At 39.5% G+C, this 144,179-nt stretch overlaps 3 protein-coding genes across 4 annotated transcripts; 2 read left to right on the top strand and 1 right to left on the bottom strand.

The window, feature by feature from the left end:
• The first annotated feature begins 31,010 nt into the window (after positions 1 to 31,010).
• Positions 31,011 to 62,642, top strand: NWD2 (NACHT and WD repeat domain containing 2). Its single transcript, XM_065736028.1, has 7 exons — positions 31,011 to 31,044; positions 34,030 to 34,118; positions 38,714 to 38,830; positions 52,703 to 52,906; positions 54,446 to 54,590; positions 54,892 to 55,481; positions 56,953 to 62,642. Exons 1-7 carry the CDS (start codon positions 31,011 to 31,013, stop codon positions 60,886 to 60,888), a joined length of 5,115 nt encoding a protein of 1,704 aa, XP_065592100.1. The 3' UTR covers positions 60,889 to 62,642.
• A 5,043-nt stretch (positions 62,643 to 67,685) lies between these two features.
• Positions 67,686 to 109,631, top strand: CUNH4orf19 (chromosome unknown C4orf19 homolog). Of its 2 annotated transcripts, XM_065735685.1 has the most exons (6): positions 67,686 to 67,805; positions 77,748 to 77,853; positions 87,226 to 87,316; positions 90,018 to 90,072; positions 106,844 to 106,891; positions 107,966 to 109,631. In XM_065735685.1, exons 3-6 carry the CDS (start codon positions 87,280 to 87,282, stop codon positions 108,918 to 108,920), a joined length of 1,095 nt encoding a protein of 364 aa, XP_065591757.1. In that variant the 5' UTR covers positions 67,686 to 67,805; positions 77,748 to 77,853; positions 87,226 to 87,279; the 3' UTR covers positions 108,921 to 109,631. The 2 variants fall into 2 exon arrangements, with proteins under 2 accessions (XP_065591757.1, XP_065591756.1); XM_065735684.1 differs by lacking the exon at positions 77,748 to 77,853.
• A 12,261-nt stretch (positions 109,632 to 121,892) lies between these two features.
• Positions 121,893 to 138,064, bottom strand: RELL1 (RELT like 1). Its single transcript, XM_065735688.1, has 7 exons — positions 137,916 to 138,064; positions 130,633 to 130,857; positions 129,325 to 129,396; positions 128,268 to 128,325; positions 125,566 to 125,805; positions 124,998 to 125,185; positions 121,893 to 122,187 (listed from the first exon to the last, which is right to left on the bottom strand). Exons 1-6 carry the CDS (start codon positions 138,001 to 138,003, stop codon positions 125,005 to 125,007), a joined length of 864 nt encoding a protein of 287 aa, XP_065591760.1. The 5' UTR covers positions 138,004 to 138,064; the 3' UTR covers positions 121,893 to 122,187; positions 124,998 to 125,004.
• Between the last annotated feature and the right edge of the window lie 6,115 nt (positions 138,065 to 144,179).

Here is a 144,179-nt window from a genome sequence, read left to right as displayed (position 1 = left end):
TAGGGAGATCCTTTGAATTATGGTGAAATATATATTTGCAAAAAAGAAAGCAAAAACTTTTTCCAAAATCTTTCCTGTGTTTAACAGTTACCTTTGAGATCAGGGTGCTGGCAGCCATCCAACTGGCCAGCACAGCTAGATCTCATTAAACAGATTCTATACAATCCTTCAAAAGCAGTAAAGACTGAGCACTAGCAGCCCCTTCTCATTAAAGTTACACAGAAAAGAGACCATCACTTAGTGTAGGCAGCATCCTAAAACTAGCACCAAGACCTTATCAAAAGGACAGTATTATTAGCAGGCACTTATTCTTCAAAAATTCTGCCACAGTCAGGGATCTCAAATTTACTTTCCTGAATGATCACTCCCTACATATGCCACCATAAGTTTTTCCAGAATCCCACAGTGGAGAAAAAGCTTTGCTGTTAGGTGATGGTAGTCAACATGCTGCTCTTTCATTGCACAGGATATAGCTATTGCCCTCATCTCACAGCTTCAGATATCTTTTTCCAAGATGTGACATTGTCAAGGGCTAGATGTAGCTACATCTTTCTCTGCTTCCTAATCAGTGGTCATTGTTATTTAATATTGTGCCTGACAAGAGTCAAAAGCAACCTAAAAAGACTCATTCTTAGCTGCATTTTTCATTTCTACATGGCCAGTTCAGCTCAAATTCCAACTATGCTCCAACTCAGAATTTTGTGTTACAATACGATGCTCTTCTTGTACAGCTGAACCTAGTATCTAGTCCAGTCATGGACCATGTGGAGAGCCCTATCATTAGGGAATACTGAGCTCAATACCCAAACATTCCAGAAATAGTTTATGTGGTTCATTGACTCCAAGCTGGTCCCAGAAATGAGCAGTATGAGTTTTGTTGTGGCGGTAGATGTGGGACAAAATTATGCACCCTGTGTCCTTTTGTGGTCACTTCACTAAGTTTTAACAACCACATTTAACCAAAAGTAGGGCTGCTTCTTTCACCGCCATCTCAGTTTACATCATCAGTTAAACGCCATCATTAAACAATTGTCTTGTTGTTATTGCCTGTGCAAAAGGACTAATTAGGCTCTAGGAAACTTCTCCAATAGAAGACAAATCAGCCTGACAGATTTTTCAGGACAGCCTGCCTTCTGGTACTTGTTAAGTTTTGCAAAGAAATTAAAGGAAACTACATTAAGATAAGTGTCTTATGAAACAGTAGTCTGCAGTTCATAGAAAAGGATCCTCTCTTATTCCCCTGATGAGAACATGAAACAATATCCTCCACTAATAACCACAACACAAAACTGAAGAATAGACAGTTCAGCTTATAAACTAAAACCTGCTCTTTGAAAAGTGTTTGTTTTTCATTGTCCTCTCTGAGAAAACTGGAGTTTGTTTTCTACTCAACATTTGCCAATGTTATTTACTCAGCTCAAAAATAACTGGCCATTTTGCAAGTACGTGAGGACTCCCATGACCACTGGGATGTCCATGGAGTAGATCACCCTATGAAGGCAACTAGCCAGGGCTATGTTTCATGATTCATACTCCTATAGGGTGTTCAGTTTTGTTTCTGGAATCCTGCCCAGTTATTTTTGACAAGCTGGCTGTGCTGTAAGGGCTGTAATGCAACTAAAAACAAGGAGGATTTGCATCATTTTCTAGCAATTTAGAAACACGGAGCCCTTCATTTCTTTTGACCCCAAGGAAAGTCCATCACAAAATCTACAGATTGCACTACTCTACTGTAAATTTTCCCTTTTATTTGACCAAATAGCCAGGCTATGAAGCCTTTCTTATCAAGAGGAACTAATGGATGCCTCTGTCATTTTTTCCCTTCAATTATTTAAGCTTTCCCCACACTCAGGTTGGCCTCTTGCTGGCAGCACTCTGGACTGCATCTATTAATCATTGACTGTCATTGTATTTTAAGAGAAGGAAAGTGAAAAGATTGCCTAAGAATAAAAAAAAAGAAATTTCCTGCTTTTTCCTGACAAATAAATGACAGCTATATTTTTCCTGGCTTTACAATGTATTCTAATATGTTTTGCCATTCTAGACACACAGAACAAATTGGCTGTTCCCAGTAAGTCCATATTTCAGGACCTCCTTTCTCCTGTCCTGTCAAGGTTTGGTAGCCTCTATTAGAGCTTTGGACTCTTTCTCTGCCACCATTTCTAGAAGAATTATCACGGAAACAAGACTATGTGTTCTCAATGTATTATTGGAGACAGCCTCCTAAATCAACAGGAAGCTATTTCTATCAGTGGCAAAACTAACCCGCTTTATTATTTCCCAGGAACTCTCTCAGTACTATATATACTTAAGCCTCCTTTCCTTGCCCAAACTGACCTCTTTACACCATAGTCAGGATCCTCCTCTGCAAGTCCTCCCAGGTGACCTTCTCTCTGAAGAGACCATAAGGACATTCCAAGCCCACAGTCTCTTTTCCTGAACACTTGGACTTCACTCAATTTGTCATTTTCACAGGTCTTCCTCTTCCTTAGCTGTGTGCTCCTCTGGAAACTGCAGGCACAACTGAACACTTCACTGTACTGAAAGACACAATAAAGCATAAGGGCATTTCCTTTAAAGAAAGATATAGCCCATATCAACTCAGAAAACAGAAAAACACTTGAGCTTCTACTTCAATATAAGCTCTCAATTTTGCTTTTTAGAGACTGAAAAGCTACTACAAGCAGAAAATCATATCAAACTGCTTCTATTCAGTGCATACTGCTTTGCTCTTAGAAAAACTATTGCCACATGCCTGACCCAGTCACTCCAAAAAAATGAATTCACAGCGTGTCTCACTCTTACACTTTCCTGTAGGGTCCAAGAAAAGAGAATTGTAGAAATGAAAAAAAAACCTATAAAGAAACAGCCTTTTGGGTAACTGTAATGAAAATACTCCTTGAGTTGCAGCGCATCCTGCCAGACACAAAAGTCAGCCCTAGATGATGGAAAACAGATGCTAGGACTCAAGGAGCTGAACCAATATGGCCAAATATTTTGAAGTCAGTGTAAAGTTCGTTTGGACCTATGGAACTCAGTCTCTATTGTTTCACATGGAATTAAATACACAGATTATGCTTTCTGTATTTTATTCCACAGAAATAGAGTGTATGAAGAGAAATTGACTTTATGCTCTGCAATACATTCATATATTTATGCGGGTAATACATTACCTATATTATCACAAGGTTACAATGTGAATTTTATTATGTAACATTAAATATTATTATATACTTGCTATAATACTTACATTAGTATATCAGAGATTACCTGAGAAATGGCTTTAAATTTATTTGCTACACTCTGCTGGAATGTGTACAATTTAAATAATCAGCAACAATGTATAAGAATGCAATTTCGGACTGCTGAAAAAACATTAACTTTGCAGTAGCTGTGTTGGTATTTAGATGAGGGATATTTTCTTCTCCCTGTTTTCTGGAAATTCTCAGCAGAAAAATCCCATCATTTTTGCTACGATCACAAGTAGTGTGGTCCAAAATTAAGTCTGCAGAGTAAAGCTGTTGATGCAGAGCACTTGATATGAACAGCATAGATTTGGGATTTTTGTACTTTAATTCAGATTATCTCCAGTCTATCTCCATTGTGCAAATGCCACAGCTCCCCAGTCACCTTAATATCACCTGAAAGGAATCTGGTTTCAGCACTCTCAAACTCCACATGATGCCAGTAAATAGGAAGAACTGTGAGAGACATGTCAGAAGTACAGTTCAACCAAAAGTGAAGCACTACAGTGCACCCACTGTATCTTAGGAGGTGCTGGCTGCCACTTCTGCTTGTAAAAATACATCCACAAATGAAAAGGTAACTCTGATCCTAAGTATCCACTGAACTGTAAACCATCTCATGGCCGTTTTTCACAAGGGAAAAGGGGGCAGGTAGGACAAAATGATATTGATGTATCTATTGAGTCATTAATTCAATTACAGCACAAGTATGACAGCAAAATAACTCACAGTTAAGAAAACTAGAGCTGATTAAGCCTAATCCAGTTTATCTGGAATAATCATAAATTTAAATTTCTATGACTAATAGAAAACAATGTCTCCATTGATCATTTCAATCCTCACCAGAAACACAGTGAGACACTGAAACGTGATAGCTGTGAGCTGCCACCTCTTTACATATTGTTGCAAAATGCTACAAAAGATCTCAAGCAAAGAGTGCAGAATTAAATAGCATCATGCCTTTGACTGCAAAACCCACTTAAGCCTATAACTTAACATTGTGAGATTTCACTGCTGTCAAGCAGTTGTGGCACCATGGTAGTCTGAAAGCACAGCCAGCTACATGCTCAGCAGAGTATCTGGCCAGTGAGCTTCTATTTTCTGCAGAGTTCAGCTGCACGTTTTCTCTGGAGAGCAGCAAGTGACCTCTGTGACATCCTCAGTACAGAGGCTGAAAGCTTAATTGGTTTCTAAATGCAGGAAACCCCTTTAGGAAACCTTTGGCTTTCCACACTACCACCAGACCACATTACTTACCAAGCAGCTCCCCAAAGTCGGATGGAGTAGCAAGACCAACAACCTCAGCAGCTGGGCTGGGCCCACAGTGTTTTACACAGGAAGCAAGTGTCTTCAGAGGAAAAGGTCTAAGCAAAAAAACTGGTTTATGTCTGAAAAAGAAAATTACAGAAAGGAACGCCATTAACACAAACACGCTGCCCTGGGAAACAGTGCCATGAAAAATTCAGTGCTCACATGAGAGATGCTGCTCCTCAAGGAACCACAAGGTAAATTGCCCCCAGGGGAGGTAACTCACTCGCTAATCATCTCCCATTGATTCAATAACACATGGTGAACTGAGCACAGTATGGGGACTGAAATGCTGTTTTCCAGGTGAAAATCTAAACGTGGTCTGATGCACCTGTGTTATAAAAGTATCAAAACCAATCATCTCAAAAGTAGTACATTTAAGTCCATTGTCCTAGCCAAACTCTGATTTGGTAGCTTACATTATTTCAAATTATTTAGTTTAATTCTTACTTCTTTGAGATTCCCAGCTACTGAGATCTGTAAGGATCAACCTAGGAATGCAAAGGTGACAGTTCTGCACAGACTGGGGCTCAAGCCCACCTTGTCCTCCTGGTCTCTATTGCTTCCATCCTCCATGTGAGGTGAAGAGGTACTATAGTCTGCATCTCATCACCCTGACCACTCACAGATAAGGAGATAATGGATGTAAACTTACTGCTAACCCCAACTCAATCCTCAGCAGCACCCTGACACCCTAGCTTCAAAACATCTGCAGGAAGAATTACTCTCTTAGGAATGCAACTCTCAGAAGCCATGCAGCTGAGTGACCTAAATTAGCAATTATGGTTTAAAGGATTAAACAGCAGCTCAAGAAGGATCATCATCACCTGGAGTTAGAGTCTTAAATTTCTCTGCCTAGTCTTTGCACAGGTAAACTTGGCTAGGCCTGCAAATTGAATCCAAGCCTTCTGACTTCCTCACCATACCTCATTCATCCATTTTACTTTTTACTTCATTATTACACACCATAATTTTTCAACAAACTCCAGTAACAAACTGCAGCCAGAATACTCTGCACAAAAGTGCAAAGCCATAAAAACTATAGCAGGCATTAGAATTTGTGGGGTGAATATGCTCAGTAACTGCTTGTAGCACCCATAGCAGTGGGTAGCCAACAAAAGAACCAACCATCCTAACCCACCTGACCCACAGGGAAATGTCTTTCTAATGCAGATTTAGCAATTTGTTTAACTGCATTTGCGCCAGCTAGACACAACCTAGCAGGAAGCTGATGGCTTCATCTCAGCTCCAGCTGTGCTCTGTCTCTCATTGAAATCACTGGGATTGCTCATGTTCTCAGAGGAAAGCACTTTTCCCAAGTTTGCACAACTCTCATGTGCTGTCTCTCAAGGAAAAAAAAAAAAAGGAGGGAATTAATTATTGTTAGGTTTCTGTGGGTAGTCGGACACCTTAAAGCAAAGCTTTTACTTAGAGAATCACCTTTATAAAAGATTCAAGGCAACTCAGCTTGTTAAAGCTGGCGCCAAGACAAACAGAAGAAAACAGTGTCTCCTGGAAGACGAGCTGCCAAAAGACTCCTGCAGGAAACCTATACAGGGACTGACTGCACCCACCAGGCAGCTCAGGCACTAGGGAATGGTATTGTTAAATTTCACATTCAGCACACTTACCTGCGCTTAGCAAACATGAAAAACAGGAAGAGGGATCCTGGTGACTTGAGGAAGCAGGCAGCAAGTGTTGCAGCACTTGTCTGCTGCATGCTGCTGCTTCACCCAGCCCCAGAAACAATAGAAAAGCAGTGCATAAGAGGAGCTGGTACACAACCCCACCCCAATAGCAGCCTTTGATACAACCATAGGCAAGCAGCTGGAAACATGCATTTCTTGGATCTCCTGGTCTGTACGCTTGGTGAAAGGGCAGATTCTGGTGCCGTTATTTATAATCCAAATATTTACAAGAATCATAGAATGGTTTGGGTTGAAGGAACCTTCACTTGTTCCAACCCTCTGGGACTGGGACACCTTCCAAGAGATTTCCCAAAGCCCCATCCTATAATGAGCAATACAGATCTCGGGAAGCAGGCTGACTGAGTTTATTAAATGGCTTACCAGATATGATTAACTGCCAAGAATAGGTCTCAACTATTCTTGCTTACGTAGGAGAAAAAAAAATTCTACAGCAGCAATGACCCAAATGACAGATTTCATTTGGGGATAAAGATTATTTCAAATTAGAATTCCCCCTCAGATGATGATAGTTGTCTCCATAATTCTTCAGAGAATGTTTTTACATTCAGGCTGCCTGAGGGCCTTCATAACACTTCAGAGCACAGCACTCACTGTGCCACTGTGGCATGGTAATGGTTGCAAAACATGTCTGTGATGGCATTTGGTAATAGGGTACTGCATGCTCCATCAACTTACAGAAATCAGTATTAGCTACAGTAGACTTGAGACAGGAATCCACTGACATCATTTCTGTGGCAGAGCAACTAGATTCAAATAGAGTTAACTATCTTCTGCTCTCAGTGCTTGTCTTCAAGATAAAGCGCTTTGTTCTGGACTTGGAGCAGGTGGAGAGCTTCCTTTCCCCCCAGCACAGCTGTAGTATCAACATCAGGATGAAAAATGATGGCAAATATTAAATAAGGATAAAAAAAAGTGACAGCTGCTCTTTCAGAACCCCTGCAGGTTAAAAAAAAAACCTTTGCAAGTTTTTGTGTGTTTTTTTCTTTCCAGCGCTGAAAAAAAAATTAATGTTGCTATTAGAATTACACTCCCCTGGATCTTCATATGTCTAAAATAAACTTGCCATGTCAATAAATCACTTTAACATTGGAATATAAATGGGTCTATTTTCTACTAGCATAAACAAATCAGAGTAGTGATGTTATTTTTCATGAGCACAAATAAATATATATATGTATATAATCAGATTGTTAAGCCTTATTCATCAACAACTCTGCAGCGGGAATATTTTGACTCTTCTATTTCAAATTAAATTATTACATGTGAAGCAGGTGCAGTTCACTTAGAAGAGGAAAGCACTTAAAAACACTGCACTGCATATTGCCTCTCTTAACCCACTGCAGAGATGTACATGCTCACTCCATTCATCCTCCTCCTAATTGCCACTGCGCATGCAAGTCCAGGACTGCTCACCACAGCAACCTGTACAAAAGTAGTGGCACAGACACTTGGACAGACTCACAGAGAAACATGTCAGAATTCTATTTCTCCTCCTTCTTTACTTTCTCGCTTTTCTCTGTATTTCAATTCCTCAGAGATAGCTCAAAGTGTATGTCCTTTGCAACCATAAGCATTTTCTAGAGCCAGATGCCATTTAATATTTCCCAAACACTGTCACCACCCGGAACTTTACCTTGCCTGCCACCACTACCAGGACATACCTTTTGAAGGCCAAAGCTTAAAAGCACTGGGGAGAATCACAGGCAGGAGCCATGCCACCACCTCCTGCGAGTGAGCAGGGCAGGTAGAAGGGATGGAGAGGACTGATGGGGACCAGGGGAGAAGGATTGCAAAGCAACAGCCCCAAGACTGCACAGGGACAGAAAAAACAGAGAGTGGTTGTCCAAAGAGATAAGGACAAGAGGTAATGGGCACAAGCTGGAGCACAGAAGGCTCCCTCTGGAAATCAGGAGCACTTTGCTGTGTGGGTAACAGAGCACTGGCACAGGCTGCCCAGGAGCTGTGGGGTCTTCTTGGAGATCTTCAGAAGACACATGGACATGGGCCTGTTGTCTGGCCCACGGTGTCCCTGCTTGAGCAAGAACAGAATACTGAATAAGAAATTAAAAATTCATGCCTATCTTATTGTAACTATTGGATAACCTTTAAGGATGACGTGGGACCATAGAACAAAACTGCTGTCAAAGGACCACGACTTCTTTTTAGCTAAGGTTATGAGGTGCAGCAATGAGGCAAGGAATTACTGAGAGTTCATCTCATGGATAAGAAAGTGAATGCTGCTCTGGAGGGAGGAGGGATTTACCTTCTATCCTGGCTTCTGCTACTGACTCTCTAGGCTGCTAATTAAATCCGTCAGATTTTTCATGGTTGATCATTAATTGCAGGCTCCGCATTTTGTAGGTACCTGACTTGAAAGTCTAAAGCTTAAAACATTTATAACCAAAACAACTTCCAGCTACCACTGACAGTGATAAAATTGCTTCTTGTTCTTGGTGTCTAATACCAGTTACCTGGAAAAAAAATGCAGTCCTTGGTATTTCAGAAAGGGCATCCAAGATTAACAGATATTTTTGGTATTAACAATTAAGCTTTGGTAATGAAACTTTCTCTGGCTTGGGTGTTAGGAAAATGAATTCAAATTTTGGAAGGCTTATGTACTTCCTCTCTTGAGAAAATATATGAAAAAGAAGAAAAAAGAAGACGACTGCATCTACCTGCAGAGACTGAACAGTGAATAGCAAGAATACAATGAACACACACTGACCAACATCTGAACACTGCTCATTAAGTGAATACCGCTCTGTTCAGCACTGTTGAATCACAGTGATAAAACAGAGCACCTGGTCAGTTAACTGAAGACTGCTATAACTTCCATGAGTAACAAGGTGAAATTTAAAGCTTTACAGGCAAAGCTGAATGTCTAACTGTATAATCTTGATATTGAATATTCCCAGTGTGGATTCAGCAGTATGTTATGTCCTCGTGTGTATTTTGAGGGTGCGTGTGTACACATGTGAATATATGTATGTATCCCTGGGGAGCATACATCCATCTATGAAAATTCTGCATGAGAAAAGAGGTTTCTTTTAAGCTTCCGGTAGAAAGTAAGGCAAAAATAATTTCCATGCCTTCATCATTATTTTAGCTGCAAAGATCTTTCAGTCAAGTGTGACATAAGAGATAAAAATAAAGATGTGGTATAGCTACTTGCAACATTTTAAGAGAAAAGGCTATGCTTGCGTTTCTAGGCTGCAAAGAGAATTTTTACTGAACCTCAAAAAGCATAAAGCATGCTTAAAAAGCAGAAAACCTCTCTCTTACCCAGACCACTGTTAATACAAGTGTGAAGGCTGGATTCTGGCAGTGCAGTGTTTTCAGGATGAAGTAGAACTCCTTGTGCCAATGCAGGCTGGCAAGTGAAGCTGGGACATAGAAGTAAGAATGAAATACCCCCATGCTTACATAGACACAAAAACAACATCTCTTTTCTTCTCTTTTCTTCTCCCTTTTCTTTCCTTTTCTTTTCTTCTCTTTTCTTTCCTTACCTTTCCTTTTTCCTTGAAATATAAATTGCTCTGGCATATAATTGTACCACTTGGCAGCTCCTGAAAACAGGGACAGCTCTTATGCCTCTGTATTTGGAAATTGTTATTCCACATTAGAGTCTCCTCCTCAGCACTTTCAGAAGCAACAAGGTTTGAAGTCTTACACCACACAGACAGACGCAGTAGTGGTATAGCAATGGCATACCAGGAAATACAAAGGAAAAACTGCTATGAGAAAAATAAAGGTGAGCTCTTAGTTGTGTTACACCCAGCCTCTTCCTTGCAACTGAAATGCAGTTTCATCTAAAGCCAATGAAGGAAGAGCATTTTGTACTACCATGATCAAAAGCCCATTTCTGATTCCCAAGGCAAACATGTTTTAAGTCCCACATGCAGAACTTCATCTATGGATGAAGTTCCTGAGCATTTATGTTGGCAAGACTCACTTCTGGTGCAAATCTCATCCCTATAATTGACTTTCTACTGGTCTCCACTACATGCCTTTCCTACTCCACCCTCTGGTCTCCTAAATTTTTTAACAGTTACTGTCACGCAGAAAACTTAAGTCCACCAGCCATTATAATATTTCCAAAAAATGGCTGCATCTACTCAAGCTGAAGTGTGTTTTAAGAAAGAATGGAAAGAAATGCTCATCCTAAATCCTACCACTTTTGAGATTGTATAACTGTTCAGTTGAGTCAGTGGCAAAACTCCCACCGCCTTCAACAGAATCCGGAGCTTGTGCCCAGTTTCTGCCTAAGTTCAGGATAGCTACTTTTGTACCTTGATACATGTGTGTATGCAGACTTTCAAGAAGAAATCAAATGCTGGATCCACATTTTTGTACAATATATCCTCTACAGAGTAGTCACTACCATCATGAAATTTTGAATCCCTAAAGCTTCAGGTGGACAAAACCTTACGCAAATGCTCCCCAAATCCAGATTTATTCTCAGGAAGATAGACTCACATACAGGAGAAATTTATTATCGGACTAAAAACTCATGAACTCAAACTTGTTCTCCTTTTATGCAATCAAAGCCTATGTAGTTCAGCATATTCTTTGAATGCAGACAGCAAGCTGTTTCAGAGAAAGTTTAAGAACATTCCAGAGGTTGGGACAATCTGCCCCTCACAGCTCTATTCTGCTGATCCAGGGTGCTCCTATGCAGAGCAGGAGAGTAAACTGAGCATCATTCCTTACAGCCACCCTGCTGTCACATTGTGAGTCTCACATTGTGTGACTGTATCTGTTTTACCTGTTGGCAAAGCCAGACACAGCAACCTCTAAACCAATGGGAAAGAAGTGCTACCTGAAGTCAGAGAGGTGTTAAAGCACAAGCAGCAATAGGAAAAAATAGAAGGAAACAAACATTTTCACTAGGAACAGGGTAGCATAGAGAAGCCCAAACCAAGTTAACCAAGCCTTGAAATTGCTATAAGGTCCTTATAGGAACCCAATACTGTGTTAGATTTGCTAGGACATATCTTCTTGCAATCAGTTTCTTGATGTAAATATAAACCCAGTAAGCCTAGGCAGCCTGTCATTCCTAATTTGCAAGGATAATAATAACAGGGTTTTTTTTAGTGAAGCATGAATTCCGTGAGCTCTCTCTCTCATCTCAGCACATCTGCCCCTGCTCTCCTGCCAATCCACCCCCCCTGCATAAGCAGTACATCACTGTCAAGGAAAAGGAACAGAGAAGAACACAGCAAGTTCCTCCTCACAGTTCCAGCAGCAGCAAGCTGAAGCACAGACAAGAGCAGCTGTGATGTTCAACCAGCAGGACAGCAGCCATAGCTCCTACAGTGAGGAGCTTGTTTGGCTCCAACACCAGCAGTATATGGAGAACATTAAACAGGTGCAGAACCACCAGGGCTCTTTCTTGCTTAAAATGTGATTTTACTGCCTCCTTTTGTCTGTTGCTCTGGGCAACTGCCTATTCCATCTGCTGCTAGAAGTGGGCCAGCCTGCTAGGGACCTACAGATGCTGCTTGGCTGTAGGTAGGAGGTAGCTGCATGCAGAAGTCTCTTAGCTTCTGCAGGTAGGAAAAATGCTGTCCAGTTTGCTCACTCAGTCTGAAACTTTGCCCTCCAAGAGCTGCAAATAAGTGGTGCTCTGGTGAGAAGACAACAGGGACGTGCTGCCCCTGGCAGAACCAGGTTGTGATACCCAAGAACCAATATGAATTCTAGGTTCTTAGGACCTACCTCAGTGGACCTAAGATAGCATGGACACTTGGAAGATAACATAAACCATCAGATATTGTGGCCCCATTACACACACAGTATAAGGCCTCCCAAAGTGTTAACTACTGTTCTTCAGAACTACTGAGCTCCACTAATTCTCTTGTAACCATACCACTGTTGAGTACTTTTCAACACCTCACAATCCATACTGAGGCACATTTGCACAAAAACATAAATTTAGCTTGCAGACAGAACATTTTCACATTTCATCACTGTGTCTCTACCTATAGCCTATTGCCTTGCTCACATCCCACATCTGTAAACTACTGGGGCTGACCATGGTGTTCATCTCCATACAAAACTGACCGCAGAACAGCATGCTAGCTTACAACCATTACTATTATTAAACAGCAAACCCTTACTCGTTTGCGTGTTGAGTAGTAGGAAAAATTTCTTCACCAAAGGAGTGCTGAGGCATTGGAACAGGCTGCCCAGGGAGGTAGTGGAGTCAACATCCACAGAGGTGTTCAAGAAACAAATATAGATATGGCACTGAGGGACATGGTTAGTGGGCACGATAGGGACAGTTGTGGTTAGTGGTTCTGTGACAGATGTGGGAATCAAGCCTAGCAGCTTCATATATTTTCATTGATCTCCGTGGGCTGGGTCCAAGCACCTCCAACGCCACGATGGCAGTGGGACATTTCAAGAAGAAAGGTTTGGTGTGAATTACTGCAGGATCAAGCCATCTGCAAACCACAGTTGTTTCATCAAGGGGTACATTCTGCAGCTTTGTTTAAACATATCTGAATTTGGAGTAAGGTAGCCAAGAAAATGTGATGTAACATAGGAGCGATTTTCTGGCTATTCTGTGACCTACATTTTTTCAGGACCAAGCCCCTACTCAAAAATGTTTATTCAAAGACACTTGTCCTAATGCATTCAAGCACAGCTATTCATCCTCCATTAGCCCCACTGATAGCAGAAGGACCTGTCCTGTAAGGTCAGAGTGTGGGTTTGGCAACAACACCTCCAGGCAGGATGCAAACCCATGCTCAAGCAACACAGAAACACAGAATCATAGAATCCTTAGTTAGAAGGGACCTCTGAAGGCCATCTAGCCTAACTCATCTGCAATGAATAGGGACACCACAGTTAGATCAGGCTGGGCTTGATCCAGCCTCACCTTGAAAGGCCCCAGGGACAGGGTATCCACCATGTCGCTGGGCAACCTGTTCAGTGCCTCACCACCCTCACTGTAAAAGATTTTTTCCTTATATCTAACCTAAATCTACCCTCTTTGAGCTTGAAACATACATACAGCCACTCTGGGACTCCTAACACAAACGCTGATGCCAAAATCTGGCTTATACAGAGAAATACTTTGGTGAGAGACAAAATTTACAAAATCTGTTAATCAATATGAAATTTTGTAAGATATTTTGATGATATTTGCTTTTATAGCAAACACGGCAGCACCCTTTTTGTGATTTGTATGTGAATGTACATGACATTTCTTGATACTGATTCTGTTGAATTAAATAAATGAAATGTTTATTATTTAAGTAATGCCACCAGCTAATCTCCCAGCTGAGTTAGCCCCACACTGATGCACTGACCATGTCCTAGAGAACGTGATACATTCATTTCTCAGCAGCCATTCAGTGCCCTCTCTGCTTTGGACCTGTGGCATCCATCCCAGCACTGCACACACCAGGGTGCCAGGCTCAGGGCACTGACCCCAGTGCAGGCAGCCTGCAGCTGCTGAGATTGTTGCTCTGGGGCACCATCGGCCTCAGCATCCACAGCACAGCTCCGGCTGCTGCAGCTGAGTCATGCACGAAGGCATTGCCAGCTGCAGCCCAAAGAGGCAACATGGATCAGTGCAGGTGCTGAGCTGCATGGTAAGGCTGTGGGCTGCAGGCCCTGCGCAGCACAGGGGTCCTGCTGCAGGAGCTGCACACCCTGCCAGTGGATGGCAGAGGGAAGTGACCACCCTAATCCCACTTCGTTTGGGTGCATTCAAGTAAGAGACAGCACTGCCTAAGACATCAGGACTTCAAAAGAATTCATACAATGAAAACTCAAGTTTTCAACTTGTTAGAGAAATCCCCTGCCAGTGGCACAGGGCATGTTCTGAGCACACCACACCCTGCAAGGTGCCTGTAACACCAACAGTTGTGCACACAGAGCCTCTTCTCCCAGGGACATACATCTCATGACTGAATTACAGCAAACCTTCGGGCCTGGCTCACATGAAGCATTGGGCAACCCACAGAGAAGAGAAGTATAAATGCTCACCGGGGAAGGCTCGGTAACGAGCACTACCAAATCTCCCAGGAGCAGCCACTTTGATGGATATTTTCCAGCGCTGGGCACATCCTGTGATGCTCTGCCCAGACTCAGTGCTGATGGTTGCAGTGTCTGCAGAGACTTATCCCCTGTGCACAGGGGTCCGGTCCCGCCCAGCTAAGCTCAGAGGAGAGCTTAGGGGAATGTAGTGTGATACATTTGTTTTAAAGTGTCACAAAATTTACAGAGTGCAGAACTACTACTAGAAAAACAGCAAGCAAACAGCAGCCAGAAATCTCCCCTGATGCTCGCGTGCAAACGCACACGGAACCCACACGCGGACTGCCCCGAGTGGCCAAGGAGCGCCCGCCTGGCCGCGAGGATGCCCGAGCGGCGCTGAAGGACGGGGACAGAGAGCTCCACACCCAGCCCGGGACTCGGATGTGCACACCATACGCGGTTTGTTCTCTACACGCATTACGCCCGGCCCCTCCCCTCATCGCCCGCCCCTCCCGGGGAGGTTTCAGAGCCCGCTGCCGCCCAGCCCAGCCCCAGGCGGCTCCAGGGGAGCTGCCGCAGCCCGCGGGACGCCCGGACCGAAGCTGTGTGGGGACCGCCCGCCGCAGCTCCGCGCCGCCCTCTTTCCTGCCTCGGGCCGGGGCTCCGCATTGATGCCGCCAAATAAATAACTGATTAAAGCACGGGAAAGAAAGCAACAAGCAGCGCGAGCGTTTCTCTTTTGTACCTGAGCAGCCGGGGCTCCTGTGCGGGCGACTACAGAAGACGCAAGCAGCGCTCTGAACTCTCCCGAGCCATGAGGATGAGCCGGCTCTCCTATAAGAACCCGATGCCGCGGCCGTGAAGCGCTCAGCGGAGGGGAAGCGCCGGCAGCCCGCCCGCAGACGTCCCCGCGTCGGGCACCGAGGAGACCCCGAGGGGCCGCGTCCCGCCGCCGCAAACTTTCTTCCCTCGCCCTCCGACCGCCGCCGCGCCCCGGCTCCGGCCCCAGCGGCGCTCGGAGGGGCCGTATGGGCGCTGCCGGAGAGCCGCTCCGCGGCGCGGCCCGGGGGCTGCCCTAAGCCGGAGCCCGGCGGGCGGCGGCGGCACCATGTGGGCGGCCGGGGCGGGCGGCAGAGCGGCGTGCCCGCGGGACGCGGCGCTGCGCAGGGCGGCCTTCGCCGGCAACCTGGCGGCACTGCCCGCCCACCTGGTGCCCGGCGGCAGGAGCGTCCGCGTCTTCATCAGCGCCAACCCCGAAGGTAACGGGTCGGGCCGCGCCGCGGCTCCCCCTGCCGCCTGGGGCAGGGGGCGGGGAGGGGTTGGTGTTCGATGAGGTGCCCCCGGGCCGGCCCTTATAGCCGAGCCTCCGGCGGATCGCGCGGTCCCGACGGCCGCGGCTGAAAGCCAGCGCCGTGATGCCGCGCCCGGCCGGGCGATGCTCGTGCGCTCAGCTGTGCGGTTTTGGTGTAATACCGTCGCGCTCGCACGCCCTGTGTCAGAATTAGTTAGCCGTCCTGCCGCTTTAAAACCTCTTGTTAAAATTAGCCTTTCATGCAGGGGATTTGCGGAGTGCCGTTCCCACTCGTAAGGCAGAAGTTTTGAAGCGCGTTCTCGCACGGTGCAAGGAAGTAATAACTGAAACGTTCGCACCTCCGATGTTCCCCACTTGTACAAACGAGCCCACAGCACCACGGCTCTGTCACCCCATCACTTCTCCAATCCAAGCAGTGCTGACCCTCTGTGCCGGCAATGGCAGAACTTCAGGTTCTGAAGTGCGATTGCCATGGGACCAACACCTGTGTGATGCGGGCAGCAGTGTCCACAAGCTGACAGTGGATTACCCCGTGCCCTGTCTCCCGCAGCCCTGATCCTTACCGAGGATGGCGGGATGCTGGATGATGCAAACAAAGATACAGTTAGTGATAACCAAAAAGATGCTTAGTTAGCTCTGAAAGAAAACTGGCATGAATCTGTAGATTTGTTACTCATTGGGAATGGCTTTCTGCCAGCATTGCCTCCTCTGTGGGAGCACCGATGCCTCTATGTTTGACGTGAGTGGCATTTACCAGTAGGGCAGCTTGCTGTGCTGACTATGTGATTGTTCAGCTAAAAAAAGCCACTAAACTCATGCTAGAAGTGAGGGATGTAAGCCATACATCTGTGGGATTTTACTCTTGCATTGTTATTCTGAAATTTCAGCGTTCAGAAAACTTTAAGAGGAAGGATACAACTTGGTTGCTGTAGAATTGTGCTGGCTTCCTTGTAGGATGGCTTGGCCACAGTGATCATCACTTCTCACTGGCAAAACGTTATCTGCAGCTTTGCTCCTGCTTTTAGAAATGATGGCGTGGGAGAGGAATTTCAGTGCTTACAGCTTTTGGTGAACAAGCGAGCCAGTCAGTGAGCATTCGTAGGCTCCAAGTCACCAGGAGCAGCCATGGGTCTCAGTGGTAGCACTGACTGCATTGCTCATTGCATGTCACCTTATGAAAAGGCCGTTGATAAACAAGCAGATGTATATGATGGGAATTTAGATATCATCTGCTAAATTCATTAGAAATAAAAGTGCTCTTTGCAAAGGAAAAAAAGTTGAGTTCAAAATGAAAGTGTTCTGGGAAAAATAAAAAAGGTGAAACCCTTCCTACGGAGCAAATTCAGCATGTTTCAGCCCCAGCTGCAGTACTGTCTGCATAGCCAGGGCCTGCCCTGCAGTCCTGTGGCCAGCCTGGGCTGCTCCCCTGTGCTGGCCATTGCTCAGCCAGGACCCGAGGAGCACTGCTGCTGTAGCTGTCAGGGAAACTCCACATTGCAGCCTCACAGGCACAGACTTAATATAGTCCTCTTGAATTGCAGCCATTTAGTACAAGGATAGTAGGAAAACCAGGGCTTGATATGTTGTTCTTTTTTCCTAAGGGCATACTATAGTAGGACTTAAATTTATCTGTATTACATAGCTAGGAAAAATAGTTATTTGTAAAATTTCCTGAACAGAAATCCCTAAAAAGAACACTAAGCAGCAACAGTGAGCATAAGTAACAGGAACAGAACTGCTTCATTTTACAATCTCTTGCTTTCTGGATTGAATATAAGTGAAACTGCTTTTTTCCTCTAGCAGTGTTTTCCTCTACCAATTAACATCATCGTGTTGGTGTTAATCACTGAAGATGACTGAATCTTTAGAACCATTAAAGCTCCTTTATTATTTGAACATAAATATGTCTCGTTTCTTGTTTCAGTAGATCCAAGCAACCAGGCATATTTTAAATACATATTTTGGCTGAGAGAGGTTGCAGATTTTTCCTTCAACCATTTATCACTCGTCTCAGGGTATTTTGCTTGCTTCCAAGTGATAAGGGAAGCAAGTTACATTTGCCTGATTCTAAGAACTGCTTCTGCTGTTTCCTGTAGGAATCTGAAGACTGCAATAGCAATCAGCTAATGTCAGTTTGTGACTCAGTCATGCCTGTATAGATAGATCTCTGCCAATAATGCATAGCTCATGTTAAATATAACAGGTACTAACTTCCATATAGCCCTATTATACTGAGCAATGACATCAGTATTGTATGGATTTGGATCGTTCCAGTGCCTCTTGTCATTACTTATAGCAGAAAATTATTTGAGTTGCAAAGTTTGCTATTTCAGTAAATTATGTGGTGACACAAAGTGATAAAAGTCCTGGCTGAAAATGATTCCTTGATTGGAGTTAGGGATTCATCTTGGGAAAATGATTGGGAAGGTGCCTTTCATGTCATGCAGCAGGGACAAATGAAGGCACTGAAGAGGGATGTGTGTACAGCCAGTTCCTACACACAGGCGGTTCCACTGAAGACAGATTGATCATACTTCACTTAACATCTGACTGTGTCCTGACAGAGGGCCACTCTGATCTGAAAGAAGTAGGCTGACCCTGCATTGAACACTTCACAGGGCAGGGATGCTTGCTTTTCCAACCACTGTTTCAACTGACTCTTGTCTGTGCAGCACATCTGAATACTTCCTAAGTTCCAACACAGTATTTCTTTTTTTCTGCTTTGTCAAAACATTTCTGCTATATCAACAGAAACAACTGTGCTGAAATCATGAACAAACTTTGTTTTATAAGCCCTTTTTTAATTCAAAAAGACTGTGCTCTTTATGAGTTCTGTTCCTCCAATGGCTATTTAAAGCTTCGAATAATAAAATTAATAATAATTAGGAAGGATAACAGTAAATTGCTCTCACTCTTTTGGACTCTGAAATTAGCCCAGGATCCAAGAAATTACTCACTCTCAGTTTTCGCCTACTTACTTGTGTACAGGCTTTGGTAAATCAAGTACCTACTGATCTTTGTTGCTTTCTTTTGAAAACAAATGCCCCATTAACAAATAATAATTAACTCCATACGTTTTGTTTTGTGTGGTCATTTGTTATAATCTCTAACAAGGACACTGAAATCCAACTACTCATTAAAAAGCTGATACTAGTTTTGGCATGATTAATAATTTTAACTATCTAATCCTGTGTATACATACAGGAATTTAAAATTAAGATCTTATTCTAATAAAAGGTAGCCTTAGAACATCCTCCTTACTGATATTTTCTTGTATTACACTGTTGAATGAGTTTGAGTTTTCTTGAATTACTATGCAGTTGTTCAGCTTAGCTTATTTTCCATTGACATACTTAATCCAGAACATTATATTAATTAGAAAAACAGAATAAAACACAAATGTTTCATGCCCACTATATACCTTCTTGTGATACATAAGGTAAAATTCTCACCTGTAGTTAGTTTGATTAGACAAGGATTATTCCTGTAATTTAAGACTGCAGAAATGAGTCTTGCCAATGTTGTTGGATTTTTGGAACCTATTGTTATAGGTCGCTTTGCAGGAATTCCATGTATTTTTGAGTGTTGATATACATATGAAAGAAAATCTAAAATGTTTTGTGTGTTGTATTCACTATCTCTGAACATGAGGTTGCTTAACTCATAACAGATTAAGAGCTGTGATTACTTTAGTTGCAGTGCAATTGCCATATGTGGTAAGAGAAAGGTATAACTTTTGATTCTTTGCGTATTCCGAGTATATATTATTTTTACTCTAAATCTTGTTCTCCTTAAGAAAAGTATGACTCAGGCAATGTTAATGCTAACAGGCAAAAGTCAGAATAATACTTCATTAATGATGGTCCATTTTGTCCAACCCAAAAGTACCATATGGTGTCCCTCTTTGGATTTGTTGCACGAAGGTCTTTTTATAAAGACAATTTTATATAATCTGGGTGGAATTTATTCCTGAGCTAAAGAAAAACACAGATGTTCAAGTGTGTAAAATTGCAAGGGAGGTGTTGCGGAGATGTGGAGACAAATAACTCCAGGACTTTTTTTATGCTAAGTGTTAGTTCTGGTTACCTAACTTTGTACCTATTTATGGATTTACGTGACACTGTGGTGTTTGAGAGCTACAAACCAAGCTACACTTGAGAAAAAAAGCCTTCAAAAGTTAGAGACAAAGTTGAGTATCTCAGCACGGTTCAAGCATCTGGTCTTGGTGGGGGCCTTGATTTGATGTTTTACTTCAAGAGGCTGAAAGGACAGAGATGCCCACAGTTCATTATGCTTGGGACAAAGCTTGCTATTTTCAGTGTTCCAGTCTTACCAACTTTTCTTTCTTCCTGTGTCACAGAATCACCTTTGTTGTAAGCGTAGTTGAGCAGAAAGTGAGATCTGACTCCCTGTGGATGTAGGACTAAATCTCATGTAGGCTGAAACATTTTTTTTTTGTGGTCAAGACATGTAGATCTGAATCAGAAGCAGAGAGTTCATGCTGAGCAGATTCTCAAGCTTTTGTTTATGTTAGAGGAAATGATCATTTGGGGGCAGGATGGAGACTGAGTTGGATTAAAGTTTCTGCTGGTTAGTTAATCTTAATAAACTGTAAGAAAAGAACGGCTTTTCACATACTTCTGTTCTTTTTGTGAGTTACTGGCTTATGTAGCTCCAGGAGTGGGCTGAGGATTTGCTCCAAATATACCAAATGTGCAAGGGAGAACACAGGAACTTTTGCTTAATTCATACACAAAATTTTTCATTCACACGCTCACCAGGTAGGATCTGCATTTGGAGAGCAAAACTGGGATCAAATGAGTTGTTCTGCATTTTTTCTTTTGTTGGTTCTTTTTGTTGTTGTTTTTGTTTTTCTAAAAAGAAAAACAGCAAGCTATTTAGTTTGTTGGGTTTTTTTTTTTTTCATTTTTAGAAATAAGTAAAATTATGAAAAACCCAGTCATTTTCCTTTTACATAGTATTTGGAACTTTAATCTCCAAAATTTTACTTTTTTTTTAACTTTATATAGTACAAAATAAATAAATAAATAAATGGATTTGAAAATTGGAGGAAACTAAAGCCACACTGTCATAGATAGTTTTCCAACTTGTTAGAATGCTAGAACTTCTTGTGAGAACTGAGAATGTATGTTCCAAAGAGTACCCTCAGAGTTGTAGTTGTATAATCACTGAAGAATGGCCTAGGTTTTGTTAAATACTATTGCAGAAAGGGTGGTGGGGGGGTAATTTTTATCCAGAAGTAAACTTGTAAAGATTTAGGGATGTGCAGGCTACATCACAGTACCTTCCCCAGATCTATGCTTCCAGTTCAATATGTGACAGGAGGTTTTTTTTCAAGTGAAACAAATGAAATGTATTTGAATTTTTCATCTGCAGAAGGAGTATTTTAGGATAGGGAATCCTTACACGGTGTAGCAATAATACCTAAATAAAATTTAGCTGCCTGTAATTTAATGTTTTACTATACTGAAGGCGGTAGCTACAGTCTCTGATTGACACATGTAAGGATTACAGAAAAATCTTTTAATACTGTCACCATGTTTCAGGGCAGCTGCTTTATTCCCTTTCTGAAGTTTAAATTAAAGAAGGATAAAAATTGATAGATTAGAAATTTAAATTTAAATATGGTTGTTCCAGTGCGACACTAAAAAACTCCACTGGCCTGATCTTAAGAAGTTAGGTTCTGTGTAAAAGAAGCTCTCACTTCCAAAACTTTTAGCCAAAAGAAAGGAGTAGGACTAACATGCCATTAGATGAGAGCTTGGCAAGGTAGCATGGGGGGACCCTGAGCCCCTGCTGGGGCTGTGCATGCTCTGCTGTCTGAGCACTGAGATATACTGCATGGTCTCTTGGGACAGCTCATTGCCCCAGCCACATCTGTTTTTGACCTGCTCTTAAAATTCCTCTATGAGCATTCATCTTCCTCTAGAAGAAAGGTACTTCTGGACAGATGTGACAGACCAGCTGCACTCATTCTTTATGAGATCCAGATCTTGAGAAAAAAAAAAGTATTCTTTGCAGACTAGACCTATCAAGCAGAAAAGATAAGGACATGGCAGGATTTCCACAATGACTTAATCCAGAGCCATGCTGTTGCTATGTATCAGCCATCAGGACTGATCAAAACAGCTGGAAAAAAAGATTTCAAGTTGCCAGGGCCTGGAAAATGAGGTTGTACGACCTGCTCCTAGCGTTTGCTTGGGGTAGCACAGCTGCAGTGTTCAGTATAGTGATATGTATCCATGGTATGGTTAAACAGTCAAAATGTTTCTTAACTGAGTCCATCTCATTGTACAAACAATTGCATACCTTCACAAGCTCACATACACAATCTAAATCTCCATCTTTCTCCCCCAGCTCTGTGTAACCTTTACTGAACCAGGAGTTGAGACACATAGTCATTGCAGTGCATGTATGATACATGGCCATGTTATTTGTAAAATGATTATATAGAGACTATAATGAGTGAAACTTTACAAAACATTAAGATGAAATGAGAGCAAGTGACTCCCAGTTGTACCTCTCCATTGTAGTGCTCTGTAATGGCCAGGCATTGAAGGCTGCACCCTTCGGTGTGTTTGTGTCATTACAAAGCACTTGCATTTCCAAGAAGCCACAGCATGTGCTGTATGAAAGTACAGAATCCGAATTCAGAGTCACATGGAAGCACAAATTTAAAAATAGATGGCAAAATAAATGGCTTACACAAATCCTCCAAAAACTTTTTTTAGTATAATAGTTTCAGTGTGTTATCTATTAATATCGCTTATTTGTCTTGTACAAGAGTGATGCCTGACCATGAAATATAGATACTTCATAGTAAACATAACAGAAGCTCTGACACTGCCTGACTGATCTCACTGACTGGATTTTATTAGATTAAAATTACTTCTAAGATTGAGAGCCATCAAATAATTATGTGGGTTTTATACTTTTAGATGAGAGGGTTATGCAGATTTGTAGAGCTGCACACTTGAGCCACTCTAACATAAACAAGCGCAGTAAGATCTGACATAGTAAGTTAGCCCAAAGGAGCCCAGTATTCTTCCTGACAGTTTCAGATGCATGACAAAAGAAAATGAGATAACAACAAGGACAAAATGACAAACATTACATCTTTGTGCTCAACAATCTGTGAGATCCTTTGCTTCCAGGAATTTGTCTAATTGCCTCACAAATTAATCACTAGTCTCAGTGTTTGCAACAACTTTCGAAAGGCTGAAAGTTTTGAAACAGACTACTGCTCATGGAAATGCCTAAACCTACTAATGTCAGTGGGAATTTTGTATGAATATGACCATGCATATTCAGACAAAAAGATCTCAAAATATTGAAGCGTTGAACAGGGACATCTAAAAGCAAATCTCCCTATAAGAGTACTTCTTTCCAAAAGCATCACTGTACATCATCCATTGTTGTTTATCTTTCTATGGGAAGCAATATAAATTGTGAAGACCTGGTTATCTGAATGTTCTTATTTCCATGGGGTTATAAAAAGCAGCCATACTAAGAAATAAATACAGAAGTGCTTTATAAATGCTTTCCTTAGAATGAAGGTCTTCATCTTTTTATGTTTTCTTATCTACTATAGTTTCATAAAAGGCTCAAGGATTCTAGAAAACAGTGGATAAACATGTTCATGCTTAATAATCATGACAGCTAGATCCCTGTGGAATGGTCTATGCTGTTCTGGCTAGACTAAATCATTTTTTTCTGAAGAGAACACCTATTTTTCTTCATTTTCCACTACATATTTTCAGTAGCTCAGACAAGATCTGTGAGAACTAAGTGTTGGCTTTCTTTTAAGTTCTCAGATTCCTTTTCGGTTAACAGTAAATACCAGGTAAACAATGAAATCACATTATTGTTTGGGAATAGTCTTGATTTATTTACTATATTTTTATTGGATTAGACTAAAGTGATGAAGATTTCTGCAATGCTGCTGAATTCCTGTTTATGTCATTCCTAATTTGTTTTATCCAGACATTAGCAAAATCTGTATGATGATTTACTCTGAAAAAGGAGTCATACACACTACGGGACTATAAAGAGTTAAGCAACCTATGGTGAAAGAAGTAAATGCAGCTGAGTTAAATGACACGCCATTTAAACCAGGTATATGATCACAGTACCCTGACAGAGGTCCAAGGGACCTTAGGCAGTTCTTCTGCTAGGCAGCTATGTATTGTTTTGCATATCAAAGAGGAGAGGCTGGAAAGGACCTCTTGTGGCCTTTGGATCTATGCTGCAGCCTGCAGCAGGCTCAAATATACCTGTGCCATTCCTCATTGAAGATGGTCTGACTTGTCGTGACAGCTCCACTCTCTCCATACTGGTTAAGAAAATACACAGGAAAATGGACTGTGCAGAGTACTGCTGCACTGAGCTCACACAGCACACAGCAGTGTAAAGACACAAAACAGGCTCATTAGCCAATTACAACTACCAAAGATAAAAAAAATTCTGAGTGTTTCATAGATTTCTCAGATCTGGATTTCACCATGTAAGGAAGCTGGTCTGTGAATCCAAGCAAAATATGAATAACTAACTCAGCCGGATAATAAACTAAACAAAAATAAAAAGGTTATTTTACCTCAGATGTTATGTCCTGCAAGGACAGCATGTTTTGAATGAAGCTTTCCCTCACCGGAGCTGTTAATAAAGTGTCTAGAAGCTCATGTTAGAGCTTTTCCTTTGATGCATTCATTTAGTTGGAAGTAGGAGACTTATTTACAGGATTTATTTTATTCACCTGGTGATCAGCTCTCATGTAGGATCTTCATTATATTTGAGATTAGTATCATTTTGTTGGATCTGTCTAATAACCATCCACGAGTTACATTTTACAAAAGACAATGGAAGACACTTGTAGAAGACACACAAGTCATCACATATTCTTCTGTTCTTCAGAAAACAGAACTAAAGCAGATTTCCTTTCATGCCACCTGTTTTAATTATATATATATATCTTATTTTATTCTTTCTCTGATCAAGCATGTATAATACAGTATTATTCTATTGAGCACTTGAGTCGCTGGTGTATTATTCTAGTATTAATACCACAGTTAGTTTCTCATAGTCATTATGCAAATTCAGAATAATTTCACATAAAAGAGATGAGATCCCCCGTTGTGGGCTCAATTGTGTTTAATCATCTGTAGGTGCAAAAGGTAAAGGATGACGCGTGCACATTTTTGTCTGTTTTGCAACCAACGGACAAATACCTTCACAGGCAGTGAGAAAGACTGATAGTGTCTGGCAGTGCTAGAAATGGAAATGAAGCCGAGCCCATCCTTTCAACTACCTTCTATGCTGCTGTTGAGAGTGCAGCATCATAAAAGATCGTTATCTTCCTCTAAAGGTCATTGTGGCTCATGGGGCAGAATCCATCAAATCTCCCTAGTCAGAATATGCCGTGTGAATAGGTCGGTGTGCATCTGAATGTTAACTGCTGGGTTTCTTTCAAAACTCCTCTGCTTGGGATAGTTGTCCTGTGTGTTTCAAAGGACTTTTGGATTACAATGCCTTCGTTTGTCTTTCTACAGCTTCTGCACAGATCGTTAGTTAATGGGATTGTTTTCTGTATGGGAAACATAATATTTATGCTCACATCTTTTTGACACAAAGGGGCTTAATAGAAACTTGGATTTGCATTACATGGTGCATAGAATATGCTGCTGACATTCCTGCTGCAGGGCAGCTACAGTGACATAGCGGGGGCACAAAATCCCCATAGCAGTACAGGGATTGAATGCATCAGCTTACATGCACTGAGATAAAATTGGCTGTGTGCCTTTTTCACATCCTCTTGCCTTACTACAAAAAGGAATGTAGTGAAAAAGACACTTTGAGTACTTTCAAATTCTGCTTTGTAAGAATAATACTTAATATAATTATTTTCAAACTAGAAGCAGAGTGTTGGGAAGGATTGTTAACGTGGTTGAAAGCTCTGGTTGGGAAGGCAGTCTGTTGCTCAGCTACTGAGTAATTAACCTGGTATGCCAGATCTGGATGTTTTGCAACTTCTCTTATTTTCTGTAGCACTAGTGAAAAGTATTGACTTAGGAGAAACTGAACTTAGTTGTTTCGATTACATCTGTTTATCAGAAGCAAGTGATTGGTATGCATATTGTTCTTTTTCAGTTTCTAACTCCTCGGGATTCTTGAACTCCAGATTTACTGTTACCTTAATATGTTATCAATTTAACGTGATTATCGAGACAAAAAATAATTAATAAAATCATGGCAAAAACAAAATATGGTAAAATCAAGTCATCACAAAAATATTTGGATCATAAAAACAGATGCATTTGAAAAATTATTTTAAATGGCCCTTCCAACTATCTTATATAATCTTCATGAAAAATGACGCTTAGATGAATCATGAGGACTGGGAAAGCAGAAGGGAGGTGCAGTAAGTACCTCCTCCTGTGTGTCAGTCACTGCTTCCCTCCAGGCATCACAATCCTTCAGAACGAGTCCATTTGGGAACTACCTGGCCTTGCCCCCTGACTCCCTTGCACATCTGTCCAGAAGCTCCCCACATGAGCATGTGAACCAGCTGGAGGAGTAATCAATCAGATTCTCCCTTTCAGACAAGGCACTGCTGGATTTCTCTGGCCTCCCCCCTCCAACAGTCCCATTCCTCTGGGCTTCGTGCCCTCTTGCAGCTGCTCTCCCTTGCAGGCAGAATCCTTTAGTTTCTTCTTTGATAACTGCTTCTGCCACAGCCAAGTGCTGCTCTTACTGTGCTGAAGTATTATTTAACGTTATTTATCCTCCCTAGTTAGCACTCAGGTAAAAACAGTGGCAAAGAAAACTTCTGCTGTATTGCTGCTTGCTCACTTCCCTAGCAATAAGCATCAACACCTGTCTCTCTTTAAGCCTATCCAGTCACATTTTTCAGCTTTTACCCCTGATTTCAGCTGTTCTGTTTTGAACCAAGCCGCATCCCTTTCTCTCCAGATTTAGAACTTAGTGGAGGAAGAACTTAAAGTCTGGAGAAGAAAGATGCAGCTTTACCAAAGACTGACAGGGCTTGCTGAGTTTGGTGATGGCTTCTCAGTGCTGCTAGGTCCAAAGTCAGGCAGGGACCATGATTTGAATTTCTTCAAAATGAGGTGTGTTTAAGGGGCCTTCCCCAGCAAGTACCATGAAGCAGATGAGGCTCGAGCATTCACTTGTTTTTTTATGACTCCCCCCTGCCTTCTGCCTTCTCCAAGCCTGTAATGCACTGTTTTGTTTGCTCCCAGCACTTGGAGCTGCAGCTCAGGTGGGAGTCTGACTGTCTGTGGCATCTGACATTGCATTGATTGCCACTTTGTCCCGACCTCACATGCTTCAGCTACTGTCCCAACTGTCTTCTTTCAGCTCTTGAGATGCCAGAAAGAAACTGAAGCTACCACTGTACACACAATTTAACTACTGAGAACATTCTCCACTATTATACAGCTTTTATTTTTCCTTTCTGTTTTCTAGGTAATTCCACATCTTTTCTTATACAATGAATTATGATTTTTGCATGTCCTTGTTACTATGCTGGTCCATCTTTCTGCTCCGCAGTTTTGCACAGCTCACTCGGAGGTCTTCTTTTTGGTTCCCAAAGTTTTTCTTTCACATTAATTTTTATTATAGCTGCAAATTCTAGTCCTTGCAGGCTTTGCTGTTTTCCAGTGCTTAGTTGTAATAAGCTTTGGTGTTATGCAGAGGAAATTTTCTGACTTAATTTTGGTGTCTCTAAATGTGCTGTGTCTTCAGTTTTTCCTGTCACATCATTTAATTGTATGACAGTAATTGCTTGTAAATTGTCATGTTTCCAGGAGCTTTCCTAGTTTGCATTATTAAATGAAAGAATTAGATTTTGTTGAATTCTCCCACTTGTGCAGTGTGCAGAATGCTGCGTTCTTCTTCCTTAGAGATTCTGCCTTACAGCCACAGTGCTGCTGAAGCTCCCACTATTTTTTGGCATCTGCATGCAAATATATTTGTGTTTCCACCGTTTGCCACACAGCAAAGCCAAGGGATGCAAGGACCCCAATCTACAAACTAGGAACCATTGGCACAGTTCCAGGGCAACCTCCATTTTCCTCTTGAAGAACAAAGAAGGGCAGCTGTGTACCCAGGGTGTAATGTGAGGTTGGATATAAGGATGCATTATGAGATAAAATTCTGCTCTGAGTTCTCACCAATACCACACCCATCAAATTTCATGAGTATGTGGTATTTATTTACTATTTTGGGGGGGATTGAATGGTTTAATATAAACTCTGTGGAAGTCAGCAAGATACTAGCAGGTGCTGGATTTCAATTCATGACACAAGCATAGAACCTCATTTAAGGTCCACCAGGAATAACAGATCTTTCCATTAACCTCTCTGGCCTCTGGATCAGATTCCACATTTGTTACAGTGAAGGTATAATATACCCAAAACAAAAATTGTAACTCTCAGAAATAACATTTGTTTTAAATCGGGAAAAATGTCCTGTGTGAATAAGTATTTTTGTTGAAATACTCCTGGTATTTGGATACAGATTTTCCCTTCTGTAACTCCAGTTCCATTCTGATATTTCCCCTAAATTCCACATTTTAACATGAGTCCCGACTGCTTTGATTTTATTAATTGCCTCATTTTTAACATATGTAAATTGACAGGTGGGTGTAACTGTTAAGCCAATAGATGGCAGTGGTTGACCACATCAACAGTCAAGACAATGTCACCATGAAATGTAGCCAGCTATTAAAAACTTTATTTAAAAAATAAGAAGTATGTGTCCTATATATATTGTCTTTAATTTGTCATCTCACAGAACTGGAAGTAGGAACATTTCAAATAAATATATTTAAAAACTACTTCACAGTTAAATGGGGCATTGATCTGGGACTAAACCAGAGGATCTAATTGCTGCAACTTGGAGTTTCAGGCTTCCAATTATGCCCTACACTTGGAATCAAGTAGTTATATTTTTTGTTGGGAAAAAGTATTTGTTCAAGTGTTCTGATATGGATCACAATTTTTTACTCTTAGCCAGTCATTTCTTTGCAATCGAGAGACACACTTCAGGATTACTTGGTACTTTAATGTTATTTTCCAATACTTGGACTTTAAGCTGGGTAGCCATTCCTTTGCACTCAAATGCTCAACCAGCTATTGTATTTCTGTTTATTTTTTAAGAACTGACAGCTGAAGAAGGGGAGATGCCACCAGTGTTGTTATACAGTGGCCTGGTGGACAGAGCACTAAAGGAGCTGAGGGCCCCTCCTTGGTCCAGCGTTCATACACATTCTGTCCTTACTGGGAGACTGGGGTTGAGACAAGTAGCTGTGTGCAACATCGCAGTAGTGTTGCAGTGTTTTGTTAGTCAGAATCTGGAGCGTTACAGTCCATTGTGCTTGTTAGGTTGATAAAGTAAAGGCCTTCAGTGTGCTGAGTTGCTCTTTTCCCTTTTTTGAAGAACTGAAGGTAGAGAACTGAGGGTTGACAGTGCTGTTTGGGAAGGAGTCGTTTAAAGAGATAACCTAGACCAGACTGTTTCTCTTCGCAGCCTATCTAAAAAGAGCCCTGGGTAGCTTGGAGTGCATGTGTTAATACTCTCTATGCACAGAAATCCCAAGGGAAGGAAATGCCATCAGCCTTTAGAGTTAATTTTGTACGGGATTTTGGGAAGCTCAAGTAATTTTTACCTCTGTAGCAGATACATGATTCAAACTCATTGTTTGCAAAGTGCTCTTAGATTCTCAGATGAAAGGCACTATAGAAGTGCAAATGACTTATTATTATGCTATTACTTTCAGAGACAAGGTTTCTACAATATTTAGGAACATTTGTTAACCATTGGTATTCAGAGCTTTTAGTTACAGGGGTAATACACAATGCTATTGTGCATTATTAGTTAAAAAAAAAGGCAGTGTAAAAAGAAAACTATTCAGTTGAATAGTTGTGTGTGACAAGAGCATACTAACATTAAGAAGTTTGGCATCGCTTCCTTACAATTGCTGGTAGGTCATTTTTAACTTTATTTGCATAATATCTTTAGATTATTCATTGATATTCACTGCAGTTAGTGGACAAAGGTTATACAGTACTGGCTTTTTTAGTACTGTAATGCATTTAAAAGTTCCCATGGCAAGAATCCATCCTACCAACATGGCAAATATAAGTGTTTAGGATACGTAAGGGAAGCAAATAGCTAGATCTCTTAGTGGATATGTGCTCAAAACTAGTTTAATATGTCCACTGCTCATTCAGGGTCTTAGACTTTCATGGATACACAAAAATTGTGTAAAAGTAAATCTATTTATGGGCATTACACTACCAACTAAGCTAGCGAAGAAGCAGGCTGTGAAAGAGATGAGGACAGGACCCCTGATGAGCTGCTTCTGAGCCAATGCACTGTGACACACTGGGACATGAAGGAGCAACAGAGGAGCAACACAAGAGCTGCTGCTTCTGTGTACACAGGGAGTGAGCAGCTCTTCCCTGGGTGACTGGAGATGAAACAATATTATGCAAACACACAATAACAAGATGGTGCTGAGCAGCCTTCTCGTGGAGCTGTGTCAAACCTTGATTGAATAAAAGTCATGGTGTGACTGCAGCCTGTGCTTTGAAGCAGCATTTCCATTGCTGGGGAAAGACTCCACCACAGCAGCCACCAGTGAGGGCAGAGGTTGGATAGTGTGCAAGCTGAGGGCAGAGTAAGTGGAAAAGCACAATTTCCACAGGGTTTCAGCGTTAACTCTTTCTGTTTGTTTGCATATTTGCTTTGAGTTTTTCAACTGGGCTGTTTTCCATGACATATTTTATCCCAGAGATTAATGTTTGGTGACTGTTTGTACCTACTCATCATCTGTTTACTAACATGAGAATATAATATGTACTTTCCCTATTGAAAATAGGGGAAGCAAGTTTCATAGGAAAACAGCTTGTGTTTGAAGGTCAAACTTTGGCATGGAAATAGTTCACAGTGAGAAGCAGCACCCTGGAGTACTCTAATGAAAACTGGCAGTGATTTGACTGAGCTACAAGCCTTCTGAAATCACACCTCACACACATAGTCGTGCTTAAGCAGGGATTGCCTACTACTTGGCAGAGAGGCTGTAAAAGCATGTGTGCTAATTCAGTGCTGTCCTCAGATGTGTGCAGGGAATGCAGCGAGATCTGGGTGGTGTGTGTGGGGGGGGTGTTCTGGCAGCGTGCCTTGTCCAAGTGACTGGTTTCTGAGAGTCTCCAGTAGGTCTGAGCCTGCTGGAGCCAGCCAGGTTATTTCACTCACTGCCTATGTGGCAAGTCAGGAAGAGCCTGTCTTCTACTAAAAGCTGTCAAGAAAATAAAAAATGGATTTCTAAGACAAGTGCAAACGAAAGGTTAAGGCTGTACAGGGGGAAAATGTAGGGCTGGGAAGGATGATGTGGCTGGGGACTCGCTCATGAGGCAGTGGTCAACAAGAGCTTGTAGAAAAGGTATGGGCCCACCAAGTTAATGTCTCACTCAAGACAATATTTTTTTATTTGATTTAAACACTGGAGATGGGCTTAGGGGTTTTTTGTGATTTTTTTTGTCTTTTTTTTTTAATCTACATTTTTGCAAATACCTAAGGTTTTTTGTGGGGTATCAGAATTACCATTTGAAGGTGTATAAAGCTTGTCTCACAGCTTGTGTTGTCTACTAGAAGAATGTCATGCAGCTAATCTGTTCATCTGCTGCAGCACCCTGGAAGGCAGAATTTGACTCTGTGACATCCTTGTTCGGAACTGCCAGCTTCACAGATTTCATGTCACCATAAATCAGATTAGATTTTATTTAATTAAAGCAGCTTATCTGCCATCCATACTAATTACCGCAGTTCATCTTAACTAGATGCAATTGTTTCATTACATTTTCACAAGTTATTATGAATACAGGAATTCTTCAATTTTATTAATGTAGTCACCAGATTCAAACTTCAATAAGATAATCACATGCCATTAAATTTGGAGATAGGAATAAAAATGCAGAATGAGTGTGCTGACTATCTTGCCCAGAATACAATTCTGGCTGTAGGAATATTTTATCTCTTTCTGATTGATTCAGAAGGTATTAGAACCGTCACACTGCTTTTGCAGTGTCGTGTCATTTCTGAGCAAGCCTCTACAAGTAATGCCGCAGGGAGCAGTGCCACATCCCAGAAGTGGAGTCAGTGGGGTTCCACCCCGTGTCCTGTGGGCACAGTTGGAAAGCAGCAGAGTGCGATTTTGTCTGCTGCTTCCCCAGGCAAAGTATTTCCCATCTGTCATTCAATAATGTTCACTTTTAATTTTTGCGTTTTCTCAGTAATCCTTTTTTTCCTTTCCTGCATCGTAGGCTATTTAGTTCCCTAGTAAGACTGATCTATTTGATGTCATGCTGACCATTTAAGTAAGGGTATATCGTACCTGTAAGTTGGTGCTTCCATAATAATGAGAGTATAGTTGTGATTAATTTCAGTTTATACAGAGGCAAGAATAATTTTGTTTTAGCTCGGTAGCAGGGTAGTAAGTTGGTTTTTAACAAAATGCGTTCTTAATTACGTTGATACGACACTGTTTTGGTATATCTGCCTGGGGAAATTAGAATCTATTGTCTCGAATCAGTGGTTGATCAGTGGGCCTCAGTGGCTGTTAGAGGAAGAAGAAAATATGTGAAGTATGTCAAATGAAGCAAACTCTAGAACCTGATGCACTCCAAGTAATTGTGGAGATTTAACTCAGTGAGGAGTAAAAGGCCCCTAAACATGTACTGTACCTTAGTACCAGCTATTTTACTCTACAGTTTTCCTTGTTCTGGTACTGTCAATAGCAGAAATCTTCCCAAGCACTGTACACTGAATGATGAAACCAGACCTACAGGTTCTTCTGAGAGACTAGATTGCTGGTTGCAAGAGGAGGCCATCAGGGCTTTTGAATTGCTGCCAGCATTAACTTGGCCAGCAATGAGCTTGTTCAGTTGAGACTTAAAAACTCCCAGGACGGGGATTCCCAGACACCCTGGGCAGCTATCTGCAGTTATGCACCACTCTCCTGCAGAAAAAAAAAAAGCCTCTCGTTATGCCCACGTGAACTTCCCAAGCTGTAATTCTTGGTCTCACCATCTATAATCTACATTGAAGTAGTTGTTGGCCAGGGCTATTTCCACTTTGAATCAAGCTCAGATCCCTCATTAGCCACTTGCAGGCTTCGTGTTCTTGACCATCACAGTCACCTCTTCAATTTCCTGCTCATCCTCCCGATTCAGGTGCCCAGAATGCACAGTACCCCTGGTGTGGCCTCCCCAGTGCCAACGAGAGTAAAACTTTGCCAAGAGAGATGTGATGGGAGGGAGTAGAACCACACTCCTCCTCAAATGCCTCAGAAGACCAGCCCTATTTGCAGCATTTAATTAAGATGCACAGAAGCTTTTCACTGCAGATTTAATCTACTATATTGTATCTAAAGTAACTGCTCAGAAATGCTACTTTAACTGCAGTAGATGCTCTCCATCATTCATAAGTTAATACTGTTTTGGTTTAATTTTTTTCTATCATATGGCCCCTGGACATAGTGATTTTAACAACAGTTGTGTTTTATGTTTGCAAGTAACTTAGCAACAGTGTCATCAGTTTGTTTCTTAACTTAGTTGACACTGATCACAATCCAGACCTACACAATCCATCGCATATCTTAATCTTACTTGGAGGGGCAATAAAATTTACTGTCTTACAAGGTCTCAGTACTGAACAAATTTACTTCAAATTTGACAGCATGTTTCTTGTATGTTTCATGTAAAGCATTCAAATTAATTTAATTCTTGCATTCGGTTACTGTATCGTACTTTGTCGTCAAAAAGCAGTGTTTTTCATGGTGAGAATACAATGAAGATGCCAGAGCTCTGCATTTAGTGTAGTAACAGGAATCATTGGGGCCAAAAAATACCATAAATAAGATGCTGTCATTTCCTTCTTCCTTTTATAATATTAAAAAATTGAACTTGTTGAATAAATATCAAATAAAGTTGTTGAAAAAAGATAGCTTTTGACACAATGTCATTAATTAATGCCATTAATTTACTTGTAAGTACATTTTCGGTGTATTTCTTTGTTCTGTGGTGTTTCTAATTAGTAAAATTCATCTTCATAGGAACTAAATAGAAGTCAAACTGATAAAGAAATTCTGACTGTTGAATGGCAAAATTAATTCAGCTGCACTTCACTGAAAAATATACTGCAATGCAAACATGAGTATCGAGACTGCCATTGTACACACAAACTCATTTGTGTCAAGAAGGACAAAGTACAACATAGAGACTAGAAATGAAATCAAAGCACTAGATTTTCACTAGGAGTATGTGTCTGTGAATTTTAAGGGCTCTTTTTCTCCAATAAGTCTGTATCTCTGACTAAAAGAAGAAAGTTCATACAAATATTGTTAAGAACATTTTTTTCCCCAACACAGATACCATAGCAGAAAGGAATGCCCTAAGAGAACAAGTGTATCCTAAGCTGAGAGAATTCTGCAGGGAAAACTATGGGCTGGAATTTCAGGTAGGTTTTATTGAATCTTGTGTTGAAATAACCATGATTTCTTGCAATTAACTTGTTTTTAAGAATGAATAATATTTATGAATACTGTAATGGTTGCCTTACCACTGAAAAAATGTAGTTACAGAAAAACATTTCATACATTAATTGTACTGCACCAGTGCACTTAAACAGAGTTGCAGACAGATTTGAGGTGAAACCTCAACAGATGGAAAAACTCACTGGTGGTAAAGCAGTATAGGAACAAAAGTGGCAACTTTCACATCAGGAATTGAATAAACCACCTGTTTTAAATACTCAAGAATAAATAATACCAGAGCTGAGTTACTGTCCTCTGCTTCCAGAAATCATACTGAAGTTAATGTCACCCCTGCAAAATATTTTGTGTTTTATGTCATCAGCGTTGTACCATCTGTGTTGTTCCATAATTGTTATATCTGCCTACAGATTTGGCTTCCACTGTAATGTGGAAAATAATTCAAGCAGGTGAATACTGAAACACTGATTAAAAACTGAATTGAATGTGGAACACCTCAACAGAATTCCTGTTGTGATTGTATACCACAGAATTTGCTTCCTTCAGCATCAATCATAAAATTCACATTGGTTCAGTCCACTCAGGTTTTACTTTTTCTATGGGTTTTCCATTACACATCTTTGGAAAGAACCAATTACTAAAAATACAGTTGCATTTGATTTAAAGGGCCTGAATTTATTTTCACAGTTAAATCATTGATACATTTAAATCAGGTATAGCCAGATGCATAGCCCAGTAAAGTCAACTGGACCCCTTTATGTCAGCAGGCCTGGAAGTAGCTCTCTTTTATCACAAATGCAACTTGCAATGTCGTAAAAATGTTCAGTTTTTCAAAAAAATCTGGTTATAAATCTTCAAGCCTTCCTCACATACTAATATTACCATCCCATCTTTATGACCCTGAAAACTCAGCTCTCCAGTGTTTAGATTACTTGACAGAAAGCTAATGTCTTCTAGACAGCATCCTGTTCCTCACAGTGTTACTTGTGATATACAGTCAACTGGCTATTAATCAAAATAACAAGTTCCTGAATTAGGATATTTGGTCCTAATGGAGTTATTGAGTCTGCATAGTGGTAAATAACAGAGATTCCCAATTAAGGCTATAAAAAGAATTTCTTTTGAAGATCCTATAGCTCATCAGCTGTCTGGGAAGCCACAGCTGCAGTGGTACACACAAGGAATATCAAAAGATACTGAAATAAGGAAACTTTTTTCCTGACAGTATCATGTGATAATCTTGGAAAATATCAATAAAAACTCTCTCAGCATCTTAATTTCACAGTCATTTTTGAGGAGACTTGTCTGGGACAGGAGGGAAATGTCTCCTCCAAATAAATCATAATCCACTGAATTCTTCATGTGGGAAAAAACATGTCTGTCTTCAGATGGATTGTAACATAGCCTCTAGGGGAGGAATAATTGAGTTTACTCTGGTTGATATTCATGGAAGCAAACTGTATTACCTTACAGTTTTCAACACCAGGAGAATCCATATGTAATATGAGGTCTGAGAGACAGTTCCACAGACATGTTTCTGGAAACAACTAGAAAATTATCACATTGCTGAGGAAGCAAAGTAGGAAAACTGCATACAAATTTACCAAGGGAAAGAGGTTTCTTGCCTTTTCCATTCCTGATACGCCATATTTCTTATTTTAGTATGCAAAGTCCAGACTGCAGATTTTACTGCAGTAGTGCTCATAAAGTAATATGTACTTTTCAGATAAGCTTGCATCACCCTCTACATATTACTGTCCTGTTACGTGATCCTGTACAGAAGAAACATGAGCAACCTCATGTCAGGCTGACACAAAAACATTAAACTATAGGCTGTCCTGAGACACCCTGTGCATGTCAAATCACAACCTATGTGAAATACATTCCAAGACATCCATTCTTCCACTGACATGTCTGGTTCCATTGATAAGTGTTTCAGGTGTTGCAAAACTTGAGATCTGACAAGCATCCTAACATTGTTGGGAGCACTTGGGGAACATGGCTACCATAAGCATAGAAGCAGAATTCAATTAGTTAAATAACTCTAGGGATTTGATAGTCCATTGTGCTTCTTTTTCCCCCAAGTCAGCAAATATTGCTGAAAAACTGGTATTGGTTAAGACAAATAAAGTTGTGAAACATAATTCCAGGATGCATTTTATTTTATACCTGGAATATAATATTTCAGGGAAGTGGAGGGATACGGAGTGATTTAAGAAAGTAGAAGTAATAGAGAATGTTTGGAGGATAACTAACAGTAGTTAACGAGCAGAATATTCTTTCTTTTTTTTTCCCTTGGGAACAAAGGACTGTTTCAAATAATTTTCACTATGTGATACTTGTTAGGAAGAAAGAATCTTTGCATGAATGAATTTTTCTGTCTTTTTAAGCAGTTGGAAGCAATACAGCTAATTATCCCATGTAGTTAGAAAAATCCATGAAACTATCAGTTAAGTAGCTCAAAAGCTAAAATAAGGAAAAGGAAGCAATGAATCATGAATGGTAAGTCTCCATTATGTGACTAGTGTGGAGGTAATCCAGAGCAGCATCAACCCACCTTGTTTAACCAGCTGTTATCTCGTTGTGGCAGCCCTACTGAATGTCAAAGTGAGGTCAAGCAGTTTCTCCAAGTGTGAGTAAAAATACAATTCAACATCAGGCACAGCTGTTTTCCTGTTTCATTTCCTTAATCTTGTAAATCCTATTTATTTCAGGTAGCAAAAGTGATAACTCATCCTTTAGAAGTTGCTGGTGCCTTCAGTAGTTTGATAGCTAAAATACATCTTGTAGGACAAGATTATAACACACTAAGATACTATGCACCAAAATTAAGTTAGAAGAAATAATCTATAACTTACAGCATATGGAAGGCAGGTGCCAAACCTCTACAGTAGACAGATAATTTCCTCTTCGCATTTACAGTGTTATCTGACTTCTGAACAGTTAATTAAAATAGAAATTTCCTTTATGTTTCAGCACAATAAATTCATTCAAGCACTAATTCAAATGTTTCTGACAGTATGCTAAGATGCTCTAATTTTATGACTAGAATACTTGAGCTCTGTTGTACATCATTCAAGCAATAAGACAGTTGAATACAATGTGAATTTCAGTAATGAAGTCATATAGATAAATAACAGATGGGTGAGAGAAAGCAGGGAACAATTTTTCCTAATGAGACTAAAAGAGAAAAGGACAGAAAAGAAATCAGTGAGAATGAGAGAGATAGGAAAGCTGTTTCAGAAGCAGCTTTTTAAAGCAGAAGACTTTTGTTCCAACAAAGTTTTGGAACAGAACTTCTGTAAAAAACAAAGACGCTAAAAATATTTTCTTGCCAGTGTAAGCTACAATGCATTCATACCTTGGGCTGTTTCATCCATCATCAGTCAGACAATGCATTACCTGGTGCGTCAAGCAGCAAGGTTCCTACTGTAGCAAACACCACACAGGTCCCAAACTTCTCTGCCTGAAATAACCAACAAGAATATTAGTAATAAACTTAAACATCGGCATAAGTAGTTCTGGAATGACAACATCTTGAGCCTTGTCACTTATTGGTAGGAGAAATCTCCCAAGCTGATTAACTAGCTGTACAGTTCTGATTTTTACATCAACTCATTATTAATTCTTAAGTGTTCTGATTTTGTCAGTTCTGATTTTGATGTATTAAACTGTTAGTTTGGACTTCTTCGTTCAAGTTTCATGCTAACTGCAACAGTAACTTAAATTAGAATGTAGTAATATGTGTCATAAATGTTATTCCAATAGAAAGGAATGCATGCATACAATCCCTATTCTTTTAAATTCAATTGCCCACAGTATGGATTCAGCCTTTTAGTTAAAGCATGTAGTGAAATCACATGTTGTCCCTTAATTTCTTGAAGTAAAAGTTAGAAGAAACTGGAATATAGATTCTGAGAGTTTGTTTGCAATCCATTACCATCACAAAAACAAGTCTGCAGCTATGAGTGAAAGGCTGAACAGCAAGCTGTCTGCTACTGCATACCTATACAATCTTTTCTTCCAAAGTAACAAAGGCCGACCAACAAAGGAAGTATGATATTGCAGAATTGCACATATTCTTTTGAGCCATGTGCATAGGATGATTTTATATCCTGTGGCTACAAGTGTCACAGGGTGTCAAGTCATAGTATTGAATGAGATCCACAGTAAAACTCCAATTAATTTCCATGGAGCCAGGATTTTATCAGTGCTTTTGTCATTATTCTTACCTATCCATTATATGCAATCTACTAGAAAAAAAAAAAAAAAAAGAGTACATCGAATCAAGATCTTGTCATGCTAATCTCTGCATGAAAATATGAATGTAAAATGAGAGACTGTCTAAATAGAAAAAAAAAAGTCTGTGAGGAAAAATAGAGGCTCAGATTCTCATTACTTAAGGAAAAACTGCTGGTCTTAAGGACTGGGAGTAGATCACATTGCTTTTCACGGCACCACAGAACAGCGCTTAGCGGCACACAGCATGCCGTCAAAGTTAATTTTTAATTTGATAGGTAGAAAGAGCAAATTGTAGGTTAACATATATGCTATCTTCCAGGTCATAGATTTATACTGGGGAGTCGAGGCCGACGAATGGGACAGTCCTGAGCTGCAGAAGACTCGCATGAAGCTGTTAGAAGATTGCTTGAAAAGTTCTGCAGGTCCATGTTTTGTTGTGGGTATAAAAATAATGTTTTCCTTTACAACAGTAATATACTACTAGTGATCCTAACATGCATGTTTCAGTAACAAATATATTATTTTCTTCTTTCTGAAGTATTTGATATTCCTAGCTGTACATTTGGTGTACTGCAGCCAAAGGCTTCCCCACACAGAGCTGTCAAATTACTATAATTACTCACAAAGAGTGGAGAGGAAGGAAGGATCTTTCATGAGCAGTCCCAGTGGCAAGATGTATTTAGAAACCACAAGATTAGATTGGACTATCACCACAACGGGAGATGGACTGCTTGTGTAAGAAGGCCACCCCTAATTAATTCTTGGCACTTTTCAGATGTGCATTATTGGCTGGAATAGAAGGACTTAGTAATAAAAGGACAGCAGCAGGCAAGAGCTATCTGCTCTGATATGGGCTTTGTTTTGTGTGATAACTCTTCATTCTTGCCAGAACACTGCCTTTAGGCTTTGTAAAGAGTCAGTAAAGCTGATAAAATATGATTTAAGAAAAAGTCCTAAATCACATGATTGATTCCAAGGCCTGCCTGGACACCTGTCTGTGCAGCCTGCTGTGGGGAGCCTGCTTTGCAGGGGGTTTGGACTCGATTTCTAGAGGTCCCTTCCAACCCCTACAATTCTGTGATCCTGTGTAAACAGATACATCTTCACTAGCTTTTTCTGTTAGGCCTAAAAGAGTGACCACAGCACTTGTACAGAAGTGCATTATAAACCTTGAAATTTGAAATTAAAAATTTGAAATTATTTGAAAAATTTGAAACTAAATTTGAAATTATGAAACAGTGCATTGGGATGAATAACTGAAAGGCACCAGGAGTAGCCTACATATAGTCCTGCTAGGAATGCTTTTCCCCCTCCTGCTGAATCACCTACAATAGATTTTGCTGTCACTGATTTTATATTAACTATATAATTCAAAACAGCGTAAATTTTCCTCTTTCCTGTGCTGAGAAAGATTTGTGCCATGTTTTAAGTTAAAATATTTTTCTAGTGATCTATGTTAAAGAGAAGTTGAATGTATTGTATGCTGCCTGCAATTTTTTCTGCACTGAAAACTAAAGTATACTGGGTTTTGATAAAGGCATATTCCCAGCTGTTTAGAGAGTAGCATATCCTCATTATTTGTGAAGGGTAAGGCTGTTTCTCTTAAACTTTCTGATAAGACCGTAGAGAAGGAACTTCTCTGAGTTTGACAATTGAGAAATCAAGCCAAACCAGAAATTTTAAATAGAGCAAAACAGCAAAGAGGTAGCATAGAACCAGAGAAGTCAATATTTACTCCAGTTTTTCTAGTTATGGGCTGGTGTAATAGCACTCCAAAGCTCTAGGCTACAAGATTATATAGATCTATTTATTTTTTCCTTTGGTATACTTTAGTGGAATGTGTTTTATTCCATTTACAGCACAAAATGAACTTATTCTACTCCAGTAAGTACTGTTTTAATTTATAGTAGCATAATTAAGAACTGACTTCAGCACTGCAGACTTTGGGCAACCTCCCATTTCTTGGGAATGTTCTATAAAATAAGCCAGTTCCATTCAGCTGAGTATTATCTTAGATTTCAGTTATGGCTTTTTGAATTCAAACTCAGATATGGGATTAAGTCTGTGTATTCAGAATTAACTAGCAGATATGATTTGACTGTAGAAAGTATTTCCTTGCGGCACATTGTGCTTGTCTTGTAGTGAAATTCGGGTCTTAAATTAGTACAGTGCAGAAATTATAGATCTTAAGCTTTTCTCCAGATGGAAAACAAACAGAAAAATGAGCACATACTCATAAGCTCAGAAGAGGAAGCAGCTCAGAAAAAGAATGAGCAGTTCACTTCCTATGATGTTTTCTTTGGGAACATACAATCCCCCACTTTACCTGGTGCCCAAGCTCTATCACTAGATCCGGTCAAGGGAGGGGAGAGTGGTTTGAGTTTGGGATTTTGTTTTTTCATTTGTTTTGTATTTAAATTCATTACCTGTTGTATGTAAGCACTGAAAAACTTGTAGCATTTTATGTACCATACTATGTTTGATCTACAGATTTATCAAGATTTATTTGCAAGTGGAAAATGTACTCCCTCTGTAGGAAAAACATTTTCCATACAGATTTTGTACATAATTCATGCTGGTTGTCTCAGTACCTTGCATGAGAAGATCGAACTGCACTGTATTTATTAAGTTGTGAACTGCTATATTCTGCATTGCATAATGATGCCAAAGACCAAATACATCTTCAGTGCTTCTCTAGAACCTTCACATTTAGTCTGGGTATGTTTCCCAGTAAATTCATAAGATAGCAATAAAGGCAGGACACTAGTGTGACAATAAGGGTTACATTATCATCCCATTATTAGTACTGATCATGAAGAGGATTCATCCATTTTGGATCTAGTCTCAGTCTAGAGTAGACACCCTTAACAATCAGTAGAAACATATAGTTATCTCCAGTAATTTCTGAGTCATTCTCTGGAGCTGCACCTATTTCTCCATTGAAAGCAAAGAAATACTAGGTAATTAGATGCTGGTTTAGGAACCAAAGTGCAGTGCTTGATATTAATTAAAACCTTTAGCTATTTAGAGTGCTGTTAATCTGCAGTGATTTTTTTTTGCATCCAGCATGCTGCATTGTGCTGTTCTTCAAACATACCCCACAAGTTGCAACACGTGTGATCTCATCCAGCTACGCTGCACAGCACAGACTTTGCCTGAACTCCTCTTGTTTCCCTAAGCACATCCTGAGAAATTGCAAAATTAAAGCCTGACTTGTCACCTGTAGCAATTTGCATAGTTAAATATGTTCGGATTTGTGCTTAAATGCTGGTTGCACCAATATTTTCAAATTTTATTGGGTCTTCCATAATTGAAATGCCTCACATTTCAAAATTCATTGGAAAAGGCAGCCCTGAAAATGTAACACTGAAAGAAGACCGTTAATACAGTACTAATAAACGTGCTTATCTGTCTCAAAAATTTTATGAGGCTGGGTAATCCATCTTGTCTTTAAATTACCCTGGAATTTAGATGAAGTCAAGGAGTGAAATGTTGTCTATACCTCCAGATCTTTTTGTTCCCGCAGTTTAACACATGCTTTACTCATTTTATGAATTGACTGCTTCATGTTTTTCTTTGCTTGATAATTAATTCTAAGTGCATTCTGGCTCAGAGAAAAATCCAAACTGTATTATTTCACTTCTTCTAAACCTCCTCAACTCCCAGTTCAGTTGTGCTGTCTACCTTAGGATTTGTTCCTAATTTGAAAACTGAATACACACAGGCTCTGGAATACCATAATTGTATTTTGCTTTTTCTATCCTGGGAAAACAGCCTCACATTTAAAGCTAGAGAAGCTAAGTCAGCAAAATGTGCCTAGATTAACAGCCAGTTTAGGAGGAAAGCCAAGCACCCCGGAGTTACATGGAAGTTAGGAACACTTAGTGCATTTTAGAATTTAATTTTCCTCAAGGAAGCATATCTAGATTACAGGGAATGAGGAGAAACAGCTGAAACCAGCCATTGGCACAAGAGCCCAGTTCTCCTAGTAAAATATATTCAAAGGGAGAAATACCAAACCATGAATTTTCTTCTCGTTCTGATTTGAAACGCATCCAAATAATATTTCCCACTAACATAACTGGAATCATACATCATAACAGCAGCGTCTCCGTAGGACTTCCTGGCATTAATCATGTCATTAAGCAGAGGTCTGAAGACACTAATTCTGTTTTGGGACAATCAACAGGAAGAAAATTTCTGTCTATATCAAAGCTCTGTGTATTTTAAATTTGTAGGTGACCTTCCCCTCTTGGGGAGCCTTGGTCTTCATTCATACAACAGGCAAAGGGCATCTAGCCCTTTACATGATGTTTATCTCTGAACAGCACACAAACTCATAGACTGGCATCAAGCACAGGATAATATGATATGATTAAGCTATTGTGAATGAGTTCCTTGATCTGCTTTAGGGCTGGGAATATATTTTCTTGTGAATGATGATTCCTTCACCTGGTGTAGAGAGCCTGCTTTGGCAGGGGGGTCGGACTCGATGATCTCTTGAGGTCCCTTCCAACCCCTATGACTCTATGATTTCTAACTCTTAAAATCTAAAATCTAGGATCTAAAAATGCTTACCCATTTTTCAGACATAACATTGAAAATAGCTACAGGATTCATCATGCAGCTTTTGCATGCACAATCAAAACTGCATGGTTTTCATTTCTTTCTTGATGTGGTCTTTAAATAGCTTGCATTTTAAGCCTCCAGAAGACAGTACGTGATTTGTGCTAAATCTCTGTGTTTCTTTTTCTGGACATAAATTGATTTTTTGGTGCTAGCTTTGAGAAAGGTTAGGTATTGAATCTAATATGAATGACCATATTAGTAAGAACAAGATTTGTGTAAACTCATATGTGCTTCTTTCTGCATATAATATGTAGAGGAGAAAACAGGCTGCCTGAGACTTAGGAGATTTAGTTTCTCTTGAGCCTCAAGAGCTTTACCATATCATATTCTGTGGTACTGTTTTAATCAACTAGATGTAAAGGTCTGCTTTACAAATGAAACTGTGTTTGAGAAAGCCAACATCAGCTATTCCTTACAAATGAGAGAGGAAAAAAATAAGCCTAAACTTTACAATCTCACTTCTATCTATAGAAACAGCATACTTTACAGCATGTAGCAGGCAGTTGATAAGTTCACTTAAACACTTAATGCTCTTGCTTGCATCTAGTATGTACTCTTTCCCATTTCTCAGATAGAGTCTCTTCAGGAGTGACATACCCAGAGACAAACACCTACCCACTTAGTATCAAGTTCACTTCTCAGTCTGAATATTCTTAAATCTAGGAATCAGTAGCTAGGTATTAAAGATAATCAGAGTGCTTTTTTTTTTTCCTTAGAGAAAAGTTACTTATTTATAAAAGCAAAGTAACAGTATCAGTGATATTTATGGTGATTCAGGTACGATCATACACTATTTTTGCTTGTCTCTTATAATATTTGCTTTCAATGAAATTCTGTTAGCACGCCACGTAGCTAAATATTCTATGCTTCTTTCTTTCATGACTGAAAAACATCACACTATTTTTTTATCCTATTCAAACTGGAAAAAATTGCTTAGAATGCTACAGAGACCACAGTTATTATGAGTAAACTACATATTCTTTTTTTCTTCTTTCTTTTTGTCAAATATTTTGTGAAGTAGAGAAACTATTTTAATGCTTAAAACTTCTTCTAAAGTTTTTACAAAATGCTTGTGTTCCATGGCTGGAACAACAGGGCATTGCCTGGCCACAGCCTTTTGCAAAGCATATATTCTGCCTCTCTGTCATATCTTCTTATGGCATGGGCAAAATAGGATTTTTACTGAGGGAAGTGTCATGTCCTTTGCTATCTTTCATTTTCATGCTATGGATTTTTTTAAAAATTGGCTAATTATTTGACCTGTTACCTGCAGGCTGTATTTAGCATTTAGTGCTTGTACACTTACCATTTATTTCAGGTCTGATTAGTACATGAAGTTAACTCACTAGTGAACTAGAACTAGTGTCCCTTATACTAAAGAATTGCCTTTGGGCCTTCATTTGTTTTAGTGTTTATCTGCTTTACAATATACTGCACAGTCATGGGTCATATCAGGCTCCTGGGAAGTGTATTATTCTATGCAAGTTGTGACAACATTTTCATGACATTTAATTACAAAATTAGATTTTCGTTTGCAGACTCAACGAACATCAATCTCTAATAAGAAGGGGGAAAAAATCAGCAAAAAAAATTGTAGTGAAATGACATTTCATGTTAATACTAGCTTTAAGTTTTCTGAAGTCAGAGGAGGCTATTAAAAGCTCTGTTATCCCCATCAGTGGTCTCTGCTTCTGATAATGCTTATTAATTAGCACTTTCTAATACCATTATAGTGGCTATATACGTTACTGAGAAACATAGCTTAATTGTGTTAGTGACTAGCATGAAGATAAAGGTTTTCCCAAGAGTTCTCCTGCATTACACCCGTTCTCTGAAGCACTCCAAAAAGTGTGCATGTGCCCAACAAGAAGCCTCAAAGACCCCTCAGTTGCAGCAGCTTTGGAGGTGACTACATGCCTCTGTGTTAATCCCTTAGGTGTCTAATTCATCTGCCTTTGACTTGCTCAAAATTACCTCTATTTAAGCTCTTCAGCTCATCACTTATTCTAAATACCATACCAAAATGAGTATTTAGAAACTAAGCAGCCCTTGTTATAGACATTAGCAAAATCATATTACCCTGAATATAAAAATAAGTCCTCTTTTTTTAGAAGATGCATGGACCCAGCAGAAGCCAGTATCTTTCTTTGGTACAAATAGAGGGCAGTAAGAGAGCCCTAGTTTTTAATTCCTTGGGATTGTTGTCCAGAAATCAGTGTCGTGTCCTTCCAGCTAGGTACACTGCTAGGCTCAGGGTGTCTTCTGTATGCCTGTATCTCTGGATGCACAAAGAGGCACATTAAGCAGCACTGGCAGGGGAAGCATTTCTCTATTAGCCATTCTTCACCTTAGAGATGCAAGACAAGATTTCAGACTTTCATGCTTCTTCCCTGCTTGGGTGAGTGTTGTGACTATTTTACAAAACAAGCAGGGTAAAACCACCATGCTCTTTTCTTGAGGACGAGGTGGGTCTTCCAGGAAAGACACTTATCCCACACTCTGTAAGAAGAGTAGAGATTTCCACAGGCAAAGTTATCAGCTCCCATCTGGGGGTGTCTGCTGAAATGTTTTATTAGAACTAACCCTTGTAGTTTATTTCTCTACCCAGCTCCACTGTTATAAACTGCTGTGAGAGCTATCAGAGAATTAACAGGAATATGTGCTCACAGTAAAAGTTACCTGCGTGGTCTTAAGATTTATGTGAGAGGAAAATTATACATTCCCATTAAGAAGTCTTCAATTTGATTTCAAAAAATACGGCAAAGTGAGAATGATTCATTTGTGTGAAGGAGAATTTGTGTGAGTGAGCAGCTCAAATGTCAGCCACAGGTAGGCAAAATCTTCTACAGTACTTCCTCTATCTTTATTCACAGACCTCTTTCCTTATTTTATTCTTTTTGTCTGTTTTCCTCACCTGCACACATACTCAGGGAGATTGACAACCCAGCAATGATGGTGAAAGAAAAGGCAACTAAATGGACCAAAGCAGTAACCTATAATCACATATAAGACAGAAGAAAGATTTTGGAGGAAGGAGATCATTGATATTTTTATCTCCAGAAGAAAGATCTGATGAAGCAAAGTGTATCAGGGATGTAGGTCATGAATTTCTTCTGTGGAAGCACATTCACCCTGCAGGATAGACTGTTAGTTCCTGCCCACTATGTCCTGAGAAATCCTTCACAGTTATTTCCTATCTCCCTACCACTAGGAAAAGGCTCTGAAAGTTAGAAATATTTTACTGTGGTTGAAGTTCAGAGCCAAAGGAATTGATTCACTTGGTTTCAGCTGCCCTCTTTATCAAGTAACACCACCATCATTCTCATACCTCATATCAGGAACATTACTCACAGCAAAAGACTTCAGCACTTGCACTCCGTTCTTTCAGCTCCAGTTACAGTCACTTTTTGTACTGACTGTACAACAAACTCTTTTTGTTCTTCATGGAACTGAAACCAATACCCCTACGAAGTTTCTGAAATGCCTATAGCCTTGCCAGCACCACCATCTCCTTGTACTTCTGCAGAGCCTCCAGGGAAAAGGAAGAGAGAAATTAGGGCATGCCTCAGTGAGCCAAAGCACTGTTTCTCAAGCCAAGGAGCATAAATGCATATCAGGCAGCTTGAAAAAAGCGTATCTATTTCTCAGCACAGAAGAGTTTTTATTATACTTTCACTACAATCCTTTCCAGATGAAAAAAATATTTCTTCTTTCATGGTTTCTGCAATCATCTGAAGTTCTAAAAATAAATACATTTACCTACAAATGTCAACCAAATTATTGAAGGCATGGACACAATAATTAGCACCAGGTAAAAAGAAAAAAAAAACAAATGAAAATATTTCTTACTGCTTAAAATGTATTATTTTTTTCAAAACAGTGTAAAGCTGCTGAAATATAAATACATGAGATCCATTATATATTAGCAAGAACAGAAATGCTTTTTTTGTGAGCTGTCATTAGCCTCGTTTCATAGGTAGGCAGTCCAAGACAGTAGTAAAAGCATAGAGAAGTTACTAGTGTCCAAACTGAGATGAAGCAAAAAGTGGAAGAAAGGGCTAAGATTTAAGAGGTCTGCACCAACTCTGATCTTCTGCTCACTAAGTTGCTCTGCCTTACAACAGCTAGCATTAGAAGAAAAATCCTGTTCTGAAGGCAGATGTGTCCTAGAAATCAGAGGCTACAACTTTCTTGGATTCTTTTTCCTCTCCATACTTTTTATTTCTATATTTATGATTTTGAATAATATTGTCTCTGCACATGTACCAGGAGATACACTGTATCATGCTACAGCTAGCAGGAAAAAAATTGGAGGCAACTATGTTTAGAATATCTTCAAGCTACCAGCTACTCTGTATCTTCAATTCACTAAGATTTGGTTTAGATAAAATGCCTTCTCCATCTAAGCTTCTTGTTTGAATCAGTTTGGTTTCATTTAATTGCTTGCAGATTAGACTAACAAGCGGTTAACATGCATACTCCACTGAGATTTTCACTGAAATGATGTGTTTGTTTTTCTCATTATTGAAATCGTTAGTGCCTTGAAAATAAATTTAAATAAATATAACTTTTCTTATTTCAGTTCAAATGATTCACTTTTGTTTAGTCGTTAGCATTCTTGTTTTGAGTTTGAGAGGAGTTGGCTATTGTTCCCTCAGTAAATTAAAAAAAAAAAAAAAAAAAAAAAAACATATGCTTTTCTGTTTCTGATAGTAAATTCTCAGCTTCAATTTAACACATATTTGCTTCTCAGAAACATTGTCCAGCTAAGCCCGTTTGCTGTATTTGTGCTTTTTGGTTTTGTCTTGTTTTTTCCCCCCAAAAAAAATTCTGTGTGTCTTATATTGCAAAAGTATCTTCTAAAGGGAACTGTAACAATAGGATTATGCCTTTGCCCCTGTGAGGCGTTATCTGGACTACTGTGTCCAAGCCTGGGATTCCCAGTACAGGAATGGCATCGAGCTTTTGGAGAGGGTCCAGAGGAGGGCGCCAAACAGGATCAAAGGAATGGAGCACCTCTCTTATAAAGAAAGTTTGAGGGAGTTGGGCTGTTTAGCTTGGAGAAGTGAAGGCTCTAGGGTGATCTCACAGTGGTCTTCCAGTACTTGAAGGGACCTTGCAAGCCAGTCGAGGATCAACTTTTTACACAGTCTGATAGTGAGAATACAAGGATGCACAGCTTTAACCTAAAGGGGGGTTAGATTCAGGTTAGATGTTAGGAAAAACTTTTTTACACAGAGACTGGAGAGGTGCTGGAACAAGTTACCCAGAGAGGTTGTGGATGCCCAATTTCTGAAGGCATTCAAAGCCAGGTTGGATGGGATCCTGGGGAGCCTGATCTAGTGGCTAGCAACCCTGCCCATGGCAGAGGATTGGAACTGAATAATCTTTAATGTCCTCTACAACCTGTTGTAGAATACCACTCTGTGATTCCATGAAGCCTGGAAGAAGATGGTTGGATCTGGTCATCCACCAGCTACACATCTGTATTTTCAATGGACCTTCAGTTTTGTATGTTGGCAAAGAGTCAAGATCAAATGCAAATCTTCTTAGTTTCCTCCTTTTGGTCATTACTATGATTGTATCAATAATTTTAATTTCCTCCGACACCCAGAGTAGAAGGAAAATATTTTCCATCTGGACCTGGACAGTAACTCTTTAATTTGCCTTTAATAATCTTTCTTCAACTTCTGCCTCAGGCACAACAAAGCTAACAAGACTACTACTGAGGCTGCTCTGTTGTCAATTCTATGAAGTTCTCTCTAATACAATTAGTTGCTGTGGGTTTTATGCATTTACCAGCCTGGTAGCTTTAAACAGTTCTTCAATCTAATGAATCTTTAATTTGTTATTTTACTATTTATACAAAAATGATTTATCAGGTGGGAAATTTAGATTCACAAGTCTTCATATGTCTCCTAGTACTGAATATAGTATAAACATTACTTTTGCCTTTAAAAAATAATTTACTATAATAATCATAAAATTGTCCCAATGTCATTATCGCAAATTGAAGTTTTAGGTTATTACTGCTGAGTGCTGAGGTATTTTTCATAAAGGACATAAATGACAATATTTTTACTGTTATTTTAGCATGATGAAACATGAAGATTGTGAGAAACTGCATTTTCTTTAAATTCTTTTGTTCTGTTTTTCCTACTTGAATATATAGGGAATAATGAGAGAGGGATAGACAATTTCAGAGGTCTAGCATAGCTGCACCTTGGACGCTGAAGCCCCTGGAGAAAGGTGTGCCATTCTGAGTTTCTCATTTAGGCATCTGAAGTTTTGGATGTTTTTGTGGAACCCTGACACAATATACAAACAGATATAAATCCAGAAAAGTCGAGAGGAGATGACTTTTCCTTGGAAACAGCCTAGAAGGAGATATTTCCAAGCCTCACCATACGCAAAAATGGAAGATGTTATTCTCACAGACTGTGCATGCAATGCAACCATTCAAGGGCTATCACGTGGTGTAACAAATTTTGTTAAGATTCCAGCAAACACATATAGTCTACTTTTGTTCTTAGTTATCTTTTTTGTTTAGTTTTGTTTTACCAGTGACCACTGTTGGTGAAAAGCATACTATACATCTAGCAAAATGTGTGTTTAAGTGAAGAACTGTTCCCCAGGAGCTTGGCATGCTCCTCATTCTCTCAGTAGAAAGCAAAGCTTCAGAGGTGTGCTCTGAGCATGAAGGTGTGCTCAGCTCATGAAGGACTTCTATGAAAATCCCACCTGTGATTTCCAGTCATGCAGTGAGCACAATTACAGAAGACCATTCAATGAGAAAATTAATGTCTTTCAAATAATATTAGCATGGGCCTCCATTTTATTTAAAATCTCATGACAAAATCATCCACAGTGATTCCAGTATTATATTATCCATATTATATACTGGTGAATGGGAAGCTGGGCTTGAGCCAGCAATGTGCACTTGCAGCCCAGAAAGCCAACCATACCTTGGGCTGCACCAAGAAGTGTGGCCAGCAGGGTGAGGGAGGGAATCCTGCCCCTCCTCTCTGCACTAGTGAGGCCTCACCTGGAGTACTGCATGCAGATGGGGAGACCTCAGTACAGAAGAGACATGGACCTGTTAGAGGACATCCAGACTACAAAAATGATCCAAGAGATGGAACACCTCCCCTGCAAAGACAGGCTGAGAGAGCTGGGGCTTTTCAGCCTGGAGAAGAGAAGGCTCCAGGGAGACCTGATAGCAGCCTTTCAGTGCCTAAAGGGGAGCTACAAGAAAGAAGGGGCAAACTCTCTAGCAGGGGGTGTGGTGACAGGACAAGGAGAAATGGTTTCAAACTTTAAGAGGGTAAATTTAGGTTGGATGTAAGGAAAAAGTCTTATACAGTGAGGGTGGTGAGGCACAGGAACAGGTTGTCCAGCAATGTGATGGATGAGAGACCTGGAGTCCTTCAGGGCCAGGCTGGACCAGGCTCTGAGTGACCTGATCAAGCTGTGGATGTCTCTATTCATTGCGGAGGAGTTGAACTAGATGACCTTTATAGACTCCTTCCAACCCTAAGGATTCTATGATTCTATTCTGTTTGTGTTTTATTTTATTTTTTTGCCAAGTGGTCAGGAAGATTATCTCTAGTACAGGATAACTTATATATAATGTCTGTTGCAATAACAGACAAAAAAAAAAGATCTGTGTTTTAATTTTAAGGTAGTGCTTTTCTTTACTCAACTATCATACAGTGGAAAGAGAGCAGCAAGAACAGTACTGGAAAAGCAAAAAACATTCCAAAATAAATTTAGTTGATTTAATGCGGTACATTAAACCAATAATTATTAATATTTACATCTTAATATTGCTAATGAATGGCCCAAACCCTATTGGGCTTTGCTTGGACAATCCGTAGTCCAAGCAGAACTCCACTAAGAGAAATTTATGAGATTTCTACATCACTGTGAATGTGCAAGTCTAGCATCACTGAGTAACCTCACTTGATAAGAGGAAAATAACATAATATTGTGTTTAACTTCTGCAGCTTCGGAGTTCCAAAATTATAGGGCTGTCAGTCCAACCACTTGCTGTCAGAGCCAGCACTGTACTTCCTGCGAGCTCTCTGTAGTCTGCTCCAGGCAATAATCAGACAGGTTAGAAAATATGGGCTGTGGTCACATCTTGCCTGAAACAGGTTAGGAAGTGTTTGCATAAAATACTCTGATGTCTCTGATCTTAGCCTACAGCACCTTGCAGGATGAGCTACTTGAGTACCTTCTGTCAATACAACTGGATTCAGAGAAGGGTGTCAGCAGCATCACATTTCTAAGTCAGTGAAGCTTCATCACCAGTTATTGATTTGCAGAGTTTAGTTACAGCTGAAAAAATTTAGAACAGCTTCTCATTATGATGAGTGGTTAAAAATGATGATAATTTCAATTTTTATTATTTACAAACAAGGTCATTTACATTTTTAGGGTAGTATGTAATTGCATTAGCATTACTTTGCTAAAAGATCTTTCCGATTCAAACCTAGATACTGATACTTTTGGCTCCTCTCCATGTTAAGTATTCCTTCTCATTAACTCAGAACCATTACTGAACATATTTAAATGAGGAAATAAATAAATTTAAAAAAATATATTTTAAACAAAGTGAAAATTCGCACCAACTGCTGTGAGGCAACATTTGAATGCAGAATAAATCACAGGATCAAAAGTATGCCACAATTCTGTAGAAATAGTGCAGGAATGTCCTACAGCTTTTATCTTCCAAGAGGTTTTTCCCAATCCTTTTCTATTCAATACTTATAGACAGAAAACTACAGGTGTAAGCTATAGAAAATGTATTCAAAGCATTATAACACATAATTTACTCCTCATTTTTGAAGGTAACACAATTGATGATCTCACATCATGACTCCCACAAATCTTTACATTTATACCAGATACAAGCTCTTAATTAATAAATTCGGTTTTGATATTGGTCAAAACTATTTTCTCTTTCTCCTCTGTGCATTCCCTGAACAGCTGCTGGGTCAAAGACACTGTATATTTTTTGCAGTGTGGGAATACAAGACAGCAAATTGACTTGGGGTTCTACAACATCAATCTTGGCATTTCTGGTAGAAGCTGCATTTTTAATAATGTTAATGTGAGACATACATAACCTCAATAGAATTTTTCATCAAACAGAACATAAGATCTTATGCTCTATTACAGTGAAAGCTAAGAATAAAGCAGATGTAAAGAATCCAGAGATGCATTCTTATCCTGTAGTTCACAGAAAAGGATTAATCCACATTCAATTTTATATTTTACATTTCCGTTAATGGAAATCAACAATGGAAATAATGGAATAATGGAAATCAAATCAATTTTATCCAATGGAAATCAATAATATACAAGTCAATACTGTGATAATAAAATATGTTGTTTGATTCAATTACATCTTTTGGATGCCTTTGTATTTTTATTACCAGTTAATGTTAAGAAGGATAGTGCATCTGCTTTAAAATCCACCAGGTGATCATAGTGGGATGGAGCTCAACACAATAATCTCAATATAATTCATCTTACATTGTGTGTGTTTTCCTTCCTAGTAATTTCAAAGTTGTGGAACTATTCCAGTACTGATTTTTAAGAAATTCAGATCCTGTGGATGTCTTTTGCATCACTAAGAAGAAAAATGTAATCCCTACTTTCTGCAAATACACAGGGTCTACTGGGAGAGAAGTATGGGAACATCCGCATCCCAGGGGAAGTGGAATCAGCTGAATTTGAAATGATCCTGGATGCCGCTGTGGAGGCCAAGCTAGAGACCAGAATTATAGAAGAGTGGTACTGCAGAGATGAGAACGCAGTGCCACCAGCATATTACCTCAGGCCGAAATCTGAAATGCTGAAGAGCTACCAAAATACAGTAAGTCACATTCACCTTTAAAAAATCCTCTCTGTCAGTGGAAGAAGCTCTGCAAGAGTGAGTGACACAAGTGCCTAATACAATCCCTCGGCACTTCCCATACTTTTAACTTAATAACTGCATTCTAATGGAGGATTTTCCAACACCGTTATTTATCATTTTTAAAACATGCATTTGTTGTTAATTGGTGATAATTCAAACCATGTGTTTCCCAAGGCTCAGTTCTACCCTCCTACATTAAAAACCACTAACACAGAAATGTTTATTGAGTTGAATACGGTACTACATGGCTATATATTGCATATTTACTGCAATATCCTTTTGAATAAAGCTTGACTTTTATTTGTTATTAAAAGTTCTTACCTTTTTCAGGCTCCTGACAAACAGGAGTTACCAAAGGGCGTTTGTAACTTAAAGCTAACACAAAGTTACATCACATAAACTCACTGAAAGTAGTAAAGACATAATGTTCTGAACATGTCAAGAAAGTTGCTAAGGAACATAACCCTCAGGGCCATTCTTTTTCCTACTGCACCCTCCTGCTTCCAGGAAAACAAGGCACCCTTTGAACATGTCACCTGCAGTAACAGCAGTAACTGACAGCTGTGTTACAGAAACCACCATTGTGGTATCCAACAGATACCCTCTAAAGGGATTAGTGAATTTACCTCACAGGCTCTCACCAATGGCAGTAAGATTACTGTTACTATAGCAGTGTATGTAAAATCCCATATTATTTCAAATATGAGCTACTTAACTGTAGGTATCAGGAAACTCATTTTCAGTTTTGAAATCCAGCTTCTCATTATCACTATTAATATTTGTCCTTGATAGGAAAAATATTTTTTAGAATTATTACTGCTTCTTTAGTACCAGTATTTCAGACTTGCATCTAAAATACTTCACAGACGTAGGTTTTCTTGGTCTTATTCTTGAAGAATATGTCATCAGCTAACTTCAGGAGGAATTCAGAAAATATTCAAAGTAGATAGCTTTTATTATTCTGAAGTAGAATATATATCATGATTATGAGAAAAGAAAACTCATCGGTGATCTTATTAATGTTTATAAATATCTTAAGTGCAGGAGTCAAAGAGATATGGCCAACCTCTTTTCAGTGGTGTGTGCGCCAGGACAAGAGGAAACAGACATAAACTTGAGTATAGAAAGCTCCGCACCAATATGCAAAGGAACTTCTTCACAGTGAGGGTGACGGAGCACTGGCACAGGCTGCCCAGGGAGGTTGTGGATTCTCCTTCTCTGGAGATATTCAAGATCCATCTGGATGCCTACCTGTGCAGCCTTCTTAGGTGGCCTGCTTTGCAGGGGGGTTGGACTAGATGATCTCTGGAAGTACCTTCCAACCCCTGCAATTCTGTCATTCTGTCATTCTGTGATTAAAAAGGTGAACTTGCTTATTTTTAGGGACTGTTTCTCTGTTACCATATTATTTATGACCTTGAATAGTAGACCTTTACTTTCTGGAGTTGTAAAGGTGTGTATTACAGCCTACTGTTTAATTATGGATATTTTTTAAAGATGGAATCTTCCTCAAACTCTATGAATGAGAACAAATGGCAAGATATATCAGAAGAAATAAAGAAGATTTTTAAGACTGCAGTGAAATTGCTGTATGAAAAAGGAAAAATGAAACACAGCCAAGCAAAGAGATATCTTTCCTCTGGTAAAGTTCAGACTGTTTCTGTATGTTAATTTATCTTTTCTATCAACCTTTCCACAAACATGAAAATATATTTCTGTTGGCATTTGTCACATGATGAGGAGGGGGAAAATGCTCGTTATGCTTGTTTGAAACTGAAGCTCCTATGAAAGCACCCAGAAATTTTTATGTGCTTTTTCTTCTTCTTACAGAACACAAAAGCGATCATTAAAGAGTCAGCATGATGGGGGGCAGGGGGGGCAGGGTCTTAAACTGTTTAAAATGAAAAGATAACAGAGACTCTGTTTTCTCTTTTCATCCTCAGCTATTGAAGATGAACTTGACTTTGCCTTGGGTAAACAAACACCAGCTTTCCTGAAGAAGTGTGTTTGCTACATTCGAAAAATTGCCAACATTGAGCGTTTTGTTAAAATTCCAGAGATGGGAAAATACATGGATGTGGTGCATTCAGCTGGGAAGTTTCTACGAGATCCTGAAGCTCATGAGAAACTGATCAAGCTCAGGGATGAATTCATTCCTACCATCGTTGCATCCTCCAATCTGAGAGTGTACACATCCATCACCCACTGTGACATGAAACTGGGGTATTCCCAAGAAGTGGAGAATCATTACATTGAAGGACTTGGTAAACAATTCTATGAAGACATGATTGATATAATCCAGGCAACAGTGCAGCAAAATTTTGACACTGAGACAGACTTGCTGTATGATGAAGTTCTTCAACATTCATCACTATGTAAAACATACTCCACTTTTTATGATTACAGATGTGAGGCATTAAACACAGTTCACAAGTATGTCCTACCTAGCAAAATTGGACACATTAACCCTCTTATCATATATGGAGGACCATGCACAGGGAAAACTCTTTTATTAGCCGAAGTGGCAAAGAAGGTAAATAAATACTTTACATAGGATGGTGATGCTGGGATCATTAGTGCATGAAGGCCAGCTCAGTAAAATAAAGACTATAGAACTGTCATTCTGCATATTATTGTATATATGTTCAGAAAAAGACTGCCTTTTAATAACATGTCTATATCATATACCCAAGAGAAATAAAGAAGACTTATTAGAGCTTTCAAAAAGCTGGTAGGGTTAAAAACGTATATTTTGGAATAATCTCTTTCCCTTTTGTTCCACCAAAGTCCTGTGAAGCTGGAACTGCCTAAACATCACATGCTGTTTTAAATTTTATCTTGTTTAACATTCTCATCAGAAACTACTCCAGAATCAGTCTGATACACTAGCTACAACTATCTATGCTAATCAGCAAAAATACTTTTTTTATCTGGCATGCTTCTTCAGCCACTGAGTTGAGTACTACAGCGACATAAGGGGAAACACTGTGCAACACAAGACCAGATGCAGAAGAAATAAAAAAATAAGCTGGCATCACTAAGCCTAATACAGTAGTCACAACTTCAAGTTCCCTACAGAGTGCCCAGAGAATTTGGCACAGTAAACTGAGAAAAAGCCATATCAGCCAGAAGGAGATAAAGGAACAGTAATGTTTAGAATCCTAACTTTTCCAGATGTGACTCCCTATAGATTCACATTTTCTGCCTACATGAAATTGCGATTTGCAGCTCAGGATCTCAGTATATATATATCAGTTCACCCAGAGGATTTGGTTACATTTTTCCCTTAAAATGTTCTGTAATAACTTTGAGTGAAGTGAAAAAAAAATAGCACATGAGAGAACTGAGTGAGTTAGCTTAGATAACTAGTAAGCTTAGCTTAGATAGGATTTAGGGCTAAATTCCTCACTTGCTAACAAAACAAAACAAAAAAAGGAACATCAAGAAATACTTTGTACCCACTGTGGCAGCATAAAAGAGTCACAGACACACCAAGAGAGTGTACTTCGTTGGCCCAGAAATTAAAAGTAACCAGCTGGGAAAGTTCAGTTCTATCTTCCCATCCCTGTTCAACAAAATTGTCTGGGTATGTATTTATACTCGGCTGAGAGTATTAAACAAGCTTAGGTGCAAAGCTGGTCTGACTGACCAAGGATGACGTCATTTAGTGTCTAAGGAAGTTTGTTAATAAGGATGTCTACCTACAGATTTCCAGAAGTGAGACACAGATTTTGCAAAGAGTACCCTGGGATTTGTGGACTAAATTCTGCTTGGGTCCCCATAGACTCAAACCTCTTTGTAGATCAGGGCTGTAGTGTTTTTGGGATATTGGCTGGGCTACACAAAGATGACATACGATAAAAATTTTATCCAGTGCACAGAAATTAAAAGCAGCCTCAAGCTGTACTAGTGAGAGCATTTCCATTCAACCAGTTTATTACTGTTTATAAACTCTGTTACTGTGCTTCATTTAGATCCTAACTAAATAATACTCTGTATTACAGGCCTATTCCTGGCTGCAAGAAGAGATGGGACCTGATTCTGACCCTGTGGTAATTATAAGATTTTTGGGATCCACCGAAACAAGTATAGATCTGAAGAACATACTTCAAAGCGTCTGTGAACAATTAGCAGTCAACTATCGTTGCCTTGTGCAAAGTTACCCAAAAAAGATTCATGACCTTCGGGATTTGTTCATAAATCTCTTGAATGAGTCTTCATTCCACAGGCCATTGGTGATAATATTTGATGCCCTAGAACAGCTAACAGATAGTGATGATGCTAGGAAGCTTTGGTGGCTCCCCATTCACCTTCCCCGTTCAGTACGGATAATTCTGTCAACACTGCCAAACAAGCATGGGATCCTGCAAAAACTGAGGTGCCTTATTCATGAAGAAGACAACTACATTGAATTGACTGCAAGGGACAGAAAGATGTGTAGCCAAGTACTGAAACATCAGCTGCTGCGAGTTAAAAGAAAAGTAACATCAGGGCAACAAATCTACGTCAATGAAGCATTCTCCAAGTGCACGCTGCCTATGTTTGTGAACTTAACCTTCAGGGAGGTCAAGAACTGGAGATCTCACAAAGATGTGGATGAGTCCTCCCTCTGTGTCACTGTACATGAAAGCATAGAGCAGCTGTTTTGGTCACTGGAAGGTGAGTGTGGATCACGACTACTGTCAAGAGCACTTGGCTACATCACTATGTCCAAATCTGGCCTGAGTGAAATGGAACTGGAAGATATTTTGGCCCTTGACAACAGTGTTATGTATGAAGTAAGTGAGAGTATCCGAGAAAGTAACCCACTGAGAATTCCATATGTATACATTGCAAGGCTTAAGGAGGGTTTGCAGGGGTACTTAATAGAGAGACAAGTGAAAAATGTTACCCTTCTTCTTTGGGCAAATAGACACTTGCATGTAATTGCCCAGAAACTGTACTTGAACAATGAAGAAGATTTGCAGGAAATGCACACAATTATGGCAGAATATTTTCTTGGTGTTTGGTCAGGTGGACGAAGAAAACCTTTTTACAGCAATGACCAGTATTTGAACAGTTGCCCTGCCCGTGATAGCAGAGGCCTGAATGAGCAAGGAAAGCACTGCATGGATCAGATTGCTTTTGACAGGCAGGCGCCTGATCAGCCATGGGTTTTTCAGTGTAATCCCTTAGAGCCTGACATCTTTTTTATCAATCATAGAAAAATGACAGAGCTCATTCATCACTTGACAAGATGTGGAAGAACAGATGATCTGCTGTACGGAGTCATTATGAACTTCAGCTGGCTGTACACCATGATTAGAATAGGGCAGTTTGATAAAGCACTTTCTGACATAGAACTGGCTTACACCTACACACAGGAAAAGGAACTGAAATTTCTGGCCAGTACCCTCCGCAGTATCAAGTTCAAAGTAGTAAAATACCCAGGCTCGCTCTCTGCTGAGTTGCAGCAGCGGCTTCTGCCAGTAGTAAGCTCACTGCCTAAACTCAGACATCTCCTCCTAGAATGTGACAAGGATGGGCCCAAGTACTGCTCAATCGTCCCTTTGCATTCTTCCATGGATGTAACTTACAGCCCCGAGCGCCTGCCACTGTCATCCAGCTGCATGCACGTCACTGAAATTCTGCCTACTTTTAATCCCAGTACAATCATTGCTGCTTTGGAAAATGGCTCCATCAGCACTTGGGATGTAGAGACTCGCCAGCTACTGAGGCAGATCACAACTTCTCCATCTGTTATCATAGGGATGAAACTTACTAGTGATGAAAGGTATCTTGTAGTGGCTACAACAAACAACACTCTTTTGATATATGATAACATAAATTCCTGTCTTTTGTCTGAAATGGAAATTAAGGGGTCAAAACATTGTGGATTAGGAGGGGGCGCCAGTTTTATAAATGGGTTTACATTATCAGTCAACCATGCACTTGCATGGCTGGAGGCCAGCAAAGATGTCACTGTAATAGACCTTCTTTATGGCTGGCCTCTCTATCACTTCCACTGCTGGTACGAGGTGACCTGTGTGCAGTGTTCTCCAGATGGAGTTTATGCCTTCTGTGGACAGTATTTGAACACAACGACCATTTTTCACTTGGGCAGCGGAGAAAAGCTGGCCACCGTGACCTCTGAATTTTCTGGTGGATTTGTGAAATTCCTTCTCATTCTGGACAAGGCCCAAGAAATGGTGATGGTGGACAATGAAGGCAGCCTGTCTGTTTGGAACACAGAGGAGATTGCAAATCCCCAGCTTACAGATGACTTCGACTGCAGGAGAGATGGCAGTGAGGTTGTCAGCATAGAGCTTTCTGAAGACCAAAGTGCAATTTTAATTTGTAAGGCTCTCAGCATTGAGCTTCTTGACACTCACGTGTGGAAGGTAGCTGAAAAGTTTAGAGCTAAACACAATGAGCGCTTTATATCTGCTGTGTTGTCCAAAAATGGCAACTGTATAATTGCTTCAATGGAAAATACCTCAGCCATTTTTGTTTGGAGAAGAGATACGGGACAGTGTATGGCAAGCTTACAAGAAATCTCAGGAACTATAGTCAGGCTAATTAAATCAAATCATCACAACATGCTGCTATCTTTATCCACCAGTGGTGTCCTTTCTATTTGGGATATAGACATCATAACTGCTATGTCCAATATTGATAAATCTGGCAAACCTATCCAAAGACTGGTGCTGCCAGCCAGAGGTGAATTAATATACACGCTGGATGGATCAGATTCTGTCCACAAGTGGAACTTCAGCACTGGATATATTGAAGCTGTATTCAAGCACGAAGGTACTGTTGAAAACTGTGTGCTGACCTCTTCAGGAGAGATAATGGTTACGTCAGATGATAAATGCAGCCAGTATGTATGGCACACTGTTAGTGGCGAAAACATCTTTCGCATTAATGGGCAAAAAATCTCAGAGCTAATGATAACTCACAATGATCAGTTTGTAGTCTCCCTCTGTGAGCAAAACGCGTCCAGAGTTTGGCGACTGGCCACAGGACATAGGGTTTGCAATATTTTAGTTGCCTTACAGAATGCATTTATAACAACTGCGAATACATTTGTGGTCGGAATGGCAAAGAATAAAGTGTTGGCAGTGAGTCTCTGGACAGGCAGTATAACCAAGAAGTTTTGCTGTGATGATGGTGCAAGCATTGTAGATGTCAAACTGATACCAGACTGCCCAGATATTATAGTATTCATAACATCCACTGAAACTGTGAACATCTGGAGCCTAACAGAGGAAGTCATCTGCAGACGTGTACAACTGCCTACCAATTTCTTGAAAAATTTGGAAGACTTTGAAATATCCCCAAATGGCAAGCTAGGAATTATAACCCGTGGTGATGAGAACATCAATGTACTTGATCTGCACAGTGGAAAACTTCGTGTAGTTCATGCTCCAGGTATCATCTGGAGGCAAAGGCTGTCTCGTGATGGCCGCTATCTTGTGTACATCTGCTTTCGCAATGAAGAGGATGATGACAATGGTGCGATCTCTAGTTTAATTGTAATGAGGCTGGCAGATGGCAAAAACATTGGTGCCTGTTCTCTTTATAAAACTCCCACTTTCCTTACACTCTCACAGAGACATTTAAATATTATTATTGGGTTTGATGACGGAAGTATAGGCACTTACACTGTAGTGGATCGAGTTGACGCTGCACTGAAAATCAAAATTGCTACTTCAAACAGCCGTCAGATTTTCAACAACACGACACAAGTGATTAGACCAAAATGTCACAATTACAGCTTCAAAGTGACTGCAGACTGCATATGGAGGGAATCAACTGAAGTATTTGCCAGGGATAGCCCCATTACAGTTATAGAGCCTGAGGTGAGTGAAGCAACACCAACCAAAAAACACAACTATTGCTATGAAAAGGTGTGCTCAGCCATAGACTGCAGAGGACACAGTTTTGCTGCTGACAACTGAGTATCTGTCCGGACTAGTTTACCTGAGTAATAGTATACACGCATAGATTTGTCTTCTGAATTCAAGTAAAAATCAGTCCATTTCTTGGAAGACATTAACAGCAGGGGGCAGACCAGCTATTTTCTCCTTTACAAATATTCTTACATTTACGTACACAAACACAAAAAAAAAACAGGGGGGAGGGGGAGAACATGAAGCAAATATTTAAGCAATGGGATGCAGGGTTGTTGTTTTTTTAATTTCGGGATACAAGGTTCAATCCAAGATTTCACCAGAGCCTTGATTAACAATTTCTAGCAATACTTTCAGAATCGTTATGCTATTACAGAAGTTCAGTGATCTTATCTGCGACTGACAAATTGCTTTAACTAGAACTAAAGTTCCGTGTGATCAGAAAGAGGAGGCAGACCACTGTTTATAAACCAAGTCGCCTAGAAGTGGTCAAAGCTGAATCTATAGCTAACAGCCAACCTTATATCCACTTGCAAAAATGTATTCTTCTTGCTTGATGGTGCAATGACAAGATGTCGCCTGCCAACCTGGAACACTTGATACATTCCATCATCATTTTTAAAGTACTTAAAAAAAAAAAAAAAAGGATTGATTTTCAGGTTGAAAGGCATAGGTACCAGTCAGCTGCAAATGTAACAGTGTGTGAGGTGATAAATACTTGCTCAACTCTGTGAAAGGACTAAAAGATTTTTTGTTTGTTTGTTTTTTTAAACTGCATGCAGGGATTTCAGGTTTCTGTATTGTGATTAAAAATAAAAAGATATTAAACCTAGATCATAAAAGGAATATAGAGTTGGGTTTTTGTTTTTGGTTTGAGGAAGTTATATGTCTTCATAGTGTGTATTAGTGTAGGTCATTAAGAAAACGTTTTCAAAGACAAAGGGCATTGCAGATGAACAAATAAACATGAATTTCTTCATGTTAAAAGGTGGCTATCCATTTTGATGTAAGGAAGTCTGAAATATCTCCTATGTTCCCAAAGTACTCTAACAGAAAGTTTTCAGACATGCCATGTTTTAATCTCAAAAACATTTGCCTTACTATCATTTCTGTTCTACCCCATATTAAATACAGATCAGATGACCAAACACTCTGGGACCGCTTGTATATGTGCTAATTCTCCACTAAATGCAAATGCTGCCCAAAGGTTCTCTATTGTTCCAATTTGTAATGGTTTTTTCTTACTTACAAGCTTCACTTTCTGCTTTAGAACTGTTCTGAGCCTTTTGTACAGTTTTATCAGTTTCAAGGCAGAAATTGTGAAATAATAACAAATGCTTAAAAAAAAATTCTATTTCATCCAAGTGAAAGAAATGCTGGACATCATCTGAAAGCGTAAGAAGTTATTTCCCTCCTTATATATCTTAAAGATGGCATATCTGAGGAAAATTTTTCAAATGGTTTAAACAAAACAATTTTATTTTTAAAATGAGAACTTCATGCCACAGATTTCCAAGAAATGAATGCTAAGCTGGAACTTTAATGTAGTGTGTGAATGTTCTATGTACAAGCCAATATAGTATATTAAGTGACTTGAATGATTTTTCCTAACTTGTTTGCAACTAATAGATCATATTGAATGTTTTTATGTAAACTTTGTATTGTTGGGAAAACCTACTGAATCAGAGATTTATATTTTCATAAATGTCAAATTTAGTCAAATTTTGTTACAGAGTTGTTAAATTAGAAATCTATTGCAGTCTTCGAACAATATACAGTCTTGTGTATGCATTGTTTGTACTAATAAATTAAGGAAACAGACTTGTATGCGTTTGCAGAGTTTTAATTTTAGGGAAAGCTCCAGCAGGATAATGCATTTTAGTGTACTTTAGTCTCAGCTCACACTATATCTCAAGACTTTTAATTAACGGTGTGCAGAGTGCATATTGGCCATCTGCACAACAGCAAATTTCACACTGGCAGAAGGACATAGCTGTAGACATTTCCAGCTCCCATTAGCCTGTATTTTAATGATTATCTAAGGGCTATATTTGTAAGGAAACTTCCAGTATTTTTCACATTGGAGTTAACTAAATCAAACATTAAAAAGCCACCGACATTCACAAAGCATGTTTAGGTTCTCCTTATGACTAGATTACATGCTTATATGTATGCAACTCAGCTGACAGAAAACATGTGCAACCCATCTAGTAAAAAGCCCAGAAAAGAGAGAAGTGCTTGAAATCCTCCTTCTCTAAAGAGCTGTGAAGCTGCAAGTGGTTCTGGTATGCACTCCTCCAAGATATCCCTCCTGAAGGTACCTAACCTTCTTTCCTTCTGTCAAAAACTGGGCACAACTTATTCATGTCAGTCTTGATTGATGTCTTTCTGCATAACCTGCACATCAGAAAGTTGATTCTTCGTGATCTTGAAAGAGTAAAAATACATCTCTCATCTGCCAGCACAGTGACCAACATTGGGTAACAGCTGAGTATAATATAGAAACAGAACAATCCACAGTAACAGAGAAACACTGTACTTTGTTGAGAAGCAGTATCAAAACCTAGTCAGACCCAATTCAGCTGAGACCTTTATTGGTGATGTACCCCGATTTTCTCCTTTTGCTTTCTGTACAGTAGTACACCCTCTTGGGGCAGGAGATGGTCCCCAACATAACAGATGATGAACCTGCCACTGAGAGCACTTCCTTCATCTCAGGCCAAAGAGGTATTTTAGGCCTTTCTCAAAGCATCTGGGTGGCACAAGTGATCTCTTCCTGTTTTGAACCTTAGTCTCATATGTTCTGACCAAGGACAGCAAGAGTGGGGCAGCGCTTCCATTTCTCTTAATTGTAAACCAATAAGAAAGACAAACATAAACATGATTCTTACTTTAGTTAAGTCCTTTTGCCTAGTATTGGGTTTATAATCTCCTTGAGAATGCTGTTCAGGTCCTGTCCGTCTTCACACTTTCTCTCTACCTCGGTACATCTGTATCCCACTCAGCTTTCTGCCTTTCTGAGTCTATTTCTCAAGTGTCACATGTACACTGAGCCACCACAGCACAGTTTTCTGAATGCTATTAGGCTGCAGGGTGTCCAAATACCTGCTGCTGCAAGACTGAGTGCTCCACAGCCCCCTCAGAAATATGACCCCAAGCACCCCCATACTGTTGTACAGGAAGGAAAGTTTCTTTAAAAATGAGACACGAATACAAAGTGCTGTTCTATCCCTTCATAGGACCAGAGCAATTTACTTTCCATTAAGGAGCACTATTTGCATATCCAGAACAAAGCTTTCATTCATTCCTTATCTAAAGTGCATCAATAAACAGGATCAGATGAAGGTCCATATTTTCTGACACACGAGGCTCTAGGAATAGGCCATATCTGCAAGAAAGCTTTAGTGGGGAATTAGCCGGAAATTCTTTGGCTGACAAAGGTAAACCAGAGGTCAGCTAGAAAAAATATTTTTATCAGTCATTTCCTTTGCACCACAGCTGGGGAATGCGTGGCCCGTGACTTCATTTCATATGGCCTGTGGCCATTTAACTTTTTTCACGTTACTAGCAGATAACATCAAAATATGAGTTAACAGGTAGCTTGGAAAAGGCACTCAGAAGGCTTTCAGGTTTCAGTGTTTCTCCAGCTCTGATTTCTTTATGCTGCATATGCAAGTCCTACTCAGAAACCTGTAGTAAAAGAAATATTAACCTACTTCAAAGATGTTATACCCTGATAATGACGTTACTCAACATTTTCCTCTGGAGTTCCACCTGGATGCAGGAAGAGCAATGGACTGCATTATTTCCCTTGGTTTGCCTTCCCAGCCTGGTCAGTGAACACCATTCCTTGCATTTTGGAGGTGGTCTGGAGACTTCTACAAAGCCACTGATGATCACAGTGTGGGTCTAAATCACAGTGTCAATTCTCAGAAGTCAAAGGCTGAAAGAAGTCAACAAAGATGGTGAAAGGTCTGGAGGGCAAGGTGTATACAAGGAGTAGCTCAGAGAAGACGAGGTTGAGGGAAGGCCTCATGCTATGAGGGGAGTGGAGAGGCAGCGCTGAGCTCTACTTTCTGATGACAGCTGGACCCCAGGGAACAGCAGTTCCCCTGTGTCAGGGGAGGGTCAGGCTGGGGATTAGGAAAAGGTTCTGTGCCAGAGGAGTGATGGCATGGAAAAGGCTCCCCACAGCAGTGGGCAGGGCCAAAGTTCACAAAGTGTTTGGACAGTGCTCTCAAGACATAGAATTTGAATTTTGAGGTGTTCTGAGTGGAGCCAGAATAGATGATACTTGTGGGTCCATTTCAACTCAAAATATTCTATGTTCCTTCTAAGAATCTTAGAATGAGGTACTTTGGAGCTTCTCCAAGAGGAGCAGTTTGCACAACCATCCTTTTCCTTCAAAAAAGAGACTTTCAGTATGGAGGACCATCTGTACAACATGAAATTTACTTGAAAACATAGCACAATAACCCAAGATAACCGCTCCAGCAGAACATGTCCTTAAAATTGCAAATGGTTCCCAAAGCAACTGCTACAACCAGCCCCTAGCAAGCTCTTCTCCCTGCCTCTGCTACCCCATTGTCCCAGACCCATGTTGCTCCTGCTTGCTTGGGTGGGGGATATTCCCATTCCAACCAGCAAAACCTCCAAACGACCACAGCCTCCACCTGCAGCACCTGTCCTGACCGCAGCACAGTGATTTGATCTCCAGCCTCAGCAAGGAATACATAAATGCAAATTTAAGGCATATTCACATTTTCCTGTTGGCATGGCTTTTGCTACATAATACTGTTGCACCAGCACAGATCTTGCATTTAAAGCATCATAGTGCAGAGATAATAATAACATCATCTCTTGATTTTCATGCCACAGCTCTGATTCCCTGTGATTGTCAATAATTTATTTGCCTGTGAGAGAGAGCTTCCGGAGTAAAAGAGATACAGTCAACAGACTTGAAGTGAAATACATAACATTTGCAGGGCAAGGGATGAAATAAAAACCCAGACACACCAAAGTTCAGATGAAAACAGCAGATCCTGAAAGCAATAGGACAGTCTGTTGTCATTTGTCTCCATTACTGCATTGCCTGTTAAGTAAGTGCCCAGCATTTCCCACTGTGAGACCACATTGCTGATGGTATCTAGCTTACAATGTTAACCTCTCAGGCTGCAATTTTTCAAAGCAGACTGCTATCTCAAGAGGAATATCCTCCAAAATAATAATAATAATAGAAAAAAAAAAAAAACCCACTGCCAAAACAGTCTACAGGGAGATTAGAGGGTTTCTGCAGTCTGAATATCACGACTACTTTTCCTTTGAAAAAATATTGTCCCACTTGTGATTTTGATACTTCTTTCAGGACATATCTGTAAACAAGTGACCAAACTATCAGCTCAAAGAGACTACAATAATTTGCACATGTCCATATGAAAAGTTTGATTTCAGGAACAGGAGATTATTTTCAGACAATGCTAAGAGCATATAAGCAAAAGTAAATAAATAGAATATAATTTAGAAAAATAAAAAATTCAAAGAAGTCTGCCACAGGGCTTTGCAGAGCTTTGGTGGAGTTCACAAACCAGTGGATAACATTTGGCTTTACATTAGATCACAGCTCTCTGCTTATCCAAAGCATATCCAAAGAAGCTTTTATGACTTCGTTGCTGGGCAGTGGTGTTGCAGCCAACTTCATTGCTCTGCACGGGGCCAGGTGGCACAGCCAGCGCTCCTGCTGCCCTAGTACTCACACTGCAGCCCCAGCCCCACCCCACAAACACGAGTTTGGCGGAGCCACACTGACCTCACTGTAGTGCCTAGCACAGGAGACACAAGGCAAACCCTGCTCAATGATGAAGTGAGATGTTAGGAGGATACTTTCCACAAGTAAGGCAAGTAGTACTCCAGCATGTCTCTTCCCCTGGGAAGACAAGGGTGCAAGCTCCAATCAGTCAGAGGGCCACCCTGAGTGAACAGATACTGAGGGTGAGAACAACACATCTAACCAGTACAGCAAGCTTCGTATAATCATAAATAAACAGGATTTAGCAAAACATTTCCAAAGCATTATCAAGTGGGCTACCTCCGTTTGCACTGCTTTGGACCCCCATCCTGGGACCTGTACAGAGAGCTGATGAAACATCAATGCCAGTTCCCTTCAGAACTTTTTTTTTTTCCCCAGATCCCTTTGTACATCTACACACATTAAAGATTACAGCTGGGAAAAACTTGACACAGCTGCCTGCTGATATTGCTTAAGTCAAATCTCTCCTCCTGCACAGGGAACACTCGCAACTGGGTTGCAGCAGCAGAACATCTTTCATTTGGGAACACCACACCCAAACTAAAGTGATTCCAGGGAAGTCAGTAACTTTCATCGGTAAATATTAGGGGGTGTCTGTAAACATCTACCTTAAAGCAGAGTTCCTCTACAGAGCATCAGCCAGAGCAGTGGGGATTCAATTTCTGTGCTAGGTAATTCTCCGATGCAACAGAGGAAGTTTTTACCCGAGCTCTTCAGCACTGCCTGTGGCATGAGAAGATTTAATTTGAAGAATATGCAAATGACAGTGTTAATGCACTGACAGACTTGGACTGAGTTGTGGTGAGCGGGTGTCCCAGCGAAGAACTATTTGGCACATGCTCTCCCTCTCATTCTTTTTCTAACTGCATCCAGAAAGCAGTGAAGTCTGCCAGGTTTTTATCCAGCTTGCAGGTAAAGGGTTACAGATTCTAGGAAGTATTAAATGCAAACTTTAAAGGATTTTATTTTCATCTGCAGTCACATGACAACTTAATACCCAATGACACTAACTACAGTGTCTCATTAAGAGGTCATGCAAACTCCCTAGCTAAACAAGGCATTCTTACATATTTAACATTCAAATGCAGAAGCCAAGCTAAGCCATGGAAGATTGTAATCAGAAAAAAGCAACACTTCCTGATCAGGACAAAAGCTACAGGTAGGAGAAGTACTTGTTCTTTTAACTTACAACACTGTGCTTTCAAGAGAAACTGCATATAGGGCATGTTGTGTGCTCTCTTTCTTTCTTTAAACTCTCAATCTAACATTTTTATCTGGAAAATATTGGATCTCACCTGTTTCACTTTTCGTAAAATCTGTTTTGTTCATATGCTCAGTTGGCTCAGCAGAAATCCAAACAAAACACGGTTCTTAAACAAAACATAACTGTAGAAAAAATATTTTTTTTAGATGTCTTAACTATTGAAACTGTTGTTTTGAGCACACAAAGCAAAAAGGGGAATTAATGTGTCTGCTGTCTGAACTGAAGGGATTTAGAGCTCCTCTGACTTTACTTATACCATGAATTGCACATTGTTTCAGTCACTCCGATGAAAGCGTATTTTAATGGATGCTGCTTCCTTGCTGAACTTTTATTATTTCTGATTTCCCTTCCTGCATTTTCGTGCATTTAAAATGAAAAAAATATCTTACAAAAGCAAATGAAAGGCAGATGGGGAGGGTACTTCAGTGTTCTATAAAAGGAGAAAAAATAAAAAAACGGGGTGTAGAGTGAAAGGCAGTCAGTGAATTGAGAATTTAAATTGTATGAAAGCATATCCATTAAATGATAAAGTTTCACTGACAATTGCTAGCGATATTGCAGTTCTTTTTTGTTGTTTTTTTGTTGTTGTTTTTTTTAACTTTTGCTGAAGGATTTGTTCGGGATACAGCATCAGCACTTTGTTCACAGAGATCTCATCACAATTTTTCTCTAAACTGTAATTATTCTCACATGGGGCCATACATACTCATCATTTCTATCCCTTTATAGGGATTTAGTTGTAGACTACAAAAAGCTATCATTTACCTGTATTTGCAGAGCTACAAAACCTATATTTACTCAGAAAATCTCAGTGCATCTTTAGATCTCTACCCCCTGGGGATTCCCACTGTATAAAAGGTATTATTTTACTTCTATAATAGCAAGGTGGTAACTGCAAGCAATGTATGTTTTTTTTCATTTTATCCTAAAAAACCTATTTCTTTTTCCTCTTCCCATGTAATGCTAGTGTATACCAAAAAGAAGTGGAGAATAACAATAACTAGAGCACCTTGCTATAGATATGCTCTCAACTTTCTTTGCTTTATCATTATCAGTACTTAAAATAAATCCAAGGAAGTGGGAGCTCCAACAACTTTATCACTAGTGCTTAAAAAACAGTTATTCACTTCCAGGGTGCCCATCTCAAACTGCTGTGGGTCCAGCATGAGACATCAGCAACTATTTTACCAGCTATAGGTACTGCTCACCTCCAGCAGAGGAGCTCACTGGGGCAGTGGGGATGTAAAAAGAAACAACCATGCTTTGACACAATATATATAACTGACCTCTGAATTTAAATTATTTACAAAATAAATAAATAAATAAATCTATTCAGTAACTCTTGTAGGTAAGGGACTTTCTTGGTAAGCAAAATTTAAACATAAGGGCAACGCACCAGACCCCAAACACAAGGCTATTTTGTTTCTCAAGCTTTTTCCTACGGTGAGTGTTGCACCCACCTGATGTGCAGGGAGCAGCCTGCCAAGGCTCTTCTACCAAATGTTTGTACAAATTGGGTGGGTCATGAAAGCCAGCACTCAGGAGTTTCGCAGGCAAATCTGTTTAACACTGATTACACAACATGTCATTGCAGGGTGGAAGACACAAGAAATGCTAAAGTCACTCAAAGCAAACACATATTGAATGAGGGTGTGAAGTAGCTCATTTCTCGAGGAGAGGCATATAGAGGAGTTTACTCCTAGCAAACTAGCAGTTCAGATGTTCATCATACCAACGATTTTACAATTGTTATGGTATTTTACACTGCTTTAATTGTTAGCTTTTTTTTTTTCTAATTATATGACCCAACCTATTAGCTTGCTCCATCACTTCAACATAGAATCAAATGTAGTACTGTTCACAGGAAGGACACACAAATCAAAGTCTTCCTTCTCATAAACAAGGAAAGAGATTCTTAGAAATTGAGATATTCATGGAAAACCAAGAGAAAATTTTTCTTTTTCATCTTTGGGAGAAAATTTGGAATTGTTTTCTTTTCACCCCAAAATCAGAGCTAACCAAAATATTGTTCAAAAGTTAACTCAGCTCTTCCAAAACAATTGTAAATCTCAGGAAACGTCTGTCAGATTTAAGGCCTATATGAAAATCATCAACCTGTTGTAATAGGCGTGGCTGGGACATCGGGATGTTACAGGACAGGACCTCCCCTGCTCTGAGATTAATGGTGCATGCTTAGAGGCATACACAAAGCACATAGAAGGATATATAAGTCAATGTTTGCAACTAATAAATGCCATTTTGCTGTCACCATATTGGTGTCCATTCACAGCTCACTGGCCCTGATCTTTTAGGTCAGAGTCGTAGATCTTAGCGCAGCAGATGACTCTAGATTGGTTTGCTAAATACAACATCAACCTGATGATTTTATTGCTGCTCTAGTAGGTGGGAAGACAGAGCAAAAGCTGCAAGTGAATGCAGGTATGGCTTCCTTGGAAAACCAGGTAAAAAGTGATCACCATTCAAAGGAAACATTTACGAGTGCTAATGCTTTTCATTAACCACAGGGTTGTTTTTATCACATCTCAAGGAAACACTTAAACAAGTACTTGCTTTAAACCAAGTTGCCTCATACAGGTGAGAGCATGATCCTTTCCTTCCTGCTGAGCAGAAAACAAAGTACAGGATCTGAGGCACATAAAACATCAAAAGGAGGGAGACTAAACAAGCAAGTGATAGATGAGGTCTGTATGGTCTCTGTGTGGTGGTCTCATGCAGAATAAGAAAGACAGGCAGGAGAGAGGAAGTGGCTAAACATGGGAAGGGGTGCCTCGTGCCCCAGCCAGCAGGAGAGCTCAGGGCAAGCAGGGCCTGCACAGGTGACAAGGGTCTGCCTTGGCTCCATGCTGTTCTACCGCCTCAGAAAGGCCTTCATTCACATTGTTCAGGTAGGGGAGGCCTTTTTTCTGTGTTTGCACAGTATCTAGTTAAACATGATCTCAACCTTGTCAACATCTCACATGACCATTGTTTCACAAGTGACTTGGTGGGGACAAGACTTGACACACACAACCCATGGAAAAGTGATGAGATGCCATCAGATAATAAATATTTGCTTGAAACTTAAAATTCCTCTTCCTAAACCTGTTCATCTGCCACCTGACAGCAGAGTGTGCCTCATACTTCCACCAAAAAAAGCATAAGCAATGATGCATGGACATGGGCAGGTTTTGCAGAGCTACAGAGCAAGAATTCTTGCAAGCTGGACACACTGCTATGGAAAATAGGTAAAAAACATGATGTAGTTTTACTTAAAATTTGATATCAAATGGGCAAAATAACTTTTGTTAGTAAGGTCAAAAGAGATTATTGGAAAGAGGGGAAAAACAGTAATTTTAGCTTGACCTTCTCTCTAAGTCACTTTTGCTTGGACATATGGAGGAACTTTAAAATTTTATTATGAGCTGAGTACATATTTTGGAAACTAAACATTTAATCAGTTACAGCAGGAAGCAGGGAAAAAAAAAAGACCTAAGGTTTCTTTTTTGTGAGACATTTTTGTCTGCAGTTTCCACAAAAGTTTATTTAACTTCCAATTCTTCACTTTAACCACAGATGTTGGCTGCAAAGCCACAGATGCTTTCTGGTTAAAAAAATATTTGTGGTCAAATAGTCTATTATTAATTCACAGAAGTTGTTTTTCCATTTGGGAGAGCAAGGAACAAGCCATCTCCTTGGGGCTTACTTTTTTTGGCGTTACCAAAAGGGCCTGGCTCCACTTTAAGTCATTTCCCAGCTATGAAAGAAGGCTGTGCACTGCTATTAAAAAGCAGTTAATTTTTTGATTTTATGTGAACAAGGCAAATGCCTTGCTATAGCAGACAATCTGCTTTTGTGCAAGAGCCAAGTAGGAAAGAGGAGAATATACCATGTGAGGAAGGTAATACACTGAAAAAGTGACTGAAATACCTTTCAACCTAAAGCCCCCTGCGGGTCCTTTCCATGCTGACATCAATGGGAATTGTACCAAATCCTCATACACAGACCAGGAGCAGAATACACGGCCTGGTGTAGGTTGTGCTGGTGCTGCCAACAAAGCTGCTCAGCTGCCAGCAGGAATGTGAGTGCTGCAGCAGCTCAGCTCAGAGCGCAGTGGGCAGATGATCTCCACACTACATCTACTCTGATGTGGAGTCTCTGGAGGCTGCTTTAAGCCAGGAGCAGGAGTGTCCCAAATGAGCTATATGGAACCATGTTCCCACAGACTCAGGGATTTGCCAGGCAGCATGTCCCTTCCCTCTCAGAAAATCTATCCTCCCTGAAGATTTATTGCAATGTTAAATGTATTGCCACAGTCGCATTTACGGCTCTCACTTCCCCCTTCATCCCACAGCTACTTGCAACACTTTTATTAGATTTGGGAGGGGCCAGCATTATTGACCTTACTCAGCACCTGAACCTTGTGCAACAACGCAGGACACAGAAAGAGGGGCCCATGCCCTGACGCAGCAACCTAACACTTTCCTCCACTCCTCCTCCAGCAGCACCCAGGTCTGAGTTGCAGCCACCCTGGGGCCAACCAGCAAATCTGTGCTGCTCCACAGGACTCACAGTTTTTTCTCCCCTAAAAAATGTTAAGCAGCTCTTATATTTCTTACAGCATGCAAGCCTGACAGCCATCAGGCGATTTTAACACTGGTTGTTACTGAGGAGCTACTCTTCTGGTCTGCTCATAGTAAAAGTATTCTTCTGATCTACTTGCAGAAAAACAAGTGTAAGGCTTGGGCAATGTCAGATTTTTGGAGTAAGTTGACAGCCCTCTTCACTCAGAGCTCAGTGGAAAAAACTTTCCACTTTCAGGAAACTGAATAAAGCTTTGTTAAGGTCCTTTCTGTCTCTATTTTTGGCTTGGGTGTGGCATGGAAAAAATAATATTTACCATCTCAGTAGCTGTGCCCTTTGTGTATTTGTTTTCATATTCCCTATCCCCATGTGAATTCGGCAGATGTTGCAGGGCTTAATATCAGCCCTGTACTTCTGTTATCTGAATTCACGCATGTCTCCACTGAATGGACCACGTCTGTGCAGCAAAGATACAGATTCAATTGTCAGACACTGTTTTACAGGCAAATATACATAATGAAGAAAAATACCATAAGATTTCATTTGTAATGTAAATGAAACAGAAGCTACAGTCATCAGCCCTAAACTGAAGGCCTTCAGGGGCCTGAGAAGTCACAACCATGTACAATGTCCCATTTCCACCCTTAACGTCTCTTATTAAATTAAAATCACTTGCAAATGTTTTCCACTGCATTGGATGAATACGCTCAGATTGGTAAAGGTTAGTCCATATTTACAGGTAGACATTAAAAACTAATGCTTAATGCAATTATCCAATCCATTACCTTCCATAAAAACATTTCCATCCACTCATATATATAAACAGACAGATTTAATAATGCACAGATGATCAAAAAGCTCAAAGACCACTTAAGAAAACAGCAGACAATGTGAGCAAGGGAAAGGAAAACTGGCTGCTTTCATGCCAATACCAGCACCAATATTAATCAGTCTGAACCATTATCTCTTTTTATCACTTCTCTGCCATCCTTCCACAATAAAGCTTTACTGGAGAGTGATAGAGACTTTTTAGCTCAGTACACATGTTGATACCCTGCCCTCATCTTGCAAATGAAGAAGACCAGGTTTGGGAAGCAAGGAGGTAAATCTGCCCTGTAATCTGTACAGGAGGCAGAATTTGAAATTAAGTCTCCTGAATTCTATAAGAGCCAAATCTGTCTCTAGAGACTAACCCTTTAAATCCTAGCACATTGTCAATAAATCTTCTGTCATGAGGAAATATATCAGATCAGCTGGTAAATAACTTATTACACACAGGCAGCAGACATTTACTTTATGATGGAGCTACCTGAGACACAACGTACCTAACCTCAGATAAACTCTCTGGAATCAGGAGTCTTGCTGGAAATGTCAGTGTGCTGTTAGCATTAAGCATTCAGCTGCAAATGCAGAGTCCCACAAGTCAGACTTAACTGTGAGAACTACGTCAATCATTTCAGTGAATACAACCCATTCTTTTGCCCAGAATTACAAGAAAAAGGAAAAAAAAAATTAAAAACAGAAGAATTACTAAACTGATCCAATTCCAGAAAATACAAAGTCTTTCAGTGGAATTAATACTTTCCTATAGCTTTCAAGTATTGTTCAACTTGAGACTGAAACAGGTAATTAATGCAATCAGGATAATCAATTCAGTAATGCTACAGAAATTCATCTGTATTTCATTCACCATTACCATATCTATGTCACATTAGTGCCTTTTTAATGCAATGGTCAATACTTTGGACCTGCCTCATGCTGAGAAACAATTACTGTAATCACAACATTAAACTCTACTCCTATTCACAAAACCACTGTGCCTGATCATTCCCTTAGCCACGCATCATCACCCAATGCCTGCTAAGGAAATTGGTGGAAAATAACTAAATGGAAAAGTTCACCGGCTCTCTAAGCAGCTCTAGATTAAATTATCTCTATGCTTTACACATTAATCTACATGTTGTATTTAAAATAAAAATTAAAACCCTTTCAGTCAAAAAGAACTCATGTAGGAGAAAAAAAAGTTACATTCCATGAAAGGGTCTTTATTAAGGTATTGTATCAGAGACTTTTCCTGAAGATTACTGAGCACAGCCTTAAGTAGTTGCAGCGTTTTCTGTATCTTTCTATTTTTAAAAGTTTTGTTATCTGTTTTCATGGTGATTTGTAACTATGGCCCAAACAATCCTCTGCTTTTCTGCTCTCTGCTGATTGTTCTACACCTGTAGTGAGACATTCAGGAACAATAAGGTGAAAAAATGTCCTTTATGTAGGAGTAGTTCCATGTAGTGAAAACAGCCTGAGGAATGAAGCTGGGGGGAAACGGAAAAAAAAGAAGAAAAAGAAAAAAAAAGGAAAAGATATGCACCAGATACATGAACATCTTTGAGTTTATGACTGATATAAGTGTATCCTGATGGAAATTTAATCCTTAAATATTCCCAGATCTGAATGGGTCTAAGCAGTTTGACTTTCAAGCTGCAAAATAACCTCAGAAATAACAACACAACCTTACCATTCACTAAAATACCATATTCTAAACATCTGGTACTCCTACATCCTAGTACTGGCAGTCATCTGAATGGTGGATCAGCAGAATTTGACATAACCTTTTTGCCCACTGAACAAGACAACTCTACAGTTGCAACGCACTAAATTCATGGAGAAAAGGATCTTCAGTCCAGCTTTATTACTTATCTGGACTTCATCTTTTGATCCAATTAAATACCAGCAAAGATAAGAAATCATGATCAAAATAATCAATTTTACCACTATTTTTATACAGAATAATTGAATAAGGAAAGCTTGAGTTCATTTTTTCTTTTGTTTTCATTGTTAAGAGGAGCAAAGATTTTTTTTCTTTTAAGCCCAATTCCTAGTTTGCATCAAGTACATTATTGTCCAGGCTTTATTTCTTCCACTTCATCCTTCTGCACATGCTTTATCTCCGTGCTGTATGCAAAGTCTTCTAATTCTCAGATCTACAAGCTTGCCTTTGAGCGGAAGACTTAAGACGTTAAATCACGGTGCTCTCTTTTACACGTGACAATTAAAAATATAGTTTGGCTGAGCAGTAAATCATAGCACATGCTGTGTGGGTCATACCTACTCCACTGTATAGGATTCACTTCAGGTTAGCAGTAACAAACCAAGGTTGCAACTCTCACAAGCTCAAACTCTTTAAACAGATTTCAGCGTCTTCTCTTTCTGTTTACATGCCAGTTTTTAGATACAGTTATGAGATTTTTCCAAATGATTTTCCAGTCTGCCAGCCACACAAAATGCCATGTTTTTCCATATCTAAGTTAATTTCCTTCCAAACAATGAAACCAATAAAAGCACTTTTACCTACAGCTTTCAGGGAGCTACAATTTCTTATTTTCACCAAAAACTGTTATATTTCTTTAGCCTTTTAAGCTGCCAACCTGTTAAATTGCCTATGTCTCACAATTCTGAATCTGTAAATCATTGATTCTTCTAATCTTATGAAATTATTTTCCATTTTCTATATCGTTTCAACTTGATGCAAAAAGACAAACATGCAGAAACTTATTTAACTAGGCCAGCATCTGAGGTGAGCCCCAGAAGTACAACTCATTGCACATCTGCAATTTGTGCTGCTGTAACAGCTGCATTAAATGAGCATTTGTTAGGATAAACTTGACGGAACTTCTCTAAAGTCCGTTTAGTGCAGATAATCCAGTAGTGGTATGCTCCCCTGTTACAGGACATGCATTGTTCACTACCGTGCCATGAACAAGCCTAGATTTGTGTGTTTTACCCTTGACACGAAACTACATTAATCATAGACTGAGATTTCTTTGTTTCAGATTGTTTCTGGCCTGCTCAGTTTTCTGTATCTCACATTCCTACAGCCCGCAATAGTCTTCTGTCCACAGGGCTCACTGCTCAGTGCAGTGTTAATGCAGTCCACCAGCTCACCTAAAAACCCACACAAAATTCCAAATCCAACAACTGAGACCACAAAGAGCCACCTGTTTTCTATGTTTGGCCTTCTGCTTCTCAGTCTGTACAAGACTCTTATTAACACGCAGGATTTGTACTTTATGTTAGTTGCTTTGGTTTTCCTCATCTCCATGGTATCTATCCCCAGTAAGAAGCATAATATCTGAAGATATAACAAAGCCCTTTGTGCTCCAAGAGATATACAGAGTTTCATGAATAAGGCTGCTGGAAACTTTGCAATAGAAACTGGGTGAGTAAATACACTACCACTCAGAGAAAGCCGGGCTGCCATTCTCTGACAAATGGAAAGGTTAACTCCATCAAGCCCTGCACATTCAAGAGTCCTCTATCCCCAAAACTCCCTCATCACATATCTTTTGCAGCTCATTTCACAGAAAGAAAATTAAGCTTAAATTGCTGAAGACCTCAATCATTTATGCCAAGAAAATCCCACACAACTTTGAATTAATCAATTACACAGAAATCCTCTCCCACCTACCACATGGAGCCCAGTCTACAAAAATCTGTCATATCTCTCTAGGGTGGTATGTGAAACAAACCTGTATGCAGAACTACCTTCATCCTCCTCCCATGCCGCCTTCCCACATAGAGAGGTCTTTCACTTCTTTCCTCTCACATGAGAAATAACATGCCCATATAGAAAACAAAGGCAAGGTCATCATAAAACCTGGAAAAGCCTGATTTTAAAAAGTCACTTATTCACTGAGTCAGTACATTTTCCTCCCAGTAAAAACCCAGTAGTTTTACTCCAGCTAAAAGCAGCGCAAACAAGAGGCAGCACTTGAGCCAATGAGCCCTTATGAAATGCCTACTAACAAAGGTATGCTCAAGCTTTCTTCTTTCTCAGTCATTTCTTTTGCTTTCCAAGATGCCTGAAGATCTCTCTGTGGAAGTAAAGATTGCAATTGATTGCCACAAAACTTTCTATGAATGACCTTCTCTAAAGCAGCCAGGTGAGCTGCGCAAAGGCCAGGCCGAGGTGTCACTGGTCACAGCTGCCCAGCTCCTACCATACTGACTTAGTCTAGGGCCTCTCTCTCCTCCCACAGCACTCAAGGAAGCAGGCTGCACTGTTGACATACAGAATTTCCCCCTATAAAGAGGCTATAGGTGCTTCACAGATCAACTCATCAATGAGAGAGATGCCTTTTTTATTTTTTACAGTATTTCCCTGTTTGTGTTGCAGCAGCATCTGCAGGCACTGTAGGTGACAGGGCTGCCTTACTATGGCTGTTACCTATAAGATGTAACCTCGTTAAATGTTTACAGGTTAAAGAAAAAGGAGTAGAGGCCAGACTTGAGCCAGATTTGATGCCAAACACCTGCCTGTTTTAGGGGCAGTACAGAAAAACACCAAGCCCCAGCTTCTCTAACAGTAAAGATTATGCCATCCTGACAGGTAAAAACTCTGGGCTTTAATCCCTTTGGATTTAGGAGGCCCTTAACCATGAGTATTTGAAATCACAAGCAACAGGTAACGTAAGGAGGTTACCATACAAGATGCACCCATGTATATGAGGTACCTAAACAGCATATGGTCACTACAAATTGTTTGGCTATACAGCAGATCTTCCTCAGGGAAGAACTGACCACTGCAGCAGGAGCAACAGGGAGTGCAGGAGCCCAAGGCAGGGCCTCACCTGGGTTGCCAGATATTAGTCAAACCTTCTAATCACAAAGCTGTTCTCATTGCGTATTGCTCCACCCAACCCATAACAGCTAATTACCCCAGTATTAATGCTTGCCACCTGTTTCCTTCTCCTTAGAGAAGGAAAGTTTCTTTAGGCTTTGCCCAAAGAAACAAATTTCCCTAAGCCTGAGTCTCTCCGTTTCCACATTTCTTTCATGTCAGTATAACTTTCTACTACCAATAAAAGCAATCAACAAACATATAAATAAATTATCAGGGATCTTTCAAAGTAGTTTGAACTAAGCAAGCTTTGTTTCTTTTTTAAAACACTCCCGCAACGTGCTCCTTCCCAGAGGCACTCACAGTGATGGGTTTCCACTCCCTCTCCTCTCTGCTTTTAAGACCATGTCAAAACAGTGCCTGTGTTACAAATTAAACAGCAGACTGTTTTGCAAACTCACTTATTGTTTTCTCACTATTAATTGCCACCTGAATGAGAAGAGTTCTTTGTTTGAGGAAGAAAGAAAGTAGCTAAGTGCTGCCTCTACATCCTCTCACCTCTCAGAGAAAACCTTCTGCAGCTGCTGGTAGCTAACAGAGGCTGTCCCCAGGGGACACCACCCAGGCACCCTCAAACCAACTTCTTAGGGTGGTGTAATGATTGCAGCAGGTGTGGAGGCTTCTGCTCCACAGATTCTTCTCATCTCATGACCTCAGAGTAAACCACAGAAGACTGTTGTGTATTTTTTTTCCTGATTGTTTGGTTGTTTTCCCAGTGAGTACTCCTACACATTGTGAATTTTACTTTTTTTCCCCGTTTTCACACATACAGCAGAGCTCAGAGAAATTTGTGAGAGTAGGGCTGTCTCATGGCAGCTGTTCCAGCATTGCAGAGATTTAGCTGTGACAGGAAGCTACACTGCAAGTCTTCGTATGTCACTTTTGGTGTAGAAAGCTTTGTTACATAGAAATTTAAAAAAATATGTAGGCTGATACCTTTAAAGGATTTCAAGAGGTAAGAACCCAGATAGTGTAGTGTGAAAAAAAACCTTTGTTTTTCTAATGGACAAAAATATCGTATTTCTTCAGGTCCTTTCTTCACTTGTTTAAAATGAGCTGCATAGACTTGAATCTCCATCAGACAGTAGGATGGTTAGGAAAGCATTAGCTATATTTTTATGCAGATTTTCCAGTCTATCATAGCTGAAATGACTTCTGGTGTTTCTCTGACATGAACATGGCAGGGCTTGGTAGAATCTGGCCAGTTGCCTGGGGCTCTATCAGAAACTCAAGACACTTTCTCATCACTTCACCATCTCTTCTTACCAGCACCCTTCTCCAAGCCAGCACAGAAATTCACATCTTTGGAAATCAGGCAGCCCGACAAGGAGCAGAAAAGCTGAGGGACAGGACAGCCCCTACAGCGTGCTTCAGCAAACCCATTGCTTAGAGCAGCTCATAAAAAGAATAATGAAGGCATACTACACACAGCTCTAACCAAAGTGTGATGGTGTGCCTGCAGAATTAAACTGAAGAAATCCGTGATACAAGAATGATCCACTGATTTAAATTGGTTTACAATGATTAATTTACTCTTGCTTCATGACAGTGCCATTTCTGTGGGCAATCCAAAGCTTCAGTCTTAAATAGATGCTTGAACTGTCATTTTCTTAGGAATAATTTAAATTAAGGAATAGGTTGCAAGAAAAGGTAATTTTGTGATTTGAAAAGACCTTTTATATATTTCAAAGACTTGGAACCCAAAACCATTATTCCATAATCTTACCCAAATGTTGATGTTCCCAATGAATTTTAGAGCAGCTTATAATTAAGATAAATAAGGAAAACAGATGCTGCTGAAGAAATGCCCAGTAAGGATTTCTAATTAAAGACAAGATTGCTTTAAACACATAAGCAGTTCTGCAAACTGTGGGATGTGATGCACACAGCTAAGCAACAGACATTTAGTGAGACTCTGTGCCATTTTATAAGTCACTGAGCATTCAGCACAAAGGTAACGATATAAGATATAGAAGAACTGGCCTGTAGCTTCCACTTCCTTCAATTAAGTACATACATAAATTTCATAAATCGTGGCCAGTAGCATTTGCTCTGGGCTACAACAGCATTTATTTTCCTTTAAAGAGTTTCATCTGCCCAACTAAAAAATAATAACATTTTAGTTTTCTTCACTCAGAGGAGCCTGTACAGGAGAATCCCATTCAGGCAGCAGTTTCTTTATTTTAGCTTCCTCAGTCAATGGTGTTGTAACCCAAATCTCAACAGGGCCACAATATGACCTTAAAGAAGTTAAATAGTATCACTGTGTAATTCTGCAATAAAATAAAAAATAAAAATAAAATAGGTCAGTGTAATTGAATTGCTGTAGTTAGAGGAACACCTTCGCTACCCACTTTGAAAGGGTTTTAGAAACCACACTAGGGACATGTTTTCAAAATTCTCATCCTTGTTATTTCATGCTTTGCTTAGAGGACTCACTGTTGGTTGACTCTCCCAGGCTTTTATTTCTCTAGGGGATGAAAATATTGCTATAATTAAAGAAAGAATTTGCAAATTGACCAGAAGTTCCCCTCAACAGCATTTTATGTGTCTTTTAGGCTATTACGTGCAATTAGGGTTTAATAAAGAACACCTAGATTTCTCACACAGGAGACCAACTCTCCTGCAGGCTTGTTTTATGCAGCACACAGCCTGCACAGAAAGCAGGAAAAGAAGAGGGCAGGGCTGTCAACTGCTTTGGCAATGGCAGTTTCTGGCCATTGGGGACAGCTTGTCTGCCTACCTAGAGGAATGTGTGTTTCAAAAAAATTTAGAAAAATTAACTTTAGCCATGTAGGGCTTTCCACACACTAACTACAGGCATATGGAACATAAATACACTATCAGGAAAGCTTGCTCCAAAGTCTGTGTTTGATAACGATGAATATTTAAAATGTCAGCTGAAGAGCCTCTACTGCACGAGTCACCCCTCAGCTGCATCAGTGTGATACTGACACAACTGGCAGCTGCAGTGAACAAGTCACACACTGAAGTTTAGGCCTTAAAGGCTGCGTGTTACCCAAATATATGAATGATTGCTGAGTACACTGGGATGCCTTCATCCACAAATCTACATTATGACAGTTATCTCAAATATTGTGCTAGAAGAGTTGTGTGTAGTTCAAAATATTTTGCTATGTCTGCTTACATAGGAAATACCATTGCCCAAGTTTTCCCAATTTTCTTAGCCTTCAGCGTAGTATGTTCCTTACCTCTATTAGTACAATTTTTATTACTAAGCTATTTGTATGTTAGTTTCTGACTGAATCTCTAATCTTCTAACTGACTGGATTATAGATATCATATGTTTACTTAAGGGATTTTTCTTCTTATTGAATCAGTTTGCAATCTTCTCACTGTCTAAATTATAGCCCAGGATTTAATGTCATCCATTTCCACATCCTCAAAAATGTGAATACAGGGAAATTCCATTTCTACAAGAGGCCCCCCGCAGCTCTTTGCAGAGCTTATGACAGTACATTGCTGTTTCAGAAACCTTTGTCATTTCTGCAGCTAAATTAGATGCTGCTTCATCACCACTGCCTGAAAATAGACTGGGAGATGACTGGGTGTCTGGGAATACCACCTACAAAAAGCCAGGTTCTAAGAAAAATAGCTGCAAACCAGATAAAAGCTGTCGAGCCTGGCTGATCACATGAGCACATTTGCACCCAACAGTACACGCCATATCAGTGGCCCTGGATAGTTATAATGAAGAAGGCAGTGAAAGAAGCAAAACACTCAGTGTACCTACCTCACCTTCTTGCCCACGAGTAAAATCCACAATTTGTTGTAACAACACTGAGAACAGACGTCACCAACAAAGCCAGAAAATGGCAAATCTGCAGAGAAGAGCCATGGTTCCATGGCAGAACGTGCAGAGTGAAGATTAAGCTGCCATAAGTTTCAGTTCACATTGATAGCTGCTGTTAACTTTGTTAAAAAGGAATACAAGAAACACAACCCCTTTCACCATCCCCTACTCTGAAAACAGCCTTATCCAATGAGATGAGATCAATAGCAGAGAAAATTATTTACTTTATCAGTCATCCCTGTGTAACATCCCAAAGCATGCAACATAGCCTTTACAAACAGTTGTGCTGATGATTTCATGCAATAGTTGTGTTGCTGCCAGGTATAGCATTAAGAAGTGGCTCATGTCTTTTGGTTAGAACTGTTATATATAGATGAGAAAGATAAAATATTTATTCTACAGTTAGATGAAAAATGCTCTCTTATAACAAAGTTGTAGCATCCGAGTCACCTGGTGTTAGGCATTCTTTGCAATCTTTCCCAAAGTTACCATTGTTGGTGTCTGACCAGTACAGTCATGTGTTTGAACATAGCAGAGAAGCTGCATTTTTTTTTACTGGAACTTGTTATGAATTTTCTTGTTATGACAAGAGTGTTTAAAAGCCAAGGAGTGTGGATCTTTTCAAAGTGTGAGAATGTCAGAGAAAGGAAGAGAGTTTTGAGGATTTGTTGTGTGGCAGATTGTACTCAACACTCACTCCGAATCCTAAGTTCCATATAAATATTCATAAATACATTCATCACAGGTCTAGTAACATTATTCTGAAACTTAGAGGTCCAATTCTTGAATCCTAGACAGGCCCTATCAATTTAACCAAAAAAGAAAGGAAGAAAAAAACAACTAGAACTGATACTGCTAGGACAACCATACAGGCTTCAGGCAATCACAGCAGAGTGGATGGCATTCTGCTTCTGCAGCTTCCAGGCCCTTCATACACCTGTAGTCATCACAGGAAATAAAAGACAATGATTTTTCACTACTTACAGGTTTATTTTTTAGTATTCGAATAAAGCACCATTGTTTTCCAAATTTATTTGCCAGGAGATTGTCTCAGACCCTCAGAAACATCCGCACTAACCAAAAACCAATCCATGTAGAAGAGATCAAATAATGCTCTGAATAACTATTTCTTCTGAAAAAGCTGTCTACATTGTCCAAAGTTCCTTCTGTGCCTAGACAGAGGTATGAAAGCATACACTTCACTGTACACTGGAGGGATAATATATAATCCTTTTATATAATTTAGAGTTATATAATACAAATACCAGGGAATATTTGATCAGATCAGAAAGGGGACTAATTGAAAGCAGAGCAAACAAAATCATTCTTCTGGCATAACTAGCCCAGGCAATTTATTATTGAGAGAAAGAATATAATGTTGCTTTTCAGGGAAACCTTACTATGTAGTGCTACAACTGTGAATAATACAAAATCAAATATAAGTTTAAAAAAGTTAAAAGTTTTAGAAGACCCTAGTACTTCTAACTCAAGAGACTAAAGCCATGTTGGATGGATGCAAGTGTTGTACAGTACCAGCTCCCTGACAGGGCACTTCCACAGCTTCTGAGGAATCTGATCCTCACTACAGAACTGAGCCTGAGTCGGATCAAGCTTGACAGTTTCTGTATCTCTTTTCACATAATAAAAGAAAAAACAAACAATACAACAGAACCAGAGGATGACTTAACCTTTTCTGTTTGTTTAGCAAAGTGGCAGGATAAATCTATTTGATTGTTCTTAATATTATATTTAAATTTCCAGTCATGCAGAACAGACAAAACCCACCCTTTTTACTTTCCCCTACAGGAATCCATAGCAGCCATTGTTAATGCTTTTGTTGAGCAGAACTCAGGTGGAACTAAGATGGGGACTCTTACAAACTGCTGCACCTTTGCAGCTCTGAGCTGGGTGTGCAAAGAACAAGGATTTGCTGCAGTCACTGACTTGCCACCTGCCCAAGGCATTCAACTGTATCTAGAACAATGATGCTGGAAAGTACTCAGGAGTAAACACACAATAACATTTCTGTGTTTACAGCATCTGTGAAAGGTGTGGAGAGGGCTATTTCTCTACTATGTGTTTCCAGAGCAAGTCAAACCCATTAATTAAATTCATGCTCTTGTCCTGTTTCAAAAGGAAAAACAGAGCTGATTTATGGGCACTGACAGCTGCAGGAGCCAGGAGCTGCTTTTGCTCTCACTACCCATAATTAATTTTTAAGCATCTAGGCAGGTTGATTTCTCAGATTCTGATCAAATGAGAAGCTGAATGTCCTCAGCTTCTACCAAGAAAGACAAAGGAAGGTGCTCCACACAGCTTATTGTCTGTCAGATTATCATGGTTTCTCAGTGCTGGCTGAATACTATCTGCAGGAATTAGGTACCTGAACATTTCTGTGCCCAAGCAGCTTGTAGGATGAAGCTCTGAAAGGTCTCATTCATACAGCACTCCTTTTCTATTCTTTACTTTTCTCATCTCAACAATAAAAACTTCAACTTGAAAGAAACAGGGTATCCTGGAAACAGAGTAACCTACTGTAATAAAGAAAAAAAAAATCTCGTTAACAACACACCAGATAAACTGCCATCAGTGGAATAAATAGATTAGAACCTTCTAGAGGAAGAATATTGTCACACTATCTACCAATATCCAACAAGACACCAGTATGTTCTTTTTTAATTCCAGGTCCTTTAAACAGGAGGCAGATTGGTAACATTTTGGGTTAAAATCTGGAGGTAGACAATTGAAGAACATTTAATAACCAGTCTAAGAATAGGAAATTGTTACAGAAGTGGAGATCTTTGGATGAACTTTGACCCTAGACATCTGTGACATTTTTTGCTAATAAAGAACAACACAAACACAGACAGAGTATTATTGACACTGTATCACTTGCCCAGCATATGTCACTGTTTCAGACACTGCCAATAAAGATCAAAGCTCTCCCTGCGTTAATGAGTTCAAACTAGGCATTGCATATTCTGCAGCAAGCTCTAGACCTCCATTGACTTCTACTGAGTAGAAGATTGGGCCAGATGAACTCTGGACCCTTTTCCAATCAAGTATTTTATGAGTCCGTACAACACTTCATAAAACATATTTAATATATTCTGTTGCAATTAATGATATGGGTAGCAGAAAGCCTGGCATGAACACAGATACCTCCACAAAAACAACTCATAATCATTACTTGCCAGGAAGAAATTGACAGTAGACAGAATGAACTTCAAAATTAGTGGAACAAACAGAGCATAAAAGTCCCTTTTCACTAGTGATCTAAACGTCCTCAACTAAACAGTAGCTATGGCTAAAAACCTATATCTAGACACCAGAGGTCATGTGAGAACATACTACAATGTCAGTTAAACAGACAGAAACATCCTAAGTCATCTCAGCTAATAAAATGATAACTCTCCAGAAATCTCTGTGCAGGTTTGAATATATTGCATCTCACAATTAAAAAAAAACAAAACATCATTTTATGACCTTTTCAATTTATGGCAAAGTGAGCAAAATCCAGTTCATACAGCTGAATCCAATACATACAGCCCATGTACCCAGGAAATGGTGAGATCACAGAACTCTTCTGGAAGACTACAGACTGCTTTCAGCTATGGATCAATATATCTCAACAGCTTGTTATTACTGCTCAGGAAAACACTTCTCCATTACTGCTCAGGCTCCCCACAAAACAAGGTCTTGAAGAATTATTAACAGTGTTTATTTAAATGCTACTGATGCATGATGTCTCACTTGTTTTATCTATTTCATGTCTTCAGTGACACATTATATTTACAGGAAGCATGATGAAAAAAAATCAGGAAATAGTGTCCACAGAAATATATAAAAATTCTTGAAGATGTCTATAAATTAAAAAAAGATTGGAAGAATAACAAACTTCAACCTGTTTTTACTTTGTAAGTGCTTTTCTTAAAGAAAAATGATTATTCATTTTTCTCCTTCCTCAGTTCCCCCAGTAAGCCAAGACCCACTGTTATACTTCATCTCTATAGAGTTTAGGAGATAACTGTACAATTTCACAGTTGAAAGACTATTTCTGAATTCTGTGAATGCCCTGAATCAATTCAGGATTTTCAAATTCATCTTCAATTTCACAAAATTTCTCCAGTTCATTACCTTGCAGTTGACTCTTAAAGGCTTTGATTACATGCGTTGCAAGATCAGCCATTGTCATCAACATGATGTTGGCCTACACTTTATACAGTATCTCTGATACAAAATTCCTTTAGGAAACAGCACATTAATACAACCATATGTAAATAATTGTAGTGGAACACATGGGCAGAAACACAAAGAATGCATGTGAATCATAGGTTTGTTCCACTAAATTTGAACTGAGATGAAGAGTAGAACTGATTAAAAAGATCTCAAAAACACGACTGGACAACACAGTTGGCAACAAAGAATGTATTTGAACAAGTCTATAAAAGTATGCATGGAGCAGGGCCTAGGCTATTAGAGTATAAAAGGAAACTGTGAGGGGAATGCAAACCTTAGGACATATATTAAAACCACAGTAGACAGATGTTTGTTTTTTCTGAAACTGTTGGGAACAGCACAGAGTTCTAATAGAGCCAACACACAACGGAAAGAAGAGATTTCTACAGTCAGTTGATCTCCAGATCAGCTTGGAATACTAAGTTATGGCTTCTGGAAAGGAAGAGTTAAATCCCGTGTGACTTCTTTGAGCAAAGCATAAATGAGTACTCTTCGATCTTTTGCATGAGGGAGGTTCTTTCAAAGGCACTAGCCAGCTTCACACAATATTACGCAGCAAAGGATCTGTGCACAGTGCTTGAAGCCTCAAGCTGGGAGCTACTAATGAAGTGAGAAAGTAGGCAGATCTGAGGAGCAGCCATCCATTATTTACACATGCAATATAAAAGAAGAAAAATAAAAAAGGAAGAAAAATAAAAGCCACAAACAAAATATCAAAACAAGAAGGAAAAAAAAGACTAAACAAGGAAGGATTTCAACAACAGAACTAGAAGGCAAATCTAGAAATATCTGCTCACAGCGTCTAAAAGTTTATGTTCAGTAAAGAGAATACTCTTAAGCTCAACCAAAGTCTATGCCAAAATAGGTTTAAGGTATTGCACTTAGATTTTGGCCATATGGCTTCCAGATAGTATGTATTTCAGCATCTACATTAATTTGAAAATGCAAACAGTAGCATATACAATGCAAGTACTCAAATCCTAATGATTCTGTTTAAATTTCAGGTTATTCTGGAATGTGAAAACTCCTTGCTGCTTGGATCTATGACAAACACATAGATGCTATTCACTTATTTGAACAATCTGCACCAATATGGTAAGCCATGTTCCAGAATCTCAGATCATGTGTGTCCTACAAAACATTAGAGGGAATGGGCATGGAAGACTTCATGTTTCTGTCTAAAGAACAGTAGCATGAAAAGAATTAAACATAAAAGAGCAGGATGTAGCAACAGTTCTTGATTTATGAACACCGTTGAACATACTAGAAAAGTATTATGTTTCTAAGAATACCTCAAAAGGGATGTTGCTAAGCAAAGATGATGGTAAAAAGAGTATTGAGAAAAGATGCTTGAGTATAATTTAAAGGAATAAGAACAACTTTCCAAGCTACCACCAAGTAAAAGAGAAGAAAGCACCAAGAACAATGAAAATAAAATATTTTTAACTCTTTTGAAGAATAAACATAAAATGGTTTATGTCTGAGCCTGACACAGAGAAAATGAGCTACTGACTCACCTGAAATCCAGCTTGAGTGTATATTATTCTGTTAAACATTCAGCATTTAATGCTGAAATTTCAGTACCTATTTTAAAATTATAGGCAAATATTTTCATTGCTTTTCCTTAGAACAAACTCTTGCTTTTAGATCAAAATCCAGTGACATACATCATACCACAGTGAAATCAGTTATCATTTGACATGATAAAATGGGTAAGTTTACAGCTTACCAACATCTATGACTTGTATCAGCTCTCCATTTTAGCGTTTTTCTTTTCACTTCCAGGGTATTTTAAAAACAAATTTCCTAGACTTAAAATAAACACAGAAAACCCAATAAGGAACTAATGAAAACACTATAGCTAACCTACTATTCCAAAATTTCTTCAATAGACAAAAGCATTCCAAGGGGATAAAAATGTACGGTACAGAATACATCTTTTGCATCTGTTTAAAGCCTCTCAACATGCAGCAAGATCTTGCTTTTCATTTTACTTTCATTTAGGACATGGTTTACACAAAGAAAATAAGGACATCAAGTCAAAATTATCCTGTAAGAAAGATTAATTAGAGATCAGAACAAAATTAAATGAAAAAATCTACTTTGTAATAAAGAATGACAGTTGTATCAAATAAGAATATGATAAAGTTAAAAAGAGACACACTACGACCCCCAGTATAAAGCTGCTTACAGACAGGAACACAGGATTCTTTCCTCATAAGCTTTATTCTTACTCTACTCAAAGTACCAACATCACCATTAACAGATGCATAGAAACCCTCTCAACCCTTTGCAACACTATAATAAGATTGAATAGGGCTATAAATCTCCAAAGTGCTGCACAAACATTAAGTTCTGAGAAGGATGTGAAATGGTAGCATACAAGACAGGTTAAGTGACTTGCCGTAGGGCAACAGAGCAGTGCAATGAATCAAAGGATCCCAGGCTCTCCTTAGCAATGACTCACACCAGATCTCAGGGCCACCTCATTTTGGTCCCAAATCACAAGCTGCTGAATTCAGCAGAACACATTTTGCTGTGTTCTGCTAAACAACAACAAAAAAAATTCTAAGTACAACCTGTGGGTCAAACACTATGCATTGCTGTTTTCTTGACTTTGTATTCTACCAGGGACTGTTTAAGTATCAGTACAGCTGAGGGTACTCTAAAATTTGAAAGCTAGCTGTGAAATTTTATGACAGCTTTTCAGAATTTTAGCAGAAATCTGATTTGTATAATCATAAGGAATGCATACACAAAATATACAGCAATGACCATTAAGTTGCCTTGACAATCCCCTCCAGCCCCATAGTCCCAACTATGGATGCCAAATTGAAGACTGAACTACTATGGCTTAGATACTAGAAGAGTTATGATGAAAGGGATTGAGAGGCCTTTAAAGAATTCGTTGTTACAAGATAAGTCTTGAAGGCTTTTCTTGGTAGTGCACCTCTGGAATCAAAGCTTGCAATACAATCTTGCACTGAGATTCTTCAAGTTATATCTATCAAAGCAGAGAGACGCTAAGAAAGAAAGAAAGTGGAAGGCACAAGTTCTGGAATCAGTAGCAAAATGATCATTTTACAGGTGTGACACTGATTCAATAGTTAACGTTTATTACAGGTTTGTGTGCATGAAGATCCATGTGCACATGCGGCCACATTCCCTCACTACAAGAAATGCAGAAAACAATATATTTTTAAAGGAGAAAAAGCATCTCCAGTGTTTCAGTTTTACCTATATCATTATCTCAAGAATTTATCTCTAAACTCTTAATAGAAAACATTTCTCTGAATTTTCTATTTTGCCTGGAGCACACACATCTGCAAGAACAGTAGCTTCACCAGGTACCTTGAACGCTAGGTGCAATACCAGAGGCATTTCTTAAATTTCAAAGTTCATAAAAATCTGGAGGAGAAAGCATACATTAATGTTTTGTCAGATTCTATAAATGTCCTGGCTGCCAGCAAAGGAAGAAGTAATCCCATAATATTTGAAGAATTTCTAGTTTTATTGTTTAAAGTGTAAACATTTCACATGAGTTCTAATACACTGTAGCCAGCAAGCTCATGCTCATGCTCACTTTAAGCAGGTTAGCATTCCAGCCCAGCTCAAGGGGATGAGTGTGTTACTCAAGGGATTTACTTGAACATCGTCTAAACTAAGACATTACTATGGAATGAAGAGGAGGATGTTATATCTCCACAGTTTGCAGTAGACAACCTGCACTTCAGATTAACCTATTTATGTAGAAACATGAAGAAATTGCTCACAAAGTGTTGCTTTACTATTGCAGGATCAGGACATTTAAACCAAACCTTTCAAGCAGTCAATGGAGTACAGTCTGAAAGGTAAAACTTTTTTTTTACTCTTCTAGTGTAGTTTTAAGACTAACTGGCCATTCATTATTGCAACCTCAGCACTCCAAACAGGCAGTATCGCTGGATTCACTTTCCTTGTGCAGTGCCTTATCTTCCAGTGATACTTTGTGGCTATGAGCGCTGGTGACAAGAGGTTCTGAACTGTGTTTCTTTCCAATCCCTAACATTTTGGTTTTAACAAAAGAAAGTTTGTCCATTTCCACTTTCAAGTTTAGAAGAAGTTAGGTACTGTAAAAAGGAAATATAGTAACATAAAGTCAACTTGTGCTATATCAGTTAACAAGGGTGAAAAAATGAAGGAGAAAGCATGGAAAGAAAGACAGAAGATGATGGGAAGAACAAACAAGTGCAAAGCAGGGGAAAATAAAAAATGAGAAGTACTCGGGGAAAGAGAACAAATTTGAAAACAAAAGAATTTATTCGGCTGAAGAGGGAGAGGAGAGCACACTGACTTATAACTGCTTGTCCCATCAAAGAGCCAAAGGTTATTCTATTAAACAGTTAAACCCAATATCCTTATAATATTAAGTAAGCATTTGTTGTTTTGGGGTGTTTGTTGTTTTTGGTGGATTTTGGGGGTTTTCTTTTTTCTTTTTCTTTTATTTTTGCATTTTCTTTTGTTTTACTAGATTAGAATTACTAAGTCATGCTACTGCTTAAGGCTTTATCCAATTTTCTTAGTATTATGAGAGAGTGATACAAGTACACCACTGCTACAATGCCTGCCACTAGCAATATTTGGGATGATGTAAACAAACTAAAAGTATTTGAAATATTCAGGACAAAATGATTTGGGGGACATGAAGCTACAACTGAATACCACAGCTGAGATCACATATCCTACCTGGCCTTAATCCTGCCTGAAGGCACGTATACAATATCTGTTTGAAGCAATCTCCATAGACACTGAGTCCACTTCCAGGATATTGCTCCTTTAGCTAAAAAACTATTACATGCTTAAAGGATAAGGGCCTGCTAAATTCCAGCAATATCTCTTTATCTCCACTGCCAGAAACTCAATGGAAAATAAATAAAAATAAATAAATAAATAAATAACAGTTAATCTGTCCACAAAATCGTTTTGCAAACAAGAAAATAAAAATAAAAATAAAAAGTTTTCAGTAAGCCAGGATGCCAACACAGTTGGTACAAGTTAACTCATATGCAAGTAACAATAACTGCACTTACATAAGTTTTATTATATCTTCTATTAAAAAAATAAATAACACAACATTCAAAACACGAGGTCTCTTCTGTTCACAGAGTGTTCCTCAGATCACCTAAACGTTCAGAGCCTTACAACACTTTTGTTGTCAGCATTCTGCAGTCGATAGCCCCCAGATTGTTGCTGACAGCCAGCATGCTGTTCCCTGGTTTCTGCTGCAGCACAGAACTCACAGGCACATAGAGGAAACAGCTTCCAGTAGACAAAGGATAGAATCTACGACCCAAGAGCTTGATTAATTGTGGTGTAAAGCGTGCTGCTATGCTGCAAGCTAGTGGCAGCGTTCATGGCATAATTACATGAAGCTGCATACTAGCCTGGTTTGCCTACTATTTCCTCCAGTAAGCTGTAGCCTTCACATTCACTGTCTGATATTTTTCATTCTCCACAGCAGAATTTCTCATTGATCTCAGCACACATGCAACTGACATATTAAAAAGGAAATTATTCTAGAACGTACAAAAGAAAGAAAGAAAATATTTATTGATAATCAATCCACATCTAGAAAATACTTCTGTATTTAAACAAGCTCTGAATCTTCAGCTGACTCTGCAAATGAAAGGCTAAGGAAAAGTGATTTTTGAGCCAGGAGAGAGAAAATAACAGCTTCACAGCCAGTTGTGCTGACATTAAATTCAAGTGAAAGGATTTGTTTCCTTTCCTGTCAGTTCCACAAAGAAAATTGACATGTGCAATTTCTGGTTCCTTCTGTCCCAGAAGAAATAAATATTCGGAAAGGCAGATTCTGTCCTTATTTGCATTCTCCATGTGCCCTCTGGTAAGGGTGCAGAAAACTAAGATCCCATTATGGTTATAAAACAACCAGGCGAGAATTTGCTTTGTATTCACATTGCCACACTGATCCTGAATTGCTAAAGAATCTAAAGGAACTGCTGGCAAGAATGCATAGCTAATTATAGCAACTATGTTGAAAAATCATGTTTTGTAGCTGAGAATTTGCTCTATCAGTGTTACTGTACTTTTGTGTCTACTATTATTTCCATAAAGTAAATGGAAGCTATTACTTTCAGAGCTACTTACATAAGTCTGTCCACACTGCATAGAAGTTCAGATGCTGACATGCTGTTGTTTTCCTTACACATACCTTTCCAATCTCAGCACCTCCCTTTTCTCAGTTTCAGCTAAATCTCACCTTTACCAGCTGTGCCTTTCAACTACTGCTACCTTTAACAAATGCCTATGACATCTCACAGCAACTGTGGAATTTTCTCAGTGCTCATATAATTCACCATAGCTTTTAATATATCGATGAAACAAGAAACATGCTCCTGTACTGCCTACTCTCTGAGACCTAAACTTATCAAGTCTTGTAACATTTTTAAGCCATTCTTCGTCACTTCATCTTTAACCCAGAGATTGATATCTCAATTCCTTAGCTAACTATTTATGCAGCACTAAAAGTATCTGTAAGAAAGTTATCAAAAGAGACCTTTAATTTAGTTCATTTCCTTAATACTTATAAAGCAGGTCTGATGAACCTACTGGGAAAAAAAAAATTACCAAATTCTGAATAGTGTGCAGTTTCTATGCCAGGAGATAAAGTACATAGCTACAAAAAAAAAAGTACTTAGCTACAAAAAAAAAAAAAGTCTAAAGAACAAAGGCAAATATAAAAACCCCAGAGTTCCCAATGAAATAGATAACTAGTCTTAAATTAGAAAATTGAGAGATTCATTAAAATTACTTTTGAAGGAAACCAAAAGGTCTCCACTGTTTTTGGGCTATGATCACCTCATGGGTGCACTACAGTACATGGGTGCAGCATAATAGACTCATGGTCTGCAGGATGTTTAGGGTAGGGAAGAAGTTACAGAATACCATGTATCAGGATAGAGCAGTTAAAATTTAAGGTGCTTGATCCTCCAGGTGATACAATGGGGAGAACACCTAGTGTAGTGCACCAGGGACTTCATTAGGTAACATCTTCTGCACAAACATACATGGGAACTTCTTCACAGTGCAGGTGATGGAGCATTGGCACAGGCTGCTCGGGGGGGGGGGGGGGGAAGTCTCCTTCTCTGGAGACATTCAAGACCCCTCTGGATGTCTACCTGCACAACCTGGTCTAGGGAGCTACTTTGGCAGGGGGTTGGACTCGATGACCTCTAGAGGCCCCTTCCAACCCCTACAATTCTGTGATCTTGCACTGAAGATATTTCTATCAAGAACCAGGAAGAAGCCTTCTGTGAAGGTACAGAACTGAAACTACACAAGAATATACAGAACAGAGGAGTATTTTGGGGATATTTTCAAATATTTCAGAAATGGTTAGAAGCAAAACAACAGATTTTAACAGATACACTAAGATGATGTGAACAAAGTTCCTGAATTATACTTTATTTTTTACTGCAACATTTTTATAAGCTCCCTAGTTTTCTAAAATAAATTTTAAAAAATGGAACTGGGACATCAGTGGTATAATATCAATTGCCATGTACTTTCCTTCCTTCATCTAACCAAATTCTTTGCACAATGGCTTCCAACTGGTCCTTTGAGAAGTCCCTGAGGCATAAGAGAAGTAACCATTTGAATTACATAACCAGGGCTTCAGTAGCTGCATTTTCAGATGTAGGAAGTAATAAGACAGTTTTGCAAGTAAGAAAACAAAACTGGTACCTTAGACTTAGAACACAAAAACCTAGACTACCATGGGTGTGTTCCCTTCTTAAGAGCAGCTTATTTATCTATATACACACCTCTCTTTACAACCTAAGCACCTGCCATGTAATTTCATGTAAGGATTAGGGCATGACAGTGACAATCTGCTTACTCTAATTGAATTTCAGCTGGCCTGTAAGAGTGAGTAAAGGGGGAAAATGAGTCATATTTTTCTCTTGAACGATTCACTCCATCAAATCTACAAAGCCCACATAGTCTTTACTGTCCTTGGGGAAGAAAGCCACAGATTGACTGCCCATGCTGCTTCTACCCATACCACTGCTACTCTAGGATTCTCTGTGGTGTCACACCTAGCTAACAAATAAAAACCAACTTACCCTCGGAGCTTATTCAGGTTCCCATTTCACTGAGCCAAAGTCTGTGCACTGCATATTACACAAGCCAAGAGACTTATAAGTAGTGTCAGGAAAATGGCGCATCCTAAGGGCTTTAGTATTTCGATCCCGTGACTGCTCAGACTCATCCTAGCACCTTGGTGGCACTTTGGTGAACTGTAAATACCCAAACCCAAAGATGAAATATGTGGTGCCTTCTGGGTGTCCACAAGTGTCTTTCTGGCTAGCTAAAGCTTCTCTGATGGCTGTAGGCAGAGCTCATACCGTCTTGACAGGTGTCAGAAAGTATCTCTTGCTGAGCTCATCCAGGAACTGCATAATAAGCAGACTGTTTGTATTAGGCACAAGGAAAGGCTGTTCAGCCAAATATGTGACAGAATAGGAAGTCCAATAGGCAAAAGGTTTTAATCAAGTGTCCACACGCATGCCAGCCTGCAGTAACAAGGCCCCAGCTGGATTCCTACCAGCTAAGAGCTTGTGAACAATTTGCTGTAGGATGTGACTACCAAATTTCCTGTGAACTGAAACATTATGGGGTTGCTGAGGCTACAGACCACGGTAGGAGCATTAAGGCCACATCTCACATAGACTCAGAGCACCATGCTCAACCTAAAACACAGCAGTCACAGCAATCTCCAGTCAAGACGACCAGGGAGATGATGATTACTTATACATAGTATCCAAAGGATTAGCAAATCGTTTCATGAATTAATAAATTAGCAGTCCCATTTAGCCCTCAGACTCAAGTCCACACCTCACGGCTGTTGAAGCCACAGCCTCAAAAGTGTACTGTGCAAAAGGCTCAGTCCCTGTTTCTAGGGCTATTTCTATTTTCAGTGTTTTAAAAAGACATTAGATACAATTGAGGTTTTCAGACCAAGGGATGGAATCCATGAATTCATTCCCCAAAGTACAAAATTGCAAAGAGACACTTTAGTGAGACTCAGTTACATGAAATTGGCTACAGCTATTTTGAGACTCCAGCTGTGTCCCCAAACACAGATCACCACACAGACAAGCCTAACACAATTACCGAATCAAATATAGTTTCTCTGCTGATTGCTTCTTTCACACGTACACGGCCATCTGCTTATCACACCCTCTTTTTTTTTTTTTTTTTTGTTTTAACCTTGTCACATATTTAGGCCATACAATCCTTGAGAAACTGTGCGTTTATATGTTTGTGCCTACGCAATATAGCCCTAAATACAATTTGGGGTTTTAGGCATCTCAACAGAACAAATTATTATGATACATAGGATAAACAACATTAAAAGACTGGAAACATATATGTCAGTAGCTTAAACAAGAGAGTGATGTAAGCGTGGTAAAACAGATGTAGGGAATAAGCTCGGCTGAGAAGGAAATGAGTGTTTTTATGTTGCAAGCTATATTTGTTTTTCCTTTGTGCTAACTGGCTAATGGTTGTGAAAGTTTTGCCCTTTGCCCAACTCTTTCTTTTGATCATCAAAAATAAAACAAACATTTTATATGGTAAATAGCAGATGGGGAAATGCTCTGTGACCAAGTGCTGAGGAACTAGTGAGAGAAAGCATTTCCTCCTAAAGCCTTATAAATATTTAAAATCAATTGAAAAGAGCATGACAAGAAAAAAGAGCACACAGAGATCACCTCTGAGTTGCACCCCATAAGCAGTATGGGCTCTATGCCACTGTAACAGGGGCCTAACAGAGAGTTCTACCTTCTCAGAGATGTTTAAAGAAAAAGCCCTACAGCTCACATGGAGATTAGTCAGTGAACAAACAGAACAAGAATGGCTTTAAAGTAAGAAACATTGGCAGGGTGGAAAAAAGAGTGATCCAACTGCATGTTAAAAGCCTCCCATGCCTCTCAGAGGACAACAGCAGTAAGGCAGGTACTGTCCACAGGCCCGCTGCTCCTGGATGAGGAGGAGGCAAAAGGTTGCTTACCAGGGCTGAGTATTACTGCTGCCTGCAGCTCAAGTCCTGTATTATCATGGCCTTTATTGAATATGGACCAGGATAATGTGCTGGAAAGTGAGGAAGTATTAAGATAGGCTTGGGGCTAAGCGCTCAGCACCGTCAGGTGAGCTGAATGGCTTCACCTGCCCACAGAAGTACCAAGAGGCAGAAAAGGCTGGGTACATCTATTCCATAAGTGTGTGGGAGAGCAGGGAAAGTTGTCACTATGAAGATAATAAAACAAGGGATATGATACACTGACCAGCAGCATCAGAAAGCCACTAGAGGAAGCAAAAGACTTGTTTGACCTTGTTGATTTGGGAACAAGGACATTCTGGGGAGGAGCTAGCAGGACCTAACATAGCTACACATAATATCACACTTTCTGGAAGATCTGCTTAGGCAATAGCCAGCAGTTACAACTCAAAACACCTTTGTAAAACTGATAGCATCTATTTTTCAGTACTTTCCCCTTCAGCCAGCACAGCTGCAAACAAGTGCAGGTGCACTCATTGTGCTGGCAGCACTCAGGCTTCCCTACCTGGAGGTCTGCCTGCCACTGTCTCAGCTTGATGAAAATGCAGAACAGATGCATTAACAAAACAAGAACAAGAAGGGGACAGGTGTGGGTAGAAATATCATTGGAACTTAAAGAAAACAAGCAAGAAACAGGAAGTGAGTAGCAGTAAAGGCGACAAGTAGTTTCTGATGTTGTATTTACATCAAGTCAGACACTCCCCATTCCAGCTAAGTTATTTACACTGGCATGGAACAACTGGCATGTGTTGCCATTGTCAACCACACCAGTAAAGTTTCCCAGTATTAGGACTAAATATACAGAGATAATCAACAGATGTTTTTTTCTGATATCAGCAGCATCAAGCTAAGTCTGACTTTCTCTCAGCTCTTCGGTTAGAGCTAGGAACATTAGCAGGTATTTTCACTACTCTGAGCATCCTGCCCACCAGTTTTGTTTTTCATCAGACAGTAGCTGGACAATATGCTGTCAAGATGGTTTTCCCCAGTAGTGGGAAACACCACAATTATAGGACATAAGTACTCCCACACAGTGGATGCACCTCTCAGCTAGAAGGCTGCACATTCCCCTGGATTCTGTTAGGAACAGTCCAAGGATATAATTGGCAGTCTGCACTATTTTGCATACATAGCAATTAATCTCTACTGTTAATGTGATCTCAGGATGAGAAGGACGGTAAATTTTTGTCAGTTATTATTATTGCAAACCTCCCGGATAAGCACTTAAAACATACATATAATTCCAGATGCCACCCTGCAGTCATTTTAACATTACACCCACTGGCTACTTGGTGAGTGGGCCACAGCATAGTGTTTAACAGCTGCTGTGGTCAGTATTCATCAGACAAGAGGAGTGTTCATTACTGAGTGTTTTTGAATACTAAGTTGCTTTGCTCTTATTTCTTGGAAAACACGAGACTAAGCTAATCAAACTTTATGTGCGACTTGGTTTTCACCTTTGCTATCACTGTTTTATAGCATTTTCATTTAAGAATTCTGTTATCTTCTCATGGATGCTGAAAAACAACATTCTGTGTCATCAGAAGTACTATCTCAGCAGGAGACTTAGATCTATGTCAGTTTACAGAATATCAATATTTCAGTTGTATGAATTCCCAGATAACAAACAATACATAATTCTGAGGCATGAGAACCTCCAGGTTTTGACACCTACACTGGTTGAAGTCACTTTTCTCCCCTGAAAAACGAACAAACAAAAACCTACAAGTTTAAACCACTATAATGACTCCATGGGGAATAAGAATAAATACTATCCTTAAGTCCCTGTGTACAGACAGAAACAAGCCTAAACCTCATGCCCACATAGCATAATGAATACATCAACTTCTCCCATCACTGAGGCAAACAGTTGTTGCCTGTCACAGTATTAGTGTCTAATATCACCCAAAGGTTTGCCACTTCAGCCACAGAAACAAAAAGAATCAGGCTGCTGCTCTGAACAACATAAAATACTTGAGTGCTATTTAGTTTGGCCAGGAAGAAAACAGAAAAAATGAGGAAAGATGCATGACTGAATTTTAGAGGTTAGATTTTGGGTCACACTGACGCAATCCCTATTTATTTTGAGAAAAGTTAAAGAGTGATAGTGTGAATAAATTTGATTGAACCAACAAGGGATCTGTCAGAGGTTTGAAAAGGTCCAGTAAGCTTGGATAAATGACAAAAGTTTGGATGGCAACAAGTGATAGACACAGTAGGTATACCATGTCATTTAATGGGACTGAGATCATAATAGTTCTGAATTGTTTGGTTTTTTTTTAATGAACAGAAAATTTTTAAGAAATGCAATCAAATCATTCTGACATCTCCTTGCCAAAAACTAGGGTTTTGACAAAAATAAGCCAGTGTTTTCTATTTTTATATTATAAGAAAAAAAAAGGAAAAAAATGAACAGTGTAACAGAATTGTGTAAACTTTCACAAGACTTCCATAAAAGAAGTATTTTTGATATTTCTAAAAATTCCTTTCAAAACAAAAAATATCCATGATGCACAATTCCTTCCCTTGCAAATCTAAAATAATCTTCAAAAAGTATTTAAAGATTCTTTGCAACAGCTACAGATAACGTAAGAAAGATAATTTCCATTCATACAGTGATGATACTTACTGGCGAAAAGTAATCAGTTTGAAAAGGGGCAAGCAGAGAATGCCAATAGGGACACATACCTAAGGCTGACTGCCCTAAATTACCACTGTGGCTAATGAAGTTTTACAAGAGCCTTCAGTGAGGTCCCTCTGACAACTTATCATCAGTTAGCAGTTGTGGAGATGCACGCAAACAGTTCAGTGGGTAGATGAGGCCTCATCAGAGGACAAAAGGATCTGGCAGACCTGAGCAACTCCTCAGATTTGTTTGTCAAGTAATGAAAATAGCACATTTGAGGGGGAGAAGTAATGTAGGATAGGCAGATACAACCTTGGCAATAACCTTGTGCTGACAGAAGGATAGAACAAGGCTCTTCTTGCAGATACTGACACTCCTTACCCCAAAGCATAGTGTCTGCCACTCTCAAAACAGAAGGATAAAGCAAGCTGCACCCACAGAAGCACTTGCACCTTTCCCTTTCCTTACACAGCAGTGCAGACAGCGGGGGCTGCATAACTGGGATGTAACAGACACGTATTCCCCTTGGGGCTGGGCTCCAGGCTGGTCTGAGCATGGAAATGACACATCTGTGTTACAGTTAAGTAAAGTGGGAACAAGAAGCCTGAAATCAATTCAGATACAGAAAAGTTAACAGGCAAAGCCAACTCTTGAGGATGGACCATTTTCTGTAAGGGAGCACATCATGATGCCTCCTCAGGTTGGTTTATTTTAGATGCTATGTGACAGCTGATTTGCTCCCTGAAGGACTTTTAAAGCAAATTACCGGACTAAGAATCAGTCAGGAAAGGAAAGCAGAGCAATTTTAGTCCAGCTTTTAAGTACTGGTCTTACTGCTGAGACCTTACTACAGATAGCACACTTGTTACCTACCTAATAACAGCGCTAAGACAAGAGATGCCAAAGAATCCAGACACTTGCTGAAAGACATCAGACGTGCTACAGAGTTTCATTTCTCACTGTTTTTTTTGTTGCCACCTATATACTAATGGGACAGTTGCAACTAACTTAAACTATAACTTCAACAGACAGGAGCAGAGATGATCTGGAGGTCCCCTGTGACAAGGGGATTCTGGGCCCAGAACAATCCTCTCCCTCTTTGGAAACAGTCTGCCCTCAGAATAGGGAGTTAGACAGGATGAAAGCAGATCTGAAGAGTTCTCTGTACTTTAGAAAGCAATACACTTCTCCCAGGTGCTACATACCTGAAAGCAGCTATTAGACTGCACACAGATTTATTAAAGTAGCAACGTCCCTGCTCTTTCTTTCTTAATAACCTTCTCTGTTATCCTTCTCTTCCTCTAACACAGGAGGGTGTTTTTTTCTAGTGCACATTTACTAATTCCCTAAATTTCTAATTATAGTTCTCTGCTCTACCATCTGTCCCACAATCTTTCCATGCTTATTTTATATTATCAGTCATCTCGCAACCAATTGTTCTGCTGCCTCAGTAACAAATTGTACTTACCTCCTCCTTACCTCAACACACCTGATCCTTTCTCAGCCTTTGGTGCACACTGAGGAAAGCCTCTGAAATCTGCTGAAATACACATATAATCCCTTCAGGACAGAGGCAGAAAGACAAGGAGAGAGGCTGATATCTATATAGATATAGATAGATAAACTACCTATCTATCTATATAAATAAACAGAAGTTGAGATTGGCCTTTTTTCTGTTTACATGCAAACTTCCAGAAATATCAGACAGGCTGACAACCAATTTTTATCTCTCTGAAATGTTTGCCCTTCCCTTTCAATGACATTATCATTTGCCTTTTGCTTATTCATAGCACAGGTACAGTTTAAACAGACAATAAAAGCTGTGTTATTACATAATTTAAAATCATATATGTTGCATTTCTCAAATTTGATAAAGCAAAGCATACTTCTCTTAAAGCATACTGTGACTTGTAATACAAGCTTACATTTGTGGAGTCAGACATCATACATCATTGCCATCCATAACAAGGTCTCACGCTTGAAGAAAAGCCCCTTTACATTCCTAGAGGAGTTGCCACCAGCAAAACATTTATCAGCCTCTCATTGTTCAGCATGCATTTCTCTGACATAATTGGCATCCTGTTCTCCTCTAATTAAACTCAGTTACAGCCTCGTTAATAGCCAGAGCAGCGTTTACCTCAACTGATTGAAAACAGTTGCTTTCCTATATCATTTTCTTCCAAAGCAAGAAAGTCACTCTCCTAACACTGGGTCTTCTTGGTCTCCATGAATGCTGATTTAAGGCGCTGCCAAGAAAATACAACTACAGTGACTTTTGTATGGTCAGTTCAAGGTAATCAGGAGTGATCAGGAAAAAAATCTGAGCCTCTTTCATCTTTCACCGAAGGGAAAAAGTATTTTTACATTAACAGAAGCACTAAATACACAGACCATGAGGCTATAAGTACTCTTTCATGCTACACAAATCCAAACACCTTCTTGAACAACATAGAAGAATGCAATGACTTATTCTAGATGTCTTTCTAAACTCAGTCAGAGGTAACTTACAACCATCCATTACCCATGGATGCTCTGTAACCCATTTTTTGTCGCCAATCTGAATAGTATATGCTTGATTTAAACTGCTCCAGACAAGAGCCTCTTAATATTATTATTTGTTAGTGAAACTATGAACACAGTATGGAAGTCTTGGAAGTATGGAAGCTACATTTCAAAAAATCAGTAGGATTAAAGCTCATCTGTTCATGTTAAGAAACAAATATGCTCCTCAGAATTATTTTTCAGCTTTGGCTTGAAATACCATTATAATATCCATAGTCTGTTCTGAAAGTAATGCCTCCTGTTTTATTATGCTGGCTCATGACATAAGAAGCAGATGTTGCTGGTATGGCAGTAGAGATTAAGCCTTCCTGCCAACATTCCATTACATTCTTCTGCTGTGTGACAGATGACTGTAGAGGGGTAAACTCGTGTCTGACATGGAAGTGCATATGTAGCAGAGGTGTGTCACTGAATTCTTCCACACCAGAATAATTTCACTCACTGACATCCATCAGTGTTTGCTGAACACTCATGGAGACCAAACAGTGAATGGCAACACACTAAGGCAGTGGGTGGTGCATTTCAGTAGTGGTGATGGTGATATGAAAGACAAGTCATGTTCCAGGCAGCCCCACACACAGCTGTCACATCACAAAATGAAGATCAGATCATCCATGTGAATTGTTGTATCACAACAAAGGAACTGTGTGCAGAGATGAATACCAGCTTCAGTGTGCTGGAAACAGCGGTGGCAACATTGAAATGTCACAAAATTTCTGCCAAGTGGGTCCCATGAATGCTCATACAGAAACAGAAAGAACACTGTATGCAAGCTGTATTGGTTCAATAGGTCACGAACAAGTTTGAAGCTCATGGATCACATCATTACCACTGATAAGATGTGGTATCACTGCTACGAGCTGGAAAAATCATCAACTCTGATTGTTAGGCTGCAACACCAAGACTCAACTTCCAGAGTAAGGCCAAAGAAGACGACACCTGCTCTCTTTCTACTCAATAACACCCGGCCCCATACCAGTTTGAAGACCATGGAGCACATTGTCAATCTTGGCTGGACCGTCCTAACACATTCACCATATAGTTCAGATTTGGCATCTTCTAAATTCCATCTGTTCAGACTGATGAAAGAAGGACTGTGTGGGCAACATTTTCCTAGCAACAACACCTACATAGCAGCCATGAAATAGTGGGTCACCTCCACCAGTGCAGAGTTTTATAAGTGCTGGCTCTTGTTCATCACTGTTGAAAACATATAGCTAATGGTGATGACTATGTTCGTAGAATGGCTTGAGCTGGAATGGAACTCAAGGATCACCAGGTGCCAACCCCATAATGCTAACAACAGCTTCCCAGGAAATCTTGTCCAGCAGTTCCTTAAACAGCCCAAAGTTCAGGTCCTGATTTCACTCTTTGCCAGGCCTATGTAACTCAAGATCACAAACTCAACCACAGCATGGTTGCTGCAGCACAGGACGCCTCTGATCTTAATGTCTGTAATGATCTTCTCCACACTGGTGAGCGTCAGGTCCAGCAATGCTTCACCTCTGGTCAGTCTGTCCAATACCTGAACCTGAAAGTTATCATCGATTAATTCCAGGAGTCTCCTGGATCATTTGCAGATCACAAAAATATGAAAAACAGTATTCTTTAACTCAGAATTTGTTCTATCAAGTAGTACTACTGTGCATCTTCTAGCTTCCATGGAAATAAATAGGAGGCATTACTTTCAGAGCAACCTATGTGTATATGGAAGGAGAGGACAAGGAGGAGAAAAAAACGACATTGCACAAACAGAAACATTGTAAAAAATATATTCCTACTTCAGAGGTGTCATATAATTTGTGTTAAATAATTTTTCAGATAATAAGTTAAAATACTTCCATGTGTTATAGCTCATTCAAGCCAGTTAATAAATTTAGTTGTAACTTATCAGCTGAAAAGCTTTAAAGCAGTAGATGAAAAGATCATTCAAATAGTAGCTGTATTTGAAAAACACATAGTAAAGTGTTTCTTATATAACAATGGTAATTTCCATTTATAGTTGCTTTCTGTGAAGATCACAAATGTCCTCACAACAGAATGAAGGACAGCAATTAGCACTTCCCAATAGCAAAACCTGTACAAGCAAGAACCTTTGCACTGAGACCTGAAGGCCGAGATTCTCAAGGGCTGGTCAGTTTTAAGCAGTTTTTGTTCTCCTGTTTTAGAAGCAAGTTTAAGCTAAAACTAAATATGTGAATCAAAGCAAAACAAATGTCAACGTAAAGCTTAGCTCAACTGAATTAACTTCAAATCATTCTTAAACTAAAGAAAGGCTAACTCATGGGTATCCAACCTTTTGGCTTGCCTGGGCTGCACTTAGGAATTGTCTTAGACCACATACGTGTGAGTCACCCCAAAAGTAATGCCTCCTGCTTACTTCCATGGAAACTACAACACATAGAGTGAGCACAGGTACACTGTTGGATAGAGCAAATCCTCATCTATAAAACACTGTTTTTCAACACAGTCATTACCATTAGCTATGCACTCTCATCAGTGAGGAACAAGAGCCTGCACGCCACACTTGTAAAAAGCTGCACCAGCAGAGGTGAACCTGAGTTGTTATCACCAAGGCTGAAACACATCACCCACTGTCTTACTGTGCTCACATGCATTGTTTGGTCTCCGCAAACATTCAGCAAATGTCAATGAATGAGTGCCATTTTTTCCACATAGAGGAACATACCGTTGCTCCATACACACCTCTACGTGTGGAGCCATGCCGCCAGAGTGCCCCTCTGCTGCCATCACACGGCAGCACCACGTAAAGGAATATTGCTGGAAACATTCAGCCTCTACTGCCATACCACCAACAACCACCAGTACTCAGAGATCTTTGATGGATTTTTTCCGATGCTTCATCCCTGAAAACAATTGTTCACAAACGTATGTCACTGCTAAAAAGCAATGACATGGATGAAGTGTAACTGGTAAGTTCTCTCTGCTAACAAAAGACTTATAAAAGTCTAACAGAGGGACATGATCAGTTTTTCAATGTCTGATTTCAATTCTATACATCCCCTTTGAAAATCTGCAGGTCATTTACTTATACTAAAAATTGAGTCACAATTATACAAAATAATAATAACAATAATTTCTTTGTAATCATGAAGTCTGTTCTCGAATTCTTTCACCAAAACAGAAAGCAAGGCTGCATACTTTTCATTGTTTGCAGGTCTGCATTCAGACACTGTGTCAAAATCCATGCACTTACTTGCCATAACTTGAGCTGGCACTGAACTGCACCCCATGCCTTGATTTCAGTTCAGATGGGGCTCACAGCACACCACTGTTTGGTTGTTGCCCAGTGACCATTGCAAAGATGCTGCCATGATAGCACAGGGTGTGGGGTAGGCCAGAGATGCCTAGGCTAACTAATTCAGCTTTCAGAACCATCAAAGCAAATTAAGAGATCTTCTTTGTCCAGAAAAGGCTACATGAGCTGGCTCAAATAAGCCTCATACTGTCTCAAACCTGCCCAAATCCCTTTGTATTACAGAAGAGCTGCACACAAAGAGGGTCAGTATTCATGGCCACATCAGATGGTTCTTGAAAGCTTTTGGGGAAAAAAACACTACCTCAAGATTCCTGCTGTGACATTATCATGGAGGACAACAGCACGCAGCAAGAAACCAGCAGAGGTGTAAGAAGGAGAAATATATATAAGGAAGAGGGGAGAAGCAGCACCAGACAAAGGCACCAGAGCAACTCAACGCAAGCAGCTCTAATAGGCACTGAACTGCAGAAATCTGCCTAACCCTTACTCTAACTTCTGCACTAAGACAGATCAGGCACAAAAACTAAAGGTACAGGCAGAAGCAGGTAGAAGCCAGCTGCTGAACAATTGCAGGTCCTTAGAGGCTCCAGAAACACAGGGGTGGGTGTGAGGCACTGTGCACAGTGCTAGCAGCAAAGTCAGATTTAGAGGAGAAAAAAAAAAAAGGAAATAATATGCTAACAACACAGAGTGTATTATAATTTCTGCCAGCATGATTACTGATCAGCTCAGGCCACGCCTGCTATGAATAAATCAATATTTTCCTTTGGTGTTACATGAATAACTGACTCTAGAAAATAGCCTGACCTCATGCCATCAATTTGCCTTATGGGAAGCGAACTGCTGTCCCTAGACAATGGCAAAAGCATGCAGAACTGCAGGTGAAGAAAAAGTTTGAATGACAATGGACAACAACAATTAACAAGCTGTCCTACTTGATTAACTTGAATTAAAGTAGCCCAAGCCTGTAAAATCAAGAATAATTTCCTTCCCAGGATTTCGACTGTTCGGGTCTGTGCCTTCATTTAGGTTTAGAACATAAAAGTTCTCGAGGGTCCAGATGAGCAAAATGTTTCTTCCCATAGCAAAAGACTGACATATGACCACTTAGCAGATGGCTCTCGGCATCTCACCAGATCAGGCAATGACACACATCCACAGAAACCTTGCATTATACTGAGATGTGGTAAGAGGCAAGCAGAGAATTTATTATAGTAAAATACAGGCACCCAACGCTGCATGTAACTAAGTGCCAATCCCAGCAACATCTCTGTGTCTAACCAGAGGATTAACAGAACACAAGGTTATCTCAGCGCTCAGTAGCTCTCACAGAGCCAACAGAGCAGCTCCCCACACCATGAGAACTGTGGTTCCCAGTCTTCATTCACAAAGGATGTCAAAATGCAAATTTCCAGAGAACAATGACAAGGACGACCAAAGGCACGAAGTAGTGACAGTACGTGTAACATTTCAACAGATGAAGATTCTCCAGACTGGATACAAGACCTGAAGGTGGCAGTGCAGGACCTGTACTACCGCCACACCAGAGCGGGACGCTCCTGCCTGCACCAATACACGGACCAGAGGGCATTAAACCCTGCTAGAAATAGTTAAGACCAGGTGACTCAAATCAGGGAATCCATCACACAGTCAAGGCTAAGCTGTGGGGTTTCTCACTAAAGGATGCCATAGATGTTAGCTGACAATACAAAAGCATGACTAGTTTGTCTTAGGAGTCTCCAAACCATAAAACAGCTGCAGACCAGATAAACATTCCTGAAGAGCACCATTATTTGCTTAAGAACTCTTAAATTCTTCCCAGATTGTTCTACAACTACAGGCCACTATCAGTGCAAGATAGAAAACTCCAAAGAGCTTGAACTGTACTGCACCCATTCTCGTGTAGGTGTTTCTTTTTAACTAATAAAATTCTTCTAAACAAGAGCATAATTTTCAATACAATTACCCACGCATTAATTTCATAATGCTTCACTCATTTTCCTTCTCCCTTGCCTCCCCTTTCTCTCTTTTCAGATTGAAGAAAATCCAGATGGGGTGCAGGTGCTGCAAAATGATACAAAGGTACAAAAGAATCTAAAATGCTTAAAACGAATAAAAGAAAAACATTAAAACCTGTCTGTGCTCCTCCACACCTACTGCTAAAATTAGTTGGAGATTGGAGTTTTCCCAGAGTTTGGGCATCTTTAAAGTCACATCAGAGCACAGATACTCTGCCTTTCTCATGAATACTCTCTTAACTTATTAGTAACTGAGGTCCATTTCTATAATTCCTGAGCTACAAGTACTGTGTGGAACTGAAAGCTCATCTTCACCAAAAAGATTTTACTTATATAGGTAGCATAAGCTACCCTCAGTTCAGCAGAATAAAGAGCACAGACTTTGTCAGAACTTCCCACTCCCCCCACCAAAAAAAACAAAGATCAGCTACTGATCCTTGCTTTTTGTCATAATTTGTTATTTTTAATTAAATTAGCAGCAAGAACAACTTCTATATTAAAAGTCTTCCTGAAGAAGGAGACTTGTTTTAGAAAGACAACACTTCAGTCCCACTTAATGGTTACACCTTTCCTTGGCCACACCTCCAGAACAGGTAAGGAAGTGGAAAAAAGTACTGGTCCTACAAAAGAAAGAGGTGAGAGAAAAAAAAAGTAATCCCGGAATAAGTCAAGGAAGTGTTAGGATTAAAATGAGTAATGAATTAAGGAAAAGGAGGAGACAAAGACAGGAAGGGAAAGGGACAAAGAAGCAAGACTTGAGAGGAAGAACACCAGAAAATATTTTGGCAACTGCATGAAGGCATACCAATTAACAATCTGATGGCTACTCATTGCTTAGTCCACCCACCCAGAGGAATAAAATAAGCAAAGCTTGAAACATGCAACAATCAGCAGAAGGTTCTCTGATGTCTTCCTGGGCTCCTGGTGAACCTCGCTATAGGGGTTAGGTTCTGTGCCACTCTCAGGAGAATGCAGCAAAATCAGTTTAGGTCACTCTCAGGACCTCAGGTAAAGTTAAGTGACACCCTTTCCATAAGATCTCAAGCTTAAAAATGCTGCATAATCATTTTTCTAGATGTACTGTTCTACTACTAATAGTCTAATTAACATTTTTTTCTACAAACTTTTCTTACTGCAGCTACATTTTTGATCCAGAAGAATTACAGCCACCTGGATGCACTCATGAAGGAAACAGCTACAAACAAGATGAGCAAAGAAGCCACAAATCCAAACCCAAACAGAACTGTGAAATTAAAGAACAGAAAAAAGAACTCCCGAAGGATGAATTAAATAGGACAGGAATTAAAAATCGGGTGAACAGTACAGGGGAGACCCTCTGGAACCACAGAGGCAATGCTTTTCCAGATGATAGCCTCGTGAAGTGTGTTGCAAAGCTTGATGTTGCAGTCAATGGCAGCAACTCCCATGCTGGTGTGCACCCCACTCTCAGCCCCAGTACAAACTCAGTGAAGGAAGCCAGCGAACAGGGCACCTCCAGCCAGCCAGCAGAGCCTTCTTCAGTTGACAATGGAGACTTCAACTCTAACCCAAATGAGTGTGGCCAAGAGCTTGACCTGGGAGCAAGCAAACACAGGAAGGCAGACTGCAGTCAGACAAACAGTATTCCAGGTGGGAAGCCCTGGCCTAAAGAAGACAGCAACCTTCTCAAAGGAAATGCAATACTGGAGACACAAACTAATGATACCATAAAACTGCCAGATATAGATTACTGCAAAAACAGCAACCAAATCAGGAACTATGTTGAAAAAGATAGCAGTTCGGTCAATTATGCACATTCAGACCAAATGACTAAGCATTCAGCAGTGCAGGACCAAGAACTTTGTGTAACCTCACCTTCGCATGTGAAGGAAAGCATTATCAAGCCTTTTCACACTGACTCTGCGGGCTTGAGTGAGGACATTCCCAGTGGCATTGCTGCCACAGCTGAGCCCACAGCAGCACAGGTACCCACAAATCACAGCCACAAAGACATCAATGGACAAATTGAAGAGGAAGATGCAGAAGTAGCAGCAGCTCTGGCTGCACTGGAAGCTGCGACTGCAGGTGAAGACCTGGAAGAGGATGAATACTAGATGAAGATCTTTTTCTGATACACTGGGAGGGATCTAGATTTATTTTCCTGGATCTACATGAATGCATGTGCTGTTCGTGTGGACAGCTGTTACAAACTGCATATATAAAAAGTTGGGACAAAATCTCTGTCCCTTCAACTGTTTAAGCAGCTTTCTAATTTCTACTGCCTGAGGCACATACACTCTTCTGTACAAGACCAGCCAGGAGAGCAAAGCATCATTCATTACACAAAAATATTCTGCTGTATATTCACTTTGTCTGGTCTCATACAAACATTACCTTCAGTTTTGACCCTCAGGAGGGCCTGTGCACGCACACTGCATGTTCCAGGTTCAGAAATCTCCATTATTTAAAACTGAACTATAGAAGCCATGGAGTTAAAAATCACAAATTTTCATGTTAGCACAAACAAATAAAGCTGACCCACAGATCTACAATGCAGTGTGAGAGGAGGAAGGCAGTTTGGCTCATGCTTTAGTTCATGTGCAACTGGGGTTAGGATGATATGCTCATCTTTTCTTTCACACCTCCCCTGCACTCGATCTCGTACCCCAGTGATCTGCTTTCATAAAATCACTGAATTGCTCGGGTCTTTCCCAACAAGTCCAACCACAACTAAACCATCCTACCAAAATTCTAACAACCACCCGCTAAATCATATCCCTGAGCACCACATCCAAATGGATTTTAATCACATTCAGGGATGGTGACTCAACCACCTCCCCTGGGGAGCCTATTCCAGCACTTAACAACTTAAAGAAGTACTTAAAGAAGTTTTTCCTGATATCTAACCTAAGCCTCCCCTGGTGCAACTTGAGGCCATTTCCCCTTGCCCTGTCACCTGTCACCAGTGAGAAGAGACTAACCACCCCTCCCATCATAATCACCTTTCAGGCCTTAGCCTTGCTTACCACACAATTCCTGATACAAGCCAGGATGCCTTTGGCCTTCTTGGCCACCTGGGCACACTGCTGACTCATATTGAGCCAACTGTCCGTCAGCACACCAGGGTCCCTTTCCATCAGGCAGCTTTCCAGCCACTATTCCCCAGGCCTGCAGGATTGCCTGAGGTTGTGAGCAAAACACAGGATCTGACACTTGGCCATACTGAAACTCATACAGTTAACCTTGGCCCATGGATTCAGTCTATCCAGGTGTCTCTGTAATGCCTTTCTCCTTCCGGCTGGTCAACACTTGCTCCCAGCTTGGTGTCATTTACATGCTCAACCCTCATCAAGGTTACTGATAAAGATGTTGAACAGAAGTGGTCCCAGCACTAAGCCCTGGGGGGACACCACTCATGACTGGCCACCAAATGGATTTAACTTCACTGACCACAGTTCTTTGGGCCTGGCAGTCCAGCCAGTGTTTCACCCAGGAGGGCTTATGCCCATCCAAACCATGGGCAGCCAGCTTCTCCATGAGGATGCTGTGGGGGTCGGTATTAAAGGCTTTACTGGAGTTTAGATAGACCACATCAGCAGCCTTACCTTCATCCACTAAACAGGTCACCGTGTTGTAGAACAAAATGCAGTTGGTCAAACAGGATCTACCATTCACAAACCCATGCTGACTGGTCTGATCCCATGGTTGACCCTTAACTGATCCATGATAGCTCCTAAGATTACCTGTCCCGCAACCTTTCCTAGCACCAAGCTGAGACTAATAGGTCTGATCAGTCAATTTAGATCATTAAAACAGCAGAAGCCAAGCCAAAGTCAAGAGTAGGAAAGTCAGGTGGTTTAACGAGCATAAGACCCATGCACACAGTAACAGAAGAGTTAAAGAGGGATCAAAATTATTTCCTCCTAGATAGATTAAGACATCTTGAAACTGCAGCATGAGATCTCTGATAAACTTTCCAAGCACACATAACTTGCCTTAACAGGACAGTTTGCAAACAGCTTGTGTCTTCAAGCTCCCCAACAAGATGTGTTGCTTATAACCACTGAGAGCCAGTAAGGTCACATCTCTGATTTGACTGCAGTCACTAAGCTTAAAGCAGGAAAGTTTAAGATTACAAGCTGAATTAAACATAAGACCTCAGAATATCAGACCTGCATTCCTGGTATGTTTAACATTTCAATGATCTGCAGGCTACTAAGTTACTTTTGTTGGATTCCTCATGGAAAGCAAAGGAGTTAGAGAACTACTTGGTGCCACTGTTTGATCAAAAGGTGGATATTAATGGTTGTAATAAGAAATGCTTGAAATTTTGTACTGAAATGTTGTGTTTTCTGAGCCTGTAAAGCGCTCAATAAATTTTTTAAACTTATGAAAAATTATCTGGTAGTTTCTGTACTTCATATAGCTCTGATCATACAACAGTCACTTAAAATAAAAGGTAAACCCTTCATTAGATGCATAGTAAGCTACAACTATATATTTGCCAACAGTATATGCTGAACGCTGGAACCGTTAATACACATATGAGGATCAGAATAAAAGGTGAGTTTTAAGTAATGTGTAAATACTTAAGAATTTGTTTAAATGCAGATTCCCTTTTTTAATCCAAATACTGTAAGATAAAAACAAGTTTTCCATTTCTCTGAGCCTTGACAAATCAAAGTCATTTCTTGTCTTCCACCCAGAGAAGTAAAACAAGGCAGATGAGAGCACACTGTTCGCAAAGGAATTTCAAACTATAGCAGCTCCCAGACACTCTGAACCAGGTATCTCTGCTGAGGCAATGTCCTTGATCACTGGGCACTAGGCTTGCAATCTCTGCAAGGGCCAGATAGGCCATACATGTTTCTTGTGGGCCACATTCCCATTGCCTTAATTGCAAAGGCAACAAACACAGTGCAAAACAAGTACATTAATTGCACAGAAAATACCTGGTCAATGCTGACTGCAAAAGTCAGATAACTGCATACTTCAAATCTGCAGGATACAAAATACTTCTCTGAAGCAAGTGTGAGGCACCATCACCATTCAGATTTCCTTTACCTTCTATTTAAAACTACACAGGTTCAATAAGGCTTTGGGCAACCTCATCTAGTGGGTGGGTTGGGACTAAGTGGTCTTTAAAGTCCCTCCAAATCCACACCATGCTATGATTCTACATATGTATGTGTGCTGAGCGTCAGTTACATCACATACTAGTGTAATCTCAGACACAAACAGTGTTCAAACCAATTTTTGTACATTAATTTATGAAGTAGAACCTATATGTTTCTGTTTTCTCTTGAAGCAAAAAAAAAAAAAAGAGAGCTAGCTGGCCAACAGCTACAGTTAATGTCACTGTATTTGATGCATTCCTACTCGTGTAAGCATAAAGATGCAGTAATGAAGAACAGACGATATGGAAAACTATTACAAAAGCTGGAAATTCTATGAAAAACAATCATCTTGGAAGCTCATATTTTACTGGTTATTCTCTAAAGCTAGTAACACAGCTTAAAGGGAAATCATATTTTTCTGTTTGTAAGCAAAGAGATGCTGAATATGAGTAAGCTTAGAATGTTCTCTTTTAGCAGTGGGTCAGCACTGGGTATTTACAAAACAAACAAACAAACAAAACAGATCACTGCAAAGATCTCAAATATGAACAACAGCAATGGAAGATATCCCAGTCCACCCAACTCAAGGAAATTAACTGAATTTATCCCTAAGTAAATATTAAAGGGCACATTTGTTTACAGAGCAATAACAGATACCAAGATACAATACCACATAATTCTTCAGCAAACAAAACCATAACAAGAAAATAGAAACCTGGAAATAGATCAATTCCACACAGATTTTTTTTAATTATTTTAAAAATGAGCATATGAATAGCAGGGGGAAGGACTGTTTACATGGGTTGATAGTGACAGAACAAGGGGGAATGGTTTTAAACTAAGACAGGGGAGATTCATGTTCAAAGTTAAGAGGAAGTTTTTCATTCAGAGGGTGGTGATGCACTGAAAAGTGTTGCCCAGAGAGGCTGTAGATGACCCATCGCTGGAGGCATTCAAGGCTCTACGTTGCCTGGTCCAGTGTTTGGCAACCCTGCCTGTAGCAGGGGGGGTTGAAGCTAGATGATCTTTGAGGTCCTTTTCAACCCAGGCCATTCTATGATTAAAGAACAAAGGCAAATGGCTGGGCAAGTGTTGCTATGGAGACTCTCCATTAAAAATCCAGAAATAGAAAGTCTATTATTTGCTAAAAGGTGCTTTAAAGTAATCTAAAAATATGACTTTTTAATCATGTAAATTCATAAAACAAGAGACACTGATTTAAAAACATAGAAATTAATATTTCCATCAAGTTGCATCTGCAGTTTTAATTTTCTGAATGTGATTTAATTTTCCATAAGATTAATTCTTGCCAATATATCATATTAGACTAAATAAGAATAGAATATATGAACATTTATAACAGCCTATTTATACAGCACTTCATAAATTTATTCAAATGCTTAAGTTGAACATTTTAATTAAATTGGATGATTTCTCTCAATGGATTATCTATCTTGAATTGTGACATCCCTCCAAAATTAAATGCAGTAGCACTTAGCATGCTAATAACACAAGAAAGTAAGTTTATCAAAGTCAGCCTACATGGGATCTGATTTATTTTTAAAGCAAGTATTATCAACAGAGTTGCTTCAGACATTGTCCCAGGTTTTAGAGTATCTATATTTCATACAGTGTTCAAGAGTGTTGGATGCAGATAAAGAATTCTCATTGGTCTTTTCAATAAGAACTGCCCTTGGAAGATAATTTTATTCTATTGTTTTCATGATGGCAAGGAAAGAAAAAAAAAGTAGAAAGTCCTCAGCTCGTTCCTTGGACAGGTTTTCCAAATTTCACAAACATCCAAAGTCAGGCAGCTCAGTCTCAGGACTCTTTCTCCACTAACGATTTCACTTGGGGTCTCAGGGAAATTCGTTTTCAAACCTTCGTTCATTTTGAACCTTCACAGTCACTTTCCAAACTTTAGAAGAGAACTAGAATTGAACAAGTAAGAAAAACAGAAATATTCTGCCTGCACCTACAGAAAATACTACTGTGTCAACTGCTACCAACTGAGCAGTGTTACAGCTGCTTTGGGGCTTTTTTTCAACACAGTCACATTTTTATTGATTTTTTTCTTTGTTAGAATAGTTTTTGACAGTTTCAGAGCAGATCCTTATTCAGTAGCCTGCCCCCATCACTTCTCTTGGGCAGTGATTGACTTGTTGCCTGAGCCCCTTTCCCTGCTCCCTTCATCCTTCCATCCTTTAGTCAGAGATAAACAATATCCCCTTGAACAACTTTACTCAGCAAACGAGATTCTCTCAATTAATTGGGTCAGAAAAAACTATTTTGATTTTGTTTTTAACCCCATTGCTGAAGTTCATAAGCAGTCATGAAGACTGTCCTGAATCTCAGGATTCTGAAAGGATGCTGAAAGGATCACAGACAAAACACAACAGCTTTCTTTCAGCTTTTTTCTATACTTTACAATTCAGTTCTGTACATTACCAATGGAAGGCGGGGGGGAAGAAGCTGGGGAGGGAGAAAACTAGTCCTTCGGGAAATACAGCATCCCATTATTACATCAGGAGTCAGATAACTTAAGAAAAAGTGCTGAACTGGCCCCACAATGAAATCATGTCATACGGAGGCTGTGGCTTAATTTGTTTGCTCACTGTGCTCACTGCTATTTACTCTGAGCCAGAGATTAGTTTCATTTCATGAGAGTACAGAAGCAGAAGCAAGGCAACGCCCTCAGCCTCTCACCTTAACCTCAAGGTTAGGCAAATTTTCAATGTTCCAGCTCTTAGCAATCCAAGCTGCATCATGAGGTAGCCAGTAGGTTAATGAGACTTATCTCAAAGAAGAGGAATATATGCAACAGACACGGTATGACTATGAGCAATAGGACCAACATGAATGTATCAATGAGATGAAAATATCATGCAAGTATTTGATGACAAACGGCAGAGATTAGGCCAAGAACATCCTGGAATTAATGTTGTTGCATATATATATTTGCATGTATGTTGTTTTCTTCTCTTGTCTGGTGGTTGATATCTAAATAAAGCTTTACTTTCCTCCACTTCTCTGAGAACCAATTCCAGCAACAAGGTAATAAAATTAAAAATTAAAAATAAAAAGACTACAGAGACTTTCCTCAGAAGAGGATAAAATCTTCAGAAAAATCTTCAGAGATGAATGCAAATTGTAGCATTTCTGATACAACGTCTGTTATATAGAAAGACTTTACTGTGGCCAAAAGCAGTACAGGTTTCTCTATCTCCTACCCCAGAATGCATCTCCAGGATGGAGGAAACCTTACAGACAACCCAATGAATTTTAGTTTGGTAGATACAAGTGACACAAAGGTTAATGCATGAAGCATTTGATGCATTTTGCCAGAACAATGACGCTGTCTCGTTTCTGTTATTGTTAATTTCTAGGATTAATCTCCTGTTTATTGAAAATTACGCATGAAACTCATCTAGTAAAGCAGCTTCAATAAGGAAAAAAACCAACGCTAATCAAAATAAAAATAAATACACATATTCCACCCTAATTGCGAATTGCTTTTCCAGAATCCTGCGTTTGTGTTAATTAGCAGCTGATGCACACCGCTATTGTTTCGACGCGAGCCACACGTGTCCTGTTCTCTCTCATTGCTTTGATTAAAAATTTGGCTTGGGGAGAGGTTTGCGTTGTTCCTCTCAGTAATTGCACCAGCCACTTCCCGGCTACGGGAGGGGCACAGCGGTGGGGCTCAACTCTGCCCCACGGGGACGGGACGGGACGGGACGGGGACAGGGCAGGAACTGCTGCCGCCACCCCAGCACCTCGCCCTGCATGCAGTGGGGCACAGGGATCCCCTCCGTTCGGCCCCGGGGTAGCGAAATGCAATTGCTAAGAAACGGAGAGATACTTCTGATTAAAATGGGTATTTTTTTGTTGTTTTAAAACACTCAGGCGCACGCTCCAAGAAAAGTTTCCTTTAATAAATAATAGAAGCGTCACTAGCTCCCTCTGCTGACAAAAGTATATTCCAGTTGCTTTACACCAAACCCACTCACGGTGGGGCACAACTGTCACGTTCCTGCATGTGTCCCCCTGTATACCTTCACACTTAATAGTTCTTGAATAATAGAAACTGCAATCTGGAATGAGTATTCAAACACCCTCCTAAAATTGCTGCCTCTCAGGGATCATTATTACCACTGTAAATCAAGGTATTAAAAGCCAAGTTGTTAAAATATCCACCATTATTTTAAGACAACTTCAAAACATTATCTCATTACACACAAACAACAAACCACCTTACTGGGTACACATCAATGTACCCACACTGAGCAGAGGGATGAAAACAGGAACCAAGAGTAAGTACCATGTGTTTAAAACAACAAAGAAGCGATCACAGAATGACTGATGGCACAGGGACTGCTTATTCCAGAGGTTCCCTATGTACTTTTTTTCAGCCAGAAGTCCTAAAGTTGTCTGAAACCCCTGTAATCATCTAGACAGCAAGATAAGCCTCTCTCAGACTGGTACTGCCCTCGCCTGTTCTCAGGCAATGAAAAGACAGGTAACAAGGGAAGCAGGGGAAAGAAAAAAATCGGAGGGCTTATATGTGTCAAGTGAGTGGTCACAATAACAAAAAAATCCATTTGCAAATATAGGTCTGTGCAATAAAACTATGTCATAGCCATTGCAAACCTGAATTATAAGGAGTTGTAGAAGTATAACTTCAAAAGAGCTACTATTTCTGTTAAGATATGACAGTCCTACCCTGCAGACACCAGAGACCAAGGCAAAGCAGGTGAGACAGGCAGCCAGCACGGCCCACGGGCAAGCACCTTATCAGCCCCAGAGTAAGGCCCATCCCCAGCACAGGTAACTTGGTGTTTCAAACCCAAATTTGCAATAAAATAAAATAAAATAAAAATAAAAATAAAAAGGAACAAATAACAACAACAAAAAAAAAACACTCTGTGCTCCAAAACAGCCCAGGAATCACTCACTCTGCAGTTCTCACACCTTACCATTGTGTCCATGCAGGTTCCCACCATCTTCCAGTGCTGCAGGCCTGGGCTCTCTCCCCTCTTCCTCTGTAGGACAGAATGGGCTCTTCCCATCCTGCACCACTCAGCTTTACCTCCTTGCTCGAGCCTGACACATTCTTTAATTAAATCTTCACCAGATGACCTAACAGTCCTTAGGCCATCTGGGAGCCACGCAGCTCTACAGAATGGTACTTCAAAAATCAAGCACGCTGTGTCACAGGTGTTGCTTGTAGGCTGCTGGGGAAAAAAGTAGCTCCTGCAGAGCAAGAGCTGATTTCATACTGCAGTAGGAACCTCATCATATATGCCCCACAACTAGAGGGAAAAAAAAGAAGATGGAAGTTGTGTCCAGCATCTGTAGAAGAGAGCCAGTACTTTGGGCCTGACTTGAAACTTTCCTCAAAAAAAAAAAAAAAAAAAAAAAAAAAAGTCCCAGTCAAACACAGGACTTCACAAAACACTAAGAAAATAAAAGCCCACTTTGACCTAGTCAAGCCACATCTTTGTTCATTAGATAGCCAAAGATCTGCATTTATGTTTTCTTTGTTTGTTAGCAGCAGTACTACATACCTAGCAAAGAAAAGGAGCCAAGTGTCAGGGACAGTGGTTTAGGTGAGTTAGGCTGATTAGCACCATGAAACACCTGTAGGGCACAGGTGGGAGCATTCAACATCCCTTAAACACCCAGGAAATTTAACTCCTTAGAAGAAGCAAGTGCTCACATTCCATCCTAGCAGGCATCAGCAGTACCACACAAGAATAAATTGTTTCCAACATCATTTTGCATCAGTATGCAGTAAGTACAAGCTCAGTTTACTCGGGGGAGGGTAGAACAACCCTTTCTGACACTCTTTTCCTATCACACTGCATGAACCCACCTCTCTTCTCTCTGTCAGCATGAGTGCAGCAGGCACCTAGCCCCATCTCCCCAGCAGGCCTACGGGAGCACACAGATTCATCAGCAGAACAGGAACAGCCTGGGTTAACTTCTACAGAAAGCAAACAGAAGCAACAACTACCCACACACTTGAAAAAAGCAGGAAGGCACTTGGGCTCTACTTTTTCTTTTAAATATTATGCCAGCCACATGAAGCGCTGTTGTCTTTCTACATACGACAGAAACACTAGTCAGTACAAGAATCATATGAAGTTCCCATTCTGTCAGGGTTTCTGTACTCGCAAATGACAAGGATAGAATTCAGAAGGAAAAAGGCAAAGAGCCACCAGGTACATTACAGCATGCTTTTGAACTGAACATTGGTGACAAAGAGAATCAGAGATGAGAAAACCTCTTTCCTGCTGACTGTGTTTCAAGGATACATTGCACACGTGCTCTTTACCAATAAATCAAGTATTATTAAAACAGAAGTAGTCCCCTTATCTGTTTTGCTACAGCAACGTGAAGTAGACTGAGGAGTTTTGGCATAATGCCTCATGTAATAAAATAAAGCACTGTGTTGGGGGAAATAACAGCTTAAGTGGAGAAAGTGGAACTTCTGAGAAAGTGGAGGACTGATCTATGCCAGTTCCATTATAATTACATCTCAAACTTCAAAATAGAATTTTTATTCAACATGTGCATATTATGCATATAGCTAAAAGAAGTATACCTATTGCACAATTGTAATTATTATCTTTTCAAAGCTTGATGACATGGTTATATTTACATTCAGATTTCAATTAAACATAACCTGAAATTGTTACTGCAAGCAGTAGAAATGTCAAGGAGCTGAGTGTGGAAAACACACAAAGGGAAAAAGAGGATGTATAGAATATTACACTATGGTTATTTTGTTCTGTATCTGAAAATGAGAATCAGAATGTGTGTTCTAATTCCATTAATTTTCTAACAGCACTGTCTCAATTCTCTGAGAAAACAGAGGCCTGGAAGAATGTTTTATTATTTTTTTTCCTAGTTCTGACTGTAAACTACAGCTGCATTTAAAACTCTAAAACCCTACAAATTCAGATCTCAAAACAGACCTTGTGTGATCCACCTAGGAAACACTCAAAGAACAGAAGAACTGCAAACAGGATGGTACACTGATAATTACATCTAGCTAGCCACAACATCTTATTTTGAGTTTCCTTCACCTATTCATACAGCATAACTCACTGTAATGCCATTTGCAGATTGCAGTCATCTGTGAGAACATAATGTAACAAATTAAGCATTGTATCACTGAGAGACACAGAGGAAGCAACTGCAAAGAGCTTCCCGTCATTTGTATTTTTTTCTTTCCATACCTTACAAAAAACAATTGAGAATAATGAGAATGCTGAATATTTTTTGAAAAGCTCAACATCATATACAATCAAGAGTTAGAAGTCTTGATCCTTTAAAAGGCAAAAGGTCTTCAGCCAGATACCAGCTTAGATTAAAGCTTGTATTTTCTTCTTCCCAAGAAGAAATACAGAACAAGTGTATTATTTACATTGTCCTTTCTCAAGAAAATAGAACTGAAGAACACCACACAACAGCTTAACCTTCTCATTACCTCCATGAACAAAAACTCATAGTGCAAAGAGTTTATCTTAACACGTGAGAAGCTCAGAATGTGTAAAGGTTAAGTTCCACACAACAGATGTAGGTTTAAAGAAACCACAAGCGAGTTTAAGAATCCATGTTTTATTTTCTACTTGGTAGTACAAAAGTTGTATATAAACTACTTTGTTAAAAATACATCTGATATGCAAATTTAAGAAAGGATGACTAATATGGCAATGTCCATACCACTACAAAACTGCAAAGTGTAGTGTTAAAGGCAGTAAAAACAGGCACCACTTCTAAATCTTCTCATTGAAGAAGCAGTGTTTAAATTCAGTTCTTGCACATACCAGGTCTTACAATACCTTATGTAAGTAAGTTATACAGGCAAAAAATGCTCTACATATCCAATACACTTTGATTTTATTTGTATTTCAAATGGAATCAAAATAGGAAGTACTTTTACATTAAGTAAAAAAATAAGATATTTTTGTTTAAGCTTCTTTTGAATTCTCCCAGTATGTTACCTTGCAACAGTAGCCCACTGTGTACTAATACACAATACCATCAAAACGAAAACTTTTTTATTTTTTTTAAAGCTTTTGAGAGAGTCTGCAACTGTAACTGAAAATTGTTTAAAAAAACCTTGGCTTTGCCCAATACTCCCTTTTTCCAATATTTTACACTCATAGCTCTCAATCTCTTAGAAATTGAAAGCTAATTACTATAAACAACATTAATTAAACTCTTCTAGAATAAATAGCTTTTTATTGAAATCAACTGAAGTTTGAAGAAGAAGAAAAAAAAAATCAAGAATCTATCAAATGTATGCCTTTAAGGCGAGCTTTGTAGTTATGTTAAATATCAAAGAGATTTTATAAACCAGACAGATTAATGACAGCAAGGATGCTAAACACTCAAGTACCAGTCCTAGTCAGAGTTACTTTAGGTACTCAAGAATGAGCAGTTCTCTGTAAAAATGTCAATTTTAAAAGGCACAACAAACAATGATTTATTTTTAGGAACTTGATTGGGTTTGTTGCTTTTGTTTGGGTTTTTTTTTTTTTTTTTTGTTCCTCCTCCCCTACCAAATAAGGTGTCTGTGAAAAGCATCTGGATCTAAAAAGTGGTACATCTCCCCAGAGCACGGTGGGCAGAACTAGATGATCTTTAAGATCCCTTCCAACCGAAGCCATTCTACAGTTAGATTTATCAACATCTAATTGATACAAGACAAAAGAAAGCAATCACAACACATACTTCCCAGCAACTGTCAAATAAACTCAAAGTTCTCTGACAAGATGTGGGAGTATCTAATATGGTAAAAAAAATAGTAATATTAATTTCAATATTTGTACACGTTGATTGTTAACATTAGATAAGCTGATGAAGATTCTCAGATCTGAAAGAGAAACACAGTTAAGAGCACTTGGACAAAAAGGATTGAAAGCAATTTAAAGCAAATCAATTTCAAAACAAGCACTTATTTTCACAGAGGTCATAAATAAGATTAAATTAATTTATAGCTCTCAGAATATAGCATCATCTCTACTAAGCTGCATTACTCTGCAGCTTATATTCTTAGGCACTTGGAGAAAATATTAATTTTCAGTTTCTTTCACACAGCAAAATTTGCTGAAGTATTGCAAAGGTTCCCTGCCCATCTTGCCAAAATAAGACAGTAAGATAGTAAAGATCATAATAAGTAGACAAAAATAACATCATAAAATCATCATTGGTATTTTTAGCAGTAGATCACACTCAAAATATTAAGGCAGTGAAACAACGGCTTAAGATTTCGGTGCCACTGAGAACTGCTACCCTCTGAAGCCACTCTGAAGTACTCTAGTACATACTCCATAAATTTTTAATGTCAAATATTCCATATTATCTATTGGTTCAAATATGTTGCCTTAGCTTAATAAGGAACCTGTGGGTAAAAACAAAAGAGAAAGGCAAAGCTATTAGGCGGTCTGCAAATATGACTAAGCACTTATAAGAAAATTGGAGAACAAATGGCCTTGATGAAAGTGACTTCTCCAAAAACCTCAATCAAATGTGTAGAAGACATTTTTCAGCCTTATGTTAAAAAGTTATTAAGGTAATGGGGATAAAGACAATGGTATCATTTAACATCTGCATTTAGCTAAGCTGCTCTGTGCTGTGAATTACCATACACGGAGTCAGAAAGCTTACATACTTATGCATGTCTGCACACATGCAGATTTGACTGAAAATGTTTATTTCTTTGTGTATTTTGCTTGGCTACTAAAAGTTAGATTAAAAGAATATTTTCATCTACCATAGTCTGACTTTCATCTTCGGTGAGTACTTGTCAGCTCTGGAAGGGAAGAGAGGAAAAAGAAATCCAGATGGACTAAAGGGGTAAAACATAGTCCATCCATAGAGATTTCTTGTAATATTGAGCTCATTAAAAGAAGTCTAAGAAGAAAAAAAAATTGTCTGTTAAGGTGTTTTTTGTTGTTTGGTTTTTTTGTTTGTTTGTTTTTTACCTTTCCTGTCCAAAAAGTTACACATATTTTTTCTTTTGAAGATGAAACTCAACTTTTGGTATGAGGTCCATACAGCTCAATAGTATGTATGTATAAATCTTAATGTTTTTTCACCAGTAAAAATCAGTATTTAACTTTGGATGCCATCACAAAACTTATAAAATGCTACAGTGCCATGAATACATTTCCTTAAATAGAATGCATCTCTTGGGAGTTCTCTGTTTTCTCCAAAGTGCTAGTTGACAAACTTCTTTTAGAAGTTCCACCTGAAAAAGAAGAAATTTCACAGATAGTCCAGAATTACAGAATGAGCATGTCAATTAAAAACAGATGTTCTGAAATGGAAAAAATGCCTGAATTACTTAGTGTGGTGGTTATGCATTACAAGTTTTAGAATAAGAAATGAGAAAAGCTAAAAATTCAGCTGATAATCATGAGAAGGATGGACAAAACCACCAGCAATCCAATAAATCACACTGCAGTGTAAAGCACACACAACTTAGAAAGGAATATCAGAAATGGGAAAGATTACACAGCTATAGCACAGCAGTAACTTAAGTTTTTGTTTTCCTAGCAGCTTCCCACAGAGCTCAACTCAAATACTTTAAGTATCTGCTCCATATTTACTCCTTTTTCATGTGCCACTAAAAATACTTCAAGTAAACTGAAATGATGAAATGGAATCTGCTCAAGATCATGGACCTCGGAGATGGAGAGAAGGCATGCGAACTATTAACAGATGCAGGCAGCAAGATGGAAGGATAAACTGAAACACCAAAGAGCTCTTTTCGAGAAAATACTAAGAATATGTCAGTTTAGGGAAAGAAAAAGGAATAACAGTGAGCGCCAGCAACCAGCAGCATGAAGGTACTGCTCAACTCAGGGATTTTATCTCATACAGAACTCTCAGTTACAGCCATTTAAAGCACAAAGGACCAATTTAGTGCCTCCAAAAAGCTGGAACAACCCTTTTTCTTGCAGCACTTACATGCACATTTGTGCCTCCCTTCTTCCTCTATATCTGAAGATCTGAGCCAAGTTCTCTAAAACAATATGCTTTTTAATCATACATTTATTGGCTACAAACACAGAAGTCCTAAATATTGCTTATTCATTCAATGTCAGTAAATTAAGCTATAATTTATTAGAAGTCTGAAACAAGTAATTGAAACAAAAATCTAACTAGCATCTGCTTACTTATGAACAGCTTTTCATGGCAGTGGACAAAAACTGATCTAGAAACACACTAGAGAACAGAATGTTAAGCTTTCAGGCAAAAGCTGGGGTTTTTTTGGTTTTTTGTTTTTTGTTTTTTTTTTTTGGTTGTTGTTGGTTTTTTTCCTTATAGTGCAGAGCAAACAGGCCTGGCCAGTTTCCCAAGTTTACAGAACAGTTTTGTTGGACTGGAGAGGCCATTACAAGTGACTCCCCTGAGTCATTTCTCCACCATTAGAATATTTGTTTTCAAGAAGAGCTGTATCTTAAATCCTGATGGAGGTTATACAATAAAAAAGAAAAGCCATAGATGGTCACTTCTTTATAGCTTTACTTTTCTCCCTCTAGAGAGTAGCTTATTTTTAGGTTGAAGTAGTTCAAACTTAGGGAATAATTTTTAGGTAGTTACAAGGAACAGCTTTCATTAATTTGGGAAAGGACAAATTACAAAACAAGTACAAAGCATTTCCAGATAATGAAAACAAACTTTTCAAATCACAAGTGCACTGGAATGCCCTTTTCTTGCTATTTTTCATGTTAAGAGACAAGTCGTCATCTCATAAGTACAAGAACATATTAGCAACAATCTGATTTCCCACTGGAAATACTAGAAAGAAAGATCACAGACCTTCACGCCCAGTCCAGCTGGACATGAAAATACTGATGCAGCTAATGAGGGAAGAGGTTATTTATTATTTTATTCAGTTAAAAAAAAAAAATACTTGTTAAACAGCATCCAGTTAAATACATTCTCTTAGTTTAACCCTCTGTACCCACAGTAAAGGTTAGAAGGAAGTAATCCACAGTATAGCAAGCCATCTCTACAATTTGTTTTCCTTTTTAAATTCCTGGAATTTTGTTTTTTGAACTTACTCCATTTTCATATGTGTGATTCCTTCTTATACTTGAGATTACTGAAAGTTTGAAATTGGGTTGAGCTGACTCACTATTTTATCTTTTGTAGAATGAGTTTGTCACTGTACTTGTGCTCTGTCACTTGTTCACTTCCTTCAAATCTGATGCCCTTATTTGTTATGCTGGAACTCCCATCTTCCCGAAGGTCAGCCTCTCATCACTTCGGTTTTGTAAAATTGCCTTTGCCTTGTTAAACCCTCCAACTGATGATCAGTTACATTGTTTTCTTCCTCCCTTACAATCTCAACTGTTGCATCCTACGCTCCTCCCACTAGTCCCAATGCCCGCCCCCCCCACCCCCACCAGCAGGTGGGCATTCCAAAACATGACAGGCATTTTCAACATGCTCAATGGGATATCAAGCAATTCCCTAAATTTTAACACCTCAAGAGAATCCCCATCATCCTGGTTTAATAACCTACCACATACCACTATGATATGAGCATTTTCATGCATGTACATTCTTATTAGCTAAAGCTTCACTGATCTATCAGAGAAGTATCTAATAAGCAGCCACCTGACATGCAGTATCAGTGAGAACAATGAAGAAGCACTGCAATTATTCCAGTGATTAAGCAGCCAGCAGTATTTGTTTCTTTTAGGAGACCAGCACATCGCCACTAAGATCTGAACTGTCCATTTACTGTGAAAAATTATGTGCAAATTTCAACTTCTCAGAACAGAGATGTCACCTTCATGAAGCACCTTTTACTCCTACATCCGTCCAAATTTTCAAGTGTAAATAAAAAAAATCAGATAAACTCAGGATTACCAATTTATTGTTAACTTAATGCTCAAATATAATTTCACAGACTTTTACAGGAACTTTCAGAATTGCCTAATGAGTTTTCACACAGAACAGATACATTTACAACCTTTTATCTCCCTGCTGGTTGTCTCAATCTGTTTCCCAGTATATCACTTTCACTAGTTCCCAGTGCCATACCTGCAGTTCACTGTGAGCTTCTCCTCTCTTGTGTCCCCTCTTTCACAGGTGTGGCAGGTGCTTCTTTTGCTTCCTGTTTCGCAGGCGTGGCAGGCATGTCACCATTGAGGCCCTCCACCCCAGTAACAGACATCAAGCTTTTCCGTTCTTTGGAATTGGATTTGTGCTCCACTTTTGTGACTCTAAACCTGAGGTGACCAAAGGAGAGATTCAGTTGCATGTCCCTAGATATTACCAAGATTGTTCTATGGAGCCAGGGTATGGACACGCATGCATTTTTAGATAGGGGAATCCCAAGATCGTTAAGTTAAGGTGCACACTCACACAGACTTGTGTTCACTTCAGAGTAATCTTCCTTTTTATAACTCATGCAGATCTTAAACATTATTTGCCATTGAATCACACTTTCTCAGGGACCTGGTTTTTAAACTTAGTTTACTAGTAATGGGATTAAAAAAATAATAATCACTAATTCTATAAATAAGTAAAATCAATGCATAGCTGATCCCACGTGGCCCACTGCAGTGTCTCTAAGAAAAGGATACAATAAAATGGCATCATATCTTACCTTCCCACAGAAAGTACTGTAACCTCTCCAAGGCGACTTCTTCTGTGTTCTTTGGATTTGTGAGCTGGCTTTATATGATGCCATCGCTTGTGGCTACAGCGAGAACAAACATCCTTTTCTATTACTCCTCCAATTGTATGTAAGTGATGGCCTTTGCAGTTGTGTTTAAGTGGAGCAGCACCAGGTGACAAAGGAGACCCTGGACTTGTTGGACTCCCAGGAGTGTTAGGAGACAAAGGGCTAGAGGAAGTATAAAGGAAATGCAGAGTATACTATTAAATCTTGTTTCTTAAAAGGAAAATAAAGCATAGCCTTCACTTGTGTCTGACGAAGAAATACTTTTATGAAGGACAGTTTATTTGCGAGGATAAATGAATTTATATTCCCTCTAAAACCATATTTTCACAGTTCAAAAATCACTTCCATGAACGAGTGGATCTGCAGTCATGTAGTTAACATAACTGACAGAAAGTACAAGGAAACGAAAAAATAAGTTAAGTTAAAATTGAGAAAAACAGTGTAAGTGGACTTGTTCCACTTTTTTAAGAACTCACAGAAAGTCACTGTCACAACACTGTGTTAAGGCAAAACTAAATATCTGACATGAAATGGGATTAACATGACATCCAGCCTAAGTTTCAGAAAGATGCTTTTAAAAAGATCCCCCAAAAAAGAAAAAGCATTACAATGAACAAAATGCACCTATTGAGAATAACCCATGAAATTAATCTTAATTTCTCCTAAAGCAGAAAAACAGAACAGACAAAAAGCAAAGACTTCTTTGGACAGCAGCAGTACTGCGCTGTCTTGCAACATATTCTCATAAAGCAAGATAGAGTTCAGAGCACAACAGGTGAAATGACTACAACTTAAGGCAGAATAAGGACATTCTTCTGAATAAGGATATACCAGAAAGTTATTTATCAGATTACTGTAAAATTGAAAAGACATTTTCAATCCAGTTATTCTGGTCTTGATCATATTCAATATTTTAAATAGTTCTTTAAGTAATTGAAGAGAAAAATATCTGAAGTATCTGTGAATTTTGAGGTTGTCTATAGTATCTGTAGAGGACAAGCCAAGAAATGAGGATGATAGGAAGAAAGTGTGCTTGAGGAAGACAAACACAGAAATCTTACAAAAAAATACTGGAGGTATCACAGTAAGGACAACACAAATTTCAGTGCTTTAGCAGAAATAAACATTAAAAAGACAGAGGCAGTTAGCCAAACACCCATTCTTCAGAAAAAGAAGGTAAAAATCACAAGCTGAACATAAATCATTAGGATTCTGTTGCTTTAAAATGACAAAATTATTTCACCATGGAAATAACAACCTAATAAAGTTATATTATTAAGCTTTAATTGTGCCTTAACTGAAATGTTTCCTCCAGTTTTAGGAATGTTATTTCAAGAAAAAGTTCTAACAAACCAAAGAAACTCCAAAAGAGAACAAAGAAATAAAAGTTGCCATGGAAAGATTGTAGCTATTTAGATGTTTATTTTCAGAACAAATAAATAAAGTCAGCAGGAATGTAGTGGTCTTCAAACAAATAAAAGAAACTTAGAAAGAAATTAAAACCCATATCTGAAGTAAAGAACAAGAAGAAATGACTTCAAGTAGCAGAAGTGCAGATTTAATTTTGCCATGATTATTTCTATCACTAGTATTTCACAGCAGACTGAACACACAAATAAATACAAGGGAATTGCACTCAAGCTACTAAAGCTTTAATAGCACCTTTAATAGAATTAATGCAAGAACAAACTACCACATCTTTTGGTATTCTCATAAGACCACAGTTCCTTCCCATTTTTATATTTTAATTCACTGAAACAGCAGAGAAACTCACAAAGTATGCACACCCACACAAGATGTCTGAGTTAAAATTCTACCAATTCTTAATGCACCATGAAAAAATAGCTGCAAAATAATCTCTGCATTCAAGAGTTCATTTCATTAAATTTGAAATATGTTTCTTCAATACCAAGTCTCTCATCATTAAAATGGGAGACAAATGGTTGCACATCAAATCATTTGCTAAAACTATACATTCCTACTTTACTACTTGAATATCCGTTTCCTCTGCCTTGATAGAAGTACGGGATTTCCTAAGAAGAGTTTGGTAACACAGATACAGTTTAAAGGTCCCTACATATAGATATGAGCACATTTAATTAAGTGATATGTTTGGCCCTTAAATTGCAGACTGCTTTCCCTATGTAAAGTTGTAGATAGGTGCGTGGTGGAGAAAAGTAGGCTAGCCACTGTATGTTACTGAAATTATAATGCAAGAGTAAAATGAAGATATCGAAAGAGACACTATTTAAAGTTAGCATCCATACAAACAAAACAGCTGCCTCTGCTTTTTCAAATCATCAAGTTTTGATTAAACCAATTTGGAAGTAATTGCATCCTAAAGTAAACAAATATTTGCAGCCTCTGTAAATCTTTAGGTCAAGAAAGCAATGAAATATTTTGACAGGCTGAGAACATTTAACCAGAAGAGCAAGATATTATCAAGGGACTTACACCAAAACATAGTGAACTCAAAGACACAACAAAGAAATCAAGCTATCATCCTCTCGCCTGACAACTCAAGGAAGTGATGCAGTCTTAAATGTGCACAGGAAATAAAACCCTTTGAAAGGGTACATTTTTAGTTCCCTCAGGAAACACACATTAAAAAGTTGAGCAATTACCTTTCAGGTTCAAAGACACTGCTATCTGCTACCATGGCCTTTAACACATCAGCATTTGCTGTAATGAGAATAAATAGAATTCTTCAAAAACACACAGCTCTAACTTCAGAAAAACAACAAAATTAAAGGTGCTAAAAGAAATTCCAGCCAGAAGAAAGATGGCTGCATTGTCTATATCACCAAAAAGGCATGAGAGGGAATCATGCAAAAAAAGTTTACAAAATCCTATGCAATTTTCTTAACATAAGCTACTAAAATTACTGCTCATGTTGCACTGAAAGCTTTGTCCCAGTACAAGCTATGTAGCAGCCATCTGCACAGTACTCCTACACAAGATCACTGAAAATTAAAAAAAAAACCATCATTTGCTCACAGGAGTATCATCAAAATCACACTTACAGAACAATTTAAGAGAAAAAAAAACACCAAGAAAAGAAGAAAAACAGCAAGAAAAAGAAAACTTTGAGGTTTAGGCTTCATTCAGAACTCAAGGCAGGTTCAATGCTTAGGAGAACTTTAATTTATACAAATGTAAAATTAACAGAATAAACATACTATAAAACCATGCAGTCTTCTAAAGGTTGCTCTGACTGGTAAAAATATTCTGAACTAACCCAAGCACTCTTCAGGCCACTTACGTGTAGTTTTACTTTTTCTTATAGTATGTGTTTTATCATTTACTTTGTGCAGATAGCACATGAAGATATCACGTCTGAAATCCCGAGTCAGAGCAACTCTACCCTATTCTCTTTGAAAAAAACCAAGCAAAAATATGTTTAAAAAAGGAAAAAAAAAATTCAAATGCCCCAATAGTTAATATAAGATCAAAAAATGCATGAACCAAACTTACTATACAAAATTATTTTCAGATAATCAAAAAATGCCTTCACTTTGCTTGGAATCATTGCCTCCTGCAGGCGATCTCAAAGAACACACATACAAAAAGGCTATTAAATGAAAACATACAAATATGCCACACTTCTGAATATTTAAAAATATACATATACTTATTAGACACCACCACAAGGCTCATGACTTCAGTATCCCCATACTATACCTTCATTTTTCATAATGTAGTTAATAATTTGTCCTACAGTGTCACTATTCTCATGCGCAGTTTCATTCATTTCTGTACAATGAAATAAATATTTTGTCAGTATTTTGCCCTTTCAAAACAAACAAAAAATTATTTTTAAAAATAAACTATACTAAACCATCTCACCTACCCCCTCCCCCCCCAAACAAAAAAAAAAGGTAAAAAACACCAGATGATGTTATAGAAAGAAAATGACATTGGGTCTATTTTTTAAATGAAAAAAAAATAATCAGAGGATGAAGGCAAGTTTGATAGGTTAGGCCTTAGATTTTCCTCTAAGTAGTAAATTAAGGGCTTCCTTTTCTCTTTACTTCACCTTTCATCTTCTTCTCTGCAAAGCCTACAACTCTGTAAAGCAACTTACACACCTCTTTTCCTCAGAAGAAGATGCCCCTATTCACTGCCACTCACCTAGCTGTTACACCTTCCTTGAACCAATAGATTAAACAGACACACTGGTTGAGAACAAGCCCCAGGCAGTGATTGCTTAGGAACACAATGACAGATCTTTACTGCAGCAAATGACTCTTCTGTTACCACACAGGCACTGTGCACTTACTATGAACCTGCTTAGATACTATCCAGAGATGGGAGAAAGGAAGAGGCCTGGATCACTTACAGGTGACTTGGCCTTTCTATTTACCTAGCCAAATGCTGTATATAACACTCTTCTCAGGGGTGAAAAAGCAGGGGAAGATGTGAATTAGGAATCATAAGAGTACAAAAAAAAAAAAAAAAAGAAAGAAAAAAAGACAGAACAAAGGTATCTTTAAGGGAAAAAAAAAACAAGCAGCACACGTTACATAAGAAAGAATGTAGACAGTCAACCCAAAGGCACAGTTCCATAATGAAAGGGGAGATGAGAAACACAGTGCAACATGAAAAAACTAAACTTGTTAAACACAAAACTTAGACTTAAGGCTTTAAACAACAGCTTTTCACCACTCCCTGATGTTCAATGCTTTGTTCTCAGCAGCACATGGAATGCACAAGAAGGGTCTGGTGACTCCAATACACACACTCACAAACAAATATGCTGGATACTTCATGAGCTCTTTAACTCTACTTTAAAGGACTCATGCGGGAAGGTGGAAGACTGGCAAAGACCAAAAACCAACAGACACGATGGTAATAAAAATATTTCTCTTAATATTGTATGATATTTAATCTAGACAGCGAAATGACAGAAAGCTCACAAAAAGTTAATGCCATATTGGCTGCAGTGTTTCAAAAAAAAAGTAGAAATATGATTTTAGACATGTTGATTACCTATTTTTTCATCAGGCTTTTCCTCTTCCTCTACTTCTTCAGCCTCTGTTGTGCAACGATACCCTTTTTTCTTAAGGACATGACAGATGAGGATCCCCAACAGACCCATAATGAAGAAAACAGGCACCAATACAAAGGCAACATACTCTAGGTGCTCAGGCTTGTTATTGCCAGTTGTCACAGTAGTTGTTGGTAAATCATGGCTTGCCAAGGCCTGTACATCACCTACATAATAGAATACACAGAGTTTATGCCTGTAACAGTCAGTAGCTTCTCTGCATAAAATGATTACAATTACCAATCATGTATTAAAAACTCCCCCATCATATTGAAGAAATATTGTGTGGAAGAACAAACAGCATTCCAGCCTTAACACTTCCAATCTCAACATGAGGGCCAGCGTATTTCACAGAAAACTAAACACCACAAGTGCTCCTTCTCATCAGTGAGGGGAACTTCATACAATTCCTGAAGTCCTATCTTTATGCAAAACAGATAAAAAAAGCATGGGCTATTTCCTAATATATCCTAGTACAGGATTTAGCATTGATGAAAGGATCAGACTTCTTGAATTTTTTGTGGCAACGAGATTAGAAAACTACATCAGATTCCAACTAAGTCCAACTGTTCAGTTAAATCCAAAAATGTTTGCATACTCAGAACTCCTTCTGAGTCTCTGAAGTTTATGCATACACACTATACACAATAAAGATTTACATAATAACCACCAAATATACAAAAACATTCCTGCCTTTCTACTCTTTTTTTTTTTTTTTGAGTAGGAAAGAATGGCAACAAAATAAGATGAGTAAAATTCTAATGGATTTTAACATATTTTCAACCTACTTGCATTAAAACAGAGATGGTAATTCATAATGTTGCTACTAAATGGGTTAAAGGAAGGAAGATTCATCAGAAAGCCAATTGCATGATAGTGAAACTTTCACAACAGAAATATCCAAAGCCAACTAACTCCTCCCTCTGAAAATAAAAAAGAAAAACAAACAAACAAAAACCCACACTTAAGCATCTCCAGAAATTTGCAGAAAGACCATTACTTCAAAATCACCTCTACTGTGCCAGCTCTATAAGAAATAAAATAAAAGCATTATGTATTTATCTTAATCAATTTGCTACACAACAGTGGGAATGCAGAAAACTAAAGGAAATGACAGAAAACATCTGAATACTTCTGGAGGCTGAATTAACTCTAATGTTAAAATTAAACCCCAGGATGTTTGCTTGGGACAGAGCCAGATGGCCTAGCCTGCATACAAACCCAAAAAAGAAAGCTATTCATTCTTACAAGAAAGGCCAGCGATGCTACACATAACTGTATGTAGAAATTATTAGGTATGTAATTTTCAGTAGCTTTAAACTGTACCTGGGCAGGACAGTTGAGCAACAGAAGAGCTGAACAAGCTAACACTTAAAAACTGCAACTGTTTTATACTACAGGGAAGTAAAAGACAAGAAAAGGATAAACAGAAATCACACCACTGAGGTGATCATTACTACTCAAGATACCTAACAGGACAGATTAGAAGGGCCACAAGATGAATCCGACTCATCGTGTTTCCTATGTCTCTTTGTGAGAAAAGCAGCATTATCCTAAGAAATCTCCTCCTGACTTTCCTCTGTGACCGTGGCAGGTAACATCTATTTCAAACCCAGAGAGCAAATGCTTCCAGCCATTCAAGCTGTGGCTCCTCACAGTTTCTCCAGACATAAAGCTGCTTCACAAGGTCCCTCCTACCCTCAGTTCTATGCTCCTCCACTGACTTTGCTCCGACAGGCCATGTATACAATGTAATACAAGAACAAGACTTGCCTGGATATGAGCAATACATTTCATGTCCCAAATCACAGCTGCATCACTCGTTTTATGACTGTTCTCCTTCCTCTGAGGCATGTTACACTTACTAGCAGAATAGTGACAGTTACCCCATTCTCATGTGTTGCTTCACACAGGATTCTACTGAAAGTTCAGTCCTTCCTTGAGTCAAGCCAATACTTAGCAAAATCAGTTTGCTGTGGTGTTTCTCCTGTCCTGATGTTCTCATACAGCTGTGCAGACTCAGCCCACATATCAAAATTACCTGAAGATGCACTCTAAATACAGACATTTAGGAGCAATACTTGGCATGTTTAAAATGCTGCTTAAACTACAAACCACAGATTACATTCATGCTAACTTAGATCACCTGTAGCTTTGTCTGCTTAAGAGTATGTTTTAACTACTGATCTTAAGTATTCTCTGCCCTTAACTAAAATTTTACTAAAAGTAAAATACAAAAACAGTCAGCCTCAGTCAAGAACTTTTCTTTTATTCTGGTTCATCATTACTCAGACACAAAGGCCAAGTTGTTCTACTTTCCATCTACACAATGGCTCAAAAATATATTTCAAAACCTTAAAGAAATAGAATAAAGGAGGAAAAAATGTTGATCTAGTGAGGAAAACAGAAAAGAAAAACATCCTTCCTCATATTACAATTTTTATAAGCCTGAGTCAGATCTATTAACATTCTAGTTAGACACTGTCTTTGCTCCATGTTAGCAAGGTAATGATTAATCACAAATAAATGAATAAGAATTCTAAGACTACAGTATCTTGAAGGCTGTAGTAATAATGAGGCTGGAGTGAACCACACACACAAAGGTACTGCTCTTTAGCAAACCTTTTCCCCCTTAAGTTTCACAGAAAATAGAGACTGGAACACGTCAGCAAGGCCATCCTGCTCCACGCTGCTGTCCTAGAGCAAGATTAGCTGTTCCTAGACAACTATTTGCAGCACGGAGCTAAAGATCCTGCAAAGGCAACAGCCTGTCCCCCCTGCATACTGTTGTTTCTTTTTTCTTTGCATATGGAGGATGAGAACAATTCTTTTGTTAGTAACTATTTGCCACATAAACAGACTTTGCTCATACCAAGCTTCAGAATTACTTGGTTTTAGCAGTATGAGAAGATTTCATTTAGCATGATCACTACAACTTCTCTGATGGAGCTCCAATCAGCTCAAGGCTTCGCCTTAAGGAGTGATCTAAATAGGTAATTCTCAAACTTTCCACAGAGCAAAGCAAAATCTTGATTTAATATCGCTTAAAGAACAACTCAGATGGTTGAAAATGAAATATTTTCAGTAACAAAGATTGTATCTGTTTAGTTGTTACATAAGCAATGTAAAATTCATCATTAAAATAATGTATTGTCTTTATTTTTCTAAATCTCCCATACTAAACTTATGTATAATGAACATCTAATGGATTGTTTTAAGCACATTCCAGTTATTGTATTGTTTAATCTACAGCAAGAAGCCCATAAACAATGACGTAATCTCTGTTCTGCTGATAAAGAATCCCATTTTGTTATGCCAGATTTTGTCTATTAAGCCCATGCCATTTATTTCTTACGGCATGCCTTTTAAAGAGCTTTGTTTATATTCCATGAATTTGATTGTTCTAGCAATCAATCTACTATGTATGCAATTATTTATATTTACTATCTTATCCTTGTAGTTCAAAAAGTTGCATGATCATATTTCCTGCTTTCAGGCATGAAAATGAAATATAGCTTTCTATCTCAGTATACAGAAACAAACTACTGTTGGCCTTGAAGTTAACTCAATTGTTAAATAAATCAAGTACAATCAATGTGCAACCTATTTAAGTACAGTACAAGACAAATGAAGCATTCAGTTAAGATGTAGAATCTGCTCAGACACCTCAGCTAAGGACAGCTGTAAACGTCTCAGTAGCAGCATTATCTTCAGCACTTCTCTCTCTGTTCTTTCTCATGCCAGTTCACTCATCCACAGTAAAGGAGGAATCACTCAAAGTTCAAAATAATTTAAACAAAAAAATGACTTGCTTAGCTGTTTTCTGATAGTTTTTCTTTCTTTAATGCCTGGACTGCTTCTTATTCAGTTTACTATGTGGCCATAGGAATTATTTACAGGTGAAATGAAAGGCTGACATAAGCTGGCAATGCCACGAAGAGAAATCAGCAGGCAATTCCCACTTCAGCTCACCTTCCAAGGGAACAGCAGCTGCCTCCACAGCCAGTGCTTCATCTTTTCCTAACCTTGACACAAGTATACTTACACTGCATCAAACTATGAGACATTCTACCTCCAGGAGAAGCCGAAACTGTGTGTTTAACACTGAATCACAGCTACGACAAGAGGTTTAAATCAAAGTTTGCATCCCTGTCTTACCACTAAGGTGGTAGCTATAGAGGAGACCAGAGCAAACTATAGACAAGGCACAGGTTAAACAGGGTGTTTTCCAGAGGAAAGAGCAAGTGAAGGCAACCTGCTGCCTAACATTTGTTTAACTTACTGTTAAAGAGAATGGTACTTTGGGGAACATCCATGAACTGAACAACGGGAAAAGAAAAAGCTATCATTTAAGAGGAACATTCAATACGTTCAGTTCTCCTTCACTTTTAGCTACCCTGTAGTAAACGGAACCTACAAACAAGTGAAATAAGCAGGAAGTCCAATGAGACAGAGGAAGTCACATAATAAAAGAAGATGACAACTATGGAAACTAGCAGCGGTGCTACCAATTGCCCTAGAGGTTGTTTAAGGTCTGCTGTAAGGAACAAACTTCAAAACTTTCATTAGATTTGTCAACAGCAGAATCTCAAACAAGATATCAGCCACATGGCTCACAAAAGCACAGCACAGACCTCTGAGGCTGGCAGAGATCTCTGCATCCTTACTACCCAACATCACATTCAAACCCATAAACCTGCAAATCTTTCACAGCACCTCAAAGTGGAGCCTGCTGGAGCCCTTACACTAGAAACTGAGGCTTTGACTCACTGAAGTTACCACAAAATTTATGATGACATCAAGAGTACATCCTGCAGTAGGTCTGGAAAGAAAGCCTTCTCTGAACTTTGAGCATTATGTCTCTGCCATGATGAGTTCCCTCCCAGTTACATGCTACATCAACACCGTTTCAACAAGCTGACCACAAAAAATTGTGCACAGGCTTCCATGACAGCTGGTGGGAAGGGCACAGAGGAGATACCTTCTAAGCACAGACAGGTCCTATTAACAGCAAACTATAGCTAAAAGCAGCAGCGTATAATGCGTGTAACCCTCAGCAATTCAAAACCATTGTGATTCACGCAGTCCCAAATGAAGCTTAAACCTCATCTTGTCAGTTGCCCTGTCTGTCTGGGTAATCACATCATGAAGGCATCTGGAATGATTAAGACCTCAAAGACAAAAAAAAAAAAAAAAAGATAAAAATATCAACAGCAGCTCAGTCCCACTGAAAAAAAAAAAGAATAAATAGCACTATGTACAGCAGTGAGAGAGACTCGGCCTTTTCCTTGTACATGAAAGTAGATGCAGCTGAGGAAACAGGTCAGAATCTCACACTTCACTGCTAATCAGCATTACAGTACTTCGCACACTTAACATCAAATTTCAGCTTTCAAAAACAGAATGCATTCCATGCAATTAACAAAGAGCACTTAATCCATTTGGCTGTCTAAGAATAAAGAATCCCTACTGGACACATCAGATGTTTGAGACTATTCCATATCATTAGAAAATTCTCAAGTGCCAGCAGCATTAAAGCGATGCTACGAAACACATAAAATCAACAGTTCTGTGCAAACATTCACACTAGTTGAAATCAGCTAAAGATTTTTAACTAAAACCAGCATATCCTCTGTGTGATTATATAGCAGAAAGCATTTGGCAGACCTCAGGAAGAAGGAAAAAGAAACAGTGTTATCTTGTAGTTTTTGCATTTCCTGTTACATTTTGCAACTGTTTGCTTTCAAAAGTGCACCTGATGCACACCATGAAATCACAGGTATCAGTACTATGTCCAAGTACTTGGCATTTCAGCTCCCCTGGAAAAGTGCTCAGTGAAATAAACCTGGGTATGAACATTTCAAGAGTACCTACAAGTCTACACACAGCCATCCTGCAGCTTACTAAAACACCTTTGGGCATTTTCTTCCAGATGCCAGTAGCAAACTGCACAGCCATCCCAACAGACTGAGGAACATGCAACAATATGCCAAAATAGCAACTATGGAAGAGCAATCTAATATATATATACATATATATTAAACCTTTCATGAAAGCTTATTCAGAGAGGAGGAGGAAAATGTAGTCAGGCTCAAGTAGAGAAGGAACATCTGCAATCCTTCTCCTCTCTTACATCTGCCACAGAACATCTGAAAAAAGTGTTCAGGCCATGCAGAGCCAATTAGCAATCAACACAGATCTGAACTCCACATTGGCTGTTTTTTCAGTGCCTCTGATTGGTTGAATTTGAGAAGAAAAAGAGTGATAATGACAACATATATAGCACTGTTCTACAGGTCTCAGTTGTGCCTACTGGTACTTCTTTCTGCTCTCCTGAAGAGAAGGAATGAGCGAGATGACAAGGCTTTCACGCCTCCTGCTTTCAGAGCAAAACAGCAGGTGGTGGACACCTCAAACCATTTCTAATCAAGCTGACATGTACCAAGCACTAATCACAGACTTACAAAGGGAGTACAGAAAGACTCCAAAGTATTTTGTGCCTAATTTCACGCTAGTAATCATGGCTGTGCTGTGTGCACTCACACAAGCCATACGCCCTCAGCCATGCCCTGTCACACAGGTGTAATGTGCAGCCACCGGCACCCAGGAGCGCCTAGCAGCGAGTTTATGTGTGACAGTTAGCACTTCAGACAGCACAGGCAGCAGGAGGCATTTGGCTCTGGGATTACCAGTACCACAACGTCAGGGCTTAGGTACAAACAGAGAGACTCACTGGGAAGTTACGCGAGCAGCGCTCGGAGCACTTAAGGGTTACAGCAAACAGGGTTTCTAAAACCTAAACACAAAACCAAGTTTAACCTCACAGCGGACATCCAAGTAGAAGCAGTTCCTCGAATCATTTATACTCCGTGAGTCACTCACCCACTCCGGCTCTAAGTAAAAGTAACTAGAGAACGGTTACGAGAAGCACAGCTCACCGTATAGCTTTTCCAAACCCAGCCCACGGCCACGCCAGACCCAACAGCCGCACGGCGGCGGGAGCTGTCGCGACACGAAGGGCCGCGCCGCCCCCGGAGCTCCGCGCTCCGGCACAGCGGGCAGCGCCGCGCCGTGCGCCGCGGCCAAGAGCTCCGAGCCGGGGGCAGGCGGAGCCCCAGCCGCCTCCCGCCCAACGCAGGCCCGCCGCGGAGAGCGGACGACCCCCGCGGAGAAGCGGCGGAGGCGCCCGGGAAGCAGAAGGGTCCCGGCTCGTCGTTCCACTCACCGACATCGGAGCGGTTCCGCAGCCAGGCGGCCGTCGGGCCAAGCGACGGAGCGATCGGCGGGATCCCGCTCGTTGCCGGCGGAGCCATACCCGGCACCTCCTCGCGCCGCCTCCGCGCTGGCAGCCCCGCTGCCGCCCGGCCCAACCCACCGGCGGCGGGGCGCGCCCTGCCCGCACGGCGACTGCGCGGAGCCGGCCCGGGGCGGTGCTGAGCGCGGGGAGAGGAGCTGTGCACCCTTGGCTTGGTGTTAGAGAAGGAGAAGGCGTTTCTTGTGCGCTCCTGTGGCAAATTTGTGAAGTTCGCATTAGCATTGAATGCAGAAGCATTAGCGCGGGTGATGGAGCACAGGCGGTGGAATTTTCCCCGTTGGACATGTGTCTGGGCACACTGCTCTGGTGTTCTGGCCGGAGCTGGAGGTCCCTTGCAACCTCAGCCGTGCTGTGATGGTATTGCGAGCCCGAGAACGGGATGGCTTTGTAAGCACAGCTGACAACTGTAGTGCTCCGCAGTGCCTCACCCTGGAATTCCAATGACAGGACCCAGAGGGGGGCATGATAGAGACAGGGCTGATTCAGAGCACGGCGTTGGACTTAGCAGCCCCTAAGGCACGCGGACTGCTCTCACCCAGCTTACTTCACGTGGGTTGAGCACTGAACTGGCTCCCAGACGCCGGGTGCTGCACCGAGCCTCTCTCAAGGGCTGGCTGAGGTGCGTCTTGGTCAAGACAAGTGAGTTCTGCAGCAGCATGAGGTGGCTTCTGCCACTCTACCGTCCCTAGAGGACCCTCACTGCCAGGGCACGGCCCAAATGCCGAGGAGATCTGTGGGGACAGCTGTTCTGTGCAAGGAGCTACCCACAGCCAGGGGGAGCAGCGTTTGTTGGCAGAACTGGGTTGAAGCTGGGTAGTGTAACCTTGGGGCAGTACGTGACACACAGGGCCACATGGCTTTACGGAAAATGCCATTGCAGCATTCACACTGGGTCTTGCAAATAGTCACCGCCTCCATGCTACTTCATTAATTAGCGCTGAGCTCACACATAAGCCACTCTCACACTTACCCTTTTGCCTCTTCCCATCCACAGAGCCTCAATGTTGTACTTGTATTCCTACACACCTCAACTCCAGCATAGGTTTACATCCTGGTAAGCCAGCCCAGGTGTTCAGGCCTTGGCATCTGTAACTGGACTTCTCTGCTGCCATGGGAGAAGCGTAAGTAGAATCGCATATTGTATTCTTGTATCAAGGCAGGAGCAATTACAGCTTCCCATCAGTTCCAGATACACTACTCCAAGTTATCATGATCTAAATTATTTATTTACTTGCTCTTACTCAATTTAGAGAGATGACATTGAAATAATTATAAAGCCACTCACATTCTTGAGTGATTTGTTCATCTAGTACCAGTAATTTGTTCAAAAATATCATTATTAGCCATTGGCTAGAGCTATTCTCTGCTGGACCCAGCACACCAGTTTGCCACCTCCTTGTCTAGCCAGCTCACTTAATAACTTTTCTTCATCTTATTTTATGGTAAAGAAAATACACAGAAAAATGTGTTCTTAAAAATGGTATATTTGTACCATTTGTGTACTTGGATAGAGTGCACTGAAACTGCAGCTCTGGAAATAACCAGTTTTAACCTTTTTGCTGTGTGCTTGATGGTCAGCTCTATTCATGGTACAAACTGTAGCCTCTATTTGTATATAAGTCTTTTTCAGACGTGGAAAAAGATCAGGATGATTTAACACCCAAGATAAACATGTTGACAAGCAAAAATAAAAACAACTGCCTCTTTTCCTTCTTTGGTAACAAGGGAAAAGTGCCTTTCCAGAGATAAGCACTTTCTGAGTCTAGCAAGAGAACACTATTGATTGTTTAGATACTTGTTTAGATACCCATTTTTAGCATCTATTAAAGTGATTTTACAATTCTTTCCAGAATTCAAGGCTGAATGCTACATTTGTTTCTAACTGCAGCTGAATTTGACTGCTGTTTGTCTGTTATCAGCATTAGGAAGGGCAATAAGCAGCCCTAAGAACATACTCAGCAGAGACAGTTATGACATAGATAATAAAACATTAAAGCTTAATTTAAAAAGCAAACAACAAAAAAAACCTACAACTGTGGAACATAGTACCTAAGCTGCATTAGCAGACATTGCTGATTTTCTTTTTGCAAGTACCAAATCAAATGCTCAACCTGAAGAAGTTCAAGAATTTCTTACTTGAACAATTTGTTTGGTATTGATTTATTTATTGACAAAGAAAACTATCAGGAGTTAACAAAAGTGTCCATTTCAACAGAAAGGGAAATCAAACATAGGAAAACCTCTTTGACCTTCACAGGTTTCCTACAGAAAGTATTTCTCTTCACCTGAGCAGCTTCTTCTCTGTCTCTTCAATTGTAATTTTCTATTTTTTGAGGAACAGTTCTCTTTCAACTGCACCTCCCAATGGAGACAGGACTGAGATGTTTTCCTGCATGCAGGTTATCTCCAAATCCAGCAGGATTTCTGAACCACATCTGCCTCTGTGATGCAAGCAATCCAAAGAAGAACATTCTTGCAGGTTCTCCCTCTGAATTCTCTGACTTCAGAAGCATTGGTTGAATTTTTATTTTTTTGACTGATTATGGAAATAACCTCAATTTACTACATAGCCCACAAACAGTGAATTGGCATAATTTCCAAGACAGCAACTTCTTACCCTTCTTCACACACTGGAACAAACCCCTTTGGTCATAGGGGACCTCATACTTCACCACTAGAAGATCTGTGAAACCACCTGCAAGCTCTTAGAGAAAATAATAAACCACATTAAAAACACTATAAACCACAAACTTTCCTGAACAGATTCAAAACTAAGTTGCAGTAAGCTTTGATTAACTCAGTTTACGTCAGCTGCTTCCTCAAGATTTCTAAAACAAATCTGCAGTTTGTTTCTATTATTAGATAAAGCAGTGATTTGGATAAAGTAACTTCTTTTTCTCATGCAAAGCTGTCAAGGAATATTCTCAAAACAGCCTTTGGCTTGGCCTACTACTAGTTGCTGACACCACTTAGAAAACATTTAATAATCTTATTCTTTTTTTTTCTGCCAGTACAAGTTACTACTTGTTTCTGAACTACCATTGGAAACCCCCACTATTGTTACTGGAAATCTGAAAAATATGTGACTTTCCTTGTCCATTATAGTTAGAACTAAGAGAAAAGTAAATTTTACTTGATATTTCTCTTATGGTTTTTATTTCAGTCACACATTAACATTAAATTAAACGTTCCTGAATAATTGCTCTGTTAATTAGCTTTTTTCATTACTGTTTCATTATTGACTTTTGTTTTTGGAAGATTTTTTTTTAATATAATATATCAGAGCAGGACAGACAACTCTGCAAGAGTTAGAGGAAAAAAAGACATCTGCAGCAGTACATAAAAGACAGAAATGATCACCTTCACAACTTAAGCTACATGATCTTAAACTTCAAAACAAGGAAAATTTATATATATTGGAAACATCATCAAGCCCTTTTACTTGACTTAACTTTTTTCTTCACTTAATAATGATTAGAGTGCAAACCCCACAACTGTGTAATCCTACAGTATCTATTTCTAAAGATTACTTATACACAAGTATTTCAGCATAAAATTAACCAGTGTTAGTATGAGTGAAGCTTAAACACAGTAAATACCATTTGAAATGTAAATTATATGTATTCATACACAAGCGTATTTGAGTCAGTTTTCTAATAGTTCTTTTCAACCTCCTCACATATACCAAAAAGAGTTCCTTATACGTACCACCCACACACACAAGGGAAAACTACTTCTAAAACTTTTTAAAGGCACATCCAACTGCTAGCAGTATTTAAAACACCCAAGTACATTACTGTAGCTGAAATGCTAAGTCACAGCCTGAAATTATGATTGAGCACCTGGCAGGAGGGCAGGGCTAACCCAGGGGAGCTCAGGAGCATGCAATGCACCTGATTGACCAGAAGCGATGCAGCCAGGGTCCACTCCTTCCCAGACCTCATTTAGGGGTTGGCAGCAGAGGCAATCATATCTTGTGTAAGATGTTCATGTTCCTGAGGTCTTCTAAAAGTAAGTAGGTTTTTTTTTTAGCTGTTTTTGTTGCTTTTGCGTCTGTAGCTGCTGTATTTGAGCATATCTCCATTTATTATAGCCTAGAAATTTGCTACTGTGTTGTTGTTGCTAGCTTTTTCATTGTGTTACAGCACTGTGGTTAAAGAGGCGCTTTTTGGTAGCAGTAACTCAACTGATATTCTTTTACTTTGTAGACCAGGGTTAGTAAAATATTAATATGGCCTTGTTAATATTAGGAACAGTGATGGTGGCAAGAAAGCAAAGTGATTTCATGAGCTGGGCTGTAGGCACTCATAAAACTTATGTTTAAATATTTCTTTTTCTGGTAGGCTTTCTGTAGATCTAGAAGCTCAATTCCTCCTTTGTATAATAGCAATTACAAATTTTTGCAGAATTGAGCTTACTTCTCAATATGCTTGTCCAAATATGAAGACAAGGTGATCTTAAGCATTTATTTATGAGAAGTTATTAAAAATAGAAAAAACAAAAAGCAAAACAATACTTAATAATTTAAAACAAAGTATCTGAACTCCAGCATATCTTATAGTGGAAGAAATGCCTCTAGCTCAAGGCAGTTCAACAAACTGTTAGTCAGGAAAAAGTTGTAACCAGCAAGCTAAATGAAACTCTCTCCCATCTGCACAGTGCTCTGTACTTTGTCCTGAATGCTATTGTATTTACTGAGGGAAGTAAGTGTATTTCTGAAAGGTACTGCCTCGTGTGGAAAAAGAAGCTTCTAAAGTCAGTAGAACTGTAAAAATAATATGGTTCTACTCTCAAGTTCTAAACTTAATACAGAGTAACTTGTCAATTTCCACACTTTTTTCCTGTCAGGTTGGGAAAACATTAGTAAGCAGAATATTTGGGCACTGTTTTTCTAGGTGTGACCTCTATTTTGTGATCCTGTCCCCCTAATAAAATTAAATCACATTAGATTGTGGCTGTCACTATTCAAGACAATAGTTTAACCTCTAGAATTTTGATTTAGTCAGGACCGACTTCCCTTTGTTTGTTCTGGATCTCCCTGATTGGAGTGAAATTCTATTCTTTGGACTAGAGAGATTAGAAAAAGTCTTGGTTCTGGAGCCAAATAATTAAGCTACTTAATTAAGCTGCTGAAGTCTGTGAAGATGGCAGTAAAGCTACAGACATTGTCCCAAGAATAGAGGTAGTACTTTATAATCCTCTGCGTGTGGATTAACCAACTGTTGAGAACAAGAAATGGAACCTAGCACATCCCTCCAGGATGCCAACCTGTAACATCAGAGCAATTATGGTAGGGAATAAGGAGGGTGGTGGTGCAATTAGCTTTAACTCTTTAAACTGTTGTGGTTGTTTCTTGTTATGAAGAATGTTATTATGAATTATGTTTCTTGAGATACTGGATCCTGTTGATACTTGATAGGTGTTCCCAGGCGGATCCTGACAGTTGATGCTCTCCTCAGGGGACTAAAGGCAAGAATGTTGATGTTCCTGATTCTGATCAGGTGTGGGCATGATTTAGTATCAGCTAGTTCTAATCATCAAAACAGATGTGCTTTCAAATACTTGGGGCTTCAAGTTTATGGGCTCTACTGCGGATCTTAGCTCAGGAGCCTCCTGGATGTTGGTAGGGTGTAAGGATTTCCATGTTATTGTTAGACCAGTCTCCTGGAACATAGGTAAAATGAGGAGCCTGGGGAAGTACTAAAGGAAGAGCTGAGTATGACCAAGTCTATCTTAAGCTGAAAGAAGTTGTGAAAGAAGCCTGTTGGTTTGGAATGCTGTGGAGAACCATGTTATTCAGCATACAAGGTAGTGTGGCTTGCTTGGTGTGTGTGTGGTAGAGGCAGAAATGGAAGTAGTCTACAGAGTAGACCATATCCCCACAGAGGGCAGCTTTTTCTTTGGTTTTCCACTGATATGGTTAAGGAATTTTTTTTACACAACAGATAGCAGTCATATGATTACTTTTACTTACTATATTAAGGTTTTGTATTGTGATGTTTATTTTAAGGAAATGAAGGCTGAAACAAAGGCCTATAGTAATGAAACAGCAATCCACTGCTTCATATTCCACGCTGTTAAATTTTGATGAGTTATCTTAACATGTCAGAGCTGAACAATAGTCATTGGGGAACTTAATGGTGGGTGGTAAACCAAGGAAGTCTGGTAGACTTA

This window comes from Cyrtonyx montezumae, unplaced genomic scaffold (assembly GCF_038088225.1).
Source record: "Cyrtonyx montezumae isolate F1298 unplaced genomic scaffold, pur_monq_1.0 scaffold_2, whole genome shotgun sequence".
In the NCBI taxonomy this organism is placed as follows: domain Eukaryota; kingdom Metazoa; phylum Chordata; class Aves; order Galliformes; family Odontophoridae; genus Cyrtonyx; species Cyrtonyx montezumae.
The sequence above is the reverse complement of the archived record's forward strand: the minus strand, read 5'-3'. Positions and strand labels throughout refer to the sequence as shown.

Bases quoted from the DNA above. Each gene is read 5' to 3' on its own strand.
- CUNH4orf19 (XM_065735684.1), top strand. From the start codon at position 87,280: ATGCTATTCACTTATTTGAACAATCTGCACCAATATG. The intron at 87,317-90,017 runs GTAAGCCATGTT...TTACTATTGCAG, and splicing joins GAACAATCTGCACCAATATG to GATCAGGACATTTAAACCAA. The intron at 106,892-107,965 runs GTACAAAAGAAT...TTCTTACTGCAG, and splicing joins TGCTGCAAAATGATACAAAG to CTACATTTTTGATCCAGAAG.
- RELL1 (XM_065735688.1), bottom strand. From the start codon at position 138,003: ATGGCTCCGCCGGCAACGAGCGGGATCCCGCCGATCGCTCCGTCGCTT. The intron at 128,326-129,324 runs GTATAGTATGGG...TTCTCATTACAG, and splicing joins CTACATTATGAAAAATGAAG to CAAATGCTGATGTGTTAAAG. The intron at 125,806-128,267 runs GTAATTGCTCAA...TACTTCCTCTAG, and splicing joins AGTGTCTTTGAACCTGAAAG to CCCTTTGTCTCCTAACACTC.
- NWD2 (XM_065736028.1), top strand. From the start codon at position 31,011: ATGAGGCAGTGGTCAACAAGAGCTTGTAGAAAAG. The intron at 52,907-54,445 runs GTAAGTCACATT...TATTTTTTAAAG, and splicing joins TGAAGAGCTACCAAAATACA to ATGGAATCTTCCTCAAACTC. The intron at 55,482-56,952 runs GTAAATAAATAC...TCTGTATTACAG, and splicing joins TAGCCGAAGTGGCAAAGAAG to GCCTATTCCTGGCTGCAAGA.